The sequence below is a fragment of the Homalodisca vitripennis genome, chromosome 5 (genome assembly GCF_021130785.1).
Source record: "Homalodisca vitripennis isolate AUS2020 chromosome 5, UT_GWSS_2.1, whole genome shotgun sequence".
NCBI classification, from domain to species: domain Eukaryota; kingdom Metazoa; phylum Arthropoda; class Insecta; order Hemiptera; family Cicadellidae; genus Homalodisca; species Homalodisca vitripennis.
In genome coordinates this window covers 33333848-33463745 of record NC_060211.1, presented here as the reverse complement: position 1 = coordinate 33463745, position 129898 = coordinate 33333848, and the positions used below count along the sequence as shown (strand labels likewise).

At 34.4% G+C, this 129898-nt stretch overlaps 1 protein-coding gene across 2 annotated transcripts; it reads right to left on the bottom strand.

The window, feature by feature from the left end:
* Positions 1 to 23173: 23173 nt before the first annotated feature.
* On the bottom strand, positions 23174 to 108292 carry LOC124361957 (zwei Ig domain protein zig-8-like). 2 transcript variants are annotated; one of them, XM_046816048.1, is made up of 7 exons: positions 107994 to 108292; positions 50821 to 50969; positions 39916 to 40129; positions 36263 to 36316; positions 31678 to 31859; positions 30055 to 30211; positions 23174 to 24420 (listed from the first exon to the last, which is right to left on the bottom strand). In XM_046816048.1, exons 1-7 carry the CDS (start codon positions 108043 to 108045, stop codon positions 24311 to 24313), a joined length of 918 nt encoding a protein of 305 aa, XP_046672004.1. In that variant the 5' UTR covers positions 108046 to 108292; the 3' UTR covers positions 23174 to 24310. The 2 variants fall into 2 exon arrangements, with proteins under 2 accessions (XP_046672004.1, XP_046672003.1); XM_046816047.1 differs by lacking the exon at positions 107994 to 108292 and adding an exon at positions 92006 to 92324.
* Positions 108293 to 129898: the final 21606 nt, after the last annotated feature.

The window sequence follows — 129898 nt, the reverse complement described above, 5'->3', positions numbered from 1 at the left end:
GGTCACAGTTCACTCGTGATGGTACCAACTATTTAAGAAATCAACATTCACATGCAGAAGTGAACCCTCATGCAGCAATTGAATGTAACTTTCAACAGGGTTTTAGAATTATGTATGGTGTGGTATTATTCATGATCAGCTGATTGGATAATTTATTTTTCAAAAGTTCTTAACAGGTCAGAAATACTTATAGTGCAGTCATTGAAGCGAAAAATACGGTCTTACCTCCGAATTGTTTTACTGTGAACCGATTTGCATGAAATTTTGGAATTAGGCTCATCTTACCCTTAACTTCAAAAGTGAAAATGATCTGAACTCCGCCTATTATTTTTAAGGGGTGTAAACAACCCCTTAATGGAAAAATTGACATTGAGCCATTTTATCGCTAGAAAACATGTCTAATAGTAAGTGGTGAAATTGTAAAGTGTTTTCTAACACAATTACCTCATATTAAAATCATTTTCAGCTCCTTGAAAATCTTACAACCCTTGCAAACAACCCCTAAATTGAAAAAATCACAAAAAATACTTTGGTACGACATAAAAAGATGTAAGTATAGAGTAAGTAATATTTTATATTCTCTATAATAATTATCAAATTTTTAACCCCCTTTCAACCCTTGAAAACTACCCCTTGATAAAAAATTAAAAAAATTTTTTTTTTGATAAAATGAAAAGGATTGAAATATTATTCCACACTCTCGAAAATGATTATCATATTCTTAAGCTTTTCTACCCTTAAAACTACCCCTAAATTAAAACAGTAAATATATATATGATTACATATTTAAAAATAATTTAATTTAGAGTAAAAAATTGCCATTTATTGAATAAAATATTTACAAATGATATAAAATTGTACTATTATTATTAAAATATAGTATTACTATTCATGACTCAATGTCGGAGTCGCTGTCACCTTCAACATCTTGTGGCTGAATTGGATGGCTATTTTGGCAGTTATCTCCACTGCACGTTCCACAGGTAGTACTATTACAAAACAAACCAACTTTTCTGCATCCGCAAGACGCTCCACATCCTTTTTTGCAGTTGCAAAAAATCATTTTTAGGAGTTCTTGTGGTGCGGGTGGATCTACAGACTTAAGTGGATTTAATAAACCGTCATTCATGACCCACCCCCAATCCGTTGGATGAATTTTTTTGAATATACTGGTTACATTATAAAGAATAAACGGAGCACGCACAGCTGATCACCTGGCTTTTTCGTTGGCCCCTTCACTCATATGTGTTATATATACATATAAGAACGTTGGTATGTATTCATGCCTACGTTTCCAAAATATATGAGCCATATTATGTATATATGTATGCAATTCGGTTCACAGTAAAAAAATTTCGGAGCAATAATGCTTCAATAACTGCACTATTATAGATCCTTCAAGAAAAATCACTGACATTGCTTGATGATGTTCCTCTTGCAACGCAAAGCCAACTGTACTTCAAACGTGATGGTGTATCACTACATTTTTCAAAAATTGTTTCCACCTACTTGAATAAACAGTTTCCAAATAATTAGATAGGTCATGGAGATTCTATATACTGGCCACCCAGGTCACTCAAATTTGCACCGTTTTGTTCAGAATAAAACTTCTACTAGTTTTATTAAAACTTTTGATATGTCCTTGGTAAAATAACAAAGTTATTGTTGCCCAAAGATGAAAAATGTGTTTTTTAATCCCATTTTTTGAATTTGTCACTGCTTTTTCTTAAAAATACTTAACTTACAGTTCTGGGACCTGTTTTAGTCAATTTATCAGATAAAAAACCACAAGAAACAATTAAATTCGCTCTTTAAATCTACTGTACCAAAATTTCAGGAGGACCTTGTTTTACATGGTGAGCTGAAATGCGGGCAAAACCTTTTGCTGGCCATAACTCTTAACAAAGCATTTCTGGATCCATGTTTGTATAAACTTTTTTTATTATTTTTACATGTAGAATGAGGTCTCACAGTTTCTGCATATCTTTGTGAATCACCTTGTATGGTGAAAATGTTGGTGTGAACATTTTTGACAGAGGTGTTAATCAAAGCATATTTATATGATAATATTTTTTAATATAATAGCCAGTGAAACTATTTAGAAAGATATAAAAAAGACACTAACAAAAAGTTTCATAAATAACCCAGTTATAAGTTTTTGTTACAAACTACAGAAAAACTGAAAGTAATATAATCCCAGGAGTTTAGACCACGTTGAAAATAGGTACGTCAGTGTGTTACTGGTTAGATTGAACACACTGCAAGATGTTCTTCCTTTTAGTTCCGTGTTCAGAACTTCAGGAATTGTATCCTTAGCCAGAAAACTCTTTGTGCACTTGATCCTTTAATATATAAAAATAAATATATTACCATCTAAATTAAAAATAAATTTATTTAAAGAAAAAAATATCAAAAGTAAGACTGTTTTAATGAACTATTTACATAATATGTAATGGTTTTATACATGGAGAGTTTTCACTTTATTAAAAACAATGTTAATTTAACAATAAAGAAATATAAAAGACTCACCATTGTGTTTTTTCATACAAAAAACTACAATTTATTTTCTACAGTTATTAGTAGTTACAACATTCAATAAAACATAACAAAAACACCTTTTAACATACAAAATTAAAATATTTATAATTTGTATTCATAAAGTCAGGGCCGTTGGTTTATATTTTTAAAATATCAGTTGGTCTGATCACTGTATTATGCATGCATTACCATGTATTGACTATTTATGAAGCCACTGCAGTTGTTGTTTTGATTCAGTTGTTATTTTCCACCCTGTGATATTAGAGATTTTTTTATTTGTGTGGCAATATTTTACTAATCCTTTACCAATAGTAATCAATGTTTTCAATTTATGATTCTAAAAGTAGTTATTCTTTATTCTTGTCAAGTTTCTAATTTATGTAATTTTGTAAAGCATTATTATGTATGTGTGTTAGCATGGAAATGCCTAAAATATAAGTATAAAAGACTAAAAATTAATCACTGTAATAAAAATGAATCGCTAAATGTCTCACTTACTAAGGGCTAATATCAAGAAAGGATGGAGCAGTTCGGCTGATGTTTAAAAAAATATTCATTGATATGTTGAAGTATTTTATGAAGAGAAATATTGAAAAAGCTTCCTAGAATATTTTAAGATTAGGAAAAACAATCATAATGTTTATGAAATATAATCCAAATTTACCTGACACGAAACATGGACACTTTCGGCTGAAGTTTACCAAAGAGGGTGAAATATTGTTTACTTTTCAATTTTAGAAAATATATACACGGTTTAATCAGTAGTGTAATATAGATTCTTACAACAAAATTACTATCTAATTTTTACAACTGACTGTGTCGAAGGTCAGTAGCGTAATCAGAAAAAAATTTGGGGGATAACATATTACGTATTTTGAAGTTTAAAACCTATCCGACTCGGAAAATCTTAATGATTTTTTTTATCTAGAAGTGTTCTCTCAACCTAATATAACTTTATTAAATATTTAAAATTGCCTCCTTGAATAAATTGTGTTCAACATTAAAGAGAAAGTGACAAAATTGTCAAAATATTTAAAATTTATGTTCTTATCATACCAGTTTAATTGAAAAAAAAAAATAAATCTGTTGTTTTTGTAATGTAAAGCGATAAAATTGGTGTGTAGCTTTATATGCAGTTTATTGCCTTTGCCAACAATCTTGATAAAACAAATTAAACTTGTAGGTTATAACTTTAGATTAGAATTTACTCAATAGTTGTCACGTACTACAGAACAAGTCAGTAGGATTACAATGTAGGAGTATACCAGACTACATGTCGCGTAACTGGTTTCGCTGAAGTTGCGTGCTGAATTTCAAGTCTATAGTTCATTTCATCAAGTCAATTCTGTTCTATAGATCGACAGACAACAAGACTGAAATGATATTTTTTCAGCCCTTTGAGGCTTCAATAACGGTCAGTCAAATTCTATGGATGAATATTTACCATCATTAACACGATGTTGCATGCAATTTAATTTTTGTGGCTCAAATCGCTCTTGAGATATCCTTTGGAAAAGAGACTTGGGTAGAATACAGACAGACAGAAATGAAATTTTATCAGTCCCCTAAGTGGTAGCAAAATGTACAAAATTTCAATAGTATTTAATTGCTTAATTCAGCTTAAATATATCCTTCTGAGGTATAGGTTTTGATAGCGCTTAGCCAAATTGCAATGACGGGCATGTACCATCATGAAACTTGATGTTACATATATGAAGCTTCAAGGAAAATTTCAAATCTATACCTCAATTAGTTTTTGAGATACTGTATCATGAAATAAACAGATACACAGAAATCTCCTGAGTGGTAGACTTCTCTAAAGCTCAGCCCATGAACTTGAAAATAGTAATTAATCGGAAATACTTTTTTTAATTTAAAATGCAAAAAGTGATTTAAGTTGAATGTTGAGTTTAGCTCCAGCACCTTCCTCTTAATGCAGTGTCTGGAATCTGATGCTGTTAAAGTCTTGACTTCTGAAATCTAGAGTCATGTTCGTTTGAAGAAATCCAAAAAAGTTCGTTGACAAAGAAGCTCAAAACAAACCCTTTACATTGTTTTGACATAAAAATCGTACACTACAAAATATAGTGTAATATAGGTGAATAGGTATTCTCTCTGTCTCATCGGGTACACAATTGGGTGCACTATGATGTTTAGACAATTTCTAAGCAACCGAGTTTTCTACACGTAACGTAGCTATGGTGGGAAGGGTTGATTTCATGTGAGTGCTAAGTTTAGCTCCAGTTCATCTTCATCTTAGTACAGCATCTTGAATTTGACTCTGTCCCAGACCTGACTATTGGAATTTGCAGTCAAAGTTCATGTGAAGAGTTGGTGACAAAAAGCTCAATATGAACTCATTACATTTTGACATCAGAGATTACTTATGTAGTCTCTGATGTAGTACAAATATTTTGACTACAAAATATAGTGTAATCAATATGCAACGGGAATGTCTTCTTTGTTAAAAGGTGTGGGTTAGCATTGTGATGAGCGTGAGTTTTAACTATCATAATACAGGCCCAATAATTTAAATTGACTACCAATTGAAAAGGTTGGGTTATCTAAGATTCGATTCTATCTTTGATTATATTAGTTCAATCTATTATTTACTAACGGTATTGTTCCTGTTACTGTTTTTGAGATATAATTTACAGTGTTCAATTTCAGTTAAGTTTTGTAGGTAATTTATTTATGCTTCTTGACTTTTTACTATTCTTAAAATAAGTTTTCTTTCTATGTTTCGGCGGGGTGGCATACGTCCGGATATCCACACTGGCTATGTATGATACTGGCACCAGTCACGGTTTTTTAAAACATCTAATGCTTTGGAAATACTGTTTAAACACTGATATAAATCCACATTATTTGTTCATTAATCCTGTGAATTTTTGCACATATGTACTCAGGAACTGTTGGCTTCCTTCACATAGTGATATTGCACTTAAATGGCTAAAGAAAAAAAAGAGAAGAATGGACACTACCATGCATAAACTTTTTTTCTCTGAATACAGTTAGAAAAACAAGACTTCTATTTGCTTTTTGACCAAGAAGGTAACAATTAACTTTGATTAGGATGATTAAAAGTTGCATTAGAGGGCATCGTTACACTTTTTTTCCAAATTTCACTAGCTTGCATTTTAGTTGCTTCACTATGAAATGGTTTTCTTGAAACAACTTGAAATGAAGGTCACTGGTGTAAGGTAGATCTTTTTTGCTAAGCATCTTGCTAGTCTAAGACTTTTCCAGCTTTGTAATAGTTAACTGTTTTATAGATGAAGGCCATGATTTGTCTTCATTCACCAGATTTTGTGGTAATACCTTGGACTTGCAAATCTACTATTTAAGAAATTTAAGAACAGCATTTGGCTGTGCTCCCATAACTTGCTCCAATGTTTTTTGTAAGTACAAATGTTGATAGTACTTCCTGTTTCCTGTTGAAATTTGTTGCAGTTTGTATCAAAATGGCGAAGTCACTCTCACATTCCATGGGATAGCAGATTAGATGCTTGAAACACTTCTCTTTAAAATCTTTTGGAAACTGGGAAAAGTAGAACCATACTTTTCCTTTCCAAGTTTAGTGTTATACTTTGGTTTCTTTTTTATCAAATCATACACTCTAGTGCCTCTTCCCCTCTGTTAGAGAAATACACACCCTGTGGCAGAGGATTTGCAAACATTTTCCAAAGAGAACAGCTGCTCACCTGAGATATGGGGTAGTTCTCCAAGTGAGCTAATATTGAGTGAGGAAAAGCCATTGTTAGATCTTTACAAAATTTAGAAACTATATTTTCCAAGTTTAATTTTCTAATTAAGACTCTTTTTTCAGGACTAAAATATTGTGTGCCAGCATTGTAATGGTGGTATTTTTGTATACAGAGGAACTAATGAGGCTGTCTTAAGTTGACTAGATTGTGTGATATACGAGTGTTTTTTTAGAGATAGTTCTTTTTCAGTGTTTTCTATGCAGTTTATATACACACCAACTTTTTAAACCCAAAAAAACTGTCATATCCAAGAAAGAAATATACGATAATTTGTATGTATTTATATATATATATATAAAATAAATATATATATATAATAATATATATATAATATATATATATATTTATATAATATATATATATATACATATTTATATTTAAAATGTGTTTTTTTCATATTGTGCAAAATGTGGTCAGATCTCTTCTAAAAGAAATTTATGACGGTATAATTTTGCTAGGATTGAAATTTTGTAAGTCTTGTTTAAAAATTCTTTAGCTATGTTAGTGTTTTCTAATTTGAAAAATTAATTTAAATGTAGAAATTACAATAACAACATAGTCTTCAGATAAAAAATTTGAGACCTTATGTTTGATTCTTAAAGACAACTAATATTGCTTCTGCCATGATCAATAGTTAGGATTTCCTTCGGTTTGGCTTTTTTCTAACCAAATCCTCACCTTAGAAACCTCTTTTATCTGCTTCCACTTTAGGTTGCTACAAATTTTAAAATATATTTAGTATCTTGCCAGTTGAAGGTTTTAAAATAGCTGAGATTTTATTTGTTCTTTTATCAGATCATATATTAGGCTTTTCACTGTACTTGCCATTATACTGCTATATTTCCATTCCATTTCAAAGCAGCTCTTTTCCTCATGCAGTCAATAGCACACAATAAAGGTAACCATTTAACAACTGAGGGATAGGCATGTTATTTAGGTGTATTACAATGTCATACAAAAAATGGCCACAGTCATACCCATTGCCTTGCCTTGGATCTTTTACAGTCGTCAATTCTGGACTAGAATGTTTTCCAAAGTAGAAAGATAGCTTGTTGTTTGTAATGATTGGGTATGCTATAAATTTAGACAGCTGTATGAGTCAGAATAATCAAAGTTGAGAGGTCCAACATAACAAAGAAGACTACAATGGCTACCCAGCAGGGTGTATCTCGATCTGCATTTATTTCCATTTAATCATTGATTCAGGATGAGAAGAACATTGACTCTGTTGTTTTCAGAGAACTAAGTGGACAGGTTATTCTTTCTATGAGTGTTTTCAATATGAACACTGTTTAAACAATTGTAAATTTTTATACAATGGATTTATTATACGTTTTACATCAGGTAAACCGTATTAAGCTACCTGAGTAATACTTAATACTAACCGTATTAAGTATTATATATATAAAAGAGATTTTTGAACATGTAATAATATAATTTTTGAAAAAATATCTGTTTATTTATTTATGTAAACTTCTATTTATTTATGTTAATTTTGTTTGTTTGCTGTACTATTTTATTATTTTTTATAAATCCTTTTTGAAAATGGCAAATGCCAAAATATTAAAGGACATTTGGACCAAGAAGTCTAATTAATGTTTATATATATTGTTTTTGAATTATTTGTATTTGTTAAAATATAAATTTCATCTTAATAAATAAAGAACATATATTTGAAATGCAAACAAAATTAGGAAAGTGTTGTATAAAGGATGCCTAATGTATGTGATATTGTAGATACAGCTGAGTAGCAATAATTAAGTTTGAAATGATAACACATTCCACTGCCATATGCTGTTGTACAAAAGGTCTGCTTCTATTTTTCACAGAAAGCAAGCAATATGATCAGATTAGTCTATGAGACATTAGTTAACTGCTTAAAAACTTTCAAACTGACACTCAATAATTGATTCATGGTATTGCTGTTAACTGATTTTATTATGTAATAATAAGACGTAGTTTAATTTATTTTTGAAATTAACTCTGGATTAGTTATAATGTTATACAATTATTGCAAGCAGAACAGGACCTTCTTTATGTTATACATTGAACATAAACCTTTCTCAGCCGTTCCTCTTGCTTCTTCCTCTTAACTAGATGATAACATTTTATATTGCAATCACCACAAGTGAAATTTCATAATTTCATCACATAGTTGAGAAGTTTTTATCATATATGATGATGCATCTATGAAATATATTATTAGTCCTTTAGGCTCATTTGAAAGAAATAAGTAGATTTTACAACAACTGCAATATTATTAATTTATTGGGATTTAAATTTACTCAATGTCTCAAAAATGTTCGAGATACCAAAAAATTACCAAAATTGTATTGAAATAAGACATTTAGGATACGATATAAGTATTCCAGAATACTTGTTATTTTTTCACCAGATTTATAAAAAGCGGTGTTGATTTATAAAACCAAAATTAAAGCGCTTTATTCATTACATAATGGCTGCTGTTGAAATAAGATTAATATTGAAACTCATACGGCCATTTTGTATAAGATAACTGTTTTAGGAATTACTGTGCTTTATATAAAATAATAGAGTACCTTGAGAACTTACCCAAATTTTACTGTGATGTATTAGAATGCTTCCCTGACAGAATCTTCAGGGTGGATGTTCTTAATAAGTTTGAAGGTATTTTGTTTTTAAAAAATTGCACCAATTTTTTTTATTATTACCGAATGAAATATGGTATTGAATAAAAAATAACTGAGAATAGATTTTTTACATAACATTTTTTCTTAAAGTGTATAAGCCAGAGTTAATTTGAGATATTAACTTATATACACGTTTGTTCCTTTTGAAATTGTTATCCACCCAATGATCAAGATATTTTCTACTGTTCACTACTTGAGTAGGTTCTGAATCTATAAAAATTATAGGTTTTGTTACATTTTGTAACTGGGCAGTTAAAAAAATATAATTAGTTTTCCAATATTAAACTGTACCTTTTGATTAAAAATCTGTGCTATATTACCTAGGCCTATGGAACATAAAATTTCATTTCAATTTGTTTAATGCATTCAGCAGAGATACTAGCTTACAAACATACTACCTTTAACATTTGTAACATAATATTGTTAAAATTTTTTGCCGAGATAAACATATCATATTGTATGCGGCCATGACACGCTGAGAGCGAGGGCTGAGAAGGTACAAGAAGAGATGTAAAGTACAGGATCAGGAAAAGTATCTTCTGCACAACAGATATGTTCGGACTCCGTTTATCTTATCCTGCATGTCCAACAGAGAAGGACAAGGAGATATGTAAAGTACAGGATCAGGATAGGTATCTTCTGCACAACAGATATGTTCGGGCTCCGTTTATCTTATCCTGCATGTCCAACAGAGAAGGACAAGGAGATATGTAAAGTACAGGATCAGGATAGGTATCTTCTGCACAACAGATATGTTCGGGCTCCGTTTATCTTATCCTGCATGTCCAACAGAGAAGGACAAGGAGATATGTAAAGTACAGGATCAGGATAGGTATCTTCTGCACAACAGATATGTTCGGGCTCCGTTTATCTTATCGTGCATGTCCAACAGAGAAGGACAAGGAGATATGTAATGTACAGGATCAGGATAGGTATCTTCTGCACAACAGATATGTTCGGGCTCTGTTTATCTTATCGTGCATGTCCAACAGAGAAGGACAAGGAGATATGTAAAGTACAGGATCAGGATAGGTATCTTCTGCACAACAGATATGTTCGGGCTCCGTTTATCTTATCCTGCATGTCCAACAGAGAAGGACAAGGAGATATGTAAAGTACAGGATCAGGATAGGTATCTTCTGCACAACAGATATGTTCGGGCTCCGTTTATCTTATCGTGCATGTCCAACAGAGAAGGACAAGGAGATATGTAATGTACAGGATCAGGATAGGTATCTTCTGCACAACAGATATGTTCGGGCTCCGTTTATCTTATCGTGCATGTCCAACAGAGAAGGACAAGGAGATATGTAATGTACAGGATCAGGATAGGTATCTTCTGCACAACAGATATGTTCGGGCTCCGTTTATCTTATCGTGCATGTCCAACAGAGAAGGACAAGGAGATATGTAAAGTAAGGATCAGGAAAAGTATCTTCTGCACAACAGATATGTCCAGGACAGCTTGTTCAAGAACACAAGACACCTGTGTGCCAACCATGAATTCAACAAACAGCTGATATTAAAGTGAGGATCCTTGTCCATGGCACTCTAATCTGGTGACTTTCTGAAGATGGTTGAACCAAGGGTTCTTCGAAAGCTACGAAAAACTAGGGCGATAATATATCTCCTTCTGTTTTCAGGTTTACATCATCTACCCTTATAAGGGCTCTGTAGTGCAGAATGTACTTTTGGAATTATTATTGTATCAAGAAAACAGCTAGGAACGATCTCAATACAATGCTATTTTAGGAAACCGAACACATTAATATTACCATCACTTTTTCCTCACAATCGAAAGTAATTTCAAGAGTCTTTATCCGCGTTGAGTCTTTCTGGGCATTGGTCGTTTTGAAGGGGTTTTTAGCACTTTGCTCCTTAAATTCACCAAGAACTGCAGGGACATAAACAAGATCAGCTATGGACGAATTTGTTAAACGAAGGGTCTGAAGACAACTGTAGTGATTGTAACGTTTTAAATCTATGTCAGGACCGACTGATATAGCCTTAGGGACAGCTTGTCAAGAAAACTCATTCTTCAGCGGCAGCCCAATTTGCTTGTAGTCTTAAAGCCATAACTCATCATAACTTTATTCAAAAGAGCATCTTGTTCAGGCATAACTAATCCACATCCAGATGATGTGGACAGTCACTTTCCCATCTATAGTCTGACAAAACTTGAGATAAGAACGTAGCGAGAAAAAATTGGGGGGGGGGAGGGTCAAGACAACTAATATTTTTCCCAAGTGGACACAGAGGAAGGCCCCATTTTGTTCCTTAAAAAGTTCTTGACTTGTTTCTTTGTTTAGAACGATCTTTCAGCAGTACATGTAAGTAATACTGAATTATTTAAATAATAATGATCGTTTACTAAAAAAGTAATTGAAACAATTAAAAATTGGGGGGAGATCCGGACCCCTTGGACCCCCTTGCTGGCTACGTCCTTGGCTTGAAGACCTCCATTTAAATAGTGGTTAAATAGCTGTAGCTGCGAATATGCTAATAGTCTATATATTTTGAAATTCGCTCCAATTCTGTTACTCATTTGAGATGCAAGAATAAGTGTTTTGTCGATTACCATTGCTAAAAAATAGATAGTTGAAACATAACAATTTTTACTTTGATTGGCGTGTAAAGTGAAGTAGCAATTACTTCTCTGGTTCACCACCTAAGCCGCCTTGGTAGACCACATCATAGTGGACAGGACAGGGCTGTTGGGGTGGGGAGCAATTATACCGTACTGTATTCTGTACCATAGATAGAAAATCACAAATTACAATCTCTTATACCGGGATGTAATTATAAAGAAGAGGAAAGGGCAACAAATCTAGCCATTTATGGAAGCTTGTACAAGTAATTTACAAGATCTCGATTTAGAATTTAATAAAGCAATATCTTATTAACAAAAATGAATCGCAAAATCTGTTGATAAGAGCTAATATTGAGAACGACTGGAGTAATTCTGCTGATTCTTTTTGTAAAATATTAATTAAAATCTGAGGAAGGTTTTGTATGAAGAGAAACCTTTTAAAAGTTACATGGAGTATTTTGGAATTCAGATTAATGTGGAGTATTTATGTTTTATAATCCAAATTAAACTGACACACATCTATGAATTGTAAATATTATTTAAACACATTTATAAAACCAACCTTAATGAGCAGAGCTGTGAATGTTTTCACACAAGGTACTCCAAACTGGAGGACTCTTTGACATTGTGGCATTTTAAATGTGGCTTATGGAAAAACACATCAATGAACACTAACATGCCTCAACGATCCATTCTGTCCCAGACGGAATTGTCTGTTTTGCGGTGAATTGTCCGCAAAACAACAAAACTTCTGTGACGTCAAACCTCGTATACAATTATTTTTTAATGTTGCATGGAACTTAATAAGGATTTCCTCCTTTCATAGAAAGTACGTAGAACTTTCTCCTAAGCCGTAATATGCTTCTCAATGCTACGTATGTATGATATTTTCTTCAACGGGACAACAAGGAAATCTCAACTATGGGAACTTTAAATAGTTTAGACCGAAAGTAGATTGCAATAATCGGAAGTATATACGCTTTTTGACCGAGGTGGATTTTTGAGTGCTACATATGTATATCGCTTTTTGACCGGGGCAAAGAGGCAAACTAAACTGTGGTATAGTAAGTGAATGCAAGCGCCGAAAATAGTAATCTCAGTCCCACGTATGTATATATTTTTTCTTTGTCGGGACAACAAGACAAACTCTACTATGGTGCTAGAAATACTTTATACCGGAATGACAAGGGCTAGAAGTAAACGCTTTTTGATCGAAGTTGGTTTTCCAAGGCATGTTTATTTGGATTTTCGTTATCGTAGTAACAAGACAAACACACTACATAATGTTGCTATGGTCAGAAGGTTGATTCCATGTGAATGTAGAGTTTAGCTCCAGTTTACCTTCCTCTTAGTGTAGCGTCTAAAATTGATGCTGTCGCAGACTTGACTCTTGAATCAGGAGTCATGTAAGTCTCAATAGGTCCAAAAAAGTCGGTGACGACGAAGGTCAAAACAAACTCTGCATGATTTTGACATAAGAGACATCTAGACTACAAAATACAGTGTAATATGCACGTTATCTAAGCACGGTGGAGCAACCGAGATTTCTATACATACGTTGCTATGGTGGAAGAGTTGATCAAGATTACAAATGTGTACTTGATGAGATAATGAGGATACCTCTTCACTTATATTATACTATATTTTGTAGTCTATATGTCTCTGATGTCGAAACTATGCAGAGTTCGTTTTGAGTTTCTTCGTCGCCGACTTTTTTTGACCTATTGAGATTAACATGACTGAATTAAAGACGCTGCACTAAGATGATGGTGAATTGGAGCTAAACTCAAAATTCACAAAGCAGACTTAGATGTGACATTGGAAATATAATTTATCTGAAACAGAAATTGTCCAACTCGTCAAAACATGATATGAGTCAGGTCCAAGAACTACGCGTTGCCGAATGTAACAGCTAGTACTTAAATAAAGATCGCATTGATTGGTATACCACGTTCAATACAAAAAAGATATAAATTTCACAAGCTCCCGTTGTTTGAATGAGATTACGAAGAAAATCCATTCCACAGTGAATTCGAGACAGAATATAACCTTTGACTTCAGAAACGTTCTCTAGAATTAAAGGTGTTATTAACTAAATTATAAAAAAAACAAAGCAGCAATAATAATTAAATTATATAACCATACAGAATTAATTGAAACTTATAACAGTAAGTGAATTAAGAAATATCAACCCACCTTCTTGTATGGTTACGATCCCATCTCAATGTGGCAACTTTATAACATGAAAACCTAACTTCTTAACAAATGAGACTTGCGGGATTCTACTACTCGTTAGAGAAACCAAAATCAAAATATTAAAAGTAAAATAAATTGAGCCCCTCCTTATATCCGCCTATGTAGTCAACCAACAGGTCACGTGACAATAAGTAACGGTTCACTAGTAACTCTACGCATTGCCACTAAAGTCAGATATTCAATTTGTATCACGTTAGATAGTAGCTCTCCTTATCTTATCTTTATTCCAAGAATAGATTCTCTAGGATGTCTCCGTATCAGATCATCTCGCCATACGAATTCACTTGACATGGTGTCCCTTGACTTACCAATATTCCGTTCAGCTATTAAAGCCAATTTTGAATATAAAGAAAAAAATTAGGGTCTTTTTCGTTTAAGGGCCAGCACAAAAGACCCTAGCTTGCCTATTCAAAACTCAGACCACGCGATGCTTGCCCGCTGCGCAGCGCTTTGCGCTGCTTGCTCTTTTAGAAAAAAAATTAACTCGAGCTTGCAAAGTCCAAGCCCAGATCAACTCACCACGCTTTATTGAAACCCAGACATAACTAACGCAGGTTTCATTACAGGCAAAAGATAAGCGGCGCGCGTTTACCACTGATAAGATAAGACGAGTTTATACTAGAAGTAGAATCTGGACTACTGCCCTACGAACTAATAACACCAAAAAAACGATTAAATGCACTGTCAGTCAGGTATAGTATGTTTGTAAGGTGCTGGCCCTTAAACGAAAAAGACCCAAAAATTATGAACGGATGTCATGAATGGGTAGACAGATTAAAGTTTACAGCAAAAATGAACAATCACATGTTTTGAATGAATTGAAGTAGAAAAACATTTTGGAAACAGAATCAGAGTGGAAAGATTATTTTTAAAGTTAATATTTATTACTGAAAATTCACTGAGCAACAATAAACTGTAACGAAAATACCAAGTATTGGAGAGAAAGAAAGAGAGAGACTGCTGACTGAAAGTTGAACGAGTATTTACCAGTGTTTGCCCGTAAGGACGTGACCAGAACGTGAAGTTGCTCAATAACGTAGAATCTTCTTCTTCTTCTCAGCTAAAGACGGAATGTAGACAATTGCTTTATGTTGTTTACAATAAACTTCTTCGTGTAGACTTCGATTTCAGAAAACATGACAAATGGAGACAATAGACAGTAAGTACTTTTATTTACAAATTCATGGAGAATTGTTACATTGCCATTAAACCATTAGAAAGTTTATATTGGTCTTCAGTTTTCATCATAGCATACAACATTTCTTCCAATATGCTCTTTAACAGTGTACGGGGGATTTTGTAGCATCAACTTCTTTACTTAATGTTTGAAATTTTTTGCTTAACAACACTTGAGGTCTTCCGGTAGTCATTCCACAGCTTATTCCCATTTGAGGGCTTCTCAAACAGAGCTAGTCGGTGCACAGGAAGTGTTGCACCTCATGCTTGAATCTCTGGATGGTCCACTCTTATGAACAAATGTTACCGTCTCCAGAATATATAGAACTACTACCATCTCTGAGTTGTATGAGAGACCGACAAAACACACACACACACACACACACACACACACACACACACACACACACACACACACACACACACACACACACACACGCGCGCGCGCGCACGCACGCGCGCACACACACGCACGCACGCACGCACGCACGCACACATACAAACACACACACACGCACGCACGCACGCACACGCTCTCTCTCTCTCTCTCTCTCTCTCTCTCTCTCTCGCAGTTGCAAGCCAGCAAGTACCCTCACTGTGCCCTCTTCTGGACCACTAAAATACGATGTTAAGTTGGCAGATAATAGCGATATCTTGTTCTGCAGATTTTTCAGGCAGAAGTGCGTCTGTGTCATTAGCATATATTTTGTAGCAAATTCTTCCAGATAGTTAGGGAATACTCCATATGCTCTCTAGGGCTCTTATATGTACTGAACTGCAGCTATATCTAGTAGCCGATTGGTTACAGTCTCAGCCTCTCACCCGAGGAACCTGGGTTCGATTCTCGATTTGGGTACTGCATTTTTGTGCGCTCAAAATATCCAACTGAAAACATGCAAAAAATTGTGCAAATGGTTCCAGGTTAGAGTTTGCCAAACAAATAAAATATTAAAAATACAGTTGACTATACCAATCATCAACGATCTGACTGACAAGTCAAGATCAATGGTGTTAAGCAAAGAAAAAAACTATGGACACAAAAATAGTTGCATAGCTGCTTGGTGTCTTTCTATAGGTGGAACACACTGTGGTTTACTTCTAACTAATGCCAACTGTACAGTTACAGTTTGAACACGATCTGAATCGCATCAGGTACAGATCCATGCTAATTTCAAGGGTTAGTTATGATTAAATGATCGGGTGGCTGTGGGCGAGGCATGCCGCATCTATACTGTCTGTGGGGAGATACAGTTCAAAATAATCAGTGTTAGTCAAAGCTACGTCGGAATGTAGAAACAGTGAAATATGCGAATTTATCGTATAGTACACATAAATAAATAATATTTACGAAAACATACAACAGTTTCGTAAAAATAAGGCCTGAAAATATTGTTCTTCTCAATGCAACCCTCTCAAAAGAAAAGTGGAATTTTCTAAATTCAACGCAATCCGTAGAACAGCAGTTTAAAATTTTTAACGAGGTCCTTCTCTTCCATCTGAATTTTTGCTGTCCTACAAAAAACATTAAGAGTTTGTCCCACAAGGACAAAATCCAAATGGATCACTAGAGGCATATTGGTCTCAAGAGAAAAACTTAGATTGTTTTCGGAAATCAATAAAAACTCAACGAACGAAGAATTTAAGTGTTTTTTCAAAAAATATAAGAAAACCTACAAGAAAGTGATCCTTGCAGCGAAAACCTATGATGTCTCTAAATCCATTACGTCATCAAAAAATGTTTCTAAAACTGTTTGGGGCATCATTAACAATAAAGAAAACCCTCATAAACAAATTAAAATTAAAATTGGGGATAAGCTTGTGGATGATGCAAAGGAGGTGGCAAATGAGTTTAACAGATTTTTCGCGTCTGTTGCTTGTGAGCTGAATCCAAGACCATTACAGCCCCGAGTGAACCCTACGCGTAGGCAGAGTCCGGTATCCTCAATGGGTTTAGCGCCTGTCGTTGAAGAAGAGCTCGAACGAATTATTCAGCAGCTCCCAGCCAAAAGTTCAAAATGATTCCAATTTGATATCAATGCGTCTCTTTAAAATATGCTCTAAGCACATTTTGAGACCATTAACCCTTCTAACCTTCTAATTAACTTGTCTTTTGACCAAGGAGTTTTTCCCTCACTCCTTAAACTCGCGAAAGTAAATCCAATTTTCAAAAAGGACGACCCCAGTTCCACAAACAATTACCGGCCTGTCTCAATTTTGCCAGTAATGAGCAAAATGTTTGAAAAGATTTTTTTGTCAAGAATGCTACAGTATTTGAATATGCACAACCTACTTTCAGAAGACCAATTCGGGTTCAGAAAGGGTAAATCGACAGTAGACGCGGTAGCAAGTCTGGTCGATTTGGTTGTAGAGGGATTTGAAAATCGTAGGTCCACCCTCGGTGTGTTCCTCGACTTGTCTAAGGCATTCGACTGTGTTGACCACAAAACGCTGCTCGAGAGACTGGAATTCTACGGCATCCGAGGCGTGCCACTCTTGTGGCTCAGATCATTTCTGAGCAACAGAACTCAAGTTGTCCAAATTTCAAGTCCGGTTTTATCTGGTATTGGCCCAGGTCCTGGTCTACCTATGCAGTCGCAGTGTCTTGTTGTACAGTGGTTGAGAACGGTGGTAGAGTGCGGAACTGGGAGAGACTTGATTGATTCCTATTTATGTGAATTTATTTGGCGGCAACAATATAAAGAGATTGATACATTCGGACAAATAACAAAACACATTGTTGGCTTTCAGCCACCAGCAGTTTAAGGAATTCATTTGTTAAGTTCGTTAGGTTAAGTTATGTTGTGTGTGTGTGTGTGTGTGTGTGTGTTTTATTGAAATATAGTGTTTTATGAGTAGAATGTAGTGCAGAACATTTGTTCACTACATCAAATCACTATTTCAGGTAAGTTAAACACTCTAAGTACCGTAAACGTAGAAAACGTTTAAATAAATGTGATCGTATAACGCAAAAGACCCGATATCAGTGTAATAAAATAAAAATACTAGTGTACATCGTAGCATAGCTTAAAGCAGAGGCTTTAAAGAGGTAAAGTAAAATAAAAAATAAGTTACTGTAATGTTTTTAAAATTTACTGCTGTTTTATCAATAGACAGTCAATAAGTATTTTTCACAATTCAGTAACTAATGTAGGCCTAATATCTTGCCTATAATATACTGTGAATTAATAAGAGGTTGATATTTACAACAAAAGATAGTTTAACTATGATATAAGTATAAAAGTAGCCTAATTAACCCTTTTCATGACATATGGATTGCAAAGTGTTTTATTATCACGTATGATAATTAAATGAGTTCTATGTATGAAGTTGCATGATGGTTACTATTACTGTATTTGATGTTTGAATGGTAAAATGATCCTGCAATGCAACTACTGTAGTTAATAGAGGTCTAATTTGGGCTTTCAGGATGGTTTGAGGTTAGGGTGTTTTTAATCACTTAGTCCTTTGTTAAAAGTTTATTTTTTACGATGGAAGGAATGTCATGAAAACATGCTTTCCGGACATTGCCATCATTCAGTGGTAAAAGAAATTAGTAACATTACGTTTCGAGATCAGTAATTTATCTCTTCCTCAGGAGGATAACTAACGTAACACATTACTGCAATTTAGGTTATAATAACGAAACATACCTAACAGTTGTGGCACGGATGTTAGAAATCGCAACTAACAAGTTATGCCAACTCCATGTACATTGTCTCTAAAACCTGCACTCTCAGTGTTCAGTTGTTGGTCGATCAGTATAGACGCAAGGACGTAGCCAGCGAGGGGGCGCAAGAGGTCCGTACCCCCCCAAATTTTCAATTTTTTCATTAATGTTTTTAGTAAGCGATTATTATTATTTAAATAATTAAGTACTGACAAGTACTGCTGAGAGATCGTTCTCAACAAAGAAACGGGTCAAGAATTTTTTAAGGAACAAAATAGGGCCTTACACTGTGTAAACTACGGGAAAATATCAGTTGTCTGAATCCCCCTCCCAAATCTTTTGTTTAGGCTACGTTCTTGTACAGACCTATTTTGATCTGTATTATTTAGTTATATTTTAATAATTAGTATTAAGTTATCCATTGAATAGTTAGGTTACCCATCTGAAGAAGAAATCAGATTGAAGATCTAGAAACGTAGTGTTACCGATTTCCTGTTTTACTGAACAGTGGCAAATGTGCTTCAGTGTCCATCCTCGTTTCAACAGCTGTTCTCCAGATTTAACGGCACTTCAGTGTAGTATCATTTGCTAGGGCCCTTCCTCTCCTACCAGGGTGCAACTCATATTTCTAACCAGTGGCGTATGTAGAAAGTTATTTGGGGAGCTAACTCACTGGGTGTTTTAGGAGTTATAAAATACCCTCCGAAATAGGGGCTCTAGAATCTTCCCTCAGTAAATTATTGAGCTTTAAGGCCTCATAAATGTGTTCAAGCTTAAAAAAACTACTAGGTGCCGTTTTAATCTTTGTCTTTAAAAATGTCGAGGGGTGTGTAGCCCCCTGAGCTCCTCTATATACACCCATGGTTCCTAGTTGGCGGTTATTTTTCTAGTGTGAAATAGCTATTTGTTTGTTTCAATTTCATTGTTGACGATGGATGATCTAAGATGATTAAAATACATCGGAAATTCCCCACTGTTAAATGTTACAAATGAAAACACCACTTTTCTAGAACTGGTTAACGTCCGATATGTAATAATAAACGATAAAATAATAAAGCAAAAATAAAAATCTATTAACAACAAAACAACGATGTGCATACCAAAGTAATGTCATACTTGACAATAATAACTATTAAATACATGTAAATATACCCCTTTGTACCACATTCATCAGTAATGTAATGCAATATCATAGCAAAGAAAACAATTTGATTCGTTTGTCTAACCAGTTAAGGGTATAAAGAATTTGTCTTTCTGTCTTTGTCTTTCTGTGTTTCTTATTATATATAAAAGCATTTATTTTCACTAATTTCAGTTTGAGTGCTCTTATTCTTTATAGTTTTAATGGATTATATGAATGATTTAAGCTTAAAAAATCTGTATTTACTTTATTCAAATGTATTGTAAAATATGAGAAAAGTTTCAATGCGTAAAAAGTATTACATTTTACAAAGTATTATTATTTTTACGAAAAGTTTTACTAGTATTATACTTGCTTGTAGTTTCCCTATTCACGAAATTCAATATAGAATTTCCCCAGGGCAGAAACCTCTTACAAAGTTTGAACTTCCTTGTGGTTCGTTAACTTCACTAGATTTTGGGAGATAACGTAGCGTTGCCAAAGGAGAATTCAAGTTGGTTAGAGAGGCAGCTCTCAAATCAAATGACACAAAAGTGTCGGGTCGTGTCGGAAGGGTGAAGTTGTAGAGAAGTGTGCTGTAATTACATCTGGGAACTTATCGGCGGGTCATCAGTCACTGCTGCCAACTGTGGAGCGGCAACACTGAAATTGTCTCCGACACTTCAACACTGTAACAAGTACTTGTGATGGATTCTTTTATAGCAAGTCGTAGAAGTTTTAAATTTTATATTTGTACTATTCCGTTATAAGTCTTGCTTAATTAGTTTGCTGTGAACTTCTAGCTGAGTGTAAAATTGAAATGTAATAATTCCGAATTTGTTATTTGAGAAATTGAAGTAAACTCCTTCAATCCTTTGGGTGTGAAAAATAAAAATAAAAAGCTATGGATTCGGGAACGAAGGGCCAATAAATCTTGCGAGACTAGGGAAATAACAATACAGCGTTAAATGACTCGTATGATAGGCTAAAATAATTAATTAGTTTCATATCATTATATTTACTGGGTTGACTGGAACAGTGACACTAACTGACGCCTCTCTAAAAGCACACACGGCTGACATTTTGAGTCCTGAAAAGCCTTCCATGGGGTCAATTCGGTGTACATAGGTTGACGGGCAGATGGGGTCAAAGATAACAGTCACTGTAATCAGGGGGGGGGGGGTGGTTACAAGGGAATGTATATCTTACCAGGGCGAAATGAACTCAATAAAATCTAACGCATGACAAATTTAAATTCTTGAGATACCCTTCACCTTGATTTTTAACTTGTGTAACTACAAATTACGAGTCAAAAAGCTCCACGAGACAAGCACTCGGCAAAGAAACGAGAGAGATAGAGATGCACTCCGCACACGATGTCACATTTTAGACGACTGGGCCGAGCACTGAGCAGTGGACAAGGGACGCTATGCCGACCAATCAGGCCATGTCACGTGATCTCAGGTGATATTGTCTCAGCCAATGGGAAGCAATCACCTGATTCTGCGTCTTGGTCCATACTGCAATCCAGCCAGCTTATCAAGTATTTATGTATATGGCATTTTGTATTTTAGTACAAACCAAACAATTAAAGGGGTAGGGTTCGGTAAGCGGACCCGGTTTTTTATATCGAAATTGGCAAACGATAATAATTAATCATAACCATCGATATAATAAATCGATACTAATTAATTATTTTGAACAATTAACTTAAATAATCTATATCAACAGCTGTAAACACTTTCAAATAATGCACGTAAGATAACATTTCAATTTTAAATAAGTAAATTTTGATTATTAAAAATGGCAGTAAATTTTCGAAAACTACACGACATTGCTTTGAAAGATGATAAGACGTGTTTTTCGTGGCTTGAACATGTTGGACTCGTACCGAAAAACCCATTATGTGAAATTTGTGGGAAAGAAACAACTGTAACTGTGAGAGGAGTAAATATGGTCGTCTTCAGTTTTCCTAATTTTGGTTATAATAATTTGTTTGATCACTTTAAATATTAAATTCATATTTTAATTTAAAATATATGATAGTTATTGAGGACTATAGATACTTTTATATCGATTGATAGTGTAGGGTTTGAGATGCGAATATTAGGTATCGATGATTACATTCTTCGATATAAAAAACCGGGTCCGCTTAACGTACCGTACCCAATTAAAGTCCAATTTTTAGCATTAAGCAATTAATAAAGAAAATAAATAATTAGTAGGCTAAATATTAATTTAATAATTGATTAAGTTAGTAACCGAGAGGCGAGTAACATCGTCACAGTAGCGTATGTGTCCCGAGGTCAGCAACAGTACTCGTATGTGGTCTCTTGTACATGAGGGCGGCAAATTGCCGTGGCTAATCGGCAGACATACTCGTAGAACGAAGTAGTCTGCTCTGTGGGAAACAGGAGAATTGTCGGACTGTCATTCCACACATCCTTATACGGAGAATTGTTTTTGAAATGTTACCGAGATATTGCTTCATGTCGTATTAGTAACATTTCACTTAAATACGACGTTTATAACATACTTACCTGTGGTAGAAGTTACAAGTCCTTTGAACGAATAAAAATGTAAAAAGTATTATTAACGAAAGGTTTAAATGGCGGAAACATTTTTTGAGATTCTATTTTTTTATTTAGAGGTAATGTGATTTTCTGAGCGTTAGTAAACTCGAGGGGAAGAATAAGTTCATCTCTGTCTGTACATCTGCCCGAGGAATAACTGACATATAGTTCCATTGATATATTAAGCAACACTGAGTTCAATGATGATCATGTCACTCCATAGGATTTGGCTGAGGAAATTTGTTCATTTGTCTTATGGGTAACCATGATGAGAACGGGAAATCGCAGAATAATTTGGAAACAATTTGAGCATAAAAAGTGACTTTTAAACTTGAAATTCTGCACGAACCTTCATTTCTATAAATGCAACATGGAGTTCGATGATAAAATTTCAGCGAAGCTTGTTACGGAACACTTGGTGTGGTGTACTCTTACGTTTTAAAACACTAACCTTTTTATTACATTACTCCATTCTAGGCTCGCTCGTTCTAGGCGGCATTACGACTTTACAATGCTTATGAAAATGGGATCGTAGAGCTACTAGCATTATAAACCAAGCCTCGATAGGTATTGAAAATATTTAACGAAATCCATAAATCACCCGACTTAGTCAAGAAGTTATGTATAATTTATTTGTTCAATCACGATACAAATTAATTTGGAAGTGTTTTCACGAAAACATATCAGCTCTTAAGCACAGGAGTTATAAATTGTATTTGAGTACTAACTGTTCGAAAATACTTACATCTCTAATCTTTAAACATTGTTCATAATATAATTTCTTTAAGGCAGTAGGATCACAATAAAAGACAAACAGTTAAGGACAAACATGTTTATTACAAAAAATTAAAACTGTGCACTTTTTACAATTTAGTTTAAATGTAAAAGGAACTGTTGAAGTGGTCTAACGAAGAATACCGTAAAATACAAAAGTTTTGATAGTGTCTTAAGACCTCGAAATGCGTAGACTTCCAGAACAAATCTACCAGCAATAACAAACAACTTTGTATGCAGTGCTAAAATAGTTTTGAGTCGTTTGACTAATACAATAAGGATGGTTAGAAAATGTAAACTGAACTAATAGAATTTAATATTACCTCTTTAATTAAACACTTGCACTAGTGAATCATTTTAATCTCTTTTAGTTTCCAAAATAAATTATTTGACTTGAATTATATAAAAATTGAACTAAACTTTATACATTTTATTTAAAAAATGATAACAGCATACATACTGTAATACACAAATTCATATGATTTACCTTTAAACATATACGCAGTGTTTTTAAATATTTGTTAGTATATAAATTTATATTACCCGTTTAAAATTTAACTATAATCACTATATCATTTAAAAAATGAAAAAGTTGATGTTAGCTCACATCGAACCACTAAAAATGTTTATATGTTTGTATACATCCTAATATTTGATTGCTCTCCCAGGTATTTGTGATCAGCCATCTAGAATTATTTTTTTACATGATAGGTATTATCTATAGGGATGTTATTCTTTCGTCGTTATCACTGCGAGGCGATGCCACCACAATCAGCATAGATGGCCGGGGGCATTCATAGATAAGATAAGATAAGAACGTTACCCGACCCTATTCCTGTAAACAAGGTAAATTATACTTCTGCAGAATATAAACCCTCATTAATAATGATCACAGAGTGATGGCTGTGTAATGGTCTAATACTTTTCAAGGTTTGGCGTGAGCTGACAAAATGGACTTTCTCGTTTCTCGAAAATTTACATTCATGACGACTATAATTCTGGTAAATCACTTATGATTTTTAGGAAATTAAATAATTCTATCGTATACCACCGATGTGAATGTCTAAACTATAGTACACAACTTATAGATAAGCATAAAACATTCGTGATACTGAATAGTTATCAGGACGGAAAGAAATTGTTCTGGAAGGCCACGCCAGTAGAAGTCACGAGATGAGCGCTAATGTTGCAGGAAGAGGACGGCGAGAAGAGCAGTCAGGGTTACTATGAGGCTTGAGGAGGAGATCGAGTCCGCTGCCACGTTTTTACCCAACATTGCTGTCTTTTCTCCTGGAAAACAAACAACATTGTTATTAAATAATGAAATTCTGCACGTTGTGTGCTTCTTCTGGAAACTTATCACGTACTACACTAGAACAGTTTATATATCATTGACTTACAAAGAACATGGAATTCTGAAGGTCTACAAAGTAATGGTCTAGGATCCAAGAGCCAATTTGCAATGTACACGCACACAAAACAGTTGTTTTTTCTTGAAATCGGTTGAAATCAAACGTTAATCGCGCTGGTTTTGGTAGAGTCCGAAATGGGAGAGTGTAGAATATCAAATAATTGTTGACACTTCTGAGACCCTTCCATTTTGACATATACCATCAATTTAAACTAACTTGGCTGATCGATTTCCTTCTTAGGTGAAATTAATAGGCTCTTGGCCCATGGATTTTAACAATTTACTATTCCTTTTGAATGGGAATGTTTTAAAGAAAGAATGACTGGGGGATGGGAGAGCACACTAATGAATGGAATTGCAGGGTTCCACAGTTTTATGTAGGGTCCGAACCATTGGGTTGTAGGTATTGGTCTGATATTGAGATCCTTTGTTGGATGAAAATGTCAACTGTACACAGTAATCTAAAGAACAAGACATCCTCAAATTGATGGCTTTTATATTTCAACTATTATATAGCTAACTCATTGATGTCATTTGTATCTATTCTGATGTAATGAATAGAAGAAAGGTTATTTCCCCGTTAACTTATTGTTACCTTAATACGGCCAAAATGTTTGATTTCTGTCTTATCGTATGCGACGATATACAGCTAGGAGGGAAAAAGGCTGTTGCAAGGTTAACTTGCAACTACGTGAGGAGGCTATAAAACAGTCCGATTGATTTTAATTAGAAATGTGTTAATGACGATGGAAGGTTTGAAAGGATAATAGGGTGACAGACATTTGTCATCGTTAAATGTTTCAGAAAGAAATGTAACATGAGGTTTCGAGGATTGAAATCTAGCCCCTTCTTCAGGTGTAAGGAAGATCCTAAGACTTTGTTGCTTCACCTTCGTTAGTTCGGGTATAACGTGTTAGTGGTCTTAGCTCCTTGTGCAATGAGATCGCTTGGGTTAATTCTTTCCAGTCTGGACTTCATGCAGTTCTTCAGGTATCACTTAATTATTTGAACTTTGAGTGGTAGCTCATTGCCACATTATTTAGTGTTTTTAGTTTTTTAATGTCTTAAAGTCTTTTTACACCTGAAGAAGAGAGCAGGTTTTAATCCTCGAAACGTAGTGTTATAAAGTTTTGTAACATACAACGATGGGAAATGTCCGAAATTCTTAAAAAAGAACGCTAATTCCCAGGTTAAGTGTTAGAGAGGGCTTCTTAGCCCTAACTTCGCCTGGTAAAATAAGACATTCTTTACTTTTTTTTTCTAATTATTGATATTTTCAGCCAGTTATATAGGCTAGCGTACCGATATAAATCGAATAAATCGGACTTTTTTTAGCATTACATAATTTTATCATCGATAACTACTGGTTAGCTTAATGCAAGAAACAATATAATTTCTGTTTTCCCTTTCCAGTATACAGCTAACAGGGCAAAAGCTGTTAAGCCCTTTAAATGCAACTACAGACAATACAAGAAGTATTGCATTAACCCTGTGGGTGCCAGGGCCGATGGTAGTGGACTAGAAAAATCAAAATTGCAGACACAAAATCGACCCCTGGAACTGTAAAGGAACTGATCATTGCACTTATTGATCATTGCGATCAGCTGAATGCAATATGGATTGAAGTGGGCCCTTTAAAAAAACTTATATAACTTTACATAGTTATATAGCGATAGTTCTCAGTATGCATCTGATGTGTCGTCTACTTATTAAACATTTACTTCAGAAATAACGTGTGATTTAGAAGGGATGTATACAGATTCATAATACTCGTCAAAGGACTTTATCTAGGAAAATCAGTAATATATGTTTAAAGCGCGTACAAACTAATGGTAGGGCATTGCAAAAGTAGCTATGATTTTGTCGACTGCTCAGATATTGATCTTCGGTAAATATTAAAGATAAATGGAGTAAGGTGTTTGGAAACCAAACTCAATTATAGAGTAATAAATTACTCTTAAATTAGCGCCAGTTTTTACGGCGGAAACAACATTATCAACCAGACTCATCCGTCACAGGCTGCCAACTGTGAAACATGAAAACTGAAACGGGCTGTGACGTACTGAAACGTGTGTTTAATAAGCTCTCTTGCCAATCGTTGCCAAACATAACCTACAAAAACTGGAGCAAACCGTCTGCCAACGTAAACGGAGTTGGAGATGTAGGTTTGAAGGAAAAGATTTATAACTGTGTCTAAATCACTTGTAAAATAAATTAATATTGTTAATGAATAATATTTTGTGAATAACCATTCAACAACCCAATTGTGGGTCAGATTCCGTTATATGCCCCCAACGCTTAAACTTTTTTCAATGAACTTAGAACGTTATAAAACGATGTAGTTGAGTAACAGAACTAACATTATGCCCCCAACGCTAATTTTTATTTACGAATGATTATAATGAATTACAATTGGTTACTAGCTAAGAAAAAAGGGTACTTACGTATTATATCGACCACACCTCTACATTTCTCCAAACACAAAAATTCAACAAAAACCCACATTGCCAAACAAAAACTAAACTCTTTATTGAAAAAAAACACACAAAACTTGTTTTTATTCTTGATCACACTCCGCCACCCAAAATGCGAGTGCCTCCGGCCATCGCCATCAGGGCGGGTTTCGGCAGTACCTCCGGTGCTGCCCCGCGCTGATGTCAACGAAAGAAAAACATCCCTCGAGATAGTACATATCAGTAAAATATCAAATTCTAGAGGGGCTGATCAGAAATATAAATTGAATTGTAATGGAAAGGCAATTATGTACCGTGCAAAAAACTTAAATAATCATGTGATGCCGCGCGGCCTGCCGTAATCGGGATTCTCGAGAAACATAAGATAACAGCGACAACAATTCCGATCGGAATACCTGGAAATGCTTGTTGATTGATGGAATGTTAGTTCTGTTACCCAACTACATCGTTTTATAACGTTCTAAGTTGATTGAAAAAAGTTTAAGCGTTGGGGGCATATAACGGAATCTGACCATGAATTAATATTGTTAATTAATAATATTTTGTGAATAACCATTCAACAACCCAATTGTGAATAACCCTGTATGACTGATAGTAAAATAAATGAGTTGTAGGATCCTGATTTACAACGTGGTGTGATCTCTGACACGCAGAAACAGTGAAGTAATAAATTGCGGCAAACCTCCGGAGGCCTGTTTGTTGAAATAAATGACAACTCTGGTTCTGATAACATTTTTTACCTCGCTAACTTTCTGATGGATGTACCCAGGTGGTTTGATAGCGGTTGACGCTCCTTTGTAAACCTGCCTGCATATCCATCACTGACAAATGGTGTTGTTTCTTTCAAGATTATCTCTTTTTATCTCTAAAATTAGATTAAATATAGTTATCACCTGCAGTAAAATGCATTAGACATGGGATTGGACTAGAATCTCGTTGGGAATTTAGTTCTAAACCATCGTATCAATAATATTTAATCAATTTATAGTAGTAAATGATTATAATATCTATACTTAAGTCTATTGTGTTGTGTGTAAATTAATAATGTATTAAAGCTTTAGTCATTCATTATTTATATTATCTCTTAACTCTTGACTTGATTTACATGTTTTAAAGACAATCTGTCAGACATAAAAGGATATTCTTTGTTTTCTCACTACTAATTGTGGATATGTACGCAAAATATGTTTTTCAGTTGCACGATTCTTACTTTCAAATGTTTCTTGAACCAAAGGGATTTCTTAAAATCGAATCGTTGTCCTTCCGTCTGTCCGCTTGACCGTTTTTGCGATAACTCTTGATGAAAGGTCCTAGAGACTAGAAACTTGGTACATAGCTTTCACTTCGCCCAAAAAAGAATTGTATTACTTTTTGGAGTAAGCCGATCAAAGAACAGTCCGTCTGTGCGATAACGCTTTCGTTACGTTCTGTCGAATCCTCTTATTAACAAAAACAGCTTACATTTTCACCAACCGAGATTTTTAAAAATCTGGATGGGGTCAACATTTTATTAGATTAACCTATGTAACGTTTTTAATCTCAAAGCTTGCTTAAACGCTAATAAAGGTGACAGATGCGATACCAGTTAGCTATGTACCTGTGTATTATTAAATGTATGACAATGTTATCCAATATGCACCAAATTATGTTTTAATATTTTTTGTTATTTTGCTTATATTCATTCAAGATTAATTCTTTATCCACATATTGATCCAGTTAGCGGACGCATTGCTCGAAAACGATGTTTAATTTTAATTTCGAGTAATTAAAACGTTGTCTAACGCACTTACTATGTACGGTTTAGATTCGGATTTGGTGAAATCCCTAGTTCTACTTGTCCTTTTATAGGTTTAAAATGATATCATGATTAAAAGTAAAATTAGAATCTTCCCTTAGTGATTTTGTCAAGAAAAATAATTAGAGATGCCAAGACCTAATAGTACTTAGGAGTATTTTCTTGAGGATCATATGTTAGTATGGACCTTAACTAAATTCATACTGTAGTGTGTTATCAATAATTATTTGCAAATTAATATGTTTTAAATAATTAGGACGTAATTATTAAACATAAGCTAATTTTTAAGGATAAACAAAACAATATTAAATCCTATTATTAAATCACCTAAACGTTTTAGAAAAACTAGGAAAAATAAAAATATTGACTATGTTTTGTAACAAGAATTTCAATAAAAACTAGACCAAAAAAGTAAGTTATTATTTAAATCTACATAATACAAAAATCATTCAAATTAATATTTTAACATGCTTATAATATCTTAGACGGTTATTACATATTTGGGTTTTGGCTTATCAACTCAAATTAAATATACCCAAAACTAAAGAAGGGCAATCAGTTTTTCCCCAATGGGTTCATATAATCGAATATGTTGTCAAATACAGATAATATTTTTATTTAAATCTAAGTGTTCCTTGAGTGTAGTAAAGTTAAAAACGATGGCAGGACAATAAAAATAATTGTATATAAATTTAAAAGAAATATCTTAAACAGACTCGAAGCGAGTATCCAATCAAAGACACAAAAATAAATTACTTTGGATATCATCTAGGTTGACTAAATCTAAATCATAACAGCTAAATCTTTCTTAAGAGTGCCTGTGTATTTTGATTTTGTATTCACATTTTTCCGTCATAGTTATTTCATAAGTTACTAGTTATATGAAGAGTATTTCCTTTGATTGTATTAGTTACACAAGAGATAACTCATCCAATACTATAAATTGAGACACGGCAAAAGCGAGCGCTAGGAACTGCCATCTGTGGAGTGAGTGGCCAATTATTAAGTTATGTGGCGCAGCCCTAGCGGTGAGTCTCAGAACTAACTGAATAATCTTCCGGAACAGAGCGCACCACATACGTATGAATGGTTGAATTGTCTGTATCATGTGTAACATATATAATCGATGGCATTTTACTTCATTGGATTTAAATTTCAAATTACCTTTACCAATTCGAGGCCATATGTTTATATTGCCTAGGAGTATTAAGTAGGAGTAGGAGTATCTATTATGAGTTCCGTACCCTCGATGACGATGATGGTGACGACGGCCGGCGGGAGGGCCAGAGGCTTGCAGACATACCTGCCCGTATCCTCATTCCTCAGGTTGGCAAGTGTCAGTCTGGTCACTGTCTGGCCATCTATGTGCTCAGTGTCTATGTTGACACCGCCTCTTGTGGACTGTACACATACAAATTAGTAGACATTTCAGTAACCTCTAATAAAGTAAAAGTAGTAGCCATGTCTAAAAACAAATATCCTACAATTTAGATGCTTGGCTAAGAGCCAACCCTGTGACTTTCCTACGATAAAAATTTGTCGATATTGTTTAAATTTCAACGGCTTTGATACTTGACTACTTTGTTTAAACTAGCAAGCAAATGCATTATTGTATAAACATTAAGTTACGTTTTCATTGTACATATATGGGCATTTTTTAACTTGAAATGTAAAACAATATTTTTCTAAATATACGTTGCTTCTTTTGTAAATGCTTACAAAGTAGTATTTATAAAATAGTCTAAGAACGAAAAGGAAAAACAAATATATTTAACTATCATATTTTTCTAAGTGAAATAGTTCTTTTCTTAGTGCAATATGTTAAATTTTAAATTTGATATTTGTTTTACAAGGTAATACAGCAACGAGTGAGATGTTATTGACGAAGAATAGCGTTAGTAGTATGAGAGAAAAAGACATCACAATTATTGAAGATTAATTATGTAAATTAATGTACATGTAGTTGTACAGAATCTGGTTTTAAATTAACTGATTTAAGACAAATACAGGTCCATCCAAAAGTTAGTGGCCACCCCTGTCATTTTTATACGGTTAGGCTAATACAAATATAAATGTGAAGATCTTTATAGGTTAATGAGATATATTTTTTGGCGTATCAAAACTTGAAGGAGGCGCATCCCCCTCCCCCCTGGAAAATGCTACCTTGGAAACGTGTCGGTATTCTTAAATCCCGATTTCCAATTCTTGTTTCTCGACGTGAAAAGGAGAACCAAAAAAACTCCATAAAGCAAGTGCGAATAATTTTGAAAAAGCTGACAACTCTATTCCTGCCATTCATCGGCCACCATCTTGTAACGGTCATAGCGACTTTCGGTTTGCGCCAAAAATTATTCTTTTTCAATTTTCTCATTCTATTTCCAACAATTTGTCACGAGTGGGAGGTTGCCATTTGAAAAGTTTGAGTTGGGGTACGATATCCAAGGGAAACCGCCTCTCCCAATATTTTTAATAATCCAAAAAGTAGGTCTCATCAACCTACAAAGATTCCCAAAGTTTTCTTCCCAATTAACTAAACCATCTAGAAATGACAGGGGTGGCCACTGACTTTTGGATGACTCTGTATAGTATGCGAGGGACTCATTTCTTTGTAATACCGTTTTTATGATACATGTAATGGAAATTTAGTTTGTGAAGTAAATAGCATATGGGATACGCGATACGTGTAACACCTGATATGTGATTACTCTAATGTAGGAAGTAACTGGTATATGAGATACACCGTAAGTGTGATACCTAACATGTAAGTGGTCTATGTAGAAAGTGACAGGCACATGAGACACAAGGTTTATTTGATATTTGGTATGTGAGTTGTCTAATATTGGAAGTAACTGGTGTGTAATCTGTACCTGGTATGTGAGGAGTCTGCCCTCGTGCAGCCAGTCCACCAGACGGGCAGGTTTGGCCAGGAAGTTCTCAGGCTTGTTGTGTATCCTGATGTCAGGTACCCCGGAGATCTCGCAGGTCAGTGTCCACGTGCTGCCTGCCTTCACGTACTGCTCTCGGGGACCCAGGATCCTGGATGTGCCCACTGTCCCAACAACGGTAAAACCTTCAGTGATGAGACTTAATAAGATTATAAACAAAATACAGATATCGTAGATTTATACAATAGTGCCATTTTATATAATTTCTTTTTGTAATTTTCTAAATCAAGTGTATTACAAAATAGCACTTAAGGGATTACAGGATTTTGGACATTTGCAGTAGTTAATATATATATATATATATATATATATATACTGCAAATGTCCAAAATCCTGTAATCCCTTAAGTGCTATTTTGTAATACACTTGATTTAGAAAATTACAAAAAGAAATTATATAAAATGACACTATTGTATAAATCTACATATATATATATATAAAATATATATATATATATATATATTATATATATACATAAATAAGTAAAAAAATTGAGTACAACGTTTCAAAGATGTGAACCAATCCTCTTGCTTTTTTCTCCCTAGTCTCTCAACTTCTTTGTTGCATGCGGCATGTATTGTTTAGTGCACCTTGTTTTGTGTAGCGACAAGATATGGGTTATTACCGGTCAGAACGTACAGGTACAGAACCTGTACAACCCCAACCCCTGATATCAACGTACCGTTTGTTTTGTTGTCGGTTTATACTCACCAGACGTTGATAAGTTTTGTGGATGCTTTTTGTCCACGTTTTAAATCTAAATATACCTATAACCATGTGCGAAAACACATACCACCTGGAGGGTAAATGTTTTAGATGTGCAATAAACACTATGCAACGCAACAAAAATATTATCATACTAGAGACTCGATTAACCGAATTCGGTCGAATTGAGCTATCGTTCTTTTTATGGCAAAACACAAATGTGTAAAGTACGCAATGAAATATTGCTACATTGGAAATACATCGACTTGTGTGTTGTGATCCATTTTATCAAAAGGTCAATTATTTATTTACGTAACTGAACGATTAAAAATTCCTTCGAATTCATTCGGTTAGTCGGGGTTCGGTTAATCGAGACTAGTATATTAACCCGTAACAACCTAGTGTAGCCATATGGATATAGTTGACGTGCGGTACTTACACAGAAACATGGTCATGGATTATGTTCTGGGTTGGGGGGGGGGGTTAACTTTTACGTACCCTAAAGGGAGGCAGAAGAGCAGAAAACGGTAAAGTAAGAAAGTAATAAGAATGCTTTATTTGTTGTATATCCACATAAAGTGACGAATGCGGTGAAAATGATAATTCAACGAGGTTGAAATTAAGTCACCTTGTTTCTCGAATATAAGAGCACAGCCTCAATTCCAGCCCTGTGTTTGTTCCGCGGAGATACAAAAACGGGTATGAAAGTTGTCCAGGGCACACAATGTGTTACAATAAAAATGACAACTAAACTGTTATTGTTGCTCGCCTAGAGCCGTCTGTTGTAGCATTGTAACAGCCAGCGGCCCGCTGAGAACTATTGTTGGCTTGTAACAGATTCAGTATGTGAGTAGTTGCCGCTTGTTTCCCTTTTTGTGAATAGTTATAGTCTGTATATGTCTTGATGTCTGCCGTTGAGTTATGTATGACATAAAGGTGTCGCAAAACCAACTGAATTTGTATGAAACTGGATTGATTATTTAATGAAGTATGTTTCCACAATTAAGTTTTGTGTTACATTTGTTAAGATAACTTTAGAGTTTCGTGTTTGGTAAGTTTACGAATGAAATTGAGAACCTTTGATAATTGAAAGCTCAAGAGACTGATAACATTTTGAATTTTCAAAGATTTCCTACTATTTAGGCTAAACCTATGATTTTTAATATCGGTTTAATTGAACAAAATTGTTAATTCAACGAGATCGGTGCAGACTTTGAATTTTAATTTATTTGTCTCGGATGCTTATGAAAATCCGAAAATAAAAATTTATTGCCTTAACAGCCTTTAAGTGTGTATTGACTCAAATGCCAACGGTGGGGAAAATAATTGCGTACTCCGCCCAGAGGTATCTCTTAATTGTCTCTGAAAGTTTCCATTGAGAGACGACTACACCGACCACAAACAATCGAAACCTGTCAATGGCTAGTACTAGGCCTAACCATCGGATCGCGCCGTGAACAATTTCAGTGACACTTCTGTGTATGTCCTGCTATATTTACAGTTGTCTGGAGTGTTGTTCCATAAGAACAATAATAAACCTCACACATTATACTTTTGGGTAGAATAAACTTGCAAAATGACAAATAATACGAATTATAATGATATGAAATTTTCTCATTCAAGATGGTTTTATCAATAAGTTGAGTTATTAAGACCCTCTAGCGTTAGAAGCGGTTGCGTATGGGTTTCTCAAGGGACGGGCGTATTAGTGGCTATCTTTTGTTTTTAGACCCTTAAGAATAATGTTAAACTTCAAAGAATTCTAAACTGTTATTTTTGGGCGTAGGATTATGGAAGATATCTCATTCCAAAGTTATGATTAATATGCATCCCAACGCTCTTTAGTATATTTGTGTTGTTGTGAAAAAAGTTCCAAACTTTTGTGTACTTCTATATTCAATTCCTAAAAAATACTCACTTTACAAGACAAACTAAAAAGAGTTTGTATACGTATAATTTGTATCTTTAAAATGAGACTCTTTACTTAACATATATTAATTTAGTCGTCATTCTTTCTGTCTATAATATCACCAATTTCACGAACTCACTATGTACTGCAAAGAAAAAAGTTAAGGGCAAAACTAATTTGATATAAGTGTATATATATTCGTCATTGATCAGTAATTTAAAATAATGATTGATTGTAAACGCAAATGCGTGATATTATTAAACAAAACTAGTTTACGATGATACCGACGGTCTATATTTGATGCCAACTCGTACAGAGCAATGTAAACACCGCACAGTTGAAGAGAAAGACTAAAGCAGTCGGCTGTAATTACCATACAAAACGCGTGTCTAGCAAAGTGCCCGGGAGAGACGTTTAAGTGAAGCGAACACAAGGATGGAGAGATGGAGAGACACACACGTGACGCCGGCGTCTCGGCGCCTCTCTCACTCTCTGTGTCGGCTCGACTAATACTCCAGGCGTCGGTGTATTACTGGGTACAGAATCGTCACTGTTTATCTTTTGAGATGAGTGTTTCTCGGAGAATTATTGGCTGTTCAAAGCGTCTCCTGCGAATAATATGTTGTGTTACTGTCCCTACGTTGTTTTGGGTTTTTTATTTAATTTTTTAAGTTTAAAAATATATTAGTAAAAATAATAAAAGGTTAAACAGCTTGAAACTTTGTGAGAACACATTATTTCTATAGAGAAATGCTAATACAGGTATAAGGTGAACGTGTAGTTTACTCCAGATTGTAATTTTATGTCAGTTGAAGGATAAATACAACTGGGAAGCTAGGACATAGTACAAGGGTGGAAGCAACCATAAAATAACGTGTAGTGGCGAAGCATCGTTTAACTTGAACACGCATTTGTAGAAATGAAGTCCCACAGACTCGATGTTGCCTAGGCAGAAATTGAGTTTCATGGAAAAACTGAAGTCATTGATCATCCAGGAAAATAATACCATCTAGAAAATATCCCATATTTACAGTATGTGATGACGAACTAGGTCAACAGATTAATTAGAGAAGAAAAACAGTTTTAGTCTATTAAGTTTCCGAAACTCTTGTAACCAACCAAATGAATTGTAGTCGGAATGCGAATAACTTTTTGTTTGAAGTTTGTTTTTGGAAATGGAAGGATTGTGGAGATAACATGAGTTTTCAGACTTTTCCTATCGTTTATTGTCACTGTTTTGTCAGCTAGACAGTGATTTCTTGTATCACTGAGCAATAGTAAACGTAAAAAAAGTTCTTGTTATCTCCACGAAGATAACGTTGATCTTACTCCATTAATCGACTGTAAATTATACCATTATAACTTAGGAGGCTGACATAATTTTCCAGATTTCAGGAGTCAAGTTTGTGACTGCGTCGTATTTTAGTGTCTAAGTACATTGAACGGAAGATGAAAAGGAGCTGAACTCAACATTTGCATTGAATCAACCCTTTACACCCAACGTTATGTGTGTTAAACCAAATTTAACTCCCCTTATTCAGATGCTGAATTTTAAGTTTATATTTTTGTATATGACATAACACTTTTTTGATTACTTTGACTTTTATGTAAATCACTATATATTTGAATGACGTATTTTTTTATTCTTAACATTATGTTTTCGGATCACCTGAAGAAGAGGGCAGATACAATTCCTCGAAACGTCTCATTTCTGTTGTAATACATAACGTAGCAAATGTCAGAAAACCTGCTATGCATTTCACAAGTCTTATTCTGGTTATAAACGCTAGTAGTGGATATACAATTAGCAAAAATGTAGCGAATATACAGGATGACAAATTAAACAAAGTGTATATGACACTGCTATCCGAGATGATTTATCTATTGACTCACCAGCTGAGGCGTCGTCCCCCATGGATAGCTCCATAGCGTCATCCGATACCATGTCTGGAACAACACAGCATACGTCACTCTCAGGTTTCATAGCACTTAGCCAGATTACTGTACCGGTATACGAGTACACTATCACTTTATACAATTAAAATACAACCCAGCAGTGCTTAGTAATATTTCAAAATTAATGATTGTAAATATTGTAATTTGAAAAAAAAAGTGGTACATTATACCAGGAATTAAAGCTATTTCAACATTGATTACTTTCAAATGCTTTGATTTGGGTTTAAATTCTAAAGTACCACAATGTTTTGAATTCCTTAATATATTATTCACTGACATAAATATAAAATCAAAACCCACTTGTATTAATTGCAACCTATTGGAAAGTATCAGTAATATTCAATATATGTCAAAAGATAATGGCTAGTAATGAAAAGACATAGTTAAGGACAACATACAAGGAAGTAACTTATTATGTAATATGTTAAGGAAGTCTGCAGCTAAAAAGGTTTCTTTGTTAAGTAATACATTATAAAGCAGAGGCAGAAAACATTAGTTATTGTTTAAACTAATTTTCATCTAACTAAAAACTATTTTGAAAATGTACATAAAATTACAGTGAATACTGATTTTTATGATTTTTCATGAGCTACTTATTACAATAATTTCACTTATTGTGTACACCGTTGTCGTATATTTAAACATTTTGTTTTAGTACATTAACACATTAAATTAAATTATAAATTGAGCATTAATAATTACGATTGTCTAAACAAAGTTTGGTTGAAAATATCCATTGAAGACAACACAATAATGATTTAATATTGTGCAATGATAGAGAAATGCAGACATAATATGTATATGCATTGTTATTGTCACAGTGAAATCGAATACAAATTGATAAATTTAAAATTAAAAGTATCGGTATCTCGTATATTGTTATAGGAAAATGTCCTTAATCTAGAGCGTGCCAATAAATCTGAAATGTCGAAACTAAATCGGATATGATGAAAGGGATGACGATGCACCGCCTATCTACGATTGTGGTACTTGTGTAACAACCGCAACCAAGCGGTAATGCAATTATGCAAATCAGTCGTCTAATTTTCTACACTACTCACAAAGCATGTACAATGCTTCGATAATGTTACAATTTAATTGAAAGTCAGTTCTCAATATCAGGTAATTAAATCATTTCTAATTAGCGTTACAACAATATAGTTTAACAGTACCTGCCGGAAGCTATGAGTGTACAGTAAATACGGGATACTGTAAGTATATAATATATAGCCTACAGGATAATGTAAGTACTCGTATTTAGTATCTAACAGAGACTATGGGAATACCGTATATACCACAGACCATGTGTATATTATCTAACGTAGTCTATGAGTATACAGTGTATAGGGCTATGAATAGGATATTGTAATATGCAATACCTACCTAATTATAGTTATTTTGAGTATATAGTACCTATAGATATTGTAAGCTTCAGTACCCAGTAGAGACTGTGAGTATACAGTAAATATAGTTGTTGTAAGTATACAGTAACAATAGTCATTGTGAGTATATAATACTATATTTATAATGAGATTCAGTTCCTATAGTTATAGTGGGCATGCAGTACTTATAGTTATTGTGAGTTACGGTACCTACCGGAAACTATGAGTATACTCTAGTCCTGTAAACAGTATATAAGGAATACTGTAAGTATTCAGTCTCTACAGGATAACGTAAGAACACAATATCTAACAAAGCCTATGAGAATACAATACCTACCACAGATCGTGTGTATACAATATCTAGCGTTGTAATGAGTATACAGTATCTACAAGTTAACTTAAGTCTACAGTATCCAGCAGAGACTATGAGTATACAGTATATATTAAGTATGCAGTATCTACTGGTTAACGTAATTAAACAATACCCAGCAGAGATTATGAGTATACCGTGTGTAAAGGATACTGTAAGTATGCAATGCGTAATCATAGTTATTGTGAGTTTCAGTACATACAGAGTACTGTGAATATACAGTAACTACAGTTGTTGCGAGTATACAGTACCTACAGGAGACTATGAGTATACAGTAACAGTTGTGAGTATACAGTACCTACAGGAGACTATGAGTATACAGTAATAGTTGTGAGTATACAGTACCTACCGGAGACTACGAGTATGCAGTAACTACAGTTGTTGCGAGTATACAGTACCTACAGGAGACTATGAGTATACAGTAATAGTTGTGAGTATACAGTACCTACTGGAGACTATGAGTATGCAGTAACTATAGTTGTTGTGAGTATACAGTAATTACAGTTGTTGTGAGTATACAGTACCTACCGGAGACTGTGATTATATAGTAACTACAGTGGTTATGAGTATGCAGTACCTACCGGAGACTGTGATTATACAGTAACTACAGTTTTTGTGAGTATACACTAACTACAGTTTATAAAGTACCTACCGGAGACTATGAGTATATAGTAACTACAGTTGTTATGTGTATACAATACGTACAGAAGACTATGATTATACAGTAACTATAGTTGTTGAAAGTATACAGTACCTACAGGAGACTATGAGTATACAGTAACAGTTGTGAGTATACAGTACCTACAGGAGACTATGAGTATACAGTAATACAGTTGTGAGTATACAGTACCTACTGGAGACTATGAGTATGCAGTAACTATAGTTGTTGTGAGTATACAGTAATTACAGTTGTTGTGAGTATACAGTACCTACCGGAGACTGTGATTATATAGTAACTACAGTGGTTGTGAGTATGCAGTACCTACCGGAGACTGTGATTATACAGTAACTACAGTTTTTGTGAGTATACACTAACTACAGTTTATAAAGTACCTACCGGAGACTATGAGTATATAGTAACTACAGTTGTTATGTGTATACAATACGTACAGAAGACTATGATTATACAGTAACTATAGTTGTTGAAAGTATACAGTACCTACAGGAGACTGTGATTATATAGTAACCACAGAGTTGTTGTGAGTATACAGTACCTACCGGAGACTATGATTATACAGTAACTACAGTTGTTGTGAGTATACAGTACCTACCGGAGACTGTGATTATACAGTAACTACATTTGTTGTGAGTATACACTAACTACAGTTGTTGTGAATATACAGTACCTACCGGAGACTATGAATATATAATAACTATAGTTGTTGTGTGTATACAATACCTACAGAAGACTGTGATTATACAGTAACTACAGTTGGTGTGAGTATACAGTACCTACCGGAGACTATGAGTATACAGTAACTATAGTTGTTGTGTGTATACAATACCTACAGAAGACTGCGATTATACAGTAACTACAGTTGGTGTGAGTATACAGTAATTACAGTTGTTGTGAGTATACAGTACCTACCGGAGACTATGAATATATAGTAACTGCAGTTGTTGTGTGTATACAATACCTACAGAAGACTGTGATTATACAGTAACTACAGTTGGTGTGAGTATACAGTAATTATAGTTGTTGTGAGTATACAGTACCTACAGGAGACTGTGAGTATACTGTAACTATAGTTGTTGTTTTGAGTATATAGTACCTACCGGGACTGTGAGTATTGAGTATACAGTAAGTATAGTTGTTATTATGAGTATACAGTACCTACCGGAAACTGTGAGTAGGACGGACTGTTTCATCTTAGGCTCAGTGTTGACCTGACACTCGTACAGTCCCTGGTCCTGCGGCTGAGCTGCCCTCAGCTGCAGCGTCCAGGACGCGGAGTCTCCATCTGGGTGCAGCAGCTTGAACCTCTGGTCCGCCGTGAACATGAGTCCTGCGGAAGCCAGGATGTGCAGATCCCTCCGCCTTATCCAGGAAACCTGAACAATTGGTACCTATAATAGTCAATGCAGTTTGGAAATCTAGGAAAGTCTCGATACTTGCAAGTTTACGGAGGTGTGGAAGTTCGTTTTCCTGCAAGTCAGTTCGTTTTCCTGCAGGTCAGTTCATTTTCCTGCAGGTCGGTTCGTTCCCCATATCTAAATCGTTAGGAATTCAGAAAAATTAAATACGAATTATTTATGTATGTATATATTGGCTGGTCCATTTAGTGAATAATAGATAGGTATATTACTTTCCTAAGTATATCTTCTCCTTTTTTGTTTCGGTAGATGCTGGTGGTAATTTAAAAATATAAGGCATTCCCACCATACTTACATATATTTAATGTTTATCTGATACCTATATATTTGTTCTTTCTCAAAATAATTAGACTAAGATAGTTAGCATTAGTAGAATTACTACATTTCCACCCTTTTATTACGACAATAACCATAAGTAATAATTCAACAACTGTATTTCCTCTCAAACATATGGACACAAACACTTCAATAAACAAGAATAAAAAGCTCAGATCAGGCTTATAAATGCTCAGAAGTAATACTCGTTTATTACTTTGCTTGCTATTTTACTTTTCTTCGTTAGTTTGCTTTCCTTTACGAACGCTATATTGACTGTATTCTCTTTATTATTTACACATATAACTTTATGCCACCTTTCTCAGCAGCTTACTTCGAACTCTTATAACATTTCAATATTAGAAAATTCAATATTTATTTGCCATGAATGGTAAAGACAATAGCTGTCAACTTTTAAGTCACACAAAGGAAGGTTAACAAATTAGGTTTTACAAGTGGAGGGGTAAACGAGATGAGACTAATGAGGGCCCTAATGCTTGCCAGGCTCGACCTTTATTCTTGGAGTTTAGTATTTAGTAATTCTGTTAGCAGTATTTCTTTATAATGGTGTTCTTTTCATTACGTTGAAGATTTTATAACATTTATAATACAATTACAGGATACGTAAATATGGCACGTGCACGTAATAATTACAAAGCTAAACCTTACTGTTGACTTGTCAAATTTCACTACACAAAGGTAGATGACAAAAACTATGGTAGAATTGAAACAGCGACTTTTTTACACCACCAGAAACTAAAACTAGATATTTTCACTCTACTGCATCTATGAAAAAATAAAAAAGTAATTCCAGAATCGAAAAGACTTCTTTTTAATGTAATAGTGAAATTTATTAGTGTTGAGACCCAATACTATGTTTTTATGGACGAATACATTTTTGACCATGGGAAAAGTATTTCAATTAAGTGTTTCCAAACATGTACAAAAAAGATTTTAAAACTGTGTAGCTAAATTTAAACTATGACAAACCTTCCGTAACAGGCTTTGCTAAGATCGAGTTGTCACAATCATAGTAAATAATTGAAAAAAGTACTTCGAAAATGCAAAAACTGCTCTTTTTTAGCCATAGCGTTCAAAATGGTGGAGTATATGATATTCGAATAGGAGAAGGTAATGCCTATTAGAAAATTAGATTTTAGTTTTTCTGAACATAACAGTGTAAATTAATAATAATAAGGGTCAACGAAACGTGTTTTTGGAGTAATTTAGAACGACAACTCGAAAATTAATATCACAATACGTTGTACTTTAAGGGCAGGCTGTGTCAAAAAATGCTTTTTGGCAAAGTTCATTTTCGCCTGAACTGTGAGCAATTAACAATCTGTTTGTATCCAAAATAATGGTAGACTTCTTAAAACAAGATTTATGAGTAGTTTTTGGAAAACAATCACTCGAAACGGAAATAAGGAACCTGCATGAAAAGTTCACAAATTTACAATGCTGAAGTGGTTGAGCTCAATGAAGATAAAACTCAAGTTTGTACACAGACCTTCTCTCCGTAGCGTAGGGGTATGGGTGCTGGCCTCTAACCGGGAGGTCTTGGGTTCGATTCCCGGGTAGGTCAGTACAAATTTGCAAAGGTTTGGATAATTTTTATTAAAAACGTTTAGTATAACCAGTTTAAAAAGCCATTAGTGTAGAAATCACCCTCTAACAAAAGATAGAGATTCAAGATTGGATACATTGATAAAGCGATAACTCGATTAAGAGCAAGAAAGTTGAGAAAATATAAACAAAGTTGCAAGTGGAAACTGCAACAGAGATTGTTTCCCACGTTAGAAGGTTAATGTAGTTAAAGGCCATATACTCGTAGCCTAACCGATTCAATTCAAGATTGGATGCATTGATAAAGCGATAACTCGATTAAGAGCAAGAAAGTTGAGAAAATATAAACAAAGTTGCAAGTGGAAACTGCAACAGAGATTGTTTCCCACGTTAGAAGGTTAATGTAGTTAAAGGCCATATACTCGTAGCCTAACCGATTCAATTCAAGATTGGATGCATTGATAAAGCGATAACTCGATTAAGAGCAAGAAAGTTGAGAAAATATAAACAAAGTTGCAAGTGGAAACTGCAACAGAGATTGTTTCCCACGTTAGAAGGTTAATGTAGTTAAAGGCCATATACTAGTAGCCTAACCGAGGTCCACTGCAGACGTAAACACTGGTTCCCAACACACTAACCAAAACTACCCCCTTGGTGTATTGCTTGTGTAGTGTAATAGGGTAAGTTTGACCCAATTAGGGTCTAAACCTGTTACAACTTTTCACCCACAACGGACACCAGGGATTGCCATGTCCTCTCGTACATTACGTAATCCAATAGTTGGAAGACTTCGTAAACACGTAGGTAACTAGTTTTTCAGCGGTTTTAATTTTTTATCTGTTGGTACTCTTGGTTTATATCCGAATTGCTTTAAATAATAAGCAGAATAAATGCACAATATTACTCCCTTAACATAGTATTAATTTGGAACATAATTATAATAACATAACTTTTGGAATTCTATTGATTCCAGAAAACAAGACAGTTATGGAGGGTATAAACTAGATGGAAGCATCCATATGTTCGATCACCCGACAGGGCATTTAAACTTGCTTCATTGTATGTCTGTTAGTCTGTTCGTTCACGTGATAATTCTCAAAAGAAAAGTTCTACGAACATGAAACTTAGTTCATACGTTCCTATAGGTCCAGGTAAGTACTCTATTTATTTTGGGATTTAAAAGATCACAATTAAAAACAAAACAAAAAAACATTCTAAGTAAACAATTTTTATATTGGTTCTAAGGAGAAACCCATAGGTTAAACCAATTTATAAAGTAACATTATAAAAAACATAGTTACCCGTGGCTTCGCACGCAAATTCGCAGGTTTTGCATCTGTATGAGCAATTCTGGTTCGAGTAAATTATATATCCGACGTCAATGTTGGTTTCAGATGAGGTTTCATAACAGTTTTCAAATCTATAGTAAAGGTTAGACTACATCGTCTTTCCTATCTGCACTGCTAGCAGTTACCCGCTACTTTGCATGCACGTAATTTAGTAGGCATTGACTAAATGAATTAAATATCCGACGCAAATTTTAAGTTTGCCTTGTTGCCATGGCCAGGAAATACGTGAACAAGTTTGTAATTGTAGCCATTGTAATTTACTTCGTTCTTAGTATGTTTTGTTCTATATGCGATTTTATTTGTTTCATGAGTCAAGAAAATATATAACACAGATCAGAAAAACCTAATTATGTCAAATAGAACTAAGATGGCTTTTATATCAGTACTTATTTAAACTTATGGTAAAAGTTTTAAAATATTTTAGAACATTTAACATGAAATAAAATAAAAAATTCTTTTATTAAAGAGGCGGAATTAGGGTTATCAAGCCCTCTCTACCACTCAACTTCAATTTAGAGGTGAAATTGGTAAATTAGTTCAAAAGAACAGTCCAGCGAACGTTCTTACCGACTGCTTCAAAGGGAGTCTTCGGAGTCAAATTCTGACTTTCTTATCTTTTAGAAAATTTTCTTAGGTATATTAGTACTTACCTAATAGCTGAAATCTAAAACGACGTCAAAATTATGGTTAATTATTAAAAAATTTACTCATTAGAAATGTGAACAAAATTGAAAATAATTAACAGTGTTTACACAAAACAGTTGATTACATTTGACAGGCCATTCAATTAATATTACACAACTTTGGAGACCAAGATGGGATTTTTTGGTAATTGGTAATTTAAAGACCAGTGGGGCGTAGTCGGGAGGGATTTTCGAAATAAGAATATGCCTATATTCGCCCCAGGAACCGCAAGAATGTCCATATAAAATTTCAGTACAATCGGTTGATTAGTTCACCGGTGGATAAAAAACAAACAAAAAAAGGCACTTTCGCGTTTATAATATTAGGATTTATCATGTAACCAAGTAACAAGTGGGATTATTTTTTTTATTGGGTGGTATTTTACGTTCTGTCGGGTCTTTAAATACTCTGTTATATAAATATGTATTCTCCAAAGTTATAATTTATTTTTGTTTAAAATAGTTTTTTTTATAGATTTTGTTATTTCCTTAACAGTTTTATGAATTGTAAATTATTGTACCCTTATAGAAAATTTAAGGGTTTATAGGGTAAAATCCGAAGGTCGTAAACACCTAAAAGGTATCTTAAAAATTAGATTTGCAATTTTATTTTATGTTGACAATTAACTCATTGGGTCATTAACCATCAGTGAGTCTGCTCTAAATTAAAAATTGCCAAATATGTTTCTGTCACCCTAAACCTGAACGTTGAGTCAGCTCAAGTAAAAGTGACTTACTTGCCACGCCAAGCCATTGTTCCCTTGTGACTCATTATCATTGTACTACACCAGCTCATTACCTACGTGTAACTCTAGAGCTACTCTACTGTCTCCTGGAGAATCTAAATACCACTCCAACGAACCTTCGCTTACATTACACTCCATGTCAACTGGAGCACGCCTACCCTAATGTCATTTCTGTGTTTAGAGAGAGACAAGATATACGATGGCAAAGTGAAACTCACTTGGCATCGTCCATCCCCTACATCGTAGCCAAGTCTGGGCTGTTCCCAACAAATGTCCAACTGTCCAAGCTCGTGTTGGATGTTTCCCAAAGGAAACAGTCCTCCACGAACTTCACGAACCGGTGCTGTTTACATTGGTTTGGTTTTGCACAGTAGATTCTCTCCGTTTACTTGGATACAGTTCTTGCATCCTTTGTTTTGTTATTTTGACGGACGTTCCTCAATTAGATCACAGTTCACATTTAAGTTAATAATAAAAACGTCTAAATGCTGTCATTTGGATACATTGGCTACGCACTGTAATATTACAAAAATTAATAAAAATAGTATTTTACTTTCTCTCTGTATAAATTATTATGAAATATGAAAGCACATGAATTCCAGCTATTATGCATGAATTAAATTTCAATCTAAATAGAGAATCACCATTGTTTGGGTTCAATTTGGATTCATGCTTTCAAAGGAACAATTATATAGGTTGAATATATTTTAGCTAAGACGCAATGAAAGTAATTCTGCATTCAAGAGTAAATTCAAAGTTAAACTTTTGTACAGTATTTATTTATTTTACATGTATACTAGCAATTACCCGCGGCTCCGCATACAATTTCCTGTTGAACAACGGGACATTCTATTTATGTATTCTTTTTCTATAACATTCTAAACACTCCAGTTGAAACGCAATACGTTTAATGTACTTCCTGATTTATGAGTGGTACAATGCTTTCTTATAATTTTTTTCATTTTATCTTAAATTGTAGGTTACGACTTGAGAAAGGTACCAGATGCAGATCTCGAAACGTAGTGTTAGTAACGTTTTTTGTATGAATGAACGAATCCAAACGTTTCTGTAATGTGGAGAAACCTTGTTTAGTAAATTGTATGACTACTATAGACCAATAAGGTACATTATATAGAATAAAATAATTTCGTCACGGCCGCTTCCCGAGATTGAAAATAAAATCCGTTCTCAACTCCGTGCTATGACCTGTTTGATCATATAAAGTGTTATACACTTTTTATTATTGATTAGATTTTTATTTTTTTTTTTAGGTGTATTAAAGCTGTCTGTGGCCAACAAGTTACACAGATTATTTTAGATTTGATATATAATAATTGTTTTTAAAAAATGTATAAAATACTTTATTATTATTATTATTAATGATAACTATCATAATACACTAACTAACATAATAACTATCATAACGCTGTGCACAGCATCTAGTGACAGACTCGTCACCACGCACAAGCCTCTGTGGCCCATGTGGGACTTATTTCATTCGTATTACGTGTACCATGCTTGTTTGTAAACATTTTGAAATAAATTTGATTTTTGATTTTTTGAATGATAGTTAAAATTGGATTTTGACTTTTTTCACTAAATTTACCGTTTTATCCATTTCTCATATTTAAGTAAGACACTTAAAAATGGTTTAATTATTTAAATGAAATTTTCAGGAAATGTTCAATCAGGTACGCAAATTTGAGTGGTACATTTGAAATATGACAATTTTGACAAATACTTTTCAACTTTGTATCCGAAATGTATGAAATAAAATAAACAATTTAATTAAAAAAAGAAATTAATATAACAATAGCTATTTAGTGGCCTTAAAGAAATGAAACATTGAATACTTGGATAAAATAAACAAATGGTAGTTATTACATAAGCAATAATAGACTTCGCAGCGAGCTGTGAGTAAATTGTATTTCGAGATACGGCAATCGTAGCCTGTCTCTCTCCCTTCGTAATTCGTAATTTATAAACGATTACTATCAGATCTGGCACGATTGCATTTAAAATGCCCTCGAGCTCATTTCATAACGATTTAGTGTGACAGCCATTTATATTAATTTGCGAAACATTTCCTCAGACTTATAATTAGAATGATTTGAAATTATGACCTACATTTCTCTTACATTTTTATGTTTTTATCTAGGTTATGTAAATTATAGGGCAAATAAACAAACATAGTAGAGATTACTAGCACTTGTGATAATGTTATTTTGTTGCTTACACGAAAAGGCTTGAAAATGTTAACTTAACCTGCAGAGTTGTTTCTATAATAACCTAAACCACAAAGCGTGCTCTATTTTTTACTCTGGATTGTTAATTCGATCATGGATCCCATGCACGATGGCGTCAGGCGAAAGTATTCAACTTCTTAACTCGCTTTATTATCTGTATTTAATTACGGACAGATTGGAAACTAATTTCACGAAGACCTAGAAACTTTTAATACAGGGTGTCCCAAAAATTAGTGTCAAACCTATGCGTATAATTTAACTAATTTACTCATTTATTGTACTGTGTTATCACACAGAACTAAAATTTGTATTTGGCAACTAAAACATATGAATAAAACTGATAGAAATCACGATTGATTAAGTTTTAACTGGTTTTCTAATCTCCCAACAATACTGGAATTTCGGCTCTATACATTTTGAGTGGGATTTGAGGTATGATTTTATTTGGACAGCACTGTTATATTTTTAGGGTAAGTAGCTGACAAGAGTTACATGTTTTTAGAATAATAACTGAGAAAAAATAATAAGATTTTTAATTTTAATTTGCTTTCAAAGTATTTTACAATTGCTGAAGATTTCATGTTTTCTAACACTCAATGATTTTTTAAAACACCATGGATAGTACGGTGACAAATGTATATCCATCAGATACATTTAACACTCAGGTAGATTTGAAAAGATCAAGAAATTATCTTGACTATTTACGAGGCTATAGCTAAAAATGGTATAACAGTCAAAAGTTTAGTAAAAATGCACAACAAAATTAATAACTCGAAAACTAAAAACAATAACATGTTTTAAGTTATTTGAGTACCTTTAGGAGTGTTCTATATCTGGGCTTTTGCTCGACACTAATTTATGGGACACCCTATACAGTTGAGAATTCGGTGCCAATATAATAATTTGAAACTAAAAAAAAGTAAAAAAAAAAAAAAAAAAAAAAAAAAAAACACTATACACGTGAAACTATACACGTTATATATTAGTACTAGATACTGAAGTACATTTAATGATGAGTTTTTTTATTTTTATAGTCTGGCATCTAAGATCCAGTTTTAAATTCACTATTACATAATTATTGGTTAAGTTTTAGCAAAACTATTTCCCTCATAAGTACAAATGTTTTAATCTTAATGTTAAAAGTTAAAAAATGTTGGATCTACAAAATTATGAAAGTAATATATTTATTTACAAGCCATTGAAGAGCCATCATAGGACTAACATTGAACATATAATCATTCACAATTGATTGTCAAATTTATATTTCAAGTCAATTGCCGCACATGAATTCAACTTTTAACTGGTTAACCTTTGACGGGATAGTTGAACAGTTGTTGTTATTATATTTCAATCGGAAGAGTCAATGGTCTTGCGGTCTATGGCGTCTGAATTTTATTCTGCATTAGAGATATCGCAGGTTCAAGATATGGTCTTGCTAGGATACTGTCTCTGTGGCCGTTACACTCTTTATCCGTACAATCCAATTTGTACTAAATCGACTCTCCTCTTTTTTCTGTTAGATAAGATCCTCGCACAGGCCAGTGGCCCAGAAGGGCAGCCACAATAAAGCTAAAAAGGGAATTGGGCTCTCCTTTTATGTTGGATCATATCTGGAACTCATATCAGTTGGAACCCATTACTAGAAATCACAGTCCAGAAAGCACATATAAACAGTAGAAGCAGTATGTTAACATATGTACGTACTTTACTACGCAAAAGAAGTATAAAAGTTAAAATCATTTTCCTAGTTTCAAATCTCTTAACAAAGCTGCATCTGCACTAGGGAAATGCACCTTTTGCTTAGAAACTAAATTTATGACACATAGCTGCTACTTTCGTCTCTATAACTTCCGTAACAATTTTTAATTAGTGCAATATGCAGTTTAGGAAAGTTTCAAAGTTAAACTTTTCCTCCATGTACAGCTTTTAATTTTCAAACTATGCAAATAAAAATTAGTATAAAGAGAACCAACAATGAAAACGCCGAGGGAAATGCTAGGAAAGGATGGATATGCAGAGCGCTTGAATTCATACCACACGCTTTCCCTACTTCAGACAATAGTGTAGTATCTTACTCCATCTATCAAAATCACAAGGTCTCTATAACTTTAATGCACAGTCAACATGTAAATGCCAAGCTTGTTGAGAGAAGACAGTATACACTGAAAGAGATTGTCCATGGTGAGTATACAATGTTAAAGGCTTTGATTCAGCATTTCTGAAATTGAACGAGCCACCCTGAAGTTCACTGGGTGAATATATGCACCTTTCTCAGGAACACAGCTGTTTTGGATGTCACGTTTTTCCAGCAGAAAATGTGGTATAACATATCGAATAACTCTCGTTATGATCGCAATAACAGTAAAAGATTCAACTCGCCAGCTCTAAATCTTAGAGTTTATATTTATTATGTAACGGGATTGGTAAGACCATGAAAAATATTCATAAAAATCAAAATTGACAATAAAAAATCCACTTTAGCAGGACCTCCTTGATAAACCTGCACGTGATGCTGTCCTACAAACTAATCCCCGCCACGCCATTAATCATTTCCCTCACAGCTGTTCCAATATCTTTCTTGTATAACCTTTAGACTCATAAAAGGTTGCAGAGGTTATGTACCCAACTCCTACAAAATTTATTCAGGAAATTAGCGAAAGAATATATACATATTCAAACGAGATTAAAAAAAGGATCACAACCTTACTGGATTCACTTTGCCAAATATCCTCAGCCAATGGGTTATTCAAGAAGTTTTTACTCCTTTGGCTGATGAAATCGTGTGATACCTAATCATGGCAGAGATATCCTTGATTGCTAATTCACTGAAGTTAACACTATTACTAGCGTAGTTTGATCTTATGACCGCATTAAGAAATATATTAAAGATGCGTGTTAAAAAGTGGAACAGATTCCTGTCTATAAATCTTTCCTTCTTCCTTTCCAAAAATCTTATTTTCTCTAGCTCTTAGTATAAAGTAATTCCTTAAGAGACTTTAACAATTTCCTCCTTCTTAGAAACGAATTTCCTCATTCATCTCAGTTGGACGTTCTTTCCGTTGATGAATTTTTAAGTAAATTTTAGTTGAAAAGGTATTTTGTCAGTTTAGGCTCACAAATTCTGGACGGATTGAATAGTGCAGGGATGATCTACGGTGAGAAACAAGCGGTGATACCCCAGAGACGTTTGCTGAGGATTCATGAATAATGATGATAGTTAGAACTAACCACAAGCTAAATCAGTCTGTAGTGTCATCCCTTGTGTCCTTCCAATCTCCTCTCCAAAATAGACCTTCCTGGTCTATCAGGGCCACACCATCACACCGATGGACGTTCGGTCTAAGTAGAACTAGATACTTACAATAACAGCCACTTGCAATCTAGTCTCCAAGGTCGCGAACTCTACAGGATATCTGGACTGTCTGTCCGGACCACACCATCACATCGATGGACGTTCGGTCTAAGTAGAACTAGATACTTACAATAATAGACACTTACAATCTAGTTTCCGAGGTTGCGGATTCTAAAGGGCATCTGAACTAACTGTCCGAGCCACAGCATTACATTGAAGGAGGTCCGGTGAAATTATAATAAGATACTTACAATAACAGCCACTTGCAATATAGTCTCCTAGGTTGCAAACTCTACAGGGTATCTGGACTGTTTGTCCGGACCACATCATCACATTGATGGAGGTACGGTATAAATAGAACTAGATACTTACAGTAATCAATATGCACTTACAATCTTGTCTCCCAGATTGCGAACTCTGCAGGGTATCTGGACTGTCTGTCCGGGCCGCACCATCACACTGGAGGGAGTCTGCTCGAAGTAGGGCTGAGGTAGGAAGTGCGACTCGGGCACCGTAGTGGGTGCCTCAGTCCACGGATAGCCTGCACAGGAATATTCAGTGTTCAAGACAATTGTAAATTAGTTGGTTACAAGAAGTTGGACAGTGAAACTTTTTTTATTTATTAAAATTAAACCTACCAGTTACATTTGGAATTATTTATATAGAAAATAAGAAACCCAAGGTACTGTTGGATACTTGTTAATAGTTCTTTGGTGGACGATAACCTCTTCTAGGTTTTATTTTATAAAGTATAATATGGAAACCGGAAATGGAGATTAGTTTAGTACTCTACCAAAGGAGCTAGTCTTTAAATGAGCTTGGTGGAACGACAGTAGCTTTGTAACAGCGTAGGTTTAATTGCCGTATCCGCCGGGAGCTAATGGAATATCGGACATTACTCTGCCATAACCACAAATAGCCCTGTAGTTGTACAGGTTGAAACGAGCTGACGAGAGGCATGGTGCTGGCAACGATTGCTAACTACTGTAACAAATAATGTCAATGGTGTTCTGGGGGTCTTAGTCACGCTCGAACACTGACCTGCTGGCGCTGCCGCTGCTGCCAGGTGTTTAACATTCGTCAGGGTTCGCACATTTTGACATAGGAATTGGCTCTGTCACTTGGTAGGTCCTGTTTTAGCTGTACTTTTCAAAGCGAATTAAGCGTATAAGTAGACTGGGGTAGCGCTTTTGGCAAATAAAAACATTATGTAATACATTATTGGTACCCTTCCCAAGGTTCCGGTTTGGTTTCTATGATTTTTATTTCATTTTATGCTCGCAACCTTTGATGATGAATGCAACAATGAGTGCATTTAAAGTCATTTTGGAAAATTCAAAGCCAGGTCGTGATTCCTTTATACTGGTACATTAGTTTAACGGTTGGAATGATTAAAAGTTTGGTAACAGCCCTTTTTGGACGGCAGGAAAAATAGAAGTACCATGTTTTTGATTGTTTTTCACTTGGAATTGTAGGCATTTGCAGCAGAATCTCGGGGCATCTTAATTAGATCTGACAAAACTATTGAATATAATATTTACCGCACGATATGACATATGACTAGAGACAACGGCATGCAATTCATTTGATAAAACAAATTTTTAAAGTAATATTTTATTAAAAATGTGATTTCCTTCGGTCCTAAATCATTGAAACTGGCACTCTGTAAAGCTATAAGTAGGCCTAACCTAAACCGTAAAAAACTCAAAACGTTGTCTTCAGTCGTTTTTAATTTGGACCTGGTTACTTTTCTACTTTATTCTTTGTGGAATACAACATTTTCTGTTTCTTCTGTCTTTGGGAAAGTAAATGCAACAAATTCAAACGTAAAACCCATTGCACCCAAGATGTTAAATCCTCCGGATTTGACAAAACTTCGCGTTAGGAGAGAACAAAATTCTAGTTAGTTTTTCAGTTAGTTAGCAGTTGTTAAGTTCTTTTTTAATTTTTGTTAAAATGAAGTAATTTTTATATGAAATCGCTTTCATAATTCAATTTCCTTTGTTTATTTCTTATTACAGGACGATTTATTGATATAATACTGTTAATGTAAAGCACACCTCTGCTAATTACGTTAATTACAAATTAGACTTATCTCAATTCAGTTCACACCTCCAGTATTTGGAAATGAAGGAGCTTAATGCCTCTGTAATTGCTCTCTAACACACTCCCTGTAATCGGCTTAGGTTTCACTTAAAGGGAAACCTCGACACTAGAGCATGAACGTGGTGTGTAAGATCCTCTACATCATTACACTTACCATTCTCGCCGCCATTTAGAACGGGAATTTAATCCGAAAATTTCCCTTATAAATGTGCTTGGATTGTGTGGGGAGAAACTTAATAATTTCCCTGTAAGTTTGGAACGGTTCCATTCGTAAGGAAGTATCTTGAAGAAGAACATGAGTTTGAAACCAGTAATTTATTGCGTTTTGGTTAAGGGTAAAAAAATCATCACTAAGATAGCTTCCCTAAATAAAAAGGTAGAAACGGGTTTTTATCAGTAAATGTGAAATTACAGGTAGATTAATGAAGATAAGAATATGAAATTTTTACAGCACAAGCATGAGCTATAGCTAAAGTTGTCTTAAAAGAGGTATGACTTTAAATTAAAAAAATCCCAACACCAAAATCGGAGATTGCTCCACCTTAAAGTTGGTTTTGACGGTGGGAGGTTACTGAAGGTAACAGAATTTTTCCTGACAGTTTTCTTCATTTTGTGATAGAAAGAAATCGCCTAACACGTAACAGGGCCGTACCCAGCTTTGGCAGGACACGGATAAGATATTCAACCAAGCCCCGTCAAATTTGGAACGCGATCGTAATGATTTCCAAAGTAATAGTCACAGTTTCTTGGAAATTGTAATGAACTATAATACAAATTTAGCCTATAATAGTGTTATAGTTATTAGATTGAGCTATCTCGTCTGTCGACACGGTTCCTTCAAATAGACGTGTGGTGTGGCCCAGCCCGGCCCCCCCCTGAATGTCCGGGCCCGGTAAAATTGTCCGAAAACCTGGTATGAGTACGGGCCTGCACGTAACTGCAATGTAGGTTAAAGCAAACATAACATATCAAAGCGTTGTAACATGTATTAATCGGGAATAACAGGAAACATGTTGTGTGTCAGTTTGTGTTAGGAAAAAGAAAGGAAGAAGGAATCAAACAGAATAGAATGTTAAAAAAAGTTTACAAAACATCAACTACCTACAAAATTTGTGTTATGGTATATGGCTGTATTATTATGTTATCATAACTTGCTATTTAAATATTTAATAATATGAATTATTTATTTATTTAGTGGATTATTAAATTGGGTTTTTTATATGCAAGCATTTAAATTTATGCTGTGCAAATGTATTTTATATAAAAAATATAATGAATGAAAGTACATTTATTATGAATTTAATAATGTTGATATGTACGTAATAAGCAGATCTGGATTATTGCTGTTATATTATGCTTCAATACGACTTGTGAGGATAAACATGTAATTTTATTGAATGACTTTTCAGTAATAATTTCTTTGTGACTTATTCCAAAAATTAAGTGAATAAATTGATTTTAATTCTCTTAATAAAAGAAAACATGACAAAACATACATATACTCGTATATTTTATACTTTAACAAGTTGTGTGACCAGTGTTATAAAAATCTAACATTATTTGAAATCTTTATATCCGCTTGCTATAACATCTTATGATAAATAATTCTGTTAAAAAATTATAGTACATAGACTAATTTAAATTTTAGAAAGCATAAATTGTAAAAAATATTAAGAGTATTGTATATGTAGTTTAAAAATTACCACGTTATAGTCATATTTCAGACTGAAGGATTTGTATCCGACATTTCAACAAATTCTGTGCATAATATTCAAACTCATCTTAATTTTTATTAGACCATCGCCTTTCTTGCCCTCCTTGGTTGGCCCGCTGCGGTACCACCGAAAACGCCAAAGCTAGTTGTTTTGTCAGTGTTCCATCTTAGTTGATGCGTGTATAACGTATTGTTTGTGCTCTTGGATTCTGTGCAGTGTCATCGTTTGGGTCCATTCTCCACAGTGTGGACTCTCTAAACTGTTGGTATATCAGTCAGGTATTACGTAAAACGCAGATTATTACAAATATTAAAGTAAATAACTGATTACGTAAAATTATTGATTTAATTATGTTGATATTGGATAATAATTATACTTAGAGCATCATTTTTATATGTTTTAATACAACTTTTTCGTTTACATTTCAAAAGAGGCTTTCAAAGAGAGCTTAAATATTCTGTCCTCCTTATTTCAGATAAAGCGACGTGATACCACAAGAATACCAACATTGATTGTCTCGTCAGTGTTCCACCTTTACATAGTCTGTGTATAACGTGTTACTTGTCCTCTTGGATTCTGTGCAGTAACATACTTGAGTTCATTCTTCCCAGTCTGGATTTGATGTTGTTGGGCTACTAGTCAGGTACTATGTAAAACATTTTTGTGTGGTAGTCCATTGCCGCACATTTTAGTTTTTGAATATATGTTTATATCTTAGGGGTTTTGATGCCGGAAGAAGAGGGTAGATTTCAATTTTCGAAACGTTTACTTATATTTTTTTTTACATAAAAATGACAAATTTTCGAAATCCTTCTGTTCTTTGAAATCCTCTATAGTCAAGGAAACAGGATTTTCCGGATATTTGCCATCATTCAGTGAAACAAGAAATCAGTAACACTACGTTTCGAGATCTGCAATCTGATCTCTTCTTCAGGTAAAGAACTAACCTAATACATAGTTACAAACTAGAATTAGAGTTCTTTACCTGAAGAAGAGATCAGATTGCAGATCTCGAAACGTAGTGTTACTGATTTCTTGTTTCACTAAACGATGGCAAATGTCCGGAAAAATCCTATTTACTTCACAATCCTTCCATCGTCAAAAATAACCTCTATAGTCAATAACAAACTGTAAACAGAACCTTTCAGCAGTCATTACAACGGTAGAAATAATCTCCCTCCTACCATATATTGAGCAGGTAAAATGGGATTTTCTGTGCCGGGTGTTGGTAAACCTGTCTCAGCTCTGCGATGTTAACAAACGAGCAGCCAACGCCACGGCAGCGCAATAACTTAATAAAGCAAATGTACAGAGCCGGCTGGCAACTCTCCAAGTACGAAGAAGGAGATTATTACAGGTGGAAATAACCTGGCACAAGCTGCCCGACCTAGCGCATCCGTGGCTCTGTGTTTCATCTGATTTCGCAAACAAGCGCATCTTTTTATAACGAAAACCTTGCCAACGGCGGCCCTTAGAATAAAACCTCAAGGGCGTACATTCTTGAGTGAGTTCATTACAATCTTCTACATATTTCGTGGAAATATTACAACTTTTCACGTGGAAAGAGAAATGGAAATGGAAAGTTTGCGTGAAATATTAGTAAATTTAAACACTACGACAAATATGAGATATTAAATACTGACAGTGTGATTTTACGAATTAATTAAAAATGTGGTTTCTGTACCGTGAAAATACGCTGATTACTGACACCGCTATAATCAGCTTATACTTGCTAATTTAATATTAATAGAATGAAGCGATAAAATCTGCAGATATAACTTATATGTTTCATTAACCAGCCAGTTAATTTAACAATATATTTTATTGCTGGAAACGGATTAATTTGAATATTTAATTAGTATTTTGCATACTTAAAAGCATGATATTTTATAATGTGATTCAAATACAAGAAGTTATGGAATGAGGGACAATAATTGTATTTTTATGGACCCCTTATTTAAGTTCATTCAAAATTAATTATTGAATTATTCCTACGTAAATTGCAAGGAAGGTTTTTTTCCGAATGCAATAATGTTATTGTGTATAACATTCATTGGAACACGCATTTGTTTAAATTATTATAAATTTAAGGGTAATAATTAGGTAGATGTAATTCATAAAAATAAATAACTTTTATTGAGTAACCAATTATTTAAACTAATTTTTTTATAGTTACGTAACATATTATTTAACAAGCAAAAGAATCCGAGGTCAGACTTGCTTGAGTATTTATAAGAATATGTAAATATAATGTTACTTGGTTTATTTAGACTTTTTACTCATAACATCTAAGTGTAAACATGTATGTTTTGGAAAATAAAATATTTTTCGTATTAAAATCTTTTTAGCAGTTTCCAAATCAAGATTTTTCTGCAACGCTTTATGTTATCTACAAAGGGATCATACATTTTCGATTTGTATACATGTAACCGATCAAAAGAGCGTTTTCTATTCTAACCCTTAAGTTCTATTCCCATGAATACTGTATACATATGAGGAAAGCTGTTATAAAAATATAAAGAATAAATCGATTCACAATTCTTTAAATAATGACAAAATTAACAATAAATATGATTATTAAAATTTTTTAATGTTGACCTATGTATTTTCACTACGTACTTCAAAATGTTTTTTTTTTTAAATTCAGCTGAACATTTTTCATATCGTTCATGTTTATTAAATGTGTTAAAAAAAATGGAAAAACATGAGAATATAATTTTGTGTTTAAAAAAAGGGAAAAGTGTAGATAATTTTAATTGTTGCAAAAGTTTATATTTTGCACTGAATTTCATTTTGATACACTACAAGTCATATTATGGTCATATTTATGGTCACAATATGAACTGAACTCAGAATGAATATTCTGCATAGAGGGGCCTATAAACAGTAAAATAAAATAAAAAAGCAAAGAATAAAATATTATTTGTGTTCTGTAAGTGGCTTTTCAAGTTTTGGATCAGTGCTTTGGGAAGAAGTTTTGGGAGAAAGAACAATATTTTTAGGCGTAGACGGATTAAGATGGTGTTAACAATACAACAGATTTTCTAACCTGTCTATTCTTTGTTTGAAGCTCATTACTGGCTATAAATTGATTATTTGAATACCTAGATCGTTATTATTTCAAGGTTTCGGTCATTCGCCATTGAATCAGCCACACTGTCGTCAAGTTGGCCCCATATTTTTGGGGTCCCACACACATCTCTTAATGTTCTATAAGGGTTACTGTAAAGCTACAGTTGAAATCATCTTGATCAAACGGATCAGTAAAAAAATAGGTGCTTTGGTATTTTTTTCGCCGATATGTCGCTATCTACTATTTGTTATTACGTGTGTAAGTAGGTTCGGATTAAGATCATAAATATGTTACAAGTAGTACCAAAGTTAAAGTTAACATTTAAGAGAGCTCACGTAATCTGAGCTTGACGTGATCCAACGTGATCTGACGTCGGAAAGTTAAACGATCTGGAATGTGATCTGAGATCTATTTATAATACGTACGTATGTATTTACCTAATTATTCAGCCTACAAAAAGTAGTAGATAGGGACAGAGTGACCTCCAAATTAATACCAATTTGCTGAATAATATTACATTTTACGAATAAATTGTTGTAATTAAACTACCGAATATTTTTAGGGAAACACGTACAATTTTTTTATTTAAAAACAACATAGGAGGATTTTAATATCCGATCGAGAAACCAAAAAGGGCAATGCGATCCAGAATAAAATACTCTCACACACAAGATGACGTCATATACGTTTGATTGACATGGGCTGGCAGGTCTCCTTGCCGTGTAGCAGTAGCGCGTAGTGGGAGCCTTGTAAGGAGTAGATGCGCGTGACCTTGAGAACAGCTGATGATGACGTCACATGACTAACGCCAGTCAGCTGTTGAACAGGTGTGGCATGTGGAGTGGCGCCTGGCTCGGGCTTGGCAGCGATTCTAACCTAACCTCACTTCCAGGCTAGCTCTTCATCGCGTTTCTTAAAGTCACTTGATTAGTTGTGTAAACATAATCATGAGTGTCAAAAGAGATCGTAAATTATAATTGTAATTTAGGGTTATGTGACAACTGCATGGACCCTTCGCGGAGTGAAGAGCCAAGAATGTTCGTGCCCCACAATGAGGTGGTTGTGCTTGTGTTTTATTTTTGCATCAGTTAAATACGTTCTTCAGTTTTGGAAGAAATGTTGAAATAAATCATCCTGTTACTTATTAACTTTACAAGTACATTAATACAATTAATTGCATTGCGTTTCTTTTGGTCTAACAATCTGGTAAATTTGGTGTAGAAGTAACTGAAAAAATCCTTTTCTGCCATTACGATTAGTTATAGACCATTTTATATACATTACAATTCACTATTTTATATATATTTATATACTACATTACTTGCAGGTACATAATGCCCTATCGTATGAATTTTAAGAGCAAATTCAAACAAAAGTGCGGCTTTTGCCAATGGCGTAGTGTAGCGGGTACAACGGTTATCGCAAGATAACGTCAACCTGCTGCAGGCGGTCCTGTCCTTGCAAGCAGCCCGTCTCCCCGGCCATTGGTGGTGGTTCGGAAGTCACCACCAAGCCGTAAGCCGTTGGTCCCCAGGTTAAGTTTTAGAGAGGGCTTCTTAGCCCTAACTTCGCCTGGTAAAATAAGACTAATTTACTTTGCTTTTAACAAACCTAGAAGTACTGTTGTAAGAGGGTTCTTTTTTATATTAAAGTGTTAGGCCTATACAGTATTTACGCAAAAGTCAAATGTATACCCAATTTCTTCGAGTCTGAGTGGAATTGCGTTTATCTCTCTGTAACACTTGTGTGCATCAGCCTATAAACATCTTTCCCGCATTATCACTAACTTGACGCTAAGAACGAAAAATAGGTAGTGTGATCTGTTTTTGGTTGTTATTTTTCCCAATTTCCCAAATCACAGAACTGGTAAGACTATTCGTGAAGACAGAGAATATATAAATGATTTTAAACACTTAATGAAGGAGTACGGAAAGTTAATAAAGTTGTCACTGGACAAGATGGGATATTTCAAGTCAATACTAAGGTGTGATTTATAATAAATGAGACCAAAAGCAATTGCATCAAATATGAGTTACAACGAGAGCAATTCGAAAGTATCGTTTCTAACATCTTCTGACATGAGTGAAACAAGATACCCTTTCTAAAGGATTGTGGCGGTGGAAACACACATTCGAGATAAGTATCACACCTAAGTAACCAGAGGAAAGTAAACATATTCTCAGGTTGCTGGCGTTTGGACAAGCGGAGTGTGGAGTGCCAGGGCGGGTAGCCGAGGCCAGTTGTGGGAGGATGGCGAGGAGCCAAACCGAGGTCACACACCCGGTACATCACAGGAACTGGACCATTGTTTGACGGAGATTGTCCGTTTGGTGCTCAGACGTGAAGTAATGGACGTAAATTATTGGGCGTTCGCTGGGAGTATCCCAATGTTCCCTGGATACAAATTCCTTCCAACTCCAAACGTTTGGTGAATTCGTCACTCGCATTCTTCGCAAGTGAGAACAAACAAGAGAAACGTTTAAAGAACCACATTCAGAAAGTAGAAATGGTGAGAATTGCCAAACAATATTTAACCGGTATACAAAACGGTTGCAAGGTCAAGCATTCTGTAACCAAGATTTAGTACCTGAACCGAAGATAAAGACGTCCAGACTTACAAATATCTCAGGCCTTTTAGCCGGACATTTACCATCGTTCCGTGATGCAAGAAATCAGTAACACTACGTTTCGAGATCTGCAATCCGATCTCTTCCTCAGGTAAATTCAGGAAACGTAGTGTTACTGATTTCTTGTATCACGGAACGATGGCAAATGTCCGGAAAAATCCTGTTTCCTCCACAATCCTTCCATCTAAAAACAAACTTCAAACAAAGTATCACAGACCCTTTGCACATTACACGATTCTGACCGAGGACCGGGGAAAACCGGACGGTCTTTAATTGTGGTCTGTTGATTTTCAAACTACATGATTCTGCCAGGACGGGAAAAAGACAGTCGGACAAATCGAAAACAACACTTCAGTTCGGTTGAAGGTGCGGTCTTGTTAATATGAATCGTAAGCAAGTCATTGCATTACGGCTACTGTATCGTCGGTAGAAAAGAAAAAGGTTCAATCGATTCTGGTTTCGTCCAATTAATTAGAGAAGTGTGGAAGTTGAGACCTTCCATGTATTATTTGAAGATCTGAGGAATGGCGACCGAAAGTTTTTTTTTAAATACTTTAGACGTCAGTTGCTCCTTTTGACGAATTGCTCTAGAAGGGAAGCTTTTGATGCAACAAGTGATATCAAAGTTTTAAAGTCGATTCCTCCATAACTTTTAAATAAGCCACTGATACACGCAAACTTAATACACCGCAAAAACGCAACCTAAAATTAAATTGAATGAACACGCAACCTGCAGCGCCCGGACGATTAAAATGCACAACAAAAGTCAACTAAGAAAAATTAACCGTCCGGTATTTTTCCGGACGGGCAGAAACGTGTAATGTGCAAAAGTTTATTGATATATTATTTAAGTTGAATGGCTTGTATTGGTACTAAATGGCGGAAAAGGAACTGCACGGCGGGCACGGCTCCAATACATTACTAATCCTTGCTTTATTTACTCCAACTTTCACACTTGCGTATGTAGGACTGATTAATTGACCCTGTACAGTCCACGTCCATGTTCTGTGTTGTTTATTTGATTCTACTCACTGTAATTTGTTGGTTCCCTTGGATAGTACTAGTCGTATTCACCCAACTCCAAATACAACAGCGCCCACAACTTGGTTTGTTCCAGAGCACCGAAAATTTCCCCTGAGAGTACCACAACACCTAATATGATAACTCCTAATTCCAACTAACCGAAGGTCGTGTTATAGCCATTGTGTAGAATTGTATCATACCACCTACATTCACGAACCTACATCGAGACAAGATACTAAATCACCCATATGGTTAAAGGCAACTATACCAAAAACTGAATTTAATTATTTTATCTTGTTTCAAAACTTTTGTGTTTAGACTATTGCTTTAGGCTTACAATACACATAAAGGGCTATACATTTTAAAACCCGATCAATATTGTTAGAGCCTTTGCTGAGAATTTTTTAATCAAAACATTTCATAAATAGAAGAAAAAGTAGCTATGGGTAGCTTGGGTTGGTGTACATTTTCGTTTACACGCACCTAAACATTTCTTTTGAAACCTTTTATAAGATTAATATACCTAAAACTAATTAAAAAAACTTTAATTATTGGTAAACAAATATGGCACGAATATTTTAAGCCTTACTTGCAATGTATTCTTACTTGTATTTTGTATTTTTAATTCTGATTGTATTAATTGTTTTAAGACACTTTGTGTGTAGGCCTAGTGACTCTTTGTTAATGATAAACGAAATGATGAGTAATGCAATATAAATTTCAATATACTTTTTTAATTCTGGGGATCTTTTATTTTGTTTTCATAATAAAATTGTTTTATAAGTGTGTTACTGTTTAAGCCTTCTCCAATTTAAAAAAAATTAAATTGCCCCTCTACACAGGCTGGCTTTGGAGGTTCACCTTTATTTTCTCTTCAAGCTTTTTTATGTGTTTTTATATCATTGTTACATTAGTATATTCGGCTTCATTGTACTAGTCAGACTTGGCATTTAGGTTCAGTTACATTTATACTATTGTAATTGTTATGTACTCTTGTAATGCTGGATTGAGAAAATAAATTATTATTATTAACTTATAAATAATTGTTTTCACGAAAAATACTTTCTCGTATTTTCGTATTTCAGAATAGTTGCATGAACAGTCACGGTCACTCTTACACTTAACCCGTTTAAAACGAAGGTGGTGAGGTGAGATGTTGGTTTTGGCTCCTTTTTTAGAACACCCTACTACATAACTACTACCAAATAAACAATGCCTGAAGGTGAGTCACAAAAATACAGGCCTGCTATTGGCCGCGAGCCCCGGCCTAGTGCCAGCTCAGTGGCGTATAGTGTGGAGATACCCCTGCACGCTTCTCGCTACGTGTCACCCATTGTTCACGGCTGTAGGAGTACATTCTTGGCACCAATCTCACTTCCAATTCTCTTACATTTTTTATGCACTTCGTTTCTCGGATTAAGACTGGTTGGATGTTTGTTAAGGGAAACTGTAAAAAATATTAGCAATGAAGGTGTAGCATTTGAGGTTAGTTTTCAACTCCTGGTGTGTTAGCAATACTAAAAATTTTATTTCCATCAAACTGCCAGTCCGCAAAATGTATCGAGAACCAACTATCCTGACTTGAACTTTTGCACAAACCTTCATTTCTATATAAGTAACATGGAGTTCGACGATGACGCGAGTCATTCCTTGAGGTTTGGCTGAGAGTTTGCAAACATGTTTACATTAGTTTTAAAGACCTTGATGGCAAAGAGAAAATAAATTTATAAACAAAATTAAGATAATCATACGACATTTTAACATGACCCTGATCAAATTATTTATAGAATTAAATTGTTGTAAGCAACCTCAGCGAGGCCAGTTAAGCGACACGTGGTGTGGTTTACTCTTACATTGGCCTTGTATAAGGTAAAACGGAATGAGGAAACGCTTTACTAGGTGACTCAGAGATATCAAAAATACTGGTAGGGATAAAGAAACAAAATAAATCAATAAAAATGCTTTCATTTACAAGCTTTTCCCAGTTACAAATTGGTTTTCAGAACAAGTCAAGTAAATGTTTAATTTCTAACCGCTTTTTTACATTCTTTAAAAAAAACTAATGCGGGACCAGGGAGGTCATTATACAATGTCGGCCAAAAATAGGAAAACTATTTTGGCCTAACTCAAGCCTCCCTCTATGGAAGTAAAGCTTCCGGTCGTCGCTCATCCCGATACCGCAGTCTCTCACTCAGGTACTGGGGCTCCCTGAGTAGGAGGACCTTGTGAGTCATGCAGTTAGTCAACAGCTTGCAGAAGTCTCCCATGCGAAGCAGCATCCCGATACCGCAGTCTCTCACTCAGGTACTGGGGCTCCCTGAGTAGGAGGACCTTGTGAGTCATGCAGTTAGTCAACAGCTTGCAGAAGTCTCCCATGCGAAGCAGCATCCCGATACCGCAGTCTCTCACTCAGGTACTGGGGCTCCCTGAGTAGGGGGACCTTGTGAGTCATGCAGTTAGTCAACAGCTTGCAGAAGTCTCCCATGCGAAGCAGCATCCCGATACCGCAGTCTCTCACTCAGGTACTGGGGCTCCCTGAGTAGGGGGACCTTGTGAGTCATGCAGTTAGTCAACAGCTTGCAGAAGTCTCCCATGCGAAGCAGCATCCCGATACCGCAGTCTCTCACTCAGGTACTGGGGCTCCCTGAGTAGGGGGACCTTGTGAGTCATGCAGTTAGTCAACAGCTTGCAGAAGTCTCCCATGCGAAGCAGCATCCCGATACCGCAGTCTCTCACTCAGGTACTGGGGCTCCCTGAGTAGGGGGACCTAGTGAGTCATGCAGTTAGTCAACAGCTTGCAGAAGTCTCCCATGCGAAGCAGCATCCCGATACCGCAGTCTCACTCAGGTACTGGGGCTCCCTGAGTAGGGGGACCTTGTGAGTCATGCAGTTAGTCAACAGCTTGCAGAAGTCTCCCATGCGAAGCAGCATCCCGATACCGCAGTCTCTCACTCAGGCACTGGGGCTCCCTGAGTAGGGGGACCTTGTGAGTCATGCAGTTAGTCAACAGCTTGCAGAAGTCTCCCATGCGAAGCAGCATCCCGATACCGCAGTCTCTCACTCAGGTACTGGGGCTCCCTGAGTAGGAGGACCTTGTGAGTCATGCAGTTAGTCAACAGCTTGCAGAAGTCTCCCATGCGAAGCAGCATCCCGATACCGCAGTCTCTCACTCAGGTACTGGGGCTCCCTGAGTAGGGGGACCTTGTGAGTCATGCAGTTAGTCAACAGCTTGCAGAAGTCTCCCATGCGAAGCATGTTAACAGCATCATACTGTAACACATGATCGTTCCGTCTCAGAGTGAACACATACCTAAGCGGTGTGTTTTGGAGTTTTTGAATTCTCTGAGCGTCGTCCATCGCGATGCTGCTCCCAAAGGCAGAGTAACAATAATAGAAAAATTATAATACTAAAGACTGCATGATCTGGAGTTTTATAGGCTTAGGGAACAAACCTCTAAACCGATACACTCTGCCGATGTGTCACTTAAATCTGGGAAACCTTATGGATGTCCAGGAGCGGCACATCACTAACCGTAAATGTCGAGATTCTGGGGTGCAAGGATAATTCGATTGGTCTAATATACTGTAAGAGATGACTGTTGGAGTTGGTGGGGTTCGTTCCCTAAGTGTTAGAGTTTCTTGCTAGCCTCAAAATTACGCTGTGCCATCCCCTACCTGCTTTGACTGGAGAGACTGGTTCAGAGCTGGCCTCCCCTTCTTTCGAGGAAACATGAATTGAGATTAGTCCCCTAAATTCTTCTTCATGGATCTTGAAAGGAGGCGGCCCCTAACCCCACCCTGACCCATCCTAAATATCCTGTCACTCCGGAAGCAGCACAAAGGTGTAGTATACGACTGGTGTAGTTTATAAACTAATTGTCCTAAGAGAACAACAACAACAAATTGTTTGATTTTCTCACCGAAATAGAGTTTCATTTCAAAATTGTATGGTTATTGAATACAATATAAAGTTATTGGACATTTTAACGTCATCTAGTGCCATGTAAACAACGTATTACATGTATTTAGTAAACCATCTAACACTTTTTTAATGAACCTCAAATAAACCTTAATAGTCTTGCGTGTTGTGTCTATAACTATAAATAACTTAACTTTAACACGCAATAAGTTGGAATTAAATTGGAAGGAGGATGAGAAACTTCATGATTTCCTTCTTCCAATGAAGTTTTATTAGTTCGTTTCCCGCTTCATTGAAGTGAACCCCCAGAAGTAATAACATTATTAAAACTATACTACCTCGAAGGTCATGAATTATATTTAAAATATGAGATTTTTAAAGTTTAAATCTGTTAAAAATTCATTAAATACACCAATTGTCAAAGGAAGTCCAATTGTTAACGTGTTGGTGAAGCTTCCAGTTTAGCCACTCGCTTTTCGTGATTTAAATATTCACCACAAGGAATAGCGAGTTCCGATGGAGAGATACGATTATAGGATTAACATAAGTCATATGTATGAAAGTTAGGAAATGTAGCGTGTACTCTAATCATTAATTAAGGGTTGGTAAAACATTGATTCTTGCCCTTCTCGAAAGTTTGTGGAAAAGCACGAGATGGGACATTGTTATTGCAAAGCATTGTTCCTAGTTCTGTTTAAGTTATAGAACCAATATTTAATATAGGGATTATCAATATGGATTGATTTATGGTAGTACTCTTGTCTTTCCAACTTGATAGCATTAATGTACAATGTCTACACACTGAAGGATCTTCGACACTACGGTATAAGAGATACAGAACATTTTGTTGTGCGTAATAATAAGACCAATACATACATTTGGACAATTTAATTATTGGTTGCGCCATTTACTCGCTGCGCTCAAAAAACTGTCACAACTATCTTTAAATACCTATAATCAAACAAGGTATTTAAAGATAGTTTGTTTGATTATAAACATTAACGTGAAATTTGCATGACTTTTTTAGTTTTTAAATATTATGATGACAAATTTTTCAAGACTAGCAAGCAAGTGGTTAGAGTAGTAAGTCAATGAAAAAAATACAAATACCTTTTTCCTACTTAAACAAAAGGAAGTAGGATTTTGCTAATTTAAAAAATACCATATTATATGTTATATTTTCCTCGTGGGTTTCTTCAAATCATTAATTAAAACCCCTTTTTTGTATTGTTGTTTGAAGGGAATCTTTGTTGTACTGTTCGAGTGATTGGTAAACCTGACTGATATTTCACTGCACTTAGTGAATCAGCTGTTTAGTGAAAGACATCAATTATATGATATAATTCATATGATAATTATATGATATGATAATAAGGTCAGTCTAAAAATGACATTTTTGTTATGGATTAACACTATAGCATGTTAGGTTCAAATTGTATCATATTTTATAAACTTATAAAAATAAAAAATAATCATATTTTGTAACTCGATCCCATTAAAGTTTTAAACTAACATGCTGGTGTGATAATCAGTCACTTAAAAGTCAGTAACAGTCAAATTTGGACTGGCCTTAACGAGAACCTATTTTAATTGTATTAGCACACAACAGTGGCGATTTTTCTTGGAACCGGTAGGGAAATTACTTCCAAGAAAGACATTTACCATCATTTGCGCTAGTTTTGGCAGGGGTTGCACTGGAAGGGTATGAAAAAGGTTAAAAATTTAAAATAATAATTTTAAGATCATATTTTCTTAGTTTGAAACATTTAAGACCAATCGTTAGACACGTACATAAATTTTATCCTCACCTAATCGTTATAGAGGCCTTGAAAGTGATAAGTTTTCTTATCTAGTTGTCTGACGGTTAGTTATATTTGTATCAAGTTAAGGAAAATATAATTTGAGAAAAATATCAATTTATAGTTTCAACATTTTGATACGCTCCCATTTTAATCTACAATAAAACAAATGAAGTTAACGATTAATCTTTTTAGGATAAAAACGTATATAAATTTCAAGAAAAATAAGTTTGTGTGCTTGTAAAGTGCCACAACTTACTCCTCAAAATAGTTTTAGATCTTTGGTCCGTTTTCGTAAATCTGAATATGGACATTTTGAAATGGACACGATGTAGGCACCAGAAAAAAAAATATTTCCATTGTTGTCAGAGAACAATAAATTGGATAAGGAAAGACTTTTGTATTCTTTATTGGGTAACAATTCACGAACCCTGTAGTCTTATTTACTTATATTTACTCTTTTATACACTTTTATATAACGGACATAAAAAACACACGTTATTATACCGTATTATGGAGTCGAAGTGTTTCTGTCCGTAAATATATACGTACTTTGCTTATATATGTACTTTATAATATACAATACAAAGATAATAGTACTGTTTCTTCATTACAAAGTGCAGTGTTTTATTAAATAATTCTTTTCCCTTACAAGGAACATTGTAATAACCGCAGCAACGTACCTGTCATAATATATTTCCGTGAACCGAGCAAGGAGATACCAGATTAATAACGTTTCCCGTGTTATTAAACTCGTAAATTTAATAATAAGAATATTAGATCTTAAATTTTACTATTAATACTGTTGATTTAAAAATCATGGAAAACAATTATTAAATTTTGCATTTTTTTGCAGATATAAGACGTTTTGTAAATTTTAAACGTAGTTTATTGGGTACAGTGATTGAACGCAGATTTGATTGCATTTTAGTGGAATTTTGATGGAATAGAAAAATGTGATTTTACATAAAACTATCAAAATAAATGAGTAATTTGAACTATATCATTAATTAACAAAAATAAAACCCGAAATGTAGAGCTAAAGTATGTCATTAAACATGTTCGTATTACAACGATATTATGCTTTCAGGCATAATGTTTCTAATTAAATGCACAAACTACACAATAATCTCACTCTACTGTCCAATGCCTGTATTATTAATGGAGGTACACAGACAGTTCCCTGAGGCATAACACCCCTCTCCCCCCACTACCACCTCAGGCATGTCGCGTCATAGTTCTCTATACATAGATAATGCAATCACATCCATCATTTCTGTATTAAATTCTACTATCGTCTCTATATTAAGCTTCAAGATGTTGCAATAAGCTTCCTTTAGTGTGAACTTGTTTGTGTGTGTATTTCTTAGTGAGGATCCTAAGCTCTTACCTTAATGAAGACCTTACTTGAAGTAATAAAATATGTTTTTCGTTAGGTTAAAATTTTTGTAATTTAAAAGAAATATTTTAGATGCCCGAAGATACCATAAACAAACAAATAAATTTGACAGCTACTCGATGAGCAAAAATGTTAGTTTTCATCAATTCCGCAAGCAGACTCAAGGAGATAAGGAAACAGTTACAGTCTTATCTGCGCATTCTTATCTTTCAACCGTTTGGTTGCAGATAAAGGTATACACTTTTTACAACATGAGTATTAATATTAATTCAATGAAATACGACTTTAAAAATTATACTTAAAATGCTATATAACTACTACATTCTTGAAGCTCTTGTCTTATTGGAAATGATATATTAATTCAAACAAACTCTCCAATAACATAAAGTTTTTTATTTTTGTGAGGCCTTTCGTACTCAATGAGTACATCTTCGGACTCACACAACTGAATGAAAGTAATAGTAACATAAACAATTTTGTACTAAATAAAAACATATGTCATTAAAAATACAAAGAGGTAATATTCTATGACAGCACAGTATGTTATATGTATATATAAAAATAAAGTTTATATTTAGTTAAATCAAATAAAGTAAAGGTTAATTTTGAAAATTTTTTAAAAATTAACCGTTACTTTATTTGATTTAACTAAATATAAACAAAATTGTTTATGTTACTATTACTTTCATTCAGTTGTGTGAGTCCGAAGATGTACTCATTGAGTACGAAAGGCCTCACAAAAATAAAAAACTTTATGTTATTAGAGAGTTTGTTTGAATTAATATATGCTATATAACTGTAAATTTTTGCGTAGCTTGAAACATATAACATAAAATTTATATTCTTTTTCTCCGATTGTGGTTTCAGGCAGACACAAAGTATTATGTTAAATATCCGTAATTCGTTTTAGAATAATTCAATATTTAATTGCATTTCTGTGTGACATCTGAAAGGTACACATCTTGCAAACAACTAGACTGGAATTACTTTTTTTTAATGCCCACATTCACCTCTATTCTTTATTATACGCACTTTCCCCAAGTAGCAATTTATTTATGAAAGCGATGCAGTTGGATTGCACAAAGATCAAGAAAAGATTTAGAAGACTTATTCTTGATTTTTGAGACGATTTAATTCTGTTTTATTCTCCGTCAAACCGAAAGTTGAGAACTTGTATTGTCAATACAAATAGCAGCACAGAGGTTTATAAAGAGCATCGAAGTAAAGTGCTCATTAAGCAGTCGAGAAGAACGTCTTTTATTTCCCAAAGGAAGTTTTGTAAGGGATTTCCACGGAAATCAAAGTAAACCCCCATCTCAGAATATGCAACAGTTGTTTTCGTCAAACGCATCTCCTTTGTAATTTCCTGGGAGCCTTCTATCTTCCTCTATCTTATCTCTCTCTCCTTTGTTGTTTATATCCTTTGATAACTTTCCATCAACCTCCAAAATTATCTTTTCTTATCGCTCTCTACAATTGATAAGAGACTCATACAAACTACTTTAATTTTTTCTTATAATAGTTCAGGGTACGAGAGCCAATTTACATTGTATAAATACGCATTCTGAGTTTTCTAAAAATCAATGGTGAGCCACGCTAATTGGGGTCGAAATGGAAGGGTATCAAAAGGGTTAAAAATATGAAAACACAATTTTTCTCATATTGCATATTTTATTGCTAGGAGATATACAGTATGAGATATATGCAATACATTGATGATTAAAATATACAGCTAGACACATAAATAATAGCTATATCACCGTCAATCAACTAGATTAAGAGACAAAGTTGCCACTTAGTAGGTCTGTACATGGTTAGCTGTCGCTGACTTGACATTTATTTTCGTCTTACGGTTAGTTTTAAGTGTGTTAAGTGATAAAATATAGATCAGTATTCTATTCATTTCGAAATTTATCACGCTCAGTTTATCTTAGTCTAAAAGATAGTTCAAGGAAGTTTATTTATTTAATGCTGAAAATATTCATAAACATTTCGTGTTCATATGAGTTAAAACATTATTGCTACCTTACAATATAACTAAACTCTGTTCTTTATGATAGTCATCGGCAGTCAACATTTTTAAACACACTCACAAATGAGTTGTAATAATACAGAATCAAGAATAAATTTAAACAATACATACATGGGTTTGTTTGAAAATTCTTAGAGAGAGGACGGATTTATGTATTTAAGGAGTTAAGCGTGCGGTACTGTGTGATGTGACAAGTTTGTGATGGAAGCCTGCCAGTTTATGTTATATGGCAGAGTGATTATGCCAGCAATAACTCATAGATCGGAACGGAGATGTTTGGAAACTGCAAGACGTAACAATTAAATCGCGAAAGAGAAGATCAGCTTAAGAGAATGTGAGGAGGTAATTGTGTGGAACTCTAAAATGTAACGTGTTTGAGATTAAGAGCGTGACAATTTGTGTTGTAAGGTGCGGAGTTGCAATGCCAACTCCAAGTAGAGTCGTTGGATCGGGATGGAGGTGTTTGTAAACTGCAAAACATAACAATTAAATCGTGAAAGAGAAGAACAGGTGAATAGAATGTGCTGAGGTAATTGTGTGGAACTCTAAAATGTAACATGTTTGAGATTAAGAGCGTGACAATTTGTGTTGTAAGGTGCGGAGTTGCAATGCCAACACCAAGTAGAGTCGTTGGATCGGGATGGAGGTGTTTGTAAACTGCAAAACATAACAATTAAATGGTGAAAGAGAAGAACAGGTGAATAGAATGTGCTGAGGTAATTGTGTGGAACTCTAAAATGTAAAGTGTTTGAGATTAAGTGCGTGACAGTTTGTGTTGTAAGGTGCAGAGTTGTGACGCCAAGTAGATCCGTTGGATCGGGACGGATGTGTTTGGAAACTGAAAGACATAACAATTAAAGCGCGAAAGAGAAGAACAGGTGAATAGAATGTGAGGAGCTAATTGTGTGGAACTCTAAAATGTAACATGTTTGAGATTAAGAGCGTGACAGTTTGTGTTGTAAGGTGCGGAGTTGCAATGCCAAGTAGAGTCGTTGGATCGGGATGGAGGTGTTTGTAAACTGCAAGACATAACAATTAAATCGTGAAAGAGAAGAACAGGTGAATAGAATGTGCTGAGGTAATTGTGTGGAACTCTAAAATGTAAAGTGTTTGAGATTAAGTGCGTGGCAGTTTGTGTTGTAAGGTGCAGAGTTGTGACGCCAAGTAGAGCCGTTGGATCGGGACGGAGGTGTTTGGAAACTGAAAGACATAACAATTAAAGCGCGAAAGAGAAGAACAGGTGAATAGAATGTGAGGAGCTAATTGTGCGGAACTCCAAAATGTAACATGTTTGTGATTAAAAGCGTGACAGTTTGTGTTGTAAGGTGCGGAGTTGCAATGCCAAGTAGAGTCGTTGGATCGGGATGGAGGTGTTTGTAAACTGCAAGACATAACAATTAAAGCGCGAAAGAGAAGAACAGGTGAATAGAATGTGAGGAGCTAATTGTGCGGAGCTCCAAAATGTAACATGTTTGTGATTAAAAGCGTGACAGTTTGTGTTGTAAGGTGCGGAGTTGCAATGCCAAGTAGAGTCGTTGGATTCGGGATTGAGGTGTTCGTAAACTGCAAGACATAACAATTAAAGCGCAGAAAGACGAGAAGAACAGGTGAATAGAATGTGAGGAGCTCAATTGTGCGGCGCTCCAAAATGTAACGATGTTTTGTGATTAAATAAGCGTTTTGGATACAGGTTTGTGTTGTAAGGTTGCGGAGTTGCAATCCGCCAAGTAGACGGCGTTGGATCGGGGATTGAGGTGTTCGTAAACTCGCAAAGACATAACAATTAAAGCGCCGAAAGAGAAGAACAGGTGAATAGAATGTGAGGCTGCAGCTAATTGTGCGGAAGCTCCAAAATGTAACATGTTTGTGATTAAAAAGCGTGACAGTTAGTGTTGTAAGGTGCGGAGTTGCAATGCAAGTATGAGTCGTTGGATCGTGGATTGAGGCGTTTCGTAATCTGCAAGACATAAACAATTAAAGCGCGCGGAAAGAGAAAGAACAGGTGAATAGAATGATGAGGAGCCTAATTGTGCGGAGCTCCAAAATGATAAACATGTTTGTGATTAAAAGCGTGGACAGTTTGTGTTGTAAGGTCGCGAGAGGTTGCAATTTGCCAAGTAGAAGTCGTTTGGATCGGGATTGAGGTGTTCGTAAAACTGCAAGTACATAACACAAAATAGACGCGAAAGAGAAAGAACAGGTGAATAGGAATTGTGAGGAGCTAATTGTGTGGAACCTCTAAAAATGTAACGTGTTTGTGAGGAGTAAGAGCCTGGCAGTTTGTGCTGCTAAGGTGCGGAGTTGCCAATGCCAAGTTAGGAGTCGGTTGGATCGGGATTGTGGTGTTGGTAACCTGCAAGACATACACAATTAAAGCGCGAATGAAGAAGAAACAGGTGACGTAGAAAGTGAGCTAGCTAATTGTGCGGAGCTTCCAAAAATGTCAAACATGTTTGTGAGTAAAAGAGTGGGGGGGGAATCCAACAGTGTTGTGTTGTAAGGTGCGGAGACCAAGAGTTGCATATGCCAAGTAGAGAGCTCCGTTGGATCCGGGACGGTATGTGTTTGGGCAAACTGAAAGATCATAACCAATCTAATAATCGCGAGAAGAGAAGAACAGATGAATAGAATCTGAGGAGCTAATTGTGGTGGCACTCTTAAAATGTGTAACATGTTTGTGGATTAAGAAGCCTTGGCAGTTGGTGTTGTAAAGGTGCGGAGTTGCAATGCCAAAGTAGAGTCGTTGGCTCGGGGATTTGACGGTGTTCGTAAAACTGCAAGGACATAACAATTAAAGCGCGAAAGGGAAGGAAACAGGTGAATAGAATCTGTGTAAGGAGCTACATTGTGCGGAAGCTCCAAAATGTAACATGTTTGTGATTTAAAAAGCGTGGACAGTTTGTGTTGTAAGGTGCCGAGTTGTGTGACGCCAAAGTAGGAGCCGCATTGGAATTCGGGCATGGAGGTGTTTGTACATCTGGCAAGGAAGGACCATAAACAATTAAAAGCGCGAAAGAGGAAGAACAGGTGAATAGAATAGTGAGGGAGCTAATTTGTGCGGTGCTTCCAAAAATGTTAACATGTTTGTTGATTAAAAGCTTGACAGTTTGTGTTGTTAAGGTGCGGAGTTTGCAATGCCAAGTAGAGCCGTTGGATCGGGCGATGGTAGGTTTTTGTTTGTAAATCGCAAGACATAACAATTTTAAATCGCCGAAAAAGAGGAAGAACAGGGTGAATAGAATGGTGATGAGCTAATTTAGCGGAAGCTCCATAAAAATGTTAACATGTTTGTGATTAAAAGCGTGACAGTTTGTGTTGTAAGGTTGCGAGTGTTGTGACGCCAAGTGCGCCGTTAGGATCGGCGATGGAGGTGATTTGTAAACTGGCAAGGACATAAACAATTAAAGCGCGAAAGAGAAGAAATCAGGTGAATATGAATGTGAGAGCTAATTGTTGCGGAGCTCCAAAAATGTAACATGTTTGTGATTAAAAGCGTGACAGTTTGTGTGCTGTTAAGGTGCGGAGTTGCAATTGCCAAGTAAGGAGCCGTTGGATCGGGGGGACGGAGCTGTTTGTAAAACTTCCAAGACATAACCATCAATTTAAAGGCGCGAAAAGAGAAGGAAAAACAGGTGAATAAAATGTGAGGAGCTAATTGTGCGGAAACTCTAAAATGTTTTCTTCTAACATGTTTGTGATTAAAAAAGCGTGGACAGTTTGTGTTGTCAAGGTGAAGGAGTCTGCAATGTCAAGTAGAGTTCTGATGGATCAGGGTATGGAAGGTGTGTTTGTAAACTGCAAGACATAAACAATTTAAAGCGCGAAAGAGAAGTGAACAGGTGAATAGACTGAGAGTGAGCTAAATTGTGCGGGCAAGCTCCAATATTGTAAACCTCATGTTTTGTGATTAAAAGGCGTGGACAGTTTGGTGTTTGTAAGGTGCGGAGTTGCCAATGCCAAAGTAAGAGCCGTTGGATCGGGACGCGAAGCTGTTTGTACACTTCATGACATAAAAAATTAAAAGCGCGAAAAGAGTAAGAACTGGTGAATAAAATCGTGACGGAAGCTACTTGAGCGGAACTCTAAAATGTAACATGTTTTGTGATTAAAAGCGTGACAGTTTACGTGTTGTACGGTGCGGAGTCTGCAATGTACAAGTAGGAGTCGTTGGATCGGGCCAGGATGGAGGTGTTGTAAACTGGGTCAAGGACATAACAATTTACAAGCGCGAAACGAGAAAGAAACACCCCCCGGTGAATAGCATGTGAGGAGCTAATTTTGTGCGGAAGCTCTCCAAAAATGTTGTAACATGTTTTGTGATTAACGAAAGGCGTGACAGTTTTGTGTTGTAAGGTGGAGGAAGTTGCAAGTAATGTCAAGTAGCGTCGTTGGATCGGGTTTGGAGGGTGGTGTTTGTTAAACTTCACAGGACATAACAATTAATGCGCGATAAGAGGAAAGAAACGTGTGAATAGAATGTGAGGATCTAATTGTTCGGAGTAGCTCAAAATTGTAACATGTTTGTGATTAAGAGCGTGACCGTTTGTGTTTGTAAAGGTGCGGAGTTTGCAATGTCAAGTGACGTCGTTGGGAATCGGGAATGGAGGTGTTAGTATACTTCAAGACATAACAATTAAAGCGCGAAAGAGGAAGAAACATGTGAATAGAATTGTTGAGGTCGCTTAATTGTACGGAAGCGCCAAAATGTTACTCTTAGTTTGTGATATTTTTAAAAGCGTGACAGTTTGTGTAGTAAAGGCAGAGCTGCAATTGCCATAAGTACTAGCCGCAGTTGGATCGGGAACGGAGCATGTTTGGAAATAGTGCAAAACCTATACAATTATTAAAGCGTGGAGGAGATGTATATGTCCAGAGTATGTGATGAGGGCCATTGTGCGGAACTGTGAGCTGTATATGTCCTACGAGTACTGTGATGAGTGGCCATTGTGCGGATACTGTGAGATGTATATTGTCCAGAGTATGTGATAGATGCCATTGTTGCGGAAACTGTGAGATGTATATGTCCAGGAGTATGTGATGCGGCCATTGTGCACAGGAACTGTGAGATGTAATATGTCCAGGAGTATGTGATGAGTCCATTGTGCGGAACTGTGAGAAGTTCTTATGCTCCAGAGGTATGTGTATGAGGCCATTGCTGCTGAAAACTGTGAGATGTATATGTCCAGAGTACGTGATGAGGCCATTGTGCGGAACTGTGAGATGTGACAAGAATGTGGTCGAGTACGAGAATAGAACCTGAGAATAGCTGCAATGTCGACATTGGGCACTGTCACAGGCTTAGTTTGGCTTGTGTACACCACTCACTCACGTGCACATACTCTGAGACAAACAGGCCGAACGTGCAACGGTTACATCACCTGATCGTGCATCTATTTTTGTCACCTAGTGCGTATTTTTGCGCGCAGCTCACATTTGATCAATTCTTTTTGTTATTCTGTCAATACGTAACAAACATAAAATAGACATGCAGAAACTTAGGATATGTATTTAAGTGGAATGTATCACATATATCTATGAGGTGTTATAATTCTATGGTATATAGGTATCCAGCATAAAAGTTTTCATAAATACTTTTGAGAGAGAAAAAAAGACAGGTTTGAACAAATTTAAGTGCCACTCCATAATTTTCTTCATACGCAAAAGGTTTTTTGGTGTCAAAATGATATTGTTTGCACTATGCAAGTGATCATTGAAAACGTGGTCTACATGAATTAATATTGATCAAATTAGAAAAAAAGTAAAAACTTTAAGTGCAACTGCTTCATTCTCCTTAGTCAAATGTTTTTATTGTGAAAAGTTTATTGTTTGGTTATGCAAGTGATTGTTGAAAACATTGTTTAAATACACTATACATGGATTAATATCCATTTAAATATTTGAACTTTAAGAAAAATGTATCATTAACACATAATAATAGGTTCAAAAACATCTTTAAATACACACTTCATAAAGTACAGTGTATACTGGGGGTTCTAGCGTTTATCGTGCACAAATCTCGAGAAAAGTATCCTGTAAGTTGAAAAAGTGTATGGAGAATTGTACATTTAAAAGGAGAATATGTTGAGCTGCCAACTAAAAGTACTAGTATGTTCAAATACACCAGTTGCCTATACAATCAGGTTGCGTATACAATATTGGAGATATGTGTATATTTAATATTTTTTTAAGTAAAATTTAAAACTGGGTGCCTCCATGGATTACGTCCCCGGCAGGATGGACTGGGACAAACAGGAGGTAGGGTGCGGTTAGTTTCATGATCGCCTAGTTTTGCAACTCCAACAGATTAAAACCCCTAATTGCCTCCGCGTTTGCGAAGCAGGGCTGGATAAATTTAATTTCTTTCTGTCTAACTGTCTGTCTATTTTCCTGTCCGCTCGATATTTCGAAAACGAAGTGAACTACCGCCTTGGAATTGTGGATGAATCTTCATTTATATTCTAGTTTTATATACTTCATTCATATACTGAGTTGGTGACGATGGTCCATGTCACTCCATGATATTTTACTGAGCGTTAGCAAATATTTTTACACTGGCCTTATTGATAACCATGGTGGTAACGAGAAAATAGCGGGAGCGGGATAAATACATTTGTAAAGGAGCTTAGTATAATCACATAAGATTTGACATATTAACATATGTAGATATCTCGATAAAGAGCATCTGAAGGTCTTAAATGTTGCATGCTTATTTATACATGGACAAAAATGATTTCTATGATGGTGCATGTCCAAGCATGGAATTTGGATGAGCGTCATTGAAGCACTTAGTAGGCTCACACAATATTTTATTTGCTGAGGGAATTGTGCAAATGTATTTTCCATATTATATTACGTCTGTATATTTGACCGCAGAATAACTCGAGCATGAAATGAGCTATAGGCTTGCAATTTTGCATGCAACCTGAGCGAAGCCTGTTACGTGACATGTGGTGTGGCGTACTCTTAGCAAACATTAGGTGCATTTGATATTTAAAACGTAAACGTCGATTGCTTAAATTTGGGTGGGCTAACTCCGAAATATATATATTTATGGACTTCTAAATTGCCATAAAGTGTTTTGACCACTAAAATACATTCAAGAATCTTTCCACGTGACTTCATTCACATTCTGTACAGTATTTGTTTTTGGTCGGACGTTATAAATAGTAAAGGAAAAGTCAATTCAGTTGAATAAAAAACCCGGTTAACTAATATTTTGAACTTTAGTCAGAAAACTTCTGACTCGAAAAAGTCAAAACGAGTGAACTCTTTGACAAGTAATATCGTGTCAAATGACTTAAAAGTTATGGCTTGATTCTTTACTGTTATTCTTTATTTGTAATAATATTACATGAAAGGTTGCTTTGGGTTATTTAGATATATTTTCAGAGTATTCAAAACTGTTATGTTCTTGTATGTAATAAAAACAACGTTGAGGACAAATGTTCACTACAGCATTATTACTTTAAAATTGTATTACATAAAATATTGACGGCTGTAGGAGTTGATTCTTAGCATACACTACAGAGGCCCGGGTTCGAATCCTGCTGAGGGTACTTAATTTTTACACGCTTGCATATAATCATCTAAGGTCCCCTAAATAATGCAATAATTTGTTAAGGTAGCTTCAGATCTTTACAACACCTTAAATATGAAGCGACATGAAAACAATTTGTATCCAAAAATATCAATAATACAACATGTGAAATCGAAGTTCTTGAAATATAGAGATATTATATTTACGAATCAAAAGAAAGGAGAGTCTTAAAATAAGCCTTTATTACTCTTATTACAGTGTAAGAAAAAGTATATTTCATTACGGATCATCTTTCACAAAACCAATTATAGGATTTCTGATTGGTTGCTCAACATTGATATTGACACCAAGGCTTTGATCTTGCTGGCCGGGGGCGGATCTGACTAACGCCCCCCCCCACTCCCCCCACCTTCCAGTGTCGGTTTTGGAGTATATTATTATATTATATTATATATAAATATAGTCGATTATATTAGAATTAGTTAATTTAAGCATTGAACAAACTAATAACAATATGTTTTATAGTTGGAGAATAATAAAAAGTGAATGTTCTATATTACTGTTATATCCGTATAACCTTCCAAAACATATTTTTTAGACTATCAATAAGAATTCATGAGGTAGAAGTTACAGTTGTCTACGTTAAGAGCCGGATTCAGTAAAATGAACTAAATTGTTTTTACTATAACGACAATAATAAATCTCGTGCAGTTTTACGCTCTTATTTTGATCGTAGCGTTATAGAAAATGTATAATTTTGAAGATATAATTAATATGCATCCAAACGCTTTTTAGTTTTTTGTAAAGTGTATAATTTTAAATATTTAAACGATGATGTACAACAAATTAAAATTTTTTATAATGTGTACTGTATAAATATGCAATATACTTTATTGGTGAAATTGGTTAAAACGATTTTCTATGATGAAAATTGTTCATCAGTCCTAGGGACTTCCTCAGGTCTGAAGCTACCTTTATGCTGCCACTTTATGTTCCCAGATATCGGTATAATCAGAGTCTGGAAAAAACCAAGGAACTCCCTTGTGGCGGCAGCCCCAACAGCCAGGTTAAACCTAAAAGAGTCCAATTGAACTCAAAGGCTCTTTCTTAGAGAATAGGCTATGGAGATGAGAATACTGATGGAAAGGAGATAAAACAAGTCAAAGAACGCCTTATTTTATTAGGCGAAGTTAGGGCTAAGAAGCCCTCCCTAACACTTAACCTGGGGACCAACGGCTTAGAGGTGACTTCCGAACCACCACCAACGGCCGGGCAGGCGGGCTGCTTGCAAGGACAGGATCATTCAGCGGTCACCCATCCAGGAAGCAGCCACGCTCGAAGTTGCTTAATTCGGTTATCTTGCGATAACCGCCGTACCCGCTACACTGTGCCATTGATATTCGGTCTAGAAATAGACTAGATCAGAGTAAACTCTCTTAATTGAGCTGTATGATGATAAGTCAATATAGTATATTCTGGGTATTCTTTGGGATCAGTTCTGTTTAGAGGCCGAAACCATAGAGTAACGTACTACATATAGAATGATTGAAACATAGAGAAAAGTTACTCGGGCACAGTGGCGATATAAGGAATTAGAAACTGATCATAACAATCGGAGCTGGTGCATTGTTGCAGTTTTGAATTGAATTGCGCTAGAGATAGCGATATACTTGTAGCTTAATTGAGCTACTTATAAGCTATGAGTGAAATTTTGAATGCAATCTCAGCGGTGTAACTGTAAAAGTAAATCTTTGCATGTCATTTCTGGCACTCTATGCCGAAATCTCCCTGGTTTGTTCTAAGAAGTGGCTGTGATTAGAAATTGCATGTTTTCAATGATCAAGGATTTTCAGTGCTGAAGGTTTCAAAAGGTTGGGGTTTTCCCCCGACCGGAAGTTTCTAGACTTATAGGCGCCTGTCCTACATTCCAAGATGGCAAGCAATCTCGACAGCTCGTGATATTGAGATGTTAGGTTTTCGAACAGGTTGAATGATAATAGAAGGTCCTTTTCATGTTTGAGAAAGCAGATTAATGTGTTCCAGAATAGTTTTCTAAAAGGCAAAGACTGTTAAGCAGTTAGTAGTCTCCAGAGATCTGATTAACCCAGAAAGCAGTAGTTATAGACTGGAGCTCTTTAATAGCGAAGTAACTTCTTGAAGACAAATCTGATCCATCTTAGTAGTCAGTTGGGTATACAGGCTGGTACCTAAAAGTTATTTGTGTACACTTATGGACTGGATTTTGAGAGTACTACTGTCAATTCTCGGAAGGTTCTAAATTTGAGGTCTCTTTTGAACTGCAATAGAAAATGTACCTTAATCTTGTGGCCGGTGGGCCAAAAGGTCTTGTTTGTTTTGTGAGAAGAGCTTGGCCTAAGCACCCGGAACAAAATGACACACTTATTTACGTCGCGCAGGTGATCGGCTGTGCTGGCAACAACCCAAAATTAACTGGTCTTTCAGAAGGAAAACACTGTCCCTGTGTTGTGTAAAACTTCAAATGATACTTTATTATGAGTATTTGTCATGAATTTATTTCTAAAAGATAAGAAATCATGTAGGACGAAATTTAATTCTCAATAATTGATAGAAAAATTGACAAAATTGAACAGAATTATTTCTTTTAATGTTATGCTTTTGTTGCTCTTATTAAAGTCTTAATAAATACATTTAATAATTTCCATATAATATAGCCCTGAACTGTGGATTTACTAATATCCATATGAACTCTAGATGGATAATGACTCCAGATAGAAAATCCTCGCTTTTAATATCTGTTGACACCGACACCAGAAGATGACTTATTTAAAGTCGAAACTATAGTGTATGACTACAGTTTGAACTGTTTGTCGAAGGTACGCATTTATTGTTATTAAGTAAATTTAAAAATTAATAAATAAATGAAATATTATAAATGAAGTTAAAGCATTTAATTTATAAGTTATTGCATTTTGTAATAATATCGGCAGCAATAAAACTACAAAATTTAAAAATTACATTTTATTATAACCACATTTATGTTCTCAAATTAAATTTAGTATTCAACTTAATTTTATTAATAAGGAAATTATAAATTCATGTTAAGCTAAGCAAATTATTAAACATACTTATAACAGGTCTAGATAAATATAGATTTTATTGTTAGAAGTGATTGTATAAATATACATCCAAGGTATATAAAAATTGAATCCTAATAGCCTGATTCATTTGGGGAACTATTTGTTTTTAACTTGACTGTCATACATTCGGATGGATCTTATTCTTATACAAAGTCTGAATATTTGGCAGCGATACCAATCAAAATAGATAGAAGACTCCAATGTAGGCAACAAATTGATAACAGAAACAGGAAGTTGCATAAAGGAAAACAAATAAATAAATATCTCAATTCACACTTGGTATTGGTAAATATTCATAGAAGACATTTGGCAGCGAGAGAAATGTGGTAAACAGTAGTTGGCAACACTTCGGAACAGCTGACCGCCCTCTTGGCATCTGATTGTTAACATTATCAGCTGACTGATCCTGGCAGCTGACTTATTTTGGTCACATAAACTACTAAACGGGACAACTATGGATATTTACCTGTAGATTGTTGCTCGTGGTACTTTACATTGTGTCTATTATTTTGATTATATTGAAAAGTTGTAATAGAAAAGTCATACAGAAGGGCCATTTTACTATTGTTTGTGTGCAAGCTAATCATTTTCATTTCCAGAATAAGTAAGATAAAGCTTTGTTTTCAAATGAATTTTTTTAACAATGCTCCTATCCTCTTATAAATAAAAACATTTTTTTTCTACATTAAATATAAAAAATGAATGAAAATTTTAAAATTGGTTTTAAAAACATTTTGGAAAAACTTTCTTCAGCTAAATCATATTTTTAAGTCATCATATGGTCGGATAATGGGTAGCATAACATGGTTTCCATCGTTTGAAATTGATTTAAACTGGCATTATAATATAGTAACTTCAATATATTGTGGAAATTTAAATGAGAGAATAATGTTAGTTTCATATTAGACTTTGCCAATGGCGCAGTGTAGCGGGTACAAAGGTTATAGCAAGATAACAAGATTAAGCAACGTCGAGCGTGGCTGCTACTTGGATGGATGACCGCTGAGCGATCCTATCCTTGCAAGCAGCCCGCCATTGGTGGTGGTTCGGAAGTCACCATGCCTTTGATCCCCAGGTTGTGTTAGAGAGGGCTTCTTAGCCCTAACTTCGTAACTGGTAAAATAAGACATTTACTTTACTTTAGAATACTCTTTATATATGTACTAAATAGCAGCTCTTTAAGTTGAACAGTTTTTAAAATGGAAACAATTTTCTTTCTACAAAACACATATAGACCGATACTAAAGCATTTTGGACATATGTTTATTTTTATACTTTAAACCTATTTCTTAAATATTTTGGGATACCCTGAATGCCTTACGATGTATTAAATCAAAGGTTCCCAAAACAATGTTTTTTGGTCCATAATTAAAATACAATTGGCAGTTCGTTTATTTTTATTGTCCTTAAAAAGATGGAAAATAAACATATCATGTGATTACTTGTTATAAAAAAGTTCTATATTTGGTAATTATTCGATATTGTTTAGTAATACTATGTTTATTGTTTATTTTAATATTCAAGTTAGTGACTTTAAAAATAATATTAATATATATATATATTTTTATGTTTGTCTTACTACCTCACAACCATATTACTGTTGAATGCTTTAAAGTTTTATAATATCTTTTGTAAATGTGTTATACGACATCTGATGATGTTTGTTGGTGGATTCTAAAGTTAATTCCTACTAACCTTAAATGGCGTCAAATCAACGCTTTTTAATAGGATCACTCTTTGAGTCATACATTTAATTAAATTTCTCAATAAGGAAAAAAGCAATGAAACACATTCTGACCTCTCTGTTCAAAGTGAGAACTGTTTGAACAAAACACAAATGTTAAAGGTCATTAAAGGTTACACTCTTTCATCAAATTTAACGTTATGTTACATGAAGTAAATTTAGTTCAATTTAATGAAACTCTACTCTAGTTTCATCATTAATCTTCTTCCGTAAGGATCTTTAAAATAAGGTGTTCACCATGGAAATACTCTTGACCTTTTACATTCCCCTAAGAATTTCCATTTTTGAGAAAGAACAAGTACGGTTTAACAGTATCTCTATCGTTTGTCACCTCATTTTGTAGAGCTTAATAATAAATGAAGAATGTAAAACTTGGAGATCTCTAAATTGACTTAGTCCAACACAATAGATCTTTTAATTTTCCTTTTTTGCAAACTTTACCGATGTAGGATAAACCCGACGACGGGTTTCTTGGTATTCTTGGTTTTGTCTAATCAAAACTTTTAATTTGAAATATTATAAAATACCTCATCTAATTTAAAGTTTTAGTATTGCCACCATTAATTATTGCTTTCGAGAGGGGGGTAATTTTAAAATCTATCATTAAAACCAACTCAAAAAGTTGTAGGAGTTTTGATTGCGCATTTAGGAAGAAGTTAAATACGTAGATGGGAAAAAAATAATTCTAATAAATAATAATAATAATAAACACTTCTGACAAGAGTATACTCTGTGTAATGATTTTAATACATCTTCACATTTCATGCAATTGAAGTTTCAAAAACTGAAATGACAAATATTAAACATAAGTTTACGTGTTATACTACCATTCAAACCTTATGGAGATCTGCATGTTAGGCATTATGGTTATAGAAGTCGCAATGTACAATCATACATTTTATTGTTCAGGCAAAACCTCTTTTATTCTTATTACACACGTCTTGATTAGCACATATATTATTAGACTCTAGAAATTAAATACGTGTTAACTTGAATTTGTTCATTGCTTGCTTGGTAATATGCCCTAGATGCGTTTAATCTAGGAATATTATGAACTCCGGAAACCAGTTTAGTGGATCTTCCCGGGGTGTACCAGTCAGTCACGCACTGAACACATAACTCTGGAAATTCAATACGTTAAATTGTTACTGCGTGTTAGTTTGCAATAATTTGCAAAACAATGGAAAATAGAATAAAGTGGACTTTCAAAAAAAGTTTGCTATAAAATTAGAACAAGCATGTTGTTTTCTAAAAATATTTACCATAATAGGATTTAATAGACCTTCACAGCCAGCGGAAGGATGGTGAATTCATACAAAGTGTGTTTAGCCCCAGAAATTGATTTGCGTTGCTTTTACCTCAAACACCCATAATTTTGCCCTGATAGTATTTTTCACAATTACAATTATCTTAACACATTTCAACATCATATTACCTGGTGATCTGGTATGTAGGCTTTCAGTATATTAAACTCTGATATGAAACCCAATTTAATTAACAAAAACGTGAAATTTATCACGTGACAAGATACCACGAGAAAGATTTAATGTATAGACTTTAAATATCTACATAGACAAGAATGAGGTCTATGATGGTGGATGTCCAACCATGGAATTTGGCTGAGCGTCGTTGAAGCGTATCACTCAGTAGGCTGACCCAATTTCACTTTTATTTGCTGGGGAATTCTTTTCCGTATTATTGTCTGTCATTCTATCTGTTAATAATGAAATGAGCTGCATAGTTGAAATTTTGCATTGAATCTTAACGTGGCACATGGTGTGGAATACCTTGTCTTATTGTTTGTAAACCTCATTTAAACGGTTTTTGCCATTTTCTTCTGCTTTAGAAAAAGTCTTATTTCCCTAATGTGTTTAAATCTAATATTAATTATGCAAATGAATTAAAAAAAAAGATTTTTCTAATGCGTTTTTCCACGTAAAGTGAAAACGACCACCTTGAGCGAACATTTCACTGTGAATAGCCTTACTCCATTGAAAGGGAAAGTGAAAGAACGCGGGTCGTATCGTGTAGCTTACAGAGAAAACCAAAACTGCGAGAATGTGGTCTGTGGCCAGGATAATTACTCTTCGTCAAGAAATAAAGCTGGACGAGTATTTTAGACTGTTTGAAGAGCTGTGCGGGTGGTCTACACTAACGCAGGCTCTGACACGTGTTGTATCTTACATGAGGCATAGTCCTGGGTCACACGCTGGTCCTTGTGTTGTCAGTCAGATAACTTAGAAAAAGTAAATTGCTTCTTCATGATGCTATTTATTGTAGGTACTGTAGCTGTAGTGGGATTACGAAACACAATATCTTTGTCAACGTTTATTGTTATATCTATTGTAACTTCATGTATAATATATAACTTTACAACATATATATTAATAAATTATTTTTGTGTATATTTTCTTCTAATCATTCCCACATTAATGTCATGTTTAAATATTTTATTGTATTATACAGTAATTTGGTGAGAAAATTTATCCATGGATATATATATATCTATAGTATATTTCTATATTATCTATAATATTATAATATATATATATATATATATATATATATATATATATATACATCCGGTTCGTGTCCCGGCGGAGCAAATACTTTTTGTGATTCAATGTTTCCTGAAATTAAATTAGGCTATTGCCACTTATACACATTTAATGATGTAATTAAAAGTCATTTTACAGGTATTTGGTCTTCCGATCATATGATAGTTTCGTTATTTAAACACATATATGAAAGAAACGGCCAAATTCAAAATAATTGAATCTTAAAAAGTAAGGGCTCTCTGGTGTAATGGTAGCACATTCACCCGGCAAGTAAGAGATCCGGGTTCGCGTCCCTGCGGAGCAAGTACTTTTTTAATATATATATATATATATGCCTCATTTTGTAGAGCATATATATATATATTTTTTTTTTGGACGGATTAATTTTTTTACTAAATTTCATTCCTAATTGTATATATATAACTATAAATATTAAGCAGTTAAAGTTGAGAAACGTGTCTTATGTTCTTCATAATTTCTGTACAATATACAATAAAATATGAGAACATCACATTAGTGTGGGAAATGAGTACAAGAAAATACACAAAAAAGCAATTTATTAATGCTATAAATATGATGTTATAATTTTTTTTTAATCTCGTAAACACGTTTTTTATAAAAACTCTTTTTTCATATATAACTCGTTTATAAAAAACAATGCTTAAATGCGATATCAATACTTGCATTGGTGTTGTTCAATACAATATTAAAACGTTTTAGATTATTAAAAAAATTCTTTTTGTCACGTACCTCGCTTTAAAATATTAGAAATTATATAAAAAGGAATTATTAAATTTAATCAATTAGAAGTTGTACTCTAGACGCCTCAATTATACACATTTAAAATGATTATAACTTATTTTACTTCATACTCAATCACTTAGTAGAATATAGAAATATTATAATGAACGAATATCCTATTAGCACTTTCGCTTTTTGTGACGGAGCCAATTTTCGACCCCCGCCGGAGCCCCTATATCAGCTCTATAAATACACTCTGGTGTCCGCACTTCCACTTATTATTGTGCGTATGTATCTGTCAGCGAGAAAAGAAAAGCTACATGGCCTGCAGACTGCATGGCCTGTATCTGTAGATGGGGTGCAACACGTGTTTGGAATATGTCCGACACACATGCGTCACGCGCGGATGTGTCGAGTCAGAGCACTGTTCGATAATCGTGTTGAGTGAAAAAATCTTTTGAACAATTATTGGCTGAGCTTTAGCGAAGCTGGGGTTGTCAAATTACATTTCTGCCTGCTTACTTATTTGTACGCACAATATCGAGAAAAGGAACTGACCTATAACCTTGAAATCGTGCATGAAGCTCCATTTCTATATGAGAAAAGCTTCGAAAAGTTCGATGGTAGTGCATTTCACACTATGGGATTTGGTTGAGCGTCATAGAATATATTTACGCCCTTATGGGTTCGCTCATCGCGGCAACGAGAAAATAGCGGAGTAAATACATTTTTTAACAAACTGTAGACAGACAAATGTAGACTTCAAATGTGTATGATGCGTCATTTTTGTATCAACTTCTTTTGTATATGATTATCTGTCCGCCTGTATGTCTGCAGAACATCTCGAGAATGACACGAGCATGAAATTTCAGCGTACCTTTTGCGGGACGTGGTGAGGCGTTCTTCTACCTTGTAAGACGGGTTTAGGTATTTCTTTAAAAATACAGAACTGAAAAAGTTTCTATTTCCTCGGAGTAAAACGAATTACCAGTTGATTTAAAATAACTCTGCAAGAAATAACTTTTTAACATTATTTGGTAGTAATATCCTAATTGGAATGCCTTTCAATGTAATGGGCACTTTTTAGAAGAATACAGAAAACAACCCGTTTTGTGGTGCCATTTTGTAAGGGTTAGAGATATATCAAAACATTGAATCTCAAACTTGCTCAGTTTGCTAATACTTTAAGTTAAAGCCCTACTTTTATATTTGATATTATATAGTTGCTCGAAATCTCGATATTTCAAAATTCGGAGTTGTACCCTAAGTGGTAATTTTTCCTTGTAGTGTATCGTGTAGAAGGCGTTTTATATAGAGTGATAAAATTATTAACTGAATAGTAACAGCAAACCTAATTTCGGTGAGGGAAAATTAGAAAACATTGTTTATTTTTTTATATATTTGGCCGCCATTTTGAAACTAATGAAGATAAAAACGTAAAAAATTTAAATGTTTGAATTAAAGCAACCTTTAGTGATCACTTGAACTATTGTTTCAATACTCTGTAAATAGAAGCAGTTGAAAATAATTTTATCAGATAGCCGATAGCTAATCTATTGGGTTTTTAATTTATTTCGAAGTTATAGCTCATACCGTTCTCTTTATACAAGCATAGTTAGTGGACCAAGCATAGTTAGTGGACAGGTGGTTTGGGACACCCTGTATATTGATAATGGCAGATTGGTAATAACAGATATCAGTCCAAGCTTTCATTCAAACGCGGCAGCAAACACTCATATCACAATGACAAACTATTAAGTAACAGTGTTATTTGTGCTGTAGCGTAAAAATATTTTGGAATTGAACTTGGTAAACTACTTTTCTTTCTGAAATATGGAAACATTTATGAGAACTCTAGTGATAACTGCCAATGTATGTATAATAGTTCTGTAAATAATTAGTGTTATAAAGATTATGCACTATCCAATGAGTGGGCAAAATAAGTTCACGAACTTAGTCAATGTAAATGTCCTTAGATGTCGGAAATAATTTCACGCAAAGTAAAAAGTATAAAATGTTGTGTGATAATGCTATTATAAGTATTGTCTATCATACAAAAGGCACATAAAATAGAATAACACAGGGAGGCAATTGATGATAGATCGTATCAAAACTATATTCTAGCCGGCACAGTATTGGAAAGTTGTTTTCAGTCCAGTCAATTAGAACTATTACACTGTGTACGGCTTTGTGTCCACGAGATTTCATACAGTTGATTCATGAACACATTAGACATACCAATCTGCAGGACATAGTTACAAACCAAACTTGAAATGGAATTCGACAAAACAAAAGTACTTGCAAAATAGTGTGGAACTATTATCGAAGAAGAGAGAAACCAATAATTAAGAAAAATATAACGCCAATAAAGAAAAAAACGCATCAGATTATTAAAAAACTGGCAGTCTGTGAAAAAGAAGTCATAATGATCGATGATTCTTCAATTTGATCGGTGATTGGTTAAGTTTCAACCAATCGCGTAAAAGCTGCATCCATTCGCTCACCTGCGGATATGTATTATTGGTATTTCTAGTTTCGATTTGACATTTTTTGAAAATAGCTCACCACATTGAGGCCGAAAGATTCAAGACTTGAATTTTGTTAAGAATTTGTGACACGATGACAACAAAAAAACCTTGGTGGTAGTCAAACACTCTGATGTTCATAATAATATGATTTAATTAATTGTAAGCATACCATAATAATTTAAAAAAGGTCTTTTTATAATAATGTATTAATAGCTCAAAAAGAAAACAGTAAGAGTATTTTGTTTATTTATTTTACTCCAACGGAAAAACCATTACAAATCAAAACAAGAAAAATGAAAAAGAAGAAGTTTGAGGGTATATAATAAATAGTAGTAACAGTAACAATAATAAATGACAGGGCAATAAATATACAATTAATTAACAAATAAACTGTACTTAATAGTTGAGGCTCTAACAAAACATTCACAATTAGCTAAGCAAGAAATAAATGTCAAAAGGTAATTAATAAAATTCCACAAATGTAATTACTGTTTGAATATGACAAAAATAAGTTATTGGATAATAAATATACTACCATTAGACTACTAATGAAAATACCAAATAATACATAATACTGCCTCTTTGCAGGATCCTCAGGTAACGATTATATGTTTCTACATGGTCTATATCCAAATCTGTAATTGATGGTAGGATCTATTTAACAGAAGTTTTGTAGCGTTAATGCCCGCTTTGATTTTGTTTTGATCTTGCTGATAGTTGGTAGTGCTTGTGATCAGAACCTGCTATTTAGTGATCAGTATCACAGAGCGTCACGAGAAATGTATCGGTTATCTGTGCAGCTTCATCAGTAATTATTACTGAAGGATTAAAATACCGCTTTAACAATGAGCGGCCGTGGTTTAAAAGTGCATAATATCTGCTATTTATTTTACAAAACAATGAAGAAGTTGTACTGTACTCACAGTATTAATGAGGACCATATCAACTGGGGAAAATGTACTTAAAGGAGATGATAGTTAAACAGTATTAATCAATTTTCATCACACTCAAAGGTCTTACATGCCTTTAGTATAAGAACTAGATATATAATTACAGGTAAAGGACATAATTTAATAAACAGTCAGAAAAAAATTGTTTTTGAAAAATATATACCTATATACCAGGAAACAGTTTTGAATAGGAAAATTTAAAGACGGATATTTTCCATAGAAGAAAAAAAAAGTAGGAGACGAAGAATATAAAAACTAACTCTACATCAGAGACACTAAACTAAAAAAATATAAAAGAGGGTGAACTGGAGCTAAACTCAACATTCGTAATGAATCAACTCTTTCCTACCATAGCTACAATATCTGTATAAATTCGGTTGCTCCACCGTGCTTAGAGATCGTGCCTGAAACATCGTAATACAATGCCAATTGTGTACCTGTTGAGACAATGAAAATACCTCTTCACCTGTTACACTATATTTGTGGTCTAAGTGTATCTGATTTCAAAACAACGTAAAGAGTTCATTTCGAGTTTTCTTGGGTGCTGACTTTTTTGGATATCTTCAGACAAACCTGACTCCAGATTCCAGGAGTCAAGTCTGCGAAAGCATCAGATTCCACACGCTGCACTAAGAGGAAATCGAAATGGAGCTACTCTTAACATTCACATTGAATAAACTCATAGCAACGATATAACGTAGATATTTCTAGTGTTGTGAAGATATTCATGTCGTTAGAACAACTAGATCAATGTCTTCGCCAACTATTAATACTCCGTCACGGAGATCTATCGAAGTGGTCGGTGACACAATCAAAGAGACGTCAGCTTCTATATCAACCGCTCTCTATTGTATCGTAGTACTTGGATCAATTATTGTATCAATAGTACATGTTTCCTCTGTAAAATATCCGTCCTTAATTTACTTATTTATAATTGTTTCTAGGTATATATTTTTCGAAATTAAATGCTTTTTATTGTGTAACTGTTTTATTACATTGGGCCATTTACTTATAATAATATACATACTTCCTATAAATAAACTGTTGAGATTTAAAAATAATTTTACTTTTATAGCGTGACACACACACTTTGATTGATCCAGTTTTCTTTATTCTTAGGCTTACATCACCAGTGCTATGATAATGCTTTCTGATTAATACCACACAAAAATATATTACTAAGGCAATTAAAATCTTGAGATATTTTCGCTTTTAAGAGCCAATCAAGAGTCTTTAAATTGAAAGTTTCAGTGTAACATCTCTTGACTGAAGATTGCTCTCGATTGCCAATCCTGAGACTAAAATATTTCAAGATTGTAATTGGTTACTCCAATCTAGACGCACTGAGAACGGAGATGATCAAAAGATTTGGTTTGTTTATTACAACGAATTTTACACCGTGTTTAGAGAATTGTGTCTATATTAATTACGTTTCTTACTGTACGCATGTAGTAGAATGTTGTTAACGTAGAGATCTAACGTAAACAATCTCACACGTACTCAAATACACAAAATCCTACAATTTTATTACAGTAATATTAATTACAAAATGCCACGAATGTCTTGAAATTAAAGTTTTGAAACAAATAAGAATTGTTGTTTTACTTGCAGCTACTTTGTAATAGAATAACAGTGATCGCATTGGAACATTGTGTCGTAATAACAAATTAATCTCATTTCACTTAAATAACTTAAGTTTCCAGGAAAGCTTAGCTAAACAATTTTCTATTGAAAAAGAGAAAACAACATTTGTACGGAAGCAATCAAAAGTTTGGAACCTAAGCAAGGTTCAGTTGGAGCTCTGAGAATGATTACAAAAGTTGGGAACTCATCTTCTATTGTGTATTATTGGAAACACCTTACATTTCCTACTGCTGTGGTGTCCAGAATTCTAGAACGCAAAGTTTTCACTTCTTGACTGTTGGAAAATACTAAAACATTTCACAAAATAAACTGATTCGTGTCACATCACAGACAGTTTCCAAAAGCACAGGCTCCCAAAATCATTTAATGGGGCCTTCAGCTTTTAGGAGCTGTTGAACAGGATCAGCTGTTCGATGTATATTAAAATTAAATTTTACTTACATACTAGGTGCTTTCTTGTTTCAATTTAGGACCAAAATAGTATTTTCCTATATTTTTTTTAATTATGTATATTCCATAATTTAACCTGATGTATTGCCCAATATTTGTTTTAGATTTTGAAGAATTTGAAAATTTTCATAGAGAAACGGATGATCCCCTAAACAACTTAGCTTCAAAACTTCCTTAGTGAAGTCGGATTTAGCCATTTAATGTAATCATCCATGACAATGACAACTACAAATTACTTCATTTGTAACACATGGCACAAAAGGGAGAATTTAGGGACCTTGGCTTAAGCAGTTCTTAAGCCAAGCAAAATTAATACAATATTTACAAAAAAACATAATTATGCAAAAAAGGTCTTTTAAAAAATGGTAATCATCTATGATCATTTTAAACGGACCGTTGTGCTAAATTGTAAGTAATTCAAAATAAAATTGTGCTTTTAAAGTCTTTATTTCCCTATCCCAAAGACAATTTTGAAGTTCTAAAACACCACTCAAAATTTGTATTAGATAATCTCTCATGTTCCACCTTTCCGGACTTAGGCGTTCCACAAGGAACAATCTTGGTACCTAATTTTTCTTCGGTGATAGAATTAACTATATATTGAGAATGTTACCTGCGGTTGAAATTGTGAAGACAAATAGTCCCAGTGCACTAGAGAACCACATAGTTCACACTCCAGACACTGCCTTGCATGTGAATAAAGGAGTGTACATATTGTTTTCATGTGAACACTAGTATATTCTTGCTAACTGGATTTATGATATGAGAGATTAATCATTGGACTACACCTTGAATACCGTGATATCCATCAAAAAAATGATCTAAACGAACAAGTGATTATAACAAAACTCATCTTATGAACACGTAACGGACTTGTACCGCCAATACGACTATGTGTGGAGACGTACGCTCACTGACTGACTTGTGTTTCTTTTAATAAACTCGCGGCTTGACAGTCAAAGGTGGGAGGAGGGGGAGGGGTCACCGAAATCTTCTCCGGACAATAGGGTTCTCTATTTAGATTGGGTGAAAACAATCCTAGCGCCCGTTTCCTCGCGTTTGTGAAAACGGATGGTCGTGTAGAAAATAATAGACAGATCACTAGAAAGGTTACTTTTTGTCGTGTTTGTATTTTTAACAATTTAAATAATTAACTATTACGGTTAGTTGTAGCATACAGGGCAATTCAACAGGATACAGGTCAATCTTCAGCGACGAATTATTCTAGGAAACGTTCGGTCAGGCTATGAACAGTTCTAAGGATGTTATAACAAAGGTTGTTATTTTTAGCTATCCTTTCGGGGAAAAGGATGAATCCTGCATGAGTTTCAGTACAGTTAAAATAGAAAATGTTAAATGTATGTAATGGAAATACACTTGTTTTGTTGAGAGTTATAGTTTTAAAACGCAGTTTGGTTGAAATGATTTTAGCAGAGTACAACTTTTAATAATTTTGAGCATTTCTTTAATCGCCTAGGAAACAATAATTAAGTAGGAATAAGCAAGAATATTGCATTTTGATACAAAATTTGATGCAAATAGATAAAAATATAGATCAAATATACTTACTATTTCTTTAGTAATAAAATCCTTCAATTAACCTCTAGATTTAAATTCAATTTATGAATTATTAAAACCTTTATTAGTGAACTGTAAGGTTTATTTTTCATTGATTTACACAATACAATATAAGCCATTCTTGCAATCAATGAACTATAAGATATATTAAAAACGAATAATGTGTACGGTTACGTTTTCAGGAATAAACCTAAAGTTTTTGGTCAAAATGCTATTAGGGTGTTAGTTATCATTGAGAAGATTTCTATTTTGGTAATATTGCAAAACATTTAAGTAGAAATGAAAATAAAATAAAAATTCTAAATTTAAATAAGCGAAACTAAGGACATTTTAACGCTTGCATTAACCGAGGTGGGAATACACTTGACTATATGTCACATAACAGGCTTAGCTGTGGACATGAAGTTACATGCAGAGTTTCAAGTTCATAGCTCCATTAACCCTAGAGATGTTCTGTGTAAAGACACCTATACATACATACAGAAGAAAATATAGTACAATATAGAACAGTTAAAATACTTAGCTCAATTCGTTTTCTATATATCCTGCGTAAAGTTAGGCTTCGCTTACGCTCAGCCAAATTCCATAACAAAACCATTATTAACCTCGATGTTGTCCAGATAATAAAAAAGCCCCATGTAAAACGTCTGGTTCATAAGTCAATTCGTTCTTACAGTTGTATATAGTTAGTATTATGAAAGTAAAATCTTTTGTTTGTGAGTTACATTTTTGATAATAACTTAATGATTCGTTATACAATGATTGGAATATTCAGTGCATTTAGTATTTTATACAAAGTTTATCTTCGGATGACCGTATAATACTTCATTTTGTGATAAATGAATATTCACTGTGAAATCCTAGCGGTGAACAACGGGAAACTCACTAATCTAAATTCCAGGTTTCCTGTAACAGCTGTTTGTACAGGGAGCAACAAATCCTAATGGAGTACTTGTACAGCTCAGCTGTTTGGCTTGGTGTGGATCTCTGCTCGTGTAATTGTGATTTATCTTTGTTAACAGAAGTTCCACGAAACGGCACAAAACCGAACAGCAGAACAATGCAAACTGTTACATTGTACTGCTGTCGGTCTTTGTCTGCAATTGTTGTTATGTTACAATAGGTTGTGAAAACTACAAGTCATTTTATTAGCCAAAGAAGACTCCAAACTTTCTCAGTATTCAGCTAGATTCGATGTAAATTTTTAATTCTTAAACTTCATATGAAAAAATACGAACATAATGTGACCTAATTACACCGGTTAAACAAGCCAAATACGACGAATATTTAAAACTTTTAAATTTATGATACGCGTTGTTTTATACTATAGTAAACGCATAATGTAATCTGGCTTAAATACTGTACGAATATAAGGCAGTGTTAAATAAACCGAGTACAATGGATTATCGAAGGACCCGACGCAGCGTAAAGAAAGACGTACGTACAAGACTGTCCTTTGACCTTTAGACCTTAAGGTTCTTCCTTGAACCATAAGGAACTTATGGACCCAGTTTAAAGTGTCTAGGACCTTTCTACCAAAATTTACATCACAGACAGGTGGACATAGGACAATAGTTAGTATTTATTCCTTAAAACGATAAGGAAAGTTAGTCCATAGTAAATAAAAATATACAATGCTTAATCTTAAATTCAAAATCGTTTAAAAATGTAACGATACTTAGTTGCAAAATGTCCTTTTCATAATTATAATTTAAGTTCTTTGCACACAAATTGATAGAACTGCTCGGATATCTACAAAATATATTATTTGATAAAATAATTTTTAAGCGTGGGTCATTTTATTAACCAAAATAAGTCTCCAAATTTTCTTAGTATTCAGCTAGACTCGTTGTAAACTTTTAATTATTGAACCCTATATTTCATAAAGTACGGACAAAATATGATCTAAGTACACCGGTTAAACAAACCAAATTAACAGACAAATATTTAAAATCTTTATATTTTTTCAAATAATATGCTACAGTAAAGGCCTAATATAATCTGGCTTAAATACTGTAAGAATATTAGGCAGTGTTAAATAAACCGAATACGATAAATTATTGAAGGACCCGACGTAGAGTAACAGAAAAGATACACCACAGACGTACTTAAAAGAGTGTCTTTGACCTTAAAAACAATAAGGTTCTTTCTTGGACTACAAGGAACTTATTTACTCAGTTTAATGTGTCTAGGACCCTTCTATCAAGAGTCATAACAGACAATAGTTAGTATTTATTCCTTAAAACGATAAGGAAAGTTGAGTCCATAGTAAAAAAATATACAATGCTTAATCTTAAATTCAAAATCGTTTAAAAACTGCAACTATACTTAGTTGTGAAACGTCCTTTTTTATAATAATAATTTAAGCTCTTTGCCTATAAACTGATAGAACTGCTCAGGTGTATGTTTACAAAATATAATATTTGATAGAAATAATCGTAAATGTGGATGAAAGGTAATCGGGACACAAGTGAATGGCAAATTTAAGGTTGACTGATTTATTTTAACAACGTCCACAAACAGTTACATGTCACCGCTCTAATCAACGTCACGCCATTTCCAATAAACAGTTCAATGTTTACTGAGGTGTGTAGTTTCAATGGGTGGTGGTAAAATGTTTGCAGAGGTTAACTTCGTGTAATTTGTAATTTATACCGCAGATTGTTTATTCACGAATTGGTTTTTCGCCAGAATATATATTAATTAGAGGTCTGAAACGGAGGTTAGTCAGTAAAGAATTAGTCACGACTCATATAAAAGTTGAAAATGATTTTTCCTTTATTCCTGTCTAATGTAATAATTGCTTGTTGGATTGAGATAGAATTTTTCTGAGTAACATTGGCGTTAAAATATTAACATATAACTAACTAGCAGCTAGGTCATCAAAGTAACTTTCCTGCTGAGTGATGGTATAACAATTTAAGTATTCATGATACAGTTAGGGTGCATATATCGGTAGTGTATCAATGTGATGAAAATGTCCATTTAATATTATCAACTTAACCGGTACTTCTCAGATCATTTTGAGATTGGCGAGGCAGGGTTATCAGTTTAACCGGGATTAATGAGATCTTCTCGAGACTGGCGAGGCAGGGTTATCAGCTTAAATGGTATTTATTAGATCTTCTCGAGACTGGCGAGGCAGGGTTATCAGCTTAAATGGTATTTATTAGATCTTCTCGAGACTGGCGAGGCAGGGTTATCAGCTTAAATGGTATTTATTAGATCTTCTCGAGACTGGCGAGGCAGGGTTATCAGCTTAAATGGTATTTATTAGATCTTCTCGAGACTGGCGAGGCAGGGTTATCAGCTTAAATGGTATTTATTAGATCTTCTCGAGACTCAGGGTATCAGCTGGTAAGTGGGCGAGACTGGGGGTTATCAGCTTAAATGGTATTTATTAGATCTTCTCGAGACTTGCGAGGCATGGTTATCAGCGTAACCGGGATTAATCAGATCTTCTTGAGACTGGTGAGCCAGGGTTATCAGCTTAAGTGGTATTTATTAGATCTTCTCGAGACTGGCGATTCAGGGTTATCAGCATAAATGTTATTTATTAGATATTCCTGAAACTGGCGAGGCAGGGTTATCAGCTTAAGTGGTATTTATTAGATCTTCTTGAGACTGGCGAGGCAGGGTTATCAGCTTAAATGGTATTTATTAGATCTTCTCGAGACTGGCGAGGAAGGGTTATCAGCTTAAATGGTATTTATGAGATCTTCTTGAGACTGGCGAGGCAGGGTTATCAGCTTAAATGGTAATTATTAGATCTTCTTGAGACTGGCGATTCTGGGTTATCAGCTTAAATGGTATTTATTAGATCTTCTCGAGACTGGCGAGGCAGGGTTATCAGCTTAACCGGGATTTATCAGATCTTCTTGATACGGGGAAGAGGCTTATCAGCTTAAACTATATTTATTACATCTTCTTGACACTGGCGAGGCAGTGTTATCAACTTAATCGATATTTAACAGATCTTATTGAGAGTGACGAGACAGGATCTTCAGTCGTTTTTAGACAGGTAAGGTGTTATTTGAGTATCCGGTATTAATTGTATTAATATCGTATTAATACCGGTATCCGGTATTAATAATTCACCAAGTCGTCTATAGCAAAATAGTCTAAGGTCAGTAGCGACTATTTACATCTAATCACCAGAAGATTATTAACTTAATTTTACTATTAAAACTGTGGTACTGCGGTTGACATTAAAACTGCGATGCTGCCGTTGCTGTAGTAATGCCGTTTTTATTAAACTGTAGTACCGCCGTTGTTATTAAACTGTAGTACAGTCTGTCATTACTATTAAACTGTAGCACTGTCGTTATTCGTAAACTGTAGTACTGCTATTGTTCTTAAACTGTAGTACTACCGTTGCTATTAAACTGTAGTCATTAAACTGCAATACTGCCGTTCCTTTTAAAAACTGTAGAACTGCCGTTGCTATTAAACTGTAGTATTGTCGTTGCTATTAAACTGTAGTATTGTCGTTGCTATTAAACTGTAGTACTGTCGTTATTCTTAAACTGTCGTACTGCTATTGTTCTTAAACTGTAGTACTGCCGTTGATATTAAACTGTAGTACTGTAGTTTCTATTAAAACTGTAGTACTACCGTAGCTATATTAAACTGTAGTACTGCCGTTGCTATTAAACTGTATTACTGTCGTTGCTATTAAAACTATTGTACTGCCGTTGTTTTTAAACTGTAGTACTGCCGTTGTTCTTAAACTGTAGCACTTTCGTTGTCATTACAACTCAGGTTGCTGTTGCCAACCGTCTCACTTTTTAGTATGTCGTTCTTCAAGAGACATGCAACAGATGCTGTATAAGATTTTTAAAATATATTTTCTGTATTTTTATATTTTATACTGAAAGCTAGACTGACTTTACATATAATAACTTCATGAGTCAAGGTAAAACTAATATTAATGTATTGAAATATTGACCTTAGGCACTATATATTTGCGGCTATGCGCATGTATTTCTTTTATCGTCCTATGCAACTGATTATTAATGAAAACTATATATTTCCAATTTTAAACAATAGATTGCCGTAAAGAATGTCAACGAAATAACTTTGTTCTCATTGCTACCTTTGGTCGGAAATAGGATTGTCGGTTGAGCGAGTTTAATACACTGCCATTTAGGCTGACAAAGGAAGCGGTTTACCTACAAAGAGAGTATTTACTCATCGGTGTTTTGCAATTGTTAATCCATAGAGGTTACTTCGGGTCGCGTGCTGATATATGACTCAATGTGCGTATAACCATTACCGTAATGATTGCGTTAGTAAAGTCTTATGAAGAAACGTAATAAGTATAAACTTGTTAATACACACTATTAAAATTATACAGAAGATTACTGAATCTTTGATTTTGTGCTGTAGTAATATTTATGTTTTGCAATTCTATATTTTATACTAAATATAACTTTACAGTAAATAATATTAGAATAGACTTTTATAAATTCTTCACTAGGATATTATTTATATTTCATTATATTGTTCAGTTATTTTATCAGTATATTTTATAATTTAATTAGTATGTATCGAAGCGAAGTAAAACATAAATACTCTACTGCACAAAACCTGTTTGAAGATAACATCAACATTATATGATATTCTTGTATATATTGTATTATAAATGATATATACTAAACTATACACGTTATGTATGTAGAATGTAGTATGCCATGTGTATTTTTAATTATGGGACACTCGTAAAATGTAACAATTTTTAGCAAGTAGCTGTTTACGTTTTTAAATTGTACTGCCAGATTTAATCATTAAAGATGTTGGAACTTTACATTTATATATTTAAATACGTAATTTAAATACATACAGTAAATTGTAGTGAAAACTGTAATTAATACATTTTTAATTCAAAAGAAATACGTTTTAGAAAATGATGAATTTTATACCTCACACAGTTTTTTTTAGTTCACAAATAGGCATAATGGGAGAATGTTTGTGATGGTTACACGGACGATGCTTTTCTGTGGTCTTACAAATGTCTATTTGAAAACATCTTGAGGAAATATTTCACATGTTTGGGCTCGGAGGAGAGAATAACAGGCCAGAGGTGGATATATCGCATCACAGATTTTTTCTGTAGAGTGGTCGTGAAAGCCCCTCTCTCTGTCTCACTCCCACGCATTATATCCGTAATGTGTCTCTGTGTCGGCCCAACAGCCGCACGTGTTGTTTGTTTAGCGACACTAAGAACTCCTTTCACTTTGATCTCTGCACTTGTCTCTCGCTTTGTTGCCGAATCGAATTTCGTAAAGAGGCACAAAACTAAATCGTAGCAATTTCATTGACAATGTCGATTACAGTCAGTTTTGCTTTTTTTAATTGGCTGAGCATAACGAGGCGCTGAAAATTTTAACTCTGCCTTTCCACACGATATCCTGAAAACGAACCTATAAGACTCGAAATTTTGCATGAATCTTCTTAGATAGGCAACACTGACTTCGGATCATGGTCTGTATCACTGCATGTGATCTGACTGAGCGTTAGCGAATATTTTTACATTTATCTTATGGGTAACTATGATGTCAACGAAAAAAATAGAAGAATAAATATATTTGATAAATAAAAACAAAACACATAAAATCACATGAGATTTTAACATGTTGCATTTTTATTCATAGAGTATAAAGGAAAGTCAATGGGAAGTCCATGTTTAAAGTCGATGACAAGACTTAGTACGCTTCCTAGTTCCCTTTTACTATTTGGACATTGTCATGAAACCTAACTTAACAAAATTGTGAATATACAATGTGGCAAGATATCTCGAGAAAGATTTAATCTTTATACTTTAAATTTAGTTTGGAACCTCGAATTTTTTAAATAAACAAGAATGAGTTCTATAGTGGTGCATGTCCAACCATGGAATATGGCTGAGTGTAATTGAGCCTTATCACTCAGTAATCTGACACAATTTCTATTTTATTCTGTAAACATTTCTCTTATATGTGATTTCTGTTTGTTTATCTCTCCGCAGGACATCTTGATGATAAAATGAACAAAAAAAAAAAAAAAAAAAAATAATGCAAGGGGATTGATTTGATTACGGCCTATGATATTTAACTAGTTAAAGGAAAATAGTCATATACAACCTTCAAAATTGTGTTATTACGCAGTTAATTATTTGTATTTGAGCTCTTATTACAGAGAGTACCGCATTGAAATATTGTGAACCCAAGTTCTTGAAGTACTAGCTGTGGAAAGCCCTTGAAACTGTAAAACTTTCGACTTAACATCTGACTGAAGATAACTTTCCACAGCGCAGCGCGACTAACATATTTCAAGTATTTATTTCTGTATAATTGTGTTTCGATGTGAACCGAATACTTACACGTTAGTTATGCTATTGGCATCGTAATTCTAATAACTAAGAGGTATGGTTAGACATCTTAAAATAAATATCACGTTAACATCATATTTCGATCATACGAGATGTCAATATGAAATTATTTATTGCGGGCAGTAAAGCTTCTTCCAAAAGTACTTTCTATCCAGCGTTAGTTTTTTCTCGTACAGTGTTATAAGACACAACTCTTCTAGTACGTTTCAAGTTAGATCATTGTAGTTAGGTGCGCGATTTAGACAATGATAATAGTTCTTCATCTAGATGACACTAAATGTTTTCTCTAGATGCTTCTGATGTTGAAATGCTTCTGCATCATGATGAAGGCGAACAGGAGCTAAATAACTTTCACATACACTATATGGCTTCCACATATAATGATAAATAAGCTCCATTCGTATGAACCTATAGCATTAGACGATAGTAATAAAATAATTGCAGCAATAAAAACCATTATAATAGTAAATAATAGCAATTAAATTACTTTTGAATTATTGAACAGCGAATAAATATTATTCGAAAACTATAATAAAGAAGTTTTCTAATATTTAATATATTAATACTTATGGCGTTGATTGGTCAAAATTAAATTTTAATCGTTATCTACAACGAATTGTTTATATTCATGCACTAATGGTTTCATATTCGATTACATTTTTAATTAACATTAGCCTGCAAGCAACGATCGCAGATTTATTCTTTTTAATAAAATATAAAAACAATTAAATTGTGAATGGATTACAGTATATGGTAAATAAATATGTGTTACACGTTTTTCTAGATGATTACACTGTAATCACTGTGCTAGTTTATTAACGTTTTTTTTTAAAAAAAAGAAAAATTAGCGCAGCGTAGACGTGTACAACTTTCGATTGTGTTAGTTACTCAATAGATAACTCATCCATTCTTTGAAATTGAGGCACTGTGAAAGCGAGCGCTCGGACTGCCATCTGTGGAGTGAGAGAGGTAACAATTACAGTTACTAAACGCAGCCTAGCGTCGGACCTCAGAACTGACTGAAATAATCCGATAGATAAATCACACCACCTCTGCATGAATGCTTTATCTCTTGTTCAACTGATACAATCAAAGGTACAACGCAAGTTAGGCGGTCTGGATTATTGGTCTTTATCTTTAACACCCCATTGTTAGTAATGTTTCTCGATTCCTTGTCTTAAGATTTCTAGTACTTTATGAGTATGATTTATACAGACACAACCGCTTCACCAACGATTGAGGCAGTGGTGTATCCGCAAGAGGGGCATGCGCTCCTCCAAGAGTTTTAGGAAAGTTTTTATGAAAAATAAGTTTTTCTCTCGTATTGTAACCATAAAAATAAATGACGTAAAAAAATAATGACATAAACTTAGGGTAGGAGTAAAATTCTTTCTAAAAATTTTAATTTGTTTTTTTTGCATGGAAATGCAATCACCTGTTATAGTAAAGGTAACGGGAAACTAAAACAAAGGTGGTTCCCCCAGAAAATCAGTACTGGGTCCACCTCCAACATACGGTACACCAACATACTGTTCAGCATATTTTCCTGCATAACTTAGAGTACCAAATGTGACTAAATAGATGTCATGTTCGATTCTTTCTCTGTGTTACTACTGGGTACGTTCGCTAGGTTTGCCACTCACCTACATGATTCTGACCAACCGTATCTCCATCTGTAGGAAATGTTTAAGTAGGCTGTTTAGCGGTCCGACAGAGCGCTGTTAAAATTAACGTGCAAAGGAAAATAAATGCGAGTCTATTACTGGCGAACAGAACGGTGGACGGTGGAGCCATAACACCGCCATAGTTGTAAACACACGGCACGGGGCCGGGCCAACGCACAGGTATGACTATGCTGGCTGGACAGTTGGCACAACTGGGCGCGCATAATATAGTTGTGACTTACATAGCCTTATACTGTTCTAGCATACTTTTGGGTAGATTTGGTATAAAACATCGGCCAGTTACAATTAATTGTTAGAAATATCCATGTCACTTCACCGAACGTGACCCTCAGACCCCATAAAACCACCCCAGTTCTAAATGTGTTGTATATATATATCTAATATACTATACAGCTGCATGTGAAACTGACTGACTGACTCACTGATATATAGATACAAATTCTAACCATAGTTCTAGAAGTGCTAGAAACTTGAAATTTGGCACGCAGGTACCTTTTGCCGTATAACCAATAGGAAAAAGTCTGAAAACCGGGAATTTTTAATTTTAAACCCCCTCAAAAAAATTAAAAAAACCGGTTGAAACTGGTTAAAAACTGTTGTAGTATTTTTGCTTTCGAGCCGTCTAGCGACTAAACCGTTGGCAGTAGCTCAAATCTAATTTTTTAACGGGTTTTAGCAAATTTTATGATCTACAAAATGGGCACATTATACTTCCCTGCATTTCTACCCGTCACCCGAAACAAGCTCTCAAATTCGAAAATTTTTGTCAAATTTTTTGACGATTTTCGCTTGTAGATTTTTGTTTTGAGGCTCTGTCGCGTCTAAACCGTAGGTTGTAGCTCGGATCTGATGAAAAATCGTTAGTGGGGAATGAAGTGCTCTACAAAAAAGGACCAGTGACTTTTTACTCTATCTCGATTGGTTTGGCCGCAAAACGCAATTAAGTGAATTGTTTTTGGAAATTTTTCGCCTAAAAATTAACATTTCGGGCTCGATAGCGGCTAAACGGTTGGTCGTCAGCTCAAAACAAAATTTTCAATGGGATTTAGGAAATTGCGTCATCTATACAAAAAAAGTTCAGTAACATTTTGCCCTATCCTCAACGGTTTTGGCCGCATAAACGTGTTTTAAAGTATTGATTTTTTAAGTTATACGTGAGATTTTGTTTTCTGAGCTTTACTGTGGACAAAACCCTTAACTATAGTACATTTTTAAAATTTAATTTTAATACAAAATCAGGGCGTTTCTACAAAAAAGGTCCCAGTGAGCTTTTGCTCTAACCTACATCAGTTTCGGTTAATAAATGTCAATATTTAGTAATTTGTATGACCAGGTAATCCCCTGAGTAAATTAAACCCCCGCAAAAATTCATAAAAACACAGCCTAGTGCAGTCTTTTGTCCTATGCTCTGTACTGCCTAAATTATAGGTCGTAGCTCAAATCTGATGGCATAATCTGAAAGACAACATTAAAAATTTCCGACAAGAAAGGTCCAGTCACTTTTTGTCGTCGTATCTCTAACGGTTAAGCCAAAAAATGGCTTTCAATTCAGAACTTTGTTTTAACCTAAAAAAACTCAATTTTGACCATTTTAGGTCATTTTAAGATCTTTATTCGAACCACAATTTTGTGGGAATTTGTCCAGTTTGTATTATCTGGTCAATAAATTTTTCCCCAGGAAAAAACCACGTATTCTGATAACCCTCGATAATGCTAATCCCCCTGCCTGGAATTACTCCTGTGTAAATGAAACCCCCTGATCAACTTAATAATCTGATAAAGATAAAAAATGTGTGCAAATCATACCGGTTCCTGATTTAGTTTGTATTACTATGATAACGAGTGACTAGTAATACGTCTATTAAGCTCACATCGCGAATTGGCTGAGGCGTCAACGAAGCGTCTAAAGTACATAAGAACAGATTGAAGTTGAACTATGTTCACAGACACAACACCCTCTAAAAGAGGCCCACGTTGTCATTAACCCCCGGTAACCTTAAACCATCCACAGGGAATTTTTGGTATGCCCAGATAATCTCCTGAATAAATTAAACCTCCTGATGTTTAACCCCCCTGGTAACATTAAACCCCCAGGGAATTTCCTGCATGACCTCATGTCCGAATTTTACCAATCACCATATCTCTTAACCCCCCCCCTCCCCTTTGGGAAGTTCCTGGTATGACTCACTCACTCACCTGACACATAGGTAATACTAATTCTAACATACTTCTAGAAGTGCTGGAAACGTGAAATTTTTTGCACGCACGTCGCACGTATCTTCAAACCTCCGGGAAAAGTCTGAAAACTGGACTTTTTTACTTTTGAACCCCTCAAAAAAATTCCCGAACGGACCCCTGTTTTGCCCTTGCAGGCTTTCCTTTGAAGCCCGAATAGCGGGCGAACCGTTGGATCTGACGAAAAATTCATGGTCAGGAATGAAGTGAACTACAAAAAAGGTCTGGTGACCTTTTGCTCTATCTCAATTGGTTTGGCCGCAAAACGCGATTACATTAAAATATTTTGAAATTTTCGCCTAAAAAATTTACCTTTCGGGCTCGATAGCGGCTAAACGGTTGGTCGTAGATTCAAAACAAATTTTTCAATGGGATTTAGTAAATGGCGTGATCTACAAAAAAGGACATGTAACTTTTTGCCCTACCCTCAATGGTTCGGCCGCATAACGCGTTTTAAAGTATGATTTTCTAAGTTTTACGTGAGATTTTGTTTTCTGGGTTTTATTGCGGCCAAACTCCTAATTGTAGGCACAGAATAAAAATTTGATTTTATTACTAATTAATGCGATCTACAAAAAAAGGTCCAGTGACATTTGCCTCTATCTCCATTGGTTTGCAAATAAATGTAAATATTTCGTAATTTCTTTTTTAATAACTTTGTTTCTTGAGTCGATAGCGACCAAACGGTTAGTTCTAGCTTAAATGTAAAAAACTTTTTATGACTAAAAATTGATGGATCTACAAAAAAAGGTAATGTAACTATTTTGTTGGTATGTCCTTTAAATAAGCCAGAAAAACTCTATAAACAGCTAAATATTCGTCGTAGATTGGCAATTTTTGGAGTTTTTTAAATTATTATGTGGACTAATATTTGTGTAATTCATTCCAGATTCAGTTTTGCACTTGGCTTTGCTTCGTTTTAAAGAGTGAATACAACTCCACATTAGAAACTGGCTGAGCGTTAGCTAAGCGTCAATAGTAGATAGGGACAGAGGAATTTTTATTATGTTCACAGACACAATACTCTCTAAAAAAAGGCCCAAGAGTGTAGAGTGTCATTAACCCCCGGTAATATTAACCCCCCCCCCCGGGTGATTTTCCTGGTATGAGCTGATAACCTCCTGAGTACATTAAACCCCCTGATGTGTTAACCAGATAACCCCTGGTGTCTTAACATTAATCCCCCCCCAGGGAAATTACCTGGCATGACCTCATGTCCGAAATTTTAACAATCACCAAATCCCTCTTATCCCCGGAATATGCAAGCGTAAATTTAACCGCTTTATCCCCGAATTTGGCCAATACCCAAATGGGTGGCCTGGGGCGTAGCCCCCAGCGAGCCGAAGGCGAGTTATAGAATATATTATATATATATTATACACAAATTTGTATATATATGTATAAAATTAACATTAAATTTGTATAAATGGCAATAGCCTTATTTCAATAAACATTGAATCACAAAAAGTACTTGCTCCGCCGGGACTCGAACCCGGATCTCGCACTTGCCGGGTGAATGTGCTACCATTACACCACAGAGCCCTCACTTTTTACGATTCAATTATTTTATATTTGGACGTATCTGTCACATATGCATTTCAATAACCAAACTAACATATGTTCGGAAGACCAAACACCTGTCAAGTGACTTTTATTTACATTAAATTTGTATAAATGGCAATAGCCCTATTTAATTTCAATAAACATTGAATCACAAAAAGTACTTGCTCCGCCGGGACTCGAAACCTATATATGAAATAGAAGAGTGAAATAATTTTTTTGGACATGTTTGGACATTACGGATATTATTGTATATGCAAAAACTTAAGTATAATTTATTAGTTATTACTACGATATTAAACGAATAAAGTAAGAAATGAACAATCTCTGCGTACACTAAATATATCTCTATGTTCATATAGCTACAGTAGCCTATTCCAGGTTAAATATAACGGAGGAATTCTTTCAAATTTATCCCTAATTCTATTAAGAAAAATGTTTAATGAGAACTTCCAAAACGACACTGGACAATTAATATTCAACACTAAGTAATTATATAACAAATAAAATTTTACTAAACCTTGGATCCCTTTATTTTGACTAAATCCGTAAACAAGTCTCGTCACAAAATAGGAAGGAATGTTTAGTTAAATTATATTTTGCACGTCTGAAAAACGAAGTTTCGCAATAGAACACACTGCAGGATCGTCTAAAAATTAAATCGTACCTGCTGAAAACATTTTATTATAATTTTAACACTTGGATCTTCAAGACTACCAAAGGCGAAACGTAATGTAAGGCAAATTACTTGTACAGTGTGGTTTAGCCATATTCCTGGAGTGCATAATAAAAATATCATTAGGAACATTACCCTCTTTCCCTAGTTGTCTGGCGTAGATCTACCGACAACCCTAGCTGTCTTCCTGGGCAACACCGAGCAGGTTTATCAAATACATTTAATGACACAATCTCTACACTCATCACTTAAAACCATGAAAACATCTAAAATTAATTTCCACTTAATACAACTAATATAGTAAAGTACATTTTTGTATTTTATAGTTAGTTTTAAAGTGTAATTATTATCGCAACATATAAATGGTAAAATAGAAAGCGACTCTAATCTTTGCATTTAAAAGATTCTTTTTTTCATACATTATGACTGTTTTCTCTCCGATATTAGCAAATTCGCCTTGTATTGTTGAAGCTGATAGTGGTCTGTAGTTTTCCATTTTATTCATATATTGTATTGTAACGCTTCATTATTCCAAGGAACTTTTCCAGTGAGGTTCTCACATGACCTTCTATACAATAATAGATCAAAGTAGAAAACTGCTGTCATTAATTGAGTAATCGTTCTAAATATACTCGATCGAGTAATGAGATGTAGTTTAATTTACGCAATGTATTTTGCGACACGACGGAATACATAGGGATAGTTTGAAGATATTAGTAGGAATCGAAGTAAATAGATTTATTTTTTATTCTATAATTTAAAACCTTTTTACAAATAAAAACACAACATTTTGGCTGATTTGAACGTAAAAAATCACGGTTGAGTGTTTAACATATGGGAAATAGGCCAAGCAATACAATTTTCAAAAACGTCACTTATCCCAAACTGTGTAACAGCGTGCTGTCTTTAAATAACCAAACTTCTTCATACTTTCATACAACCATAGTACAAATAAAAATTAGACATGTCATTTGGAATATACCCATGATAAGAGAATTTCACATGTAAATTACCTGAGAATTCTAAAACACTTTTTTACACTATAATGCATAATAATTTATATGCATAAAACTATTCCTTTTCAAAACGTTTTATGAGCGCCATCTAGAAACTAAGATTTAAAAGTTTTTATCATAACTTAAATTCAATTAAATATTGCCACTCAAATTAGTATACTCTACGAAGTAATTTTATTTGGTAAAAAAACATAATTTATAGTTAATATTTCTTGTCAAACATAATAAAGATTAAAATATTGTATATTTTACATAAACATTATTACTGTTATCAGTAGTTATTACTATTATACGAGTATTACGTGTATTACTCATTACTAATTATTAGTTACTTTCCGTCACTTAATACGCTATACTTTTTCAGTATTACTTTATAATGGGTTTTAAAATTAAGGTTACATTATTTAGAACTAAGTGTCATCCCCTGTTTGTTGAAATAATTATTATTAAGTTATTCCCTGTAAGAAGTATGCTTCGCTTACCTATAGCTGAAGACGTGAGAAATAGTGAGACCAGGAAACTAGAGGGCCACATAGTTACTTAATGTACACAAACCAATATTTGCACACAGGAGTCACGTAAAGTCACACAATAGCGGCACAAGTCTCTGTCTATCATAATGGTAGAGTGACAACAGAAACTTTGCAGCACACAATGGGCAATCAAACCTTGTGCCACAAAAGCGCCGTAAATTTAATTGAGTATCAGTACATGCCAATTATATTTCGTTAATTGGTTGTGCGCGAGGAGGACGCACTCTGCCTCGCACGAGCGCACACGAACTGGTGCCGCTTATAATAAACCGACAACTTTACTTCCGAGCGTAGGGGGGGGGGGAGGAGGGGGGCTCGCCACGGACAATGGACTCTCCCCGCAGAACTCGAGATGAGATTTGGATTTATACCAATAGTAAATCACTTGGAGGTTTTGACAGTTTTGGAGGCAGATGGCTTGACGGACTGGACAAGGTGGGGAGGGGAGTGGGGCACAAGCGCGAAGCCGAGATCGTAGTGATAAATGGCTTGTTGGTTTTTTGGCCCAAATTTGACACAGGCCCGAAAGGCTCTCGATTCAATGAGAGCTCTACGTGTCGTGCAGACTGAAGTGTTCACCACCCCTTGTTGGTCGTGACTGTGTAGATTCTTTGAAGTTCAGTAAACTCTACTTTAGTGTTCCCCAGCCGATAATCTTTACAACTGAAACGCAAATTCGTTACGGTTTTCGAAATTAGAATAACACTAAAAAAGTTAATGATCCAAAATCTGAGATTTGTTGTGATACATTGTTTTGTTCAACGAAGAATTTATGCGTAGTAAATTGAAAGAAAATGAAATTTTTTCTTGGGTGCGTTAAATCTGATTATTTTTAGGTGGAACAAAAAAGTTCAATCAAATAGGTACATAAGGACGAACATTTATACATTACTACAGAAGTTACAGTAAACAAAGACAAAGGTATCATAGATATCTCTAAAAATGCAACTGTTTATTAATAAAGAAGAAAATTGTATATTATTCTTTAGTATGTATATTATTTGAAAATAAAATTATTTTTCGTTTAAGTTTTTTCAGTTGTGAACGCATTTTGTGAGGAAAAAAATCAATGAAGTGAATGAAAGAAATATAATTTATCTAAGTAATAAATGAATAAAAGTTCACTCCCTGAAGCTATGCATGTGCATACTGTAAACATTTCACATTTTTAGCTGCTAAAATTTTCAATTTTAAATCCCTATAGTTTCATATTAAATGATCAAATGTGTCCTACTTTTTCTGCATTCAGAAAGGTTATCTATAGTAACTATGATTTTAATATGTATTTTTTTCAATCTTGATTGCGCCACTTTATAAATAATAAAGTTGTTCGAATTCAAGAGGAAACTAATTTTAATGTGCTTCACAAATGTAAGATATTTTAATATTTAAATTGCGTTAAGTAGTGATCATTGATCATTTGTAAAACCAAACATTTAAAATATAATTTAATTTGTACTCATATTTTAGAATGGCTGAAAGTGAAGCCCTATTTGCTAAGAGTACCTTTTCGACTAATACACCGTACGATTATTCATATGAATATTACATTTTTATTATTTTAGATATATTTTAATATTTTTCGTCTGGTACGGCTACAAATATTTATTTATAAAAAGGTCGAAGTACTAACCTAATCGAATTTTGGAAAGTAATGTGTAACAGTTGATACTTCGCACTATTTATATACTGTAGAGTGTTTGAGTAATGACCAGTTAATAATATTTTAACTTTGTCGATAAATAAGTTTGTAACCTTATTTACCGCAATAATTATTCTAAATTATATCCCATTCAGGTAGGCTATGTATCAGCATTTGATTGTTTAAGAATACAACTTTTGTGCTAGAGACCGATGACAAAAACACCGACTATGGTGATAGTATTTGTGTGAATGTCTGCATTCTGTAAAATACTTAATTTAATTTGGTACCTTACGTAACGTTTTAAACATTACTAGTTTCTTTAGATTCCAATATGAAACATTTCAGCAGAGAAACTGAATCAAGTTTGTAGTAGACGTTATAAGTAAATAAAAAATATCTTTTTTTCGTTTGAGAAGTATTTACAAATATGATTCTAATGTTGTAATTTGTTATGTTACCATACTTATTGCTTAAATTTCCCTTAAAACTAAAATGAGAATTCAATTTTTCTGGTTATTCAAAACTATTACATAACTTCATGAAGTTTTGAAGATTTTCATGTCATTGAGGAATAATTCATGATTGTGTAGTGAGAGAAGTATTGGTTAAAATTTAAATATGGATTAAACTAGAAAATAAATCTAGTATATACACGTAAAAATAACTATAATACAGAGCAAAAACAAATATTCATAAATGATATATACATGTTTTAACCATAGTTACACTGTAGGGGTTTACACGTCTTCTTATTGTTTTGAAACCGTTAATATTGCTCAAAATTAGATTTAAGGATGGCTTAAATTTATTATATAACTTAAGTGTCACAAGCTTCCTAGAAATCATAATTTGTTGCAGAATAAATTACTGTGGTAAGAGTTTTGTATTCAACAAATTACAATTACAATATTTGAACATGCATAAAATTATGAAATCGTGAACTTAAAGAACATGAATTATAAATTAGCTTTATAAATTCTCAACTTTAACACTAAAGCCATCTCATTATATATTTCTTTAGCCAACATTCTGACTTACAGAGATCACAGAGGTAACGAACATAGGTCACATGTTTTATTAATAGTCTCTAGGGGAACTAGAGCATGTCCACTTCAGACACTCATATTAGTTTTCATGTACGTATATGAATATGAATGAAACTTGTTATATTAGTGGTGTAAGTATTTCAAGGAGTACGGAATATGAACAATGTATAGGGGTTACTTACTTTAGATGAATTACAATTCTAAATTTAAGCTCATGAATTATATAACGTACGTTTAGATAGAAAGAAAAGTTTTTTTTTTATTTTGGACTAAAATATTTAAGAGTATATTTTGAAATCTTTAGTATGAACAGCATTATGTATTTCCCTACGTATAGTTCTGGTTTCAAACCGTATAATATTGTAAATAGAGATGAAAATAAATAGAAAGCATCGCTGAGATTGTAAGGAAGATAAATCCTCTTCATGAATCGACTTCGCAACTTCAGCAATCAGACGCGGCTTTAGTTAGTGCACTCCGGATTTGCGGGGCTACATCAAGTTTAATTATTTCTCCGAGCTTGCGGTGCAGTGTGTAGAAACTTGGGGGTGAATCTCTCCTTGAGCTGTTCAACAGTTCGTGCATTGTGTCCAACCCAATTGAACATTTTAGAGTGTTTCTTTCGATTAGTCTGAGGATTTGGTGTTGTTTTAAACTCCTTAAAAATTTAAATATAGACTTCCATTATGTATGAATGTTTGTGAAGGGATTTTGTATCCAATCTGTTGCCACTTCCAAATTTAAGTATAGGCTTTCATTGTGAATGAATGTCTGTAAAGAGATGTTGCATCCGATCTGTTGCCACTTCCAAATTTAAGTATAGGCTTTCTTTGTGAATGAATGTCTGTGAAAGGATGTTGCATCCGATCTGTTGCCACTTCCAAATTTAAGTATAGGCTTTCTTTGTGAATGAATGTCTGTGAAAGGATGTTGCATCCGATCTGTTGCCACTTCCAAATTTAAGTATAGGCTTTCATAATGTATGAATGTCTGCGAAGGGATGTTGCATCCGATCTGTTTCCACTTGAAACATTGTGGCTGTGTGCAATATAGCGGCAAATGAAGAATACAAGGATAAGAAATATTTTATAAAAGATACATTTTTTGTTTGAATTTTTGTTTGACCATGGAAGCATTTTCCGGACATTTGCTAGTATTCCAATACAATCAGTAACACTACGATTACGGAATCTGATCTCTTTCTCAGGTGAATAACTAACCTAACACATAACTACAAACTAGTATAAAATAAACAAATCATACCAGAGCGTTATGACACGCCTAAGTCAGGAACCACAACATCCATGTTGTGTTTCTATTCCATGCACACAAACTCTAAAACATGAACTATGATAACAACAAAACATACTCTACATTTTAAATTTATTAATAAAAATAAGTTAATTAGTTAATTAATAAAGCACTAAAATGGATTAAAACTACCAACAAAAAATTTAATAGAGTAACGAGCGCTATCCATGCATTAAAGAACGGAACTAGATTTACTGTACAAAGCTCATGTAACACAATCCTTTTACGTATATAAGGGTGTTTTCTCTGTAAAGTCAAAGGTATAGGCAATGAGATAAAAACCTCATAATTACTAAAACAATAGCTGTAATTTACCCATGTAATGTGTTTATTTCCGATTACTTTATGTGGAAAAATAAAAAAAATGTATAAAGATCGGTCCAAATGTACATAACTTCTCCGTTATTATTGAACCTGCCTCGAGTTACCTGATTGCTTTTCATGTTCCGATCAAAACGCGTCTTTTGCAGCATTTCCCCAAGGCGTCACCGGCAAATAAATCTGAAGTTGCGCAATTAAAACTCTTTGGACCTTCTCTTGAAATACTGCCATGTTCTTGAGGTTTAATGTAAACTATTTTCAGATATTATCTCATTTAAATACCTTGTTATTATATCATGTATATCACAATATTACAATTTATAATATATATTACGTTACTTTACTTACTGCTGTTGTAATAATTATTAAATAGTTACTCTTGATTTTTGTTAGTTTTTCACTATTACATGACTATATACCTATTTTTTTTTTTACACAGAACAAATAAAATGAGTCTAAAATGAATAAATTTAAAATGGAGTGAAAGCGACTTTTAGAAAGAGGCTATTAGGAATTTGGAGTTACGCCTATTAGTTAACCTAAAGCAATACAGTAAACATATTTACATAAAATAACTAAATAGTTAATTTTCTTTAAGATAAAATAAAATATACTAACCATTCAAACAAACCATATTCAATTAATAATTCAAATAAGCTCATACTTCCACTATTATTACCAGATACATTCGCTATACGATGTACTTACGAAATAGTACCCTGTATAGCCCACAGATTTTACACTCTAAAAGAACCAGGTTAGGTACATAACTGTTTCAACTATTACATAATCAATTTCAAGATCTATAACTCAATCTTATGGCCTGTGAGCCAATAGGTATTATATATAAACAGGTTATATCAAACACAACTTAGTATGAACTACCCAACAATTCCTTGCGAGAGCCAATGCCCACACGGTCTAAGCCGTCGGACTTAGAAGTTGAGTTGCAAATAGCGCAGGTTCAATTCCTATGTGTGATCGTTGCACTTTTCATCAGTTCTTTCGACCTTGTGCTGTATCGACTATCCCTCTTATTCTGTTTGATGACATCCTGTCACAGACCAGTACTCATGAGGACAGACAGAATAAAGCTTAAAAGTAAATAGACCTCTCCTTTAAAAGAAAAAATTAAGAAAAAATAGCTTTATTTTTGAGGTTTTTTACCAACTACGCATTTCTTATGATATCTCCAGGTCATTTCAATGTGTAACATTTTATACACTATGAAATTCTATTGTGTGCTATAGGCTTACTATTGTTTTGTACACTTTTAACAGAAACTCTTCGTGAACGCAACACTAAAACATCTAAGTTAGTTGTTAATTTTTGTGTATGTTTAACAGTATGGGTTACAATTTCTTGACAACTGAATAATAGACCCGATCCTCGAAACGTTGGGATGTATTTTTGTTAAAGAATCGAGGGAAAATGTCCCAATAACCTATCATTCTTTCAAACCACCCAAGAATAAACTGTAAACAAAGAGTACTAAGAGTGACCAAAAACCATTGTATGAGTAACTATTGCTCTAAATATTTACTGTATAATTTTACTCGGATCAGAATACTGTTCGTTTTATCATTACGTTTAGATAGTTGATATATTTTACGTAATTAAAAAGGCGCTATTGTGTTAATTTTTATTTTGGGATATAAAGGACAAAATATAAGAGATCACCACGGTCGGTATGTTTTCTGCCTTGAACATTGCAATGTTCCTTGTTAGCTTTAGAGTTGGTAAACAATTTTTAATTTCAAATGTCATAAATAGCTGAGACGATAAGATTAAACTTCAAGTTGTTAATGTTATTCCTACACTTGTAAATTAATTACGTGAGTATGAGCTTGGTTATTATAAACCTGAGCAAATATTTATTATATTTCTGAAGAATATCGCTGTAAATTCTGGTCACGAAACATTTAAGAGATCAACTTACGGAGGGTCTGTTTTCTGAGTTACGAACCACTGTTACACTTAATGTTCCAAAATGTTTATGATGTTTTTTTTATTTTTTTATTTTATTTATTTATTTTTTTTAAGGAGAGACCGGATCCCCTTTTAAGCCTTATTCTGTCCGTCCTCATGGGCCAATGGCCTGTGCGAGGATCTTATCAAACAGAATAAGGTAGAGAGTCGATACAGTACAAGGTTTTAGTACTGATAAAAAGTGCAACGGTTACAGACAGGGATTTGAAACCTTCGCCTATTCTCTAACTCAGACCCAAAGTCCAACGACTTATACCGTTCGGCCATCGGCACTCCCGAAACCTCCTTCTTAGGATTATTAAGAAGGTATAACCTTTCTTTATTAACATGGTTTTAAGTACCCTAACTGGTCAAGCATTGAATATACACCTATGAAGGAGTGTGAACTAGAGATCCTTATCCAGTCAGTAGAACCAGTTAGAGTTGACCGATAATAACCTCAGGTTGAATTATTTAGTTATCCCAATCTTATAAAATACTGTGCATATAATCGTCGTAATCAGAATTATCTTAAGGGTACTCCGGAGTTTTTCAAACTTTCCTGAAATAGGAGAGTTTAGAGTCGGCCTTGGACGATGGATATGGCAGAGATAGACCTTTATGTGATACCATTTCACCGACTCTCGCAGTCTAAAATCAATTTGTCTCTCCATCGACCTCTCTTCTATTGCTAATATCCATCTAGTGTCCAAAACCAATGTTCTTTATGATCTAGCGAGGGACCGTGCAACATATATCCATCTTATAGTGGGAAAATCAATGGAAATAGCTCCTGCAACTATGGAGATAGATATTTCTGTGGTTTTTTTTACTAAAGACAAGAAGTTGACAAAACCTTTTATTGCACTTAGTTCTAAAAAAACCTTGGCGTTTGCTTCCGGATTGACAGCATATTCAGGATGGATAGGGGTTGTGGGTAGGTTGTCGAGATTCCATGAGGAAGGATAGGGTACTATGTCTCAGGCATGTCACCGTGAAAGAAGAAAATGCCGACTCTGTTCCACTCTGTTCCAGATTCTTCCAGTTGAAGAACCATAAACAGTTGATACTTGATATGGCGCTCCTGGACATCCATAGAGTTGCTTAAGTTACGCAAAGGTTTTTATTGTTCTCAGTGTAGGTTCACTTAGGAGGTATAACCGGCCATAAGTGAATCTTTTCTCTGGAAAAAGTTAACTCTTGTTTGCCAACCGTCTTTCAAGAGACTTTTCATCTGTACTGCTTGCATATGTAGCTTTCTTGCCGCAGTGTTCATATTCGACCCATATCTCATATCCGTACAAGAGCAAGGATTGTATGGCAAATATTAAACAATCAAAACTACTCGTCAAAGGTCTCTTGATTGAGCTGATCCCCGGCTCAAAGAGGCAGTGGTTTACGATTTTAAGATTAGCCGTTTTGCGACTAGGTACTCGTTGGTATTGGAACGACTTTGAGTACCTGGTGGTTTGTTTGAGGCAGTCACTTTGGAACCAAGAGAAACACGGATCGCAAGAATAAAAAACAGATTTCTGCCAAAGTCCTTTTGGAACATTCCTGTGGAGCTCAATAAGGAGGGTCATGAACAAGGCGTCCATAACACTGCCCCATAGGAGGGATTTACTCCCATGTTAGATTCAGCCGACAAAGCACATAGGAACAGTATTGAACTTATTTATTGTTTTCAAGGAAGGGACAAATTATTATCACGTAAGCCCTAAATTTGTCTATGTAGATCTTTGTTCACATCTTCTGAAGTCAGTACATCTTCCATTGGCCAATGACCATCTAACGTCAGAGACACACATACAAACATACATACAGTACATCTTCGCCAGAGCAATGGGATTATCCGAATATCAGATTCGAGCATCATTTTTCCTATGCAGAAAGTGCATGTATATGATTACAAGTGATCAAATTAATTATCATTGCAGTAGAGACGGAATCGATAAGAGAAAACACCCTTAGTATAACACTATCTGATTCGGAAAATAGATTAAAAACCCAAACTGATACAAGGATTGTTTTGTAATCCAATCTTAAAAACGTTTCCAGCAGATATAAGCAAAGGAGCTGAAAAGGAGCTTGAATTTTCACAAGCACACGAATAAAAACGTCTTTAGTGTGAAAAACATTTCCTCAATTAATGATAGTGTGTTAATTTAGTTCGGCCTCAATCAATTTTAGGGAATCTCCAAAGAGTAAATAGAATTAATAGTTTTAAAATACAAGGATAACATATTTTTATATTGCTTCGGATATTTTTAATTTTACGGTATATCCTCTTGTAGTCTTCAGGCGAATGGGTGCAGGGCGCTGGCTGTAGGTAAGGCCATAACAAGAGGCGGGGATTTGACTCCCCATAAAAGCGACGGATCTGTTTCACTCGAGCACGTCGGCGGCGGCTGAGGTGATGATAGCCCAGGGGGTCGTCCTCTCACTCTGGGGGTTTGTTAGTGGTTAGGTAATCGACAAATGATTTATGGAGGTCCGCGGTGTCTCTAGAGTACAGGAATGTGTGGCGAGTGTAAGGGGGTCATGGGTCAGTTATACATCACGACCCACCCTGTCTTCCCGGATACCCGTGAAATAGTCGGTTTCGATTTTAATAAGCTCTGGCGAGTAAAAAAGGAAGGGGTGATAGACATACGTACTGTCAAAACATTGTCTTTTATTAATGAACGGTAGTGTAGTTCTAAAACGAAATAAGCCACGCTAGGAACTGACTACTACAATGCTTTGCCGGATCAAAACGCATTAAGCCGAGACGGGGAGATTAAAATATTTCAAAATTTGAACTCTGTTAGGAATTTTTTTACGAAATTAAATTGGAAAACGCTCATGATAATTACGACATTTATTCTGTTATTCGCTCGTTGACGCAATGGTTACTAATTAAAACCGTGTAAAAATATTGGCTAGTTCTCAGCCAAATCCTATGAAGTGAGGTGAACCATAATATAAATCAATGTTGCTTATATAGAAGCGGAGCTTCATGCAAACTTTTAAGTCTGTAGCTCAGTTCGTTATCGGGATATCGTGCGGACAGACAGACAGAAATGAAACTTTTATCAGTATGACAATTTCGGTAAAAACTGTTGTCATTCACCATAAAGAGGAAAATCTCTCACAAGCAACCCAAAAATTTTATTAACAACCCCCGAAGAAAGCAAACGTTACTTTCTCGTTGATAAGGTAACGAGAAGGCCTTCATAAACTTGGAAGTGGGAGACAGTATATATAGCCTAAACCAGGATGAAACTGTGACAATACAATTGTGAAGTTTCTAAAGCCTCCGGCCACTTAGTTACCTTCTCTTCCAGATGTCAACTAATAACTAACTGCTGTCAACAATGTCAACTACAGAGAAATGACCCGTCGGCTATTTTTACATTTTGTTCTGTTACATGTACTGATATATGACGAATGTCCACGTTAAATATTTTTTTCAGAATTTATGTTATTAGAAATATCATTAGTTATAGAATGTGAGTTCAATGAGACAAATTTAATTCTTTATCTCTGTATGAATGGCCATTTGACCATGTCCAATATGTTTGGTTCGCTTAGAACTTTCCAAATCTTTACGAGTTTATTAAGCACAATTAGCGTTCTTTATAGAGTATTTCTTATATTTTGCTGTAAACAAGTTATTAGTATTCAGTAAAATACTAAGCAAGGAGATTTTAGTATATTTTAAAGAACGAAATTTGTTGGAAGTAAAAACATGGAGATTAAATGTTTTAATTGAATGAAAACAATTACTTGTTAATCTTTCTTGTACAGAAAGCAATGTATAGAGATTTTTAAGTATCAAACCAGTGTCCCCAAATACATTGAAGTAAAATATTTGAATCTCAATTAAAAAGATATTCACACTATTGCTTCCCGCCAGAAGTTCAGTGACAGATCTCGTGACACCTCTTGGCCACAAGATATACTACAGGAAGTGACGTGAACCGGATACTGTCATAGCTCTCCAGTCGAGTGCCAGGCCACTCTGTGTTATGGAGTAGAGTTCCTTTGCTTAATCACATTTTTGTGGGGCTAAATTTAAAATGCTTCATAATGTCTTATAGGAGTATTTACCACACGAATCGTGCATAATAATATAAGTATTTATGAAAATACCAAAACTAATACAATTTATGGAACATTGTAAATACATTATTTTATATAATTATTAATTTACTATAGATTACCCACCCCCTCACAGAGCTAATTAAAATAGAATATGATAAATTATTATTCGGTATATTAAGAGTCAGCAGTTAAACGAACTTGAGTTTTTCCCATTAGAACGATGTTAAATCTCAAGTATTATTGCGCCCTTATTTTTGATCGTAGTGATATGGGAAATATCTCATTTTAAAAATATAATTAAACGCTTTTAAAGCTTTTTTTAGTGTATAAACGGTTTGAGAATTTTATAAATAACCCATAAGTAATGGAAAAAAACTAAAAAAAGTTTGGTTGCGTACAAATTATATCTTCAAAAATGAAGATGACACATCTCCAATTATTAATCTATGACTAATTATAATTTCCTAAAATTGTATTAGGTTTAACATTGTTCTTATTGGGTTACAATCAAGATGGCGGCCACTAAAATCGGTTCTGGAAGACATAATGAGATTTTATAATGCATGTCTCGAATTACAGAAGTAAATACTTTACTTTTTGTCGTTTCAGGCGATCCGAGTCCGAGCTTTCATTTCCCGAGATCCGCTTGAAACTTTTCGTTGACTTTAGAGCGGACATTTTAATTGGTTCCAGAACTTGGAGATTATTTATACTCCATCCTGAACTTTTTTAGAATCATGCAAGGTAATTGGACAATTTTATCATTATGAATACTGTACAATATAATGTAATACAATGCATTTTGTTCGTTACGGATTGAGACTCTGTACATCACGTAAACTTAAATATATTGATCTATAGTCTTGTAAAATAAACTATGCCGGATAGTAAGTGAGATTGTTGCCTAATTATATTGTTAGTTTTGATATAGTATTAATGTTATACAAATGTGGGCAGCCTTTCTTAACCGGTAATATCTGTCAATATAAATTTGACGTGGAATGATTAAAATATGTTGATTCAATTTAATATTTTGTTAAAATCATCTATGAGAAACACACACGGTATAGTGAAACAAAATATGATTAATACAAAACAGAACTACTGGTTTTGTTATTGGCTGAGCGTTAGCGAAATCTTCAACTCAAGAGGCTGGCAAATTTTCTATTCCATCTGTGTGGCTATCCGTAGGATGTATCGAAATCTAAATTTCAGGAAATGATTCGAAATTTATAATTAACTTAAGTCCTATATAGACAACATCGAGTTTGATGATGGTGCTTGATCCTCCATGGGATTTTGCTGAGCATCAGTAAAATTTTCACTTTCTGCTACCACTCAGGGGTAGGCAACATTATTCTTCTGTCTGCCTGACTATCGCAGGATGTCTCGAGAAGGAAATGAGCTAGAGATTCGAAATTTGGTATGACTTTTTTGTGTATAGATAAGATGGAGTTCCATTATGGTCTATACTTGTCTATGTGATTTGGGTGGACGTTAACGAAGCCAGGATTCAGCAGGATATTTAAAAAACGAACTGATCTGTTATAGGCTTGGAATTTTATACTATCCTTTATTGCGTACGTGTAAGATTGAGTTAGATGATGAAGAATGTCCATGGGATTTATCTTAGCGTTTGTTAAACCTAAATTTCCGTAGATACCTCAAGGAAAACATTTAAACTAAAAATCAATTATGGAACAAAATATACTAAGATTGGTGTAGATTAAAATGACCATAAGTATACACCTTTTGACAGATTTTCTTGATCGCACGGCAAACTCAACATTGGCGACGGAAATAATCCATTCGAACCAGAAGTGCTTACACACGTACAAAGCCTACGAAATTGCATGTGAGGCTGCAAGTAAAACTGAAAGTATGTTATATTTGATACATATGTTTCCATATTGAAATACTAATTAAAGTTGTGATAATATGTGGAGATTTATAGGGTATCTTTGATCGAGACGAAATACTCGACTAATAATATCGAAATGAACCGATCAATATATTCGTATCTTTAAATAAATAATTTGGTGAACAGCTTATGAAACTTTAGTAATGTGGCGTTTATAAAGTCATCGAACAGAGTTTTGAACACTCGGATATTTGCAGTACAGCCGCCCTAATAGCGGGTAACAAGGTGGTCCAAACAGTCCCATTGATTGGAACAGGGATCCAAGTAATTTCGTTATTTTCCCCTCCGCGAAGAGAGTTCTGTTTTTGTTATCGCCGGGGCACTCGTGGTAATTTATTCCCGTTGTTGGTTTTCGAGTTTCACGGATTCAGTTAATTAGATTTCCCCTCAAGCGGCGAAACGCAAAAATAAACACGACGGGTTTTAACAAGATCGGAGTTGCCGCGTTCCGTGTTTCGCGATACCGATTCCCGATTCAACACGCTTGGATTGTTTGCGATGCGCCATCCTGCTTTTGTTAGACGTAGTTTTTAATATTTCCAGAGAAGAAATTATTGTATAATCGTATTAAGCATGCAAATTGTCACAGAGACCCAATTTGTTTTGGGAGGACCTAAGTCGGTGGCCACTACAGCGTAACTAATTTTCCGGCCAAATTTATTCTAAGTGTCGGAGCGCCAGTTCGGTCGGTAAATTCAGTTTCACGCTGCCGGGGAAAATTGAATTTGTTGTTGGAAATTAAACTGACCTTCGTTAGCTGTGGGAGGGCCTTTTAATTTACCAGCGCAGAATCCCGGTCCGACGCGCCTCGCTTGGCCCCCAGGGAACCACTTTCAATCTCAAACCTCCTTCTGGGGAACCCTCCACTTGATCGTGTTTTAAAATCAATCACGTGACCTCTCGACCTTGAACCCTAACGTGAGGCTATTAGCTGTGACCTCGTCTAAGCTTGCTTTTTGTAATATAAAACAACCGCTTGAATAAATGTTCAAATAATTATAAAAATAAACTTCTTTTAACTTTTTTACGTTAATTATTAGAATTAAGTTAAAGTTATGTGTATCCTAATTTAGAAAAAAATATTCTGTCACTTTCTTTTTCGTATCCGAAATATTTATTTGTATCTTATCGGCCACGTAAATTAATATTCCGGTAGGTTATAGTAAACATTTCGGCTAATTACTTCATTGTGTTTTGGAATTAATTTAATATTTTCACAATATCTTAGTTTAAACAAACTCGTAACGTTTAACAATGTTCAAGAGATTGTTAAATTAATTATGTGTTATCCTCAACAATTATACCCGTATATCCTTTATTTTGATTAGTAGAAACTAAAATATAGCTCTTTCTTTATTTTTCAATAAAACCACAGCGATATAACATCCAATTGTTTGTGTTATAGCTAATATAAGCTAATGATATCAAGTACATTACTGGTACAAATAACTTGTTACTAGCGCAACTAGTGTTAGAATTGATAACTAGCAAACAATTCGGGAAAAGATGTAACTGTTTTTTCCCATTCTAAGTCAGGAGAATGCCACTTTCGATCATTTCCTCTTCTAAAAAAAAAAATAAATAAAAAAACTAATTTTAGAACAATATGATAGAATGTAGTTTAATACTTATTTATGGTTATTGCATTTTTCTGAACACTACTGTCCAAAATTAAGACTTGATATTCTTTAGGTGCAATATTAATATTTTGTTACACAATAAATTATCTAAACAATGGTTAAAAAAATTTAAATTTTTATGATGCACTCTTTTCTTATGGTTTTGCAAATGTACGGTTGGGTTATTTTAATTGTTAACAACTTTTTACCAAAGCTCTTTAAATGCCATTTCTGGAGAAAAAAACATAGAAAATATATTTCATTATTCCAAGGGGAATCGCCAAAACAGTTTTTGGGAATCTAACAATAACAAACACAGCAGAAGCTAAGAGTAGGAATTTTTACAATATGTAAATAAAAAATTACTGAAAAGTGTGACACATCTTACCTATTAGAAAGTCATTTGTTTAAACAATAGTTTATTAAAATTTGCTTAAAAATAAGTAAATACAAAATATGTTACTCTTTGTCATAATTTATATACGTGAAGTTACGTTTTTATTTTCAGCCATGATTTTCTGAGTCTGATTATTACTGAATTATTATTTGAATTCCGATAAATCCTTGTGAACAGATTAAATGATAATTTAATATAGTTTATGTCTATCTAATCATACATATTAAACACTAACCGAAAAAGAAAAAAAATGTACTACCTTAAGTACCTACGATTTCATGATATTTTTCAGTTTTATTGTCTTCGGGAAAGGGATATTAAAGAAGTGCGACAAAAAATAAATTGATATACAAACTTAACCCAACGGAACTCCAATTTCACCTCAAACATGTTAGACGAGATGTCCAAATGCAATACATCAAAATGTGCTTTGTCGCAACTACAGATGGTTATGTAACATTTTAAAACTTAACTAGAGCAGTGCTGCCATTATTGCGTGAATGCCGGTACAAACAAAAATAAAGTTTTTCCCACCAACCAATGAGAAAGTAAAACAATATGATTTCATCTTATATCGGTTAGAATTTTGTTTAATACATATTGTTGAGAGATTTCGGTTAAAACTGCACTCAATTGTACTTTATTTTAGTTTATTGTCTCCTAAAATTGGCACTGGGAAAGATGACCTTTTTTATAATTCGTTATTTCTCTCAATGAAAATTTATATTCTAGTCCTATTTAGTGTTTTATCTTTATTTTTCATCGCCAATAAACTTTTGAGCGAATCGTTAGAACAGCAATCAAGTTAATTTTGAATTGCTCTACAAAACCTCATTTCCCTTTTACGATTGTCTGGAACTCAGTTTTTGGAACTGTACTAAAATATGCGTCTCGTCCCGCCCACCCGGTCTCTGCGGTCTCCGGTATAACTGACCGGGTGTCGCCGCCGCAGAGAGGTTATTGGAACCAGTAAAACATTATTGGTCGAGGACCCGCACACCACACCACATCACAGCATCCCGCAGCCGCCAGCTACGCTCGCAATGGCCCAGAACCTCCTCCCCCAGCCCCACACACATGCGACGTTTTATTCTCATCTTTTTCTACGCTCCAATTTTAATGAAGTTTCTAACACCCGTCATAAAATGTCTCCGCCCATTTCAAGTAATTACTCCTTAATCACCGTACTTAAGAAATACCGTATGTTTTATTAAGAAAATTAAACAATTGGGTTGGTTTTTCGATAAAGAAAAAACGTGTCCCTCAAAGTAATGAAGCCCAAATGTGTATTGTCAAATTTGAGGAAAATTGGATGCATCTTATACACATTATTTGATTATAGAAATGTCTAATTCTCTATAAATCAAAGCATAACAGGAATTTGCTACAATTATAATACTACGTTTCGTAGATGAAATCCCCTTTCTCAGGTGTCATAAATTCTAAGACATAAAGTTACCATAATTAAGATATAAAATTTTTCTATTACTCAAATTGTAGCGTTAAACGCACCAGCGGTCTACCTTGACAATATAAGTCGATGACACTAGATTGTAAGACTCGTTGTTATATATTTTTGTAATATGTAACGATTGCAAATGTACGCTATCATGTTTTATAACGTTATCGTTAGTAGCATAAATGCACTACTGTTGAATACTTGAAAATTTCGTAGTGATTCAAAAATGAAACTGGCAACATATAAAAATGGAATATTAGTGACCAATTTCATTCTTGCATGTGAACACAAAATTATGAGAAAATTTGTACAAATTGGTTTCACAAACATCACAATCATTATAACGGAGGACTAACACTCTACCATGTTTTAACCGCATCCAAAACATTTCTTAGACTTTATAAGTAATGGCCATTGGAAGATATTTAAATTACCTCCAAATTGTTAAACTTTTAATGCCAGAGGGATTTCTTCGTTAGTCCCTATGAAGTGACATGAAACTACTTGCAGTATGGTTTGGAGTAATACAGGCAACTAAAAAACGCGAGAAAACGACAGTTAGAGTTCAATAATCTTTTTGACACATTAATGAGCAATGTAAACACCTGTTTCTACATTAAAAATATATAGGCCCTTAAAAAACCATAGCGTGGTAAAATTAACCTAGGAGGAAGAAAAACTAATGTTTTATGTCTCCATATTGAAATGTGATGACAGCATGGTGAATACTCAGAACTGAATGTGAGTCAGCCAGCACATTGGTGCCAGCTGTATGACTATGGTAATCAATTGTCCAAGAACAATAAATTAGCCGATATGACAGCAGCAATTCCTAGGTGAGGGTCTGTGGTCTGGGGTCTGGTGTCTGGGGTCTGGACAGCCCATCTCTCACCTATAGCATCGTTATTTACATTTACAACAGGTGCTGTTAATGTCATTGTTTATTTACCCGTATGTAAATCACGCCCAATATGTTTACTATAGACGACAGCCCTCATCACTCCTTATATTGGGACGGCAGGATTAGGTATTCAGGAAAGGGATACAACTGGTTTTTGTGTATATACAGTGTGAGTTAAAAGTATTGATGCACTCTGTTTAGTGTTTGATGGATAAAGATGGAGGGATGGACTCGGGACACCTTTCTATCAAATAGAAGTCAACTTTGACTATTTCCCTTAAATGGGATTTTGGGGGGCAGCTCAAAATGTTTTAAATGTAAAGACCCATTAAGAGACCTCATTTGAAAGGTCTTGATAAAAGAAGAACAATGGAAACTAGAGTTTTCTATCTCAACCCAGTACAAAATGGCAGCTCATTGAAAGTAATTAAGTTAAAAGCATGGATGGATCCATGAAGGTTGGTTGAGCAGGTTAGATAGAAGCTCTAGTTCCCACTGTTTTCTTCTTTCATCAAGACCTTTCAAAAGAAGTGTCTCTTAAATGGGCAAAGCTGTAACAGTGATTAAAAATTCACTTCTATTTCTTAGAAAGGTGTCCCGATTCCTTTTCATCAATCTTTGTTCATAAAAACTAAACATAGTGTACCCATTCTTATAACTACTCTGTATAATGTACCAATAAGCTCGTTGCTTGAGTTAGAAAAAGTGATATAAAGTTTGAGAATAGGCCAAATTAGTTTATTTTAATGATATTGAAGACAAATTTTCGGTACCTACTTGAATAACGGAATCTTGTTGTGTGACTGACCATTGTTACATGATTTGATAGAATGCAAATTTCGCTTCTTTTTTTAGTAACTCCAACGGAAATAGTTTACGAAACTATTTTGATATTTTGAATCATCATTTCTGATGCATACATTGAGTCCATCTTCGGACACTTGATCCTTTTTGGTTCTGCTTCCCTATGCTGAAAAATACGCTGTTCAATTATTAGATTCTACGAGGTTTATGTACATTTTGTATACAAAATCAGCATACTAGAATTGTTTTCATAGTTGAAACTACCAGTTACTGTGCCAAAGTAGTGGACTGAATGTGTCTCACATACTAACTGGTAAACAGTAAGAGATGACATGGCAAAACTAGCTATTGGTACTCCCAGAACTTCTTAATGGGATTCGGTCAGACAAAACAAATCCTAATAAATGCTATGGTAATCAAGGTTGCTGATGTTTGTTCATCACTGTAATAACTTGTTTTATGATTTTGTGTTCTCAGTTCTCAAAATAAGAAGTGGTTGAATGTTTTATCTGCCTTACAATAACTTTAAATTTAACTTAAGTAACTTAAACTGTGGGGGTCTTATAAAACAATTCAAACTTTAATTGGCAATCAAACTTGATAGAGTAACATTAGACACCTCTTCATTTCTTGTTTTTTAATACCTTAAAATAAAGTGTCATTTTTCAGAGATTCCGGTTTAAAATTTTTCACTTGCCTAAAAGTTACCCCATTTTGAGGATGGGGAGGAGAGTAAAACTTTTTTACGCATAAAAAATTCCTCAGCAATAAACATCCCCCAAAGTAAATCACTCCATCTCTATTCATTAGAAAGTTAATGGGGGGGGGGGGGGGGACTTTTAAGAGACCCGGTATATATACCCCAAACAAGTTGAAACTAGTTGCAATCATTGATATTATACATATCTTGGCTAAGAAATTTATAACATCAAAGATGAAATACTCAAACCTCCGTTATTTATGAATCTATAAAAAAATGGTATGCATTCTGCAATGCTTATAACATAGCCAAAGCTTTTTTTATGAACTATTGTTTTAATTTTGGAAAGTTTTCAAGATATTGAGTACATGTAAATCACACGAGAATAAATTCAAAATATTTCAGTAGCTCAATATTACCTACTTCTTCCGCTTGAGCTAAAAGGACTTTCTGATATTTTATACAGGAAAATTACTAAGAGGGAATTTTATTGGGTTACAAAAATAGTTCGAGATATCCTTCAGAGTGAGACACTCTTCCAAATAGACGCTCAGCCAACTACCACAGACGGGCAAGGATCATAAGTGAAAGTTCATGCAAGATTGCAAGTCTATGTCTTTATTCGAGATATCCTGCGGACAGATGGGGAGAAAGACAGACACAAAGATTTAAGTTTCTTAAGACCTACGATTCAAGGCTCGGACAATAAGCTGTAAATCACAGCAGTTGAGGATGGATTTCAATTACCAATTCATTCATTAAATGCTAATTTTTAGCAGTTACATTATAACCTTTGCACGTTGAAGCCCATTCTATTGTGTCTGCCACTCCTAGCACATCGTGTTAACTCTTAAATACGAGTAATTTTAACACCCTTTATATCCGAACACATCACACTTATCGTGAGTGTATAACTCTCGTGGCACCACATGAAAGTAGTTTCTTGTATACAAGTAAGTTATTGACTGAGCGTCAGCGAAGCCTATCAATCGAGAGACATCTGCTTGTCTTTTTGTCTGTCGGTTAGCACTTATCTCGGACACAAACTGCAATTATAATATTATGAACTTGAAATTTTGCAATAAAAATAATTTTTATGAAGTAAACGCACAATTTGATGATGGTGAATTTCACTTCATGGGATTTGGCTGAGCGCTAGTGAACATTTTTACATAGGTCTTATCGGTAACCATTATAGCAATGAAAACTTAGCAGAATACATTAATTTGTAAAAATCTAAGTACAATTAAAATTTGGATTGTTTATGAGAGATATCCTCTTTAATAGTAAATGAAACAGTTTAACAAACATTATCCTACTCGTAAGAAATTGTCTCCCTATCTATCTGTATGTGTGTCCATCCGATAGCTAGAAAACAAACTGACATAATAGTCTTGCAATTTTTCGTGAATCTTCATGTAACCAACACAGCTTTGAGATTGGTAACACTGTGTTTCGATAATGGTGCATGTCACTCCATTGGATTGGACTGAGCGTTAGAAAATATTTTTACATTGGTGTAATGGGTAGCAATGCTGATGACAAGAAAATAACAGAATAATGTATAAAAAAGCATGAGTACAGTCGTATGAAATTATAACATGTGACATACTAACACATTTAGCTTTACCGCAACACGTTCAACATCATCTTTGAGTGAGTTGGTGAGTAGAATGTTATTATTTAAGCAATAATATAAAACCCATCTTAATCAATAAACACGTGAATATAGTACGTGGAGTGTATTTATGAGAGAGATTTCATAAATAGGCTTAATATTCTTTCATCCGGCCGTCTCCGCCCCTACCTTCTTGCGCACTGAGATCCTTCTCCATTCGTCTAGTGGGTTCTAGACTTCTCAACTTGAATGTTCTGGAAGCGCCAGTGACCTTATAAAGAGCTGTAACTAAGCTGTGTGAAGCTGCGGCGGCACCCATTAACGAAAAAACGAAAAAACTAGTAGAATCTTTGTTTAGCGTTTGTTTAGGTTTGTTTAGCTATTTTTAGCGTTTGTTTGGCATTAATGTGCGAAATGTGCAAAACACAAAGTGGGTGCCGCTTATGTTATGTTAATGTTAATGCGAAATGTTTAACAATATTTTATAAATTTATAGCTTGCTGTTTATATTTTAAGAAACAGTTTTTTACGTTATATATCGATAAGTTAAAAAAACGTTATCGTTTTTACTATATTTTCATATTTCGCGCATTAATGCCAAACAAACGCTAAAAATAGCTAAACAAACCTAAACAAATGCTAAACAAACGATTCCACTAGGTTTGGGTGTATTTTGGTTAATGGGTGCCGCCAGCTTTACAAAGCTCTGTAACTACGCAGCGAGGAGAGTTTTATAAGTGAATTTGTGAAGTGACAGAATTAGTGGTGATACTCGTGATCGTGACAAATGGATTTGCGGTAATAACTATTGACTGTGTCAGTGTTAAATATAGTCTCGTGTGTAATTAGAAAGTCAATTTAGCTAATAGTGGGTTGTGACAGAATAAATTAGTGACAGTTAGTGAATTTTGTAAACAAGCAGTTTATTTAAAGGCAGCCTGGTTCCAAGTAGATATTATATTTAGATTTATTTGTAAGATTAAAAAGTATTTAGTGGATTAAATATTCGCCGAGTGTTTCATTTAAGCAAACACGCATTAATTTTATTTTCCCCATCAGGACTGAAAAGGTGTTACTAATTTAAAAATAAACTTTATATTAGATCCATTTGGCCTCCCTGTTGCAAAATAATAAATTCAGTGGCATAGTTTCCTTATACTTTATGTATTTAAAATAATATTGTCCTTTACCCATTATTCATAACTGATGTATAATATTAAATTAACTAATCAACCCATTATGACGCTCAACGTTTAATCAATTTTAATTACGAGTACGTAACGTAATGCCATACTTCACTCATATCATCTACCTCATTATTCACTTCAGCAAGTTAATGAAAAACTATCCTCTAAAGTTCAAAACGCTGTTTACGATTAAATGGTACTTCAAATCGAACTGAAAATGTTTGGCTTTAATATTAATGCTACTCAACAGATCAATCCAGGTCAGTTATGCTTCACAGTTACACCGCTCGTAAACATTTACACTTACCGGGGACATTAACTTCTCCACTTTATTTCAAATCAAATGATTATCTATTTTAAATTATTTTTAAAGTTATTTCAGTTGGTCTCCTATGGTTTAACTGATATTCTTTCGAAATCTGACATGAAACAGCATTAAAGAATACTTTTTAAAACAACACAAAATTTTAGAATAATCAGTGAGAATCAAGGAGAACAATATAAAAGCGACGATCTAAACATTCATATCTATATTTCGTAGAGGAATAGACAGTAGATTTGGTCATTCAGGACCTAGTAATAATTTTTGTTTCTTTTGTCTTTTAAGAACCTAATTAATATAAAACTTGTTCTTCAGAGTTTTGGTTAAGTAAAAAACTAAACAAACATTTAAATGTTAGAATTTTTGGAATTTGATATCCAATTTCAATGTTTTTGGTGTTAAATGAAAGGTATTAATTTTAGAATTTCGTGTACAATTTCTATAATTATAGTGCTAGTGTTAAACATGTGTGATTTTATTTTGGTATAAAACAAACAATTTCTATCCATGAAAATATATTATTACATTTTAATTATGTGATAAGCCAAA

Excerpts from the sequence above, each read along its gene's own strand:
- LOC124361957 (XM_046816048.1), bottom strand. The coding sequence starts at position 108,045 with ATGTGGCCCTCTAGTTTCCTGGTCTCACTATTTCTCACGTCTTCAGCT. Across the intron at positions 40,130-50,820 it reads GCAATCTGGGAGACAAGATT|GTTTCCTGGATAAGGCGGAG; the intron begins GTAAGTGCATAT and ends CCAATTGTTCAG. Across the intron at positions 24,421-30,054 it reads CACCATCATCGTCATCGAGG|GAGAAAAGACAGCAATGTTG; the intron begins GTACGGAACTCA and ends TTTGTTTTCCAG.